Source organism: Centruroides vittatus, unplaced genomic scaffold (assembly GCF_030686945.1).
Source record: "Centruroides vittatus isolate TY-2023 unplaced genomic scaffold, ASM3068694v2 scaffold_3293, whole genome shotgun sequence".
NCBI classification, from domain to species: domain Eukaryota; kingdom Metazoa; phylum Arthropoda; class Arachnida; order Scorpiones; family Buthidae; genus Centruroides; species Centruroides vittatus.
The window spans coordinates 567,836-694,916 of NW_027122702.1; the positions used below are offsets into that span (position 1 = coordinate 567,836).

Below are 127,081 nucleotides of genomic sequence, written 5' to 3' on the forward strand. Positions count from 1 at the left end.
AAAAATGCACCAAGTACTAGTGCTTCAAATTCAGAACAAGAAAAGAAAAAGCCTTATGTTGATACTTTGGAATGTGCAATACCACCTAAAAAATCAAAAGGAAGCTTTGTCAGACATTGCAATGAGTATTTAAAGTTTAGTTTTATTTTAGCACCAGGCAGTGAACTATCACCACAACCTTTATATGTAGTGTGCTCCAAAATTTTGTCAAATGACACCATGAAACTATCCAAACATGTTCATCATTAGAATTTGAAGCTTAAAGATTTTATTGATAAGCCCATAGACTTTTTTGAAAGATTGTGACCAAATTAAAACACAGAAAAGTATAATGAAAACAATGGTCACTAGTGACAAGTCATTACTTTGAGCATTGTGGCTCTCCATATAGCTAAAGCTAAAAAGCCGTTTACAATTGGTGAGGAGTTAGTAAAACCTTGCATCTTAGATGTTGTACAAGAAATTTTGGGACCTCAATCCATTAAGAAACTGGAGGCTATACTCACGTCAGATAATACCATTCAAAGAAAAATTGTTGATATGGCAATAATTCTTCTTTGTTACAGCAAAATTCAAGTTGTAGAAAGGATAAAGAAATCTAGATATTTTGCAATTCAGTTTGATGAATCTACTGATGTGAGTAACAACGCTATCCTTCTTTGCTTTGTGAGATATAGTGAAGAGGAAGTCTTACAGGAAGAACATATATTTAAGATGATTAGGAGGGCTAAATAATCAATTCAATAAATGAATGAATTTGAAATATAAACATAACAGACATTATTTACTAGATTAAATGAATAAACTATATACAGGACTCTAAATGCAACATAAGATAGCAATAGCAACATATCAAATTTAACTATCAAATTTATATATAAGTTATATTCTTAAGCTTCATGTGAACACTAACTCTGAGAGAGAAAGCTTACAATGATTAAACATATACTACTTCGAATGCAGTCTTCTTATTGTATTCTTGGGAGAAGGAGAATGAGGAGATGAATATGAGATAATCTTAATTATTCCATTGCACCATGATATAGGATTTGTAGCAAGAAGACTTTTCTATAGCCGTGGACTGCTTGTAGATATGTGGCCTAGGAGTAGTTTCATTAATGGCCTAGTTCATGGGGCCAACTCCTTCCATGAGCCTACACCCACACGAGGCTTCAAGAGAACTCTCGGAGAACTCTGTCCTTTGCGAACTTGCTGAGAACTCTCTGATCACAGGAAATGGTTCTCCTTATTCGAACATACTTAACCAATCAAAAAGAAGGGTTTTCCATATGTCAATGAGATGTTCAGAGATATACAAAGCAGGTGAAAGTCCAGGTGGGTGCCTAGCTTTGGAGATAAGGGGTGTGTGAAGGGAAATTCAACTTTCCTTTTGTCATAAAAGTGACAAAATGTTTCCCTTTTCGTAAACAACATGTGGAAGACATTTGCCTCTCACACTAATTTATTTAATATGAATTTTAAAGAGAAATACTATTTTAGTGACTAGTAACATTATATAGTCGTTTTCTTCATCAGAAAATGACTTAGGATCTCCATTATTGGAGTGTTTCCTTTTTAAACCCACATAGAACAAAAATTTACCAAATAATAAAAATTGAATCTCTAGGTTGAATCTCACATTTATATCATGCTGCATAATAACCGCTCTAACACTTTATGGGTAAAATATTCCATATTTAGTATCAAATACTTTCAGATTATTTATCTAACATACAAAAATACAAAATATTTGAAACTTTGAAAACTATACCACAACAATAAACTCATATTTTGTAAGAAATTTAATTATGGTACCTAATAAACTAAAATAAATATTTGTTTGTTATGAAATATGAATTTGATATTATATGCATATATCTAATGTTTTGAATTTGCATCTCTGATATGAAAGAATATTTAGATGATAAAATCTAAATATATAAAATTACTTGTCCTGACTGATTGACTGATTGATTCATCAATGCCCAGAGAAAACCACTGAACCTAAAGAGGTGAAATTTGCTACACAGTTAGGGTACGTCATGGAAACGCACACTAAAAAGGAATTTTTCAAAATTCCCCCGCTGAGGGAGAGGGAGTGCATTAAGGCTTAACCAGAAGAATGGCTTCTACTGTACTATTTTAGATGCGATTTTTTGTTTTCAGCTACATTTAGTCTTCATTGAGTACTTAGGTATATTAAATTGATAACATTTCAGATGTTATAAAAATTTTTATATATTTCAATTTTTTAACCAAAGGTTCAAACCTTTTTAAATTTGAATTTGTTATTGCATATTGGTTCGATTATAGAACGATTGTAAACGTTCCAGAAAATTGATCAAATTGAAAACAGTTCATATGATTTTCAGCAATTCTCATCATTCTCAGCAGTAGATGTTATGTAGTTGTTGAAATACTGAATATATTTGGTGTTTGCTTGCAAAATCTGTGTGGGAAAAATCACAGGTAACAGCTAGTATAATTATATAATTAATAAAAATTATAATATAAATAAAAATTATTACTATAATTGAAGAAATGACTGAAGGATTTCTCAAACATTATGCACTGTTACTTCATCAGTAGCATAGTAAATTTTTGTAACTTAAAGAAATATTTTTACTTTTAAGAGTAAATCTAATACCACCATTAAAAAAACAATAATGTAATATAAAAATAGTTTAATCTAAGAAATCCCTCAAATCATAATATATATATTTTAAAAATTTCAAAAAAAAAAAAATTTAAATAACTTTAATAAAAATAAATTATTAAAACCTGAGGTAAGGGTGGAAATTCTCCAATTGTTTTTTGAATATCCTTTTTTTGCATTTCTAATTCAATCTCGGTTTCTTCCCAATGTAACCATTTATCTTCCAATTTCTTTTCTAATTTTATATTTTCTTCTTCCAAGTCTGCAAGTTGTTTCTCCAAGTATGAAATCTGATTGTTTTGATGAGCAATTTCCTGTGATTTCTTTTTGACTTCACGATTTAACTTCAACTCATTTAAACGAAGCGATTCAATTTGATTGTGCCACTCAAACATTTTTTCAGTAAATTTGTTGGATTTTATAGCTTCTAATTTTTCTTCTAAAATTTTATTTTTGTTTTCAAGTTCTAGTTGTTTTAATTGTGCTGTTTCCAATTTTTCATTATAATTTTGCATATCTTTTAGAATTTGAATTTTTTCTTGTCTAAGATGAGTTATATTATCATGAATCTTTTCTAATTTGGATATAGAAATAGATCCACTGTATTCGTGACGTAATTCTCTTATAACCTTCATTAAAAAACAAAACTTATTTAAAAACTTATTATGAAGAGTGTAAATAGCTTCCTCCTTATTTTCACATCTGAAAGATTTTAAATTAAATATAAAGTCAAAATTTTTAAAATAAAATAAATCTCAGTTGCTTACCTATTCATCAATTGTAAACATTCTGCTTCTACTTTCATTATTTTCTTTTTTGATGTTTCTAATTGATCAATGATTGATGCTTCATTTAATTGAAGCTGTAATATTTGCCGATAGAGTTTACCTGAAAAGAAGAATATTTGTACTTAAATAATAAGATCTATTTTTATTAGAAAAATTCGAAAATGAAAGTATTATTGTTAAAATTCATGCTTTATTTTCTTACTTAAAAATTGGTAGAGTAATGTGATAAAAACAGTAGTCGATTGAAAAAATTTGCTTTGATATAGAATGTTTAATATACATATAAAATAAACACTATATATTGAGCATACTTTTTATACTATTTTTTAAACCTATTTCTTTTTCTCTTGATAATATTCAAAAATAACTTTTTTAATACATATTTCTAACACATGTCAACTATTACTAACATGTTAATACTAATTGTAAATTGTTACTAAACAACATATTTATCAAATCTAAAATAAATTTTTAATAGTTAACTTAGATTTAACTAGATAAACAGATAGTACAATCTGTTTTTTTTTTCTCTCTCTTCTATGGTAATAATATTGATGCAAATTCTTTATATAAATTTAAATTTTGTACAAAGGTTCTGCTGTACGTATTTTGAATGTATAGAAATATACATTCAAAATAAGTATAGCAATCTTTTTTATATTTTCTTGTTGAAATGCAAAAATTGATAAATAAAAAGAAAGTACAAAGTTGAAAAAAAGGAAAATGTTTAACCAATTATTGCACTTCTCTTTTTTATTTTTATAATGGTTCTTCTAATGACTACAGGTTAACAAATTACACATTAAAAAAACATTCTGTTCAGGAAGTTTAGAATGATGTTTTCTAATCTCATTATATTTTTCAGCCTATTATTTATTATGTTATATATATTCTCACGAGACTAAATAGATAATGTTAGAATCATCAAAATTCAAACAAGCAATAAAAGAATTTTAAAATGTAAACATTATACATTTAAAATAAAGAAACATCAGGTACATCAGTGCTTGAAAATGTTTCTTCTGGAAAGTATATATGTAATGTGTTTTTGGTATAAGTTGCAAGATTGATTACAAAGTGAATGAACAAATTCATCATTTCACCGTATAATTTCTAGAATATTCATAATAATTTTAAGTATATAGTAAAATATTTTAAATGTAATCCTATTAAATTTTATAAAATAGAAATTGCTTATTTAATGTATCATTATATCCTATGAAGTACCATGTTAAAAAAAAACAACAATTTTAAGAAACTCATAAGTAATTCATTTTTTCACTGGTTAGTCAGTTAACCAATAACAAAAATATCATTAGATTAACTTCTCTGTAGTTAATTAATTAATAAATAAATTTATCTAGTTATTTTTATTCAGTGAAAAATTATATATTTAATAATTCAAAGAATTTAAGTAACTTCATAAAAATATTTACAACAGTAGTTTATATTAAATATTTTAAAAAATTATTCTTTTTTATTATTTAATCTATATCAATAATCATTAATATATATTCAAATTTATAAATAATACATTTATAATCATAAGAGAAATGTCATATTTACCTAAAGCCATTTTTTCATCACTTGAACATTGTAAATCAAAGAATTGTTTCTGCAAAATCTTTAATTCTTCATTTTGTGAGATTTTATATCTTTGTATTGATTTCAGTTGATGATGAGCTACTTCTGCTATTTCTTTTAGTTTTGATATTTCGATTTGCAATTTCACTTTAGACTGCTCTAATTCTTTCACTTTTTTCTTATCATTTTCAGAATCATTCATATCTGTAATTTCTGCATGAAGGTAAGTTATTTTAATTGATACAATAAAAACTATTTTTTAAAAAATAATTCATTTTCTACCTATTAATTTTCCATTCATTACTACTTTATCTAAACTTTCTTGCATTAATTTTGAAACTTTATTATTTAGCTCATTATTACGATCCTCTAATCTTTGAGTTAACTGCTTTTGTTGTTCATATAACTGCTGTAAATGATCTGCCTTTTGTCTTTCATTTAACTCTTTAATTTCTAATGTAACTAGTTGATCTGATAGTGAATTAAGATCTGAATTTTCTGAGTTTTCTCTAAGAATGTTTTCCCCTATAAATGATAAATTGAATATATGGTTTTAAATGTTAATTTATAGCTTTTAAAAACTATAATAATAATATATAAATACCAAGATTCTTTTTTATAGTTTCTTCTAATAAATGCACCTTCTTTCTCTCATTTTTTAAGATATCCAGCAATGTTTTATTTTCATTTTCCCAATTATTTATCATTTGCTGAAATTTTTAATTTCTGTTAATATTTTTTAATAAATATTTTTAATTAAAATAAGTAGTCATCATTACCATTTGTTCTTTTTCCGTATTTGACATTGAGAGTTCTTTTTCTAACATATTATTATATTTAATAGCTAACTCCATATATTGTTTGTTTACTTTCTCAACTTCTTCAAGAGGAACACTTTCTTCCAAAACAGAAATCAAAGCTTTAATTTTATACTTGGCTAAATCCTAAAACAAAATTTTAAAAATTTGAAAGTTGATAAAATTACTTTTTAATATTCCTTTCTACTCTTTGAATATAAAGATGCTTAAATGAGAAGAATTAAAACCTATCATAAATGAGAATTCAATCAAGATTCTCAGCTAAAATCTTGGTCTAATGCTTCATTTCCACAAACCAGAAACAAAACCATTGAAAAAAAAAATCTGTTTTCATTCTTATTTTGTTTCTATTCTATAACCACTACACCAGAAATCGAGCACAGAATTTTTTAGCAAACTCTCACAGTCGACAACAGAAATAATAACAAACAAACTGAGACAATGATATTTTAGTAAATCAGCATATCATGTCAATATAAAATCTGTTACTTATCAAAGCAAAGTTAAAAATTGGCCATAAACAAATTCTTTTATCCTCTCCTTCTGCCATTAATTTGAAAGCTTTTAACTGTCAAATAGTGTAGCCTACAATTAGAAAACTTACATCACAAAAATATCTCTCCCATCTCATGTAGTATTAATATAACAGATCAAAGAGTAGAAATATTTTCAACTCCTTTTTTTTCTGTTCAAAATCAGTTCAATCTGAAATTTCTAGTCAGATTAATCAGAAAGTGACATAATATTTCTTTTCCTGGTTTCTGTTTATGGAATATTTTCTGGTAATGTGGAAACCAAGCTTAGGAGCCACGTTTCTAATATTAATTATATACTGTATTTTTGTATATAGAAATTTAAAATCACTAATTTGAAAGAGTACTTAATAATAGTACTGTAGTTTTGAGAATTGTGAAAATAAACAGAAAGAAATCTAGTTTTTAAAAATTTTTGATTATATATCACATCTATGTTATTTTTTGTCACTCAAATTGAAAAATGTATAGTAATAAAACATAGAGTTATAAATTTAATAATGTACATAATATACCTTAAACCTTTGTAAACTTCCAATCTTTTTAGATGATGCAATCTCAATATCATCATGTTCTTGTTTTAATTTGATATTTTCTTTTTTTATTTGAGTTTCAATGTCTTGAAGAATATTAACTTTCCTACTAAGAGTAGTTTCATTTACTCTTAATGTTGTGATTTGTCTTACAGTCTCTGCTAGTCTGCATTTGATTTCTGATTCATCTTGAGATAAAGTATCCATTAAGTGCTACACAAAAAAAATTTGAAAACAGCCATGAAAGTAATATTTTGTAAGACTTAATAGTAATGGTAATAAAGAGAATAAAAATAATTTAAAATAAATACTTTGAATTTTATTACAAATCAAAAATAAAAGTATAAATATATGCAAATAAATGATTTTGTATAAATGTAAGGGACAAAAGAGTCAAAACAATTTTTAGATATGTAATATATTTGAATACAAAAATAATATTGTTTGAATAATTTAATAAATAACAATTTAAAATGAATTAAAAGTAAAAGTTTGCAAACTTTTCCTTACTTGAAATTCCTCTAATTTGATTTGGTCTATTTCATTTCTTTCTTCTAACTCTTTCTTTTCTTGCATCCATTTTTGTTTTTCTGCTTCATATTGAGATTTTTCTTCTAAAAACTGCTTATATAATAAAGCTATTTGTTGTTTATTTAATGATAACTGTTTTTCAACGTTTTCTAATTCTTCGTCAACTGCATTGTCTGTTTCTAAAGAACTGTATTCCTAAAAATGCAACATACTTTTTAAAAATTGTTTAGTAATGTTATTTTTAAGATCAGGAATACAGTTTTTTTACCTTCAAAATTTCTATCATATCATTATTTAAAACAGAAATATCATTTTTAATCTCTGGTGAAGAGGGTGGCTGTGCTTCACTCAAGGATTTTTCATCTTTATCAGAAAGTTCAGTATTTACTTCTTCATTTTTAGCAAAGTCAACTGTAGTATTGACTGATAAAGCTGTGCTTTGTATGGTCTCCTAAATTTAAAATTATTGCAATTAAATAAATATGAAATGGTTCTTTTACAATATAAAAAATTTCAATATTTTACTTTGATTAATTTTTCTAATTCTTCACTATTATACATCAGCTTTTTTCCTAAAATAACAAATTATTTTATTATTGAATAAAATTATGATAAATACATAAAACATATTTATTGGCAAAACAGTGAAGAACTTCCTTCATTGTTTAAAAAAACAAAGTTTATAAATATAAAAAATAAGGCCAAAATATGTTATGAAAGTTAAATAAAGGATTTCTGATGCCATTGTGAATCTTTAAACACAGTAAGAATATAATAATTCAATTTGCAGGACCTGCTGTATAATTTTGCCAATTAAAAACTTATTGCCCAAATTTTGAAGTATTTATATATTATTAAAATTAAAATTATTTAAATAAATTTACATTATAAGTTTTATAAGTACAATAACTTAATATTTTATTTTTATTTTAATTATACTTACCATCCAATTCCTTCAAGTATTCAGAAATATCTTTTAATCCTATTTGAAGTTTTTGATTTTCTGTTGTTAAATTTTCAATTGCTTCTCTCAATTTATGATTATCTGATTGCAATTCGGATACTAATAGTTTGTCTTCTTTATGCTGAGGAAACTACAAAATTTTTAAAAATTAAATTTGTTTTTAAAGTACTTAAGTCGTAAAAAAATATAAAAAATACCTGTAGAGCATTATCTTTTTTTCTTTGGTGACAGAATAAGTGGTGACTGAACAGGTGGTGATTTGACAATACTAAAAATCATAAATATATTTTAGATTAAAAATTCTAAAAATATAAAAGTTGGAAATTACTTATCAAATTTAATGATATATCACAAAAAAATTAGATAATGCATTACTTAATATGCTAAATGTAATTTAATTATATATTTAGAATTTAATTTTTAAGATTTTGATTTACAATTTTACTAGTTAAATGTCAAAAATAATTTTTGCTTAGATTAAAACAAAATCAAACTAACAAAAATTAGCATTTATTATTATTAAAATGATGATGATAAATTCTAGTTTTTGTTACTTAATTTTTTTTTAAATGTTTGTGTAAGGTTATGTGAAATCTTATATATAACTCTTTATTGCCTAAATAAATTCTATTAGTGAAAAATTAATTTCTAAAATTTATACAAATTCTTATCAAGAAATTATTAGCAATATCTTCTTTATTTGAATATAAGTTAGAAAGAACTATATTCAATATTATGTATATTGAATATATGTAGAACAAAAACATAAAAATGGCATGGCAACAAGGCAATATAAGTATAAACTGATATATTGAAAGTTGACTCATTGGAGCACATCACATGTTTCCATATCTCTGGTGTCCAAGTTTTGCACTCTTTGAACTACTGCACATGCTGTTTAATGTTTTGTGGTGTTAACAAAGGTTTGGCTATTGCAGTCCCGCCATTGAGATCTTTATGCAGTACACATTAGTCAGTTTTCACTGATACTGATATCATTGTATTTGTAGCCAATTCTACAGAAATTTGCACTGCTGTACTTTTATGTTTTCTTCTTACAATTTGACAAAGTGCTCTTCTGTCCCTTGCATCCAGTTTTGACTTTTCACCACAGCTGCTTCTGTCTGCAGATATTTTGTCAGACTTTGTGTACTGAGATGTGATCAAGGAAACAGTAGATCTCACTATACCCATAAACTCAGCAACTCAGGTCAGAGAAGCTTCTACTAGGTGTGCACCAAAAATCAAATCTAACAGAGTTTCAACATAATCACATTCTAAAGACAGACAAAAACAGCAAAAGTAATGAAGTTTATTTACAGTGATATAAGCTACACAAAAGAGAGAAAAAAAGGATGATACCTGTAATTGCACATGTTTCAGGAAGAGTTCAATTTGACTATGCAAAATGAGGGTGTTTGAATTATTTTGCCCAACCCCTGTATTTATATAACTTTTTCACCTCTCAAATTTAAATATATTATATTTGAATATAAAAACTTTTCAAAATAACAAACAGAAACAATAAATAAATATTAAGAATAAAAGAAAGGAAATCTAATATAATGTAAAATGAATTAAAACCAATTAGAAAAATAACCTTTTTAATTAAATCAGACAAATTCATACAAATAACTGTGAAAATAATAAATATAATTATTATTTAAATAATGTCGAAACTTTAAAATTGATTAACCATTAGAACATACTGTTTTTGTTTCTTATCATTTTTTTCACGTAACTGTTGCTTAAGTTGCACTCGTTCCTCTTCTAAACTTTCAATCTAATAAAATAGAACAAATATTTAATTTTAATTTATTTTGGTTGCATCAATTGTAAGAAATGATATTACTTGCTGTTGAAGAGATAATATTAATGCAGCTTCTTTTTGTTTAGGAGACTTATAATTTCGAGATAATTCTTGAGAACGTTGACTATCTAGTCCCAATTTTTTTCTCAAAAATTCGTTCTCATCAGATAAATCACTAATCTCTATTTCTGCCAAATTTATTTGTTGAATAAGATCTTCTATTTGCCTACAATTAAATTCGAAAAAATTAAAAATTTTTATTGATATCAAAAGTCACAATGATGATAATGCTAATTACAGTAGTCATTGACTTACTGATATAATAATATCTAATATTTTATCTAAATCTTTTTTTGCAAAAGAGTACAAAATTAATTAAATCATCATCTAAATAATGGTTCATTTATAAAGTAATTTTTAATAATTAGTTCTTCTCAATAGTTTAGACCAGTGATTCTCAAAGTGGGGGTTGCAAAAAATATTTGGGAGTCACAGAAAAATTGATTACATCAATTTTTTTTTCAAATATTTTATAAATTTACTATGGATTCATGTTTAGAAATAGTAGAAATAAAAAATATATAAAATAATTTTACTTAAATAAATTGCACATGTAAATAAAAACAATATCAATATTTTAATATGAGCCTGAATATAACATTTAAAAATTTATGCACTATTGGGGAATCCCTGAGCTTCCACTGCCTACCTAAACTATGATAGAACAACATTGTCATTTGGAACAGTGTTCGCTAGCAGTGCTGTGTCTGTAGGAAATTTGAAATTTTTAAATGCAAAAGAGGGTCACAGACCAAAAAGTTTGAGAAACACTGGTTTAGACAATATATGTGGTTGATCAAATGCATCATACTGTTTAGACCAGTGGTTCTTAACTGGTGTTCCATGAACCTTTGTTGCAAGTGTTCTGCAAAGTTATGAAAGTGGCATACTAGCTGAAACTATGATTATACAAACTTTAGGCTAGTTTTCAACTTATGCTAAAGTTTGTCTGCATTGTAAACTTGAATTTACACCTTGTAAACTCTCCATTGTAAACTTTCAGTTTACAATGCAGACAAGGTGCAACTTGCATTTTGCAGTTGCTCTTTGTTTGCATTGAACTTTATTCTTGTTACCTTTGCAAAGACAAGAAACTCAGATATTATATCTAAGCAAATTTTTTTGCTTAGATATAACATCTGCATTTCTTGCAAATTTTTTTTTGCATAGATAATCCCTAGTTTTAAAAACATTACTGGCAACATTAAAACCTACACTAGATCAAGTTGTAAGTATGTTTAATTGCATCAAGTCAAGACCATTAAAAAAAGATTGAATATCTATGGAAGCTCAGTACAAAATTTTTCTTTTGCATGTTAAAAGTAATATGGTTATTCAAGGATAATGTAGTATGCCCATTTTTTTACAACTTTAGAATGAATCGTTGGTCTTTTTCCAAAATGAAGGTACAAATGCTTTTATAAAATGTCTTAAAAATAATATTCAGTGTGATAATTGGCATATTTAGCCAATATTTTTAATTACTTGAATTATGTTAATACAAATATCCAAGGAAAAATTATAATATTTTTACACATTGTCAGCATTTTAAGAAAAGTATCTCTGAAAAATTACATTTCAGAAAAAAAAAAGGCCTAAATACAGTAGAGCAGCAATTCTCAACCTTCTTAGCTCCACAATCCCAAATAGTAAATATACATAAAATTAATATTTTGCAACCCCCCACCCAAAGGAATAATAACAGTAAGCCTTACTATTACTAACTGAATTTTGACAGTAATTATAAATGTAAATTATAAATTAAATTTTTTCAATGTTGAATCAATGTCTTAATTCAATGTTGAATCATAGAGTTAGAAGCTTCTTGCATAATATACATGTCTTTTTATATGGTCTGTAGGTGTTGCTGGTTGTTTTAGTCATTATATACATGTAGTTTCAGTTTTTGTTTTAGTACTAAAACTAGATTGGATGACTAAAACAATGGTAGATTTTAGTATTCAATACTATTTTAGAGATATAAAAGATGTATAATTGGTAATCCACAATTTATTATTGAAACATTGTATGACATAAGAAGATCTGGCAAAGCTTTGGAATCAGTTTACAGATAATTGATGGTTAACTTATACTATGGTATTAATAACAACTTTAAATTAAATGCATTTGCAAAATGCTTGTATCAAATACTTATTAAAATTATTTATTACTGCAATAGTTATAATTCAAACAGGTGTAATAGTTTAAAAAACATAAATCATTTTTATTTTATAACTATTAAAATAAAACATACTTATCCCTAATCCTTATCATACTCTTGCATTCTTTAATTTCTGTAACTGCATCTGCTAATCCATACTGACCCTAAGATTAATTATAAAGATAAGAATAGAAATCTTTATTTTTTTAATTAAAACTATTTGAGAATCACCCATTTAACATTAATTTTAACATAAAATTAATTCAGCTTTAAATTCAACAATGAATTAAAAACATGTATGGATTCTAAATACAAAACAAAAAGTTATTGTTATAAACCTACCATTTCATATTGTCGCATACGATTCAAAGCTTCATTTAGAGCTTTATCCTTCTTTTTTGTTTCTTCTTCAATTTCAGCTAGCATTTCTTGAGTTAATTCAAGAGCATGTGCAGTCTCGTGTAATGAATTCTGAAGAAGAGCAACCTTATCAGACTGCCTATTTTTATCATCATCTTTTCCATCGTCTAGTTGAAGCTTTAAATTTTCAATGATTTCAGTACTTTCTTCAATGTCTTTTGTTGCTCGAGCTAATTGTTGTTTCAACGAATTAAGCTGTCTATCTTTTTCTTCAAGAGCCTTTATATATAAATTTTAATTATTGTTTTTCATTATTTTCTCTCTTTAAAAATTGTAATTTCATAAACCAATCCATAGTACATGTATATGTTATCTTTAAAATAAGTAATGTATTTACTTATTTAAAAGAATTTAATATTATTTTATTATTTTTTTGTTAACTATATATCAAATCTGAAATACAACAATGAAAATTTATTAATGTTGAAAGATTTTAAAACTTCTTCAGTTTCAGTGAATTCTCATTAAAATTATAGTAAAGTTTTGAAGCTCTAAACATTAATAAATATAATTTTATCTAGTGATATTATATATTAAAACAAACACAATAAAATTTAAAACTTTATATCTTAAAATACATTGATGTATGATAGAAGTTAAAATACTGAATAACAAAGTATTAATTTATGATAGACATTGTGAATTCAATTTTCTAATTTAATATCACTTATATAAAGTCAAATATAATATCAAAAATTTGCACTTCAGTAATCATTGAAGTATTTTCTTCAAAGAAATAATCATTTGTTATTCAATTATTCTAATTTTTATTTTTGTAATCTTATTTACTAAAATATATTTCTTATTATGTTGTTATATGTAAATGATTGCTAAATATTTGTAAATACATTCAACAAAAATAATCAAAAATATTCATGATAAACTATACTAAGGATACCATAAATAGATTTAGAAAAATAAAAGATTATATAATTAATTAACATCATTTTACAGAGTTTCCTAAAAAACACTGATTAGTCCAAAATAACACTTTCCTTGTCAAGCTTTCACTTTTCCATTCAATAAACAGACAGTGTGGAATTTTATGTTGCCCCTATCAGCTTTGATAAGACATCTTTGCAATGATAATCCTGATAGGAACAATGTAAAAATCCATTCTGAAAATGGGATAAATGATCCTGAAAATATGCAATATGGCTATTGAATGGCAATTTATGAAATAAAAATGTTTGATAAGGCAAACATTGTTTTGGACTAATCAAATCTTTTAGGAACTCAGTAAACTAAGTATCACAGTGTTGTTACAGGATTGACTAACATCTAGTTTTGTTTTCTGAAACATAAATTAGATCACAGTTTATAAGATTTATTATTAAGATTTAAATTTTCATATTCAAAAAGTAAACATTTTGAGATAGTTTACAAATGACAACTTTAAAAATTATCAAAAAAAACATAAATGAAAAGCTAAATAAATTTTACAATTATTTTCTCAATTACACATTTTGAATTATTATTTTATCAAAATTTTAAAGTTTTTAAGTAATACAGGATCTTAAGTTAAAATATGAGTTTTTTCTCATATTTTACATGAAAAAAATCAAATGAAAAGTTAGTTTAATTCTTATTCATTTCATTACATATTAATATATAAAATAATTACAAAATAAGATATAAAAAAAATATAACATAAAATATTACCTTGCTGAGTATTGCAACAGTAGCATGATCTCCATCTAATTTAAAAGAAATCATCTGTGATTGTAACTTTTTTACCAGATCTTGATAATGAAGTATTTCTTCTTCTTTTTTCCTTAATATTTCCTTTAAAAATTTGAATCTAATGTTACAAACATTACTCAAAAAATTTTAAAATTATATAAAATAATTCATAAATTATTCAAGTAAAGAACTAAATGTTATATACTGTAAAATTTTTTACATAAAAAGTATCATAAATTTTTATTACACAAAAAGAATCTAAAAATTTTTTTATTGAGTTTTCTTACTGAAATTGTATTGAAGTCAGAGTCAGAGAAGAGAGAAATATGTTTGTATTATAAATTGATAACTTTAAAAAAAACAAAAAGGTTTTGGATTTAGATTGGTTAATTTCTAAGTACTTGATTTGGGCATAAATAATTACCGTAAATATTAATAAAGTATAATTTACTACAAATTTATAACAAATTAACTTTGTAATGAGATATACCACTTTTAAATCTACAAGAATATGTAAGTGTAATGTCAGTAAAATGTTTATATAAGTATTTCATGCAATGATTAATTTCTTTTTCTTAATAGTTATGAAATAAATAACCTCAGTTATACAACATCTGTATAAAAAGTGTTACACTTATCAGAAAAGTAAATATTTAGCAGAGATTTATATAAAATTAATAAAGAAAATTTAAATTGCTAACATTCATTTTTCATTGACTAATTTTATTGTAAAACTACATAATCAGACAAGGAGTGTATTATTTAATTATCATAAAAACCAATCAAGAATGAAATTTTTAAAATAATTTAAAAGATATTTTATATACCAGAGATGGCCAACACGTAGACCGCGGTCGACCGGCCGACCGAAAGGTTTTGAAAGTAGCCCGCGAAGCTAAAGTTGAACAATTTGCTTTCACTTAAATTAATGTTTAAAAATCTTAATTCTATAATTTATTCTTACAATAATAGAATGTCTGTGCAACGTACCCATACTGTTTGTATTTATCCCGATGAACAATGCAAATGAATGTTAACTTTTAAATTAACTGTAGTCGCAATGCATCCGCATATAAATGGCAATAGCATAAAATGGCGAAAAATCATGTGTCAGACAGTAACGTGACAGCCCCTGGCTTCAATCCACTTGTTACTTCTTGTTTGTGCACTTGTATTTACTTTCAATTTTAGGTTTTTTATTTATTTATTCATACAGCGAACAGAAGCAGGTGTGTTAGTCTATTAATTATTGTTTTAAATGTTAGTAATATTTAACCCTATTATTTTAGAATGAATAAACCAAATACAGGGCGGAAAAAAATAAAAACTTATCATTATTTATTTATCATTATTAATTATTTATTAAAATATCTATGAAAAATTTGAAAAATCCTAAAATTGTTTGCCCATATTCATAGTCGCCCGCGGGCTATATTTTACCGAAAAAGTAGCCCCTAAGGGATAAAAGTTTGGCCACACCTGTTATATACAGTATTTTCATATTTTGATACAGATAATAATTTCATAGATACATACATAAATTACATTAAAAACACATTTAACTAATGAAAAAATTTTATTTGCAAAAGCTACATATATCAAAAATGTAATCATGTGTTTTTTCTGTTTTGATCTATTTTCATTTTATCAAATTAAATCAAACAAAACTCAAAATTTTATTAAAAATTTTTAGCTCAATTTTATTGTAAAAAGACTCATTGTTTCAATTAGTGTTCACTTTATTATCTCTTTGCACTTCTTCACTGATCAAAAGAATGGAAGTATTAAAATGACAGTTCTTAGACGTAATTTATTTTTCAAATCAAATGTTTATAGATTTTTATTTTTTCTTGTAATTCACCCAATGTATGGATTTCTTAATTAAAGGAAGATTCTTTCATTATTATAAAAATATATACAGTGAATTGTTGCTAATATACAAAAAATTAAAGCAACAAATTTCATTAGATCAAATAAAGAAAGTTTATCCTTTTGAACCAATAGACTAATTCAATCTCTAATTTCATCCACGAGTTGAATCAGTATAACAAGTCCTATTAATAGATTATTAGTTAGTCACAATAAACTAACATTAATAAAATAATATTTAAAGAACCAGAAGCATTAATTAATTAATTCATTAAGTCAAGATTACAGGAACTGGTTTAAATATTTTTGGGCTTTTTATATATAGTCCATAAATTAATAAATTTATCTTATTTAAATTTAAAGCAATTTGAGATAATTATTTTAAAGATAATGGTAATAAATAAATTATACTAAATTTTAAAAACATATACAATAATAAATAATAAAAAGACAATATTTAGAAAGTGTAAGATCTAATGAATAAACTATTTTTACCTTCCACTCTTGCACTCTTTTGCTAACTGTAATTAATATTTGATCATCACTGTCATCTTTAAAGCTTTCTTGTTGGCTAAAATTTGCAACCTATATAAAAGTAAATGTGTAAATATAAAAGTTTTATGCAAATAAACATATATTTAAAGCAATGTTAAAATAATTGTAAATTAACACTGTCTAAAATTTACTTCTAATTAATTCTGATATATTTTTAAAATATTTATTGAAAATTTTTAAATTGAAACTCTTTTTAACTCTAATTTTAAGAAAATTGAAGAATTAAGCACACCACCTTCATTACTTGGCCACCCCATTGTGGATCTGGTTGAATACATAATGGGCTTAATAAAAAAATTCCTTTTAGTACTCACAGGACAGAAAGAGTATTAAAAATATGATCCATGGATGAAAAATAAGATAATTCATATAATTTGTACTTCTACTTTATTTTCTACTCAATACATTTGAAATTAATCAAGTAAAAGTTAAATTCTTTTATTGACTAACATTGTTGTAAGAGATTATATTTTAGAGAAAGAACTAATTTATTATAATATTAAAAAAATTAATAATTCTCAACTAAAATTTATTGTTTATGAATTTCATTGCAAATTTGAGAAATATTAAAGTTCAAAATGGTTGTTTTAAAACAATTTTTTATTCAATTATATATAATTTTTAAAAATCTTAGACAGATCTCAGAAAGAATTATCAAGAATATAATATATTGCTTTATTGACAATTTCAGATAATAATCATATAATTTATTTACATAAGTTAATTAATGATCAATAATAAATATGGGAAATTTTCTGATCAAGTTTGTAGAAGAGTTGTTTCTAAAGCACTTCCTAGATTTCAGCTAATTATTTCAAATATTTTATTAAAGACAAATTATAAAAAGAAAAATGATTAACATATATTTATTTTAAACTGCCATAAATTTTCTTAAGACAAAATCAAGTAAAATCTCATCTTCATCTTCTTCCAGATTTGGAGACAAGGTTAATAGCAGACCCAGAAACATATTTTCCCAGACATCCAAATTTTGCAATTATAGAAATAAGTCAATCAAATATAAAAATGTTTACAATTTAAAGCTCTGCAATTTTTGAAAACTGCAGCCTGATAAATTTATATTATTAAATTACACATTCTTATATATATTAAAAACCAACCTCATTTTTATAATAATCTCTTTCTTTCTTAAGTTCATGCACTGCTGCTTGTGACTGATGAAACATTTCCTATTAAAAAAACCATACAAATGAATAATTTAAAAAATAAATTATTATTATTATTATTTCAAATTTCTATTTACATTTATATATGTTGTGTATTGGGTCTGCTACCCAAATTTGTTTGTCTGCCGATCTGGCAACACTTGTGGCCAGCATTATGTTGAGAGGCAACATCAGAAACGAACGGTATTGGCACAGGCTTCTTCAACAGGTAGCAAGCTTGGATTACATGTACTTCTCTACAGAACATTAAAATAGTCATCTGATTTATTAGTTAAGTGCTTTCATTTTACTGTAGCTATCAATACATTTTCTGATCCATAGGGGTAGTAGTGGTTCAAATCCATCTTGACAGACCAGAAAATGTATCAATAGCTACAGTAAAATGAAAACACTTAACTAATAAATCGAATGACTATTTTAATGTTCTGTAGATAAGTACATGTAATCCAAGCTCACAACCCATTGAAGAGACCATACCAATACTGTTCGTTTCTGATGTTGCCAGCTCAACATAATGCTGGCTGCAAGTGTTGCTAGATCGACAGACAAACCCAATACACAACAATGTATATTACATAATATTGCCACTAGGTAAATAATCTCATTATAACTATATTATTTACTTACATTTCAAAGCTGTTGTATGAAAATGATTAAATAATAAGCAAACAACAATAAAATATAAATTCTAATGCAAAAAAAAAAATTCCATGCTTAATCTTAAAAAACAGCTTTAAAAACAATCATATCTTACATTGAATGCAAATTGAATCTGCATTCTTCATATTATTGAAAAAGTATAACCAGTTAAAGTATACTTATCAAGATTTTTTATATAAGCATTTAATTTACCTTAATATCTAATCAAAAATTCTTTAAAACTTTTAAAATTATATATTTTATAAATTTTAAGAATTTATAATAATTAATAAATTAAAATTGTAATATTTTAAAACCATTTATATAATAAATAACCAATTATAATTTTTTTTTCTGTTAAATTATGCATGGGATTAATTTTTTTCTATTGCAGAGAATTTAATACTTTGATAAACATTCTTTTTGTTTTAAAATATCCAAGATATATTAACAAAATGAGAAAAGTTAACAATAAAATTAAACTATAAAAATGTTGTTATTAATAAAAATACTAACACAGTTGGTCTTGATTTAACTAGATTTAAAACAAAAAAAATTTCTGTCCTAAAGAAAAAAAAAATAAAATTTTTTTATTCAGAAATAAAGCAGGCTAAAATGTTGAATCAATGAGTATAAATTACTCAATGTACAGTATAATATTTTATTCACACTTACAAAATATATAATTTTAACACATCCTACATATTGTAAGTTCATTATTAATATATTTATTCAAAATATATTAGATTTAACAAAGTTTGGGCAATACCGGAAATCCTTTCCCAATTAGACTATTAAATTCCTTAATTTAATGAACTAACTGAACCTCTTGTACCATAAGTTTCATTACTCAGAACTGTAGAATAAATAAAAAGTTTATATATTTAAAAAATTTTAATCATTCAGTTATAATTAAAATTCATTCTTATTACAATACATAGTTACATCATTTATTAAACTGTTAATGTTTCTTTGATTTTTATTTGTATTGAAAAAGCAATCAAATATATGTAATTCAAGCTTAATCTTTGATAAAAATGTTAAATTACATATATTATGCTTGATCTTAAAATAAATATAAATATATTGGTTGATAAATAAATCTATCTAGGCTGAACTTTTCCACTATCTACAGATTAAATATATTTTAAGTTTGTTAAATAATAAGTATGTTTTAATATAACAAAAACATAAAATCAATGTAGTAAACATTTTTTAAAACAGATTATTTTATAGATTTTACAGCTGCTCTTATTCAAATTCAAATATTTTTAAAAAGTAAATATAACTCTTCAATGATATAAAATAACATATAAATATTATAAATACATTACATAAAATTTCTCTAATATGGTTAATTTTTTGATAGAATAAATTATAAATATAATCTAAAATTTCCAAAAAACTTGAATTTTACAAATTAACATTTTATTAATGAACGAAAAGAAAAGCTACCTAGTAATATTTGAAAAATTAATTAAACATTAGTTATATTTTATACAATGAAAATAAATCTTAATCTTTAAATATTTACACTTTATGATTATTATTGTGTTTTATTGTGAGATACTAAGCTATTATATTAATTTGATAAACTGTACTAACTTCAGTTTTTATGTAATATTTTAACCCCTTGTAATGAACTAAAGTTCATACAATAAAGAATTGAATTGAATATTTACACTTTAGTTTATTCCTCATAAATGTATAATTTAACTTAATGTTAAATATTTAAAAACTATTATTTTGATAATTCAATTACTTTTAATTTGATGTATTCATTTGTCATTTTCTCTATCTGTTGAACAGCATCTTCAAGTTTTTCTTGAAGATTATTTACTTGCTGTTGAAGATTTTCATTTTTGTTCTCATATTCCTAAAATGAAATTGTAATTATTAGTGAAAAAATAAAAAAAATTAATTTTATATATATTTATTTATTATTTCTTAATAATTTTAAATATTAAAATAAATATATATAAACATACATAAAGGTTGCACAAATCAAAGTGAGAATTTTGGATGATTGGCAAGGTGACTTGCCATTACAAGCAACTGTCCCAGTGCATCACTAGATTTTGGATACCCTAAGCAAGGAACATCTGTTATTCACTGTGGAACAAGACTTCAATGATGTCTCAGATCTCAGCATCAATAGTGAACCAGTGGCCCCAGAGAGCTTTTTTCAATGGCCCAAAGATGTGATAGTCACAAGGCAAGGGTTGGGGATATAGGAGGATGGTTAAGGACCTCCCAGCAGAAGTGCCACAGCAAAATCTTGGCACACTGTTGCCAAATGCAGGTGTATAATGTCATGTAATAGAATAACTCCTTTGACATCATACTGGGTCAATTACTCTTGATGGCTGTTTGTATAACATAATGCAGTATGTGGTTGGATGAATCCATGTCATGACCATACATAGTCAACTTGCTTCAGCACACGCAAACAGCATGTTACAATAGCACTTTTCAATGATAATAGCTTGCTTCTTGACATACAATGTCATCTATTGGTGCAAATACAAAGCTCTATGTATACAAATACAAGAGTCTCACTTTCATTTGTACAACCCATATAGGCCTACACAGTGATTAATTTTTTATGTGAAAATTTTCAGGACTGATTCTTTGAATAATTTTGACTATAAAAGTTCTTTGATCAGCAAAGAATATTCTCTGCCACAATGATTGGCATATGTGGCCACATATTAAACATATGGTAACTTTATAACTATGCCATTTTGAATATATGTTGGTATGAACTTTTATGATAGAAATTATTCAAAGAATCAGCCCTCTGAAATCTTTTGCATAAAAAATGAATCCTGTATATATTTAAAATTTATTTTTTTACAACAATAAACAATTTAGTAATTATAATAATTTCAAGTTTGAATACATATGTTATAGTTATACACTTGCACATTACAGAAATAAGAACAAAATTCATGGAATTTTGGAATCATTTTTAGAATGAGCCACATATGTACAAAACAATTCATATTTTATGAGTTGCTTGTTTTACAGTCTAGAAATGTTCATTTTTATCCTTCATAAACTCAAGTGTATCAAATACATCATAGTGAATCAAATAATATACAGTTCATAATCAGTCAAAATAGGATTCATTTCAATACAAGTTAAAGAAATTTGATTACACAGTATGTTTAATATTTCCTATTCTTACAATTTACAATTATATGATTTACTTAGCAAAGCAGAAAATAGATCAGTATCACAGTTACCATAAATGTTTTATGCATTACAGAATTCTATGCAATACTAAGCATTGTTGAATATACTGAAGAGATAATATAATTAGCTTTATTGGTTGAGGACAGACTCTAATATTACCAGCACTTTATAGTGTTATTAATTTAAATATATTATATATAATGTTGCAGTTCAAGTCATTCAATGCTTTTAAAGTGTTAAGTACAGAAGTATTCGTAATGTAATCAACTAAAAAGAAACCAACAAAATAGAAATAGTAGTATAATTTGCTTCTTGTTTGGATGACTATGTAAATTTTCTATTGGCTATTAATATGCCTCAAACCCAAACTTATCATAACAACCACAAATGACTTTAAGATAACTATTTTTCATTTCATTTTTATTGACTTCAATATGCATTTTGGATGTATAAATTCGCCCTTCATCAGTTTACAGTCTATATCTGTATAAATAAAAATATAAGTGCGCGTTTGTTCAAAATCTTAAATCTCCGAAAGTTCTTCACCGATTGCTTTGAAATTTTGACATAACAGTACATTCAAATACACGTGTTTTTATATACCTACTATTATATAGATGTCACACTTGTGACAGGTAAAAACATGTTTTTGAAAAGCAGCGCCATCTGTTGGACATAAAAGCAACACATGCTATACTAAATATTTTACGATTCCATTTCAATGTTTCCGATTGCATTGTTAAATTGAATTTATTTTCATTTTGATTTAATTATTTCATGCGACATTGCAATAAACAATAAATAAAGTTGCAGTTTATATTTTTATTTGTTGGTATTGTCTAATTGTCTACAATTTAATTAATTTTTATAGATACACTTATTTAATCTAAATATATAAAATTACTTGTCCTGACTAACTAAGAGATTGATTCATCAACACACAGAGCAAACCACTGAACCTAGAGGTGACAGAATGTGGTGCATCACAGAATGTGCATATGTAGTGACAGATTTCCCATTAGACCTATTAGACCTAAACATAGAGGTGCAAGGGTTTGGGGTGCAAAAAATCAAACTAATAATAATTATAATAATGAAACAATAATCTTATAACAAGAAACAATTTATATATGAATTAGTGCAAATTAAAAATTTAACTAGGGACAAAATAAGACATATCAGTTCAGCAATATTTGTATGAACCATTGAAAGTGATCTAAGTCACTTTTCATCTACTGGAATATTTAATATTCCTATTTCTTTACAATGAATAAGTAAATAATGCTGTCAGGAACTAAAACTCAGTAGCAACATAGTGTTTTGGAAAAAACTAACATCACTTTGCTTTCAACTGTTCATATAAGACTTATTTTAAACTATTTGTCTTTATATAACTATTCTTCTTTAAGCTCACCTTCTTGTTTAAATATTTAGGATGTGTCCTGCACCAATGATAAGGATTTAAAATTCTAAATATGTAATCTGCAGGTAAGCTTGAAGAAGATTAAGAATCACTCAAAATATCAATCAAAATATATTCATATATTTTGCATAAACACAATGGTAGTACTAATAATGGGTTTTGAACAACAGTCTTTTGCCCTTTTAATATTTAAAATCTGTAAAAATACAATTATTGCAAAATTAAAATTATAAAATTGAATCATTCAGTGAAAAAGTGGTATTATTAGTTTATGTTATGGGCCTGGTGTGTCATATTTCTAAATGCACCACTGTATATATATTTATTATATTATTCATTTCATCATCATAATAATAATATTATTATTTATATTAAACATAGATAATATTTTTAAAACTGTGCAAATCATTGGATATATTTATTTACTACTGTAAATTTGAATATTGTTTTAGAATATCTGTTACATGGTTGGTTCAAACCTGATCATATTCAGCAATTATGAAATTACTTCATGGTTTTCATTTTTGTACTGCTTACTGCTCTTTAAAATTATATTCAATTATATTAAAAATAGAACAAGAAAATATTTTGTATTGTAAAATAAAAATATCAAAAGAGATCTAAATTGTAAGAGTTTGTTCAATCTTATAATATAATAGAGATGGGTTGGTAATAATAATAATAATAATAAGCACAGAGCCCAGACGGTTAAGAGTTGAAAGTTGAAATTTGGTACACAGTTAGGATATGTCATGAGAACATACACAAAGAAGGGATTTTTCGAAATTCCCCCCGCAAGGGAAAGGGACAGGATTAAGGCTTACCATGAAGCACTCAGCTTCTATTATACTAATCAAATAATTTAAAAAGCCAATGCGATCGGTAAAATTTTCAATTCTAAAAAACTTTAAGTTAAAAACCAAGTAGAAAACTACTCTTTAAAATCCGACTTCGAGTGAGTTAAAAAACAAATAAACAGAAACGAAAAGATGCTATACTTTTTTCATAATTTTATTGGTTCTATTCCCCAAATGCATTTCGCCAAGCCTCATCAGTGGGTAGTTGAGTTTTGGTAACCTCCGTTCCTTTTATGCTGGATGATGTTTTCCCAGTATGCATCTATCTGCATACCGTCATTCAGATTGATTAAATTTGCATATTCTTTTATACAAAAATGTTCTATTATTCTACGTTTTAAACAATCTTCTTCTTTATAAAGTATTTTTATATTATTTCTGTCTATGTTACAAAAATTATTTTTATAATGTAGGTACCACGGTGATTCTTCTCTTTTTAATCTTATTGCTGCCTCGTGCTCTTTTAAATGAGCAATGAGTACTTCTAACTTCCTTCCGGTTTCTCCGACGTAAGACTTCGTTTGTGGACAAGTACAAGATAATTTATAAATTACACCTGCAACCATTTTTGTATAAAAGAATATGCAAATTTAATCAATCTGAATGACGGTATGCAGGTAGATGCATGCTGGGAAAACATCATCCAGCATAAAAGGAACGGAGGTTACCAAAACTCAACTACCCACTGATGAGGCTTGGCGAAATGCATTTGGGGAATAGAACCAATAAAATTATAAAAAAAGTATAGCATCTTTTCGTTTCTGTTTATTTGTTTTTTAACTCACTCGAAGTCGGATTTTAAAGACTAGTTTTCTACTTGGTTTTTAACTTAAAGTTTTTTAGAATTCTATTATACTATTTTAGATGTGGTTTTTTGCATTTTTGATTGCGTTTTAATAGGGTATGCCATGAGAATGCACATTAAGTAGGGAGTTTTCAAAATTTCCACCATGGGAGAAAGAGAGGGTTAAGGATTACCTCCAAGAACTTAGCTTCTACTGTACTATTTTAGATGTCTTTTTTGCATTTATGCAGAAAATCAAAGATATTTTTAGACCCTTCTAAAAATTCTCAATTATATTTAACGTTTCATCATATATAAACTTGACACAGGGAGCGCATGCACGTAATTTCTCTTTCTTCGAACTCTTCGTCTTAATGTTCGATTTTATGTTCAAATTTATATTTATGAATGATTCTGGAAGATCCAGCTTATTTTTCAAATTTATTAAACCTGAAGAAGAACCCAGAAAGAGTTACAAAAACGTTTATTATCACTTAGTGGTACTATGCACCGGTTAGTGGTTGCAGTGAGTCTTATTTATTGTTATCCCAGTGTGGTAGGCAGATACCTAAGAATTCTCTAATTAGTCTTGAAAGAGGAAGGACCTAATTCTTGCACTTGGTGAAAACAGGTAAGATCAGCTAAAATCTAATAATCTTAATCTTTGCTATCATTACTTTTTGTCTGAACAATGCCAGGCTCATCTGCTAGTATATGATAATACAGAATCTATAATAATCATGTGATGATATCATCACTAATATCCTACAATTGTAAATAAGTAATTTCTGAAAAACAAGATTTTTATGTTTGAATACTTTTAATAAATTTTAAATGTATTAAATTTTTAAAATCTCATTAAGCTTTTGGATAAATAACTCTTCATATAATTTTAAAAATAAATTTTAAAAACTTACATAGAACAAATAATCATCACTATATTAGAAAATACTTTTAATACAGCAGCATATCTCTGTTTTACAATATACAAAATCAACTCAAAAAATAAATGAATTAATACTTACAATAAAATTAATGTTGCTGAAATTTATATTTAGATCTAAATATGATTTGAAATCTAGCAAAAAGTTATTAAATGTTTTAAAATTCATAGCAAAATTATTTCTTTCTAATTTAGAAATTACAGGTACTCCTCACTTTATGACGGAGTTCTGTTCCGACGACTACATCGTTAAGCGAATTGGTTGATAAGCGAGGAGCTTGTGCCAGAAATATAGGATCGTTGTAAAATTATACAAATTATGCAACAAACTTCAAATTTATTTATAAAAAGACTATTATAGTACGCGTAAGCCTATTATAGTACGCGTAAGCCTATTATAGTACGCTTAGTGCGCATGTCACTATTTGCCACTGACCAACACTCAAGCTGAGAAAGGGGATTCCCCAAACTGCACGTTGAAACTTGATTGGTCATAAGTGCGAGTGGTCGTTAAGCAGCTAGGTTGTAAAGTGAGGAGTACCTGTATACATTTCTTAAATTTGAATTTATTTAAATTTAAATTATTTTTATATATTTTATTAGTTTCTAATAATACCTTCACTTCATCAAACAATTTATTTATTTGTTGGTTTTTCTCATAGAGTTTCTGGGTTAGATCTTTATATGTGTCAGTACTTTTAGTTTCAGTAACATCTTGTAGCTGTTCAATTTTTTGACAGCCTTCAGACAATTCTTCTTTAAACTGCTGAATCTGTAATGTGTATAATAATGTCAAAAGTTATAATTATATAGAAATATATAAAAATATCAATTACTTACTATAATAAAATATTTTCAAAGGAATATCAAAAATAACTAATTATTATTGATATATTTTTGTTTTTTTAACATTCCTTAAAGTTCAGTTCTGATAAATTCAAATCTATTCTATAATGTTAAATCATTAAAAAAAGTAAACACAGTATGTTAAAATTCAAGTTTATAGACAATATTGTGAGCACCGAGGGGGTTCGACGACGAGTCTTATCCCCACTTACTGGCTACAGGATGGTAAATCCCATACACAGTTGTCAACGAATGGCTAGAAGGGCTAAAATTGAGTGGGGAGTGTGGTGAGTAAGTCAAAGGGTTCTGAGTAATGACAGGTTGATAGATTAACAAAATAACAAATTTAATATAAACATAAAGAGGTTAAATACGTAGGGGCACTTACAGGTTATACTATTTATAACTAATAAACTGAGAGAGTGAGTTTACATAGACCTTTAAGTAAATACTTCGTGATGACGCTTATTAGCTCCTAGATTCTTCTAGGTGACGTTGGTGATATAGGTATTGGCGGGAGGATTTCTTCCTTGCTCAGGAGGTCCACGCTGTATATGGCGTCTCGTACGCTTGTACGCGATATCCATATGGATGATCATGTGCAATCTCTTTTTAAATGCGTTTCACATGATAACTGTCCGAGGTCATTATGATGCAATATGTTCTAAGTTTGAATTTAGGTCTGTGTTTTGTGGATACAGCTGTCAAGAATCAGATGTCTTGACGATTTATGGATATTTTCTATCTGTTATTGTGGTTCGTCTTACCTCATAAATTTGTTTATTGGACAGTTTGTTATCGTGACTAATTGTCTGGTTTGAGTAAGTTTCTCTGTTAAATCTAAACATCATAACAATCGTTGACTTGGAGTGATATTTGATCAGAGTTTTTATCTGTCGAGCAATCTTGAGATATAAGATGTGGGGGTTTTTCCCGGTTGTCCTCTTTCTCCCTTTTGACCTTATTGTTGCCCCCTTCTAGGGGAGAATATCAGAATCTTTACTACTTAAATTAGTGCTTTAATTAATGTCAATCAAACAAAGTGGGAATGGTAAAGGGGACAGAAATCTCACAATATTAAGTATTTTTGCATCATGGTAGACTTTCGCCAAATAATTATAAAATTATGAATAATTAATGAAATCATATACATAATCTATACTATTAAATAACTGTATTAATACATAAAAGAAACTTACATCATATTTCAAATCACTATTTTCCCTTTGTAATTGTTTTACTAGTTCCTGCTCCTAGCAGAATAATTATAACAAATTAACATAAATATTTATTGTATTTTTAAAGAAATTATATATATATATAGGCCATACATAAAGATGTAAATTACTTTTTTCACATTGTTTGTAAGGCCAAGTATTTCTTCTTGATTATCCTGAAGTTTATTTCGTAAGATATTATTTTCTTTCTCTAGATCTATAATTTCTTCTTGTAACTGTTTTGTATAACTGTTTTCACTAACACTCTATAATTTAAAAATTAAATTATGATTTATAATTTGCTTGATATAAATATAAAAAACATTAACAAAAAATACTTATAATTACTTTCTGAGATTCTAATTGATATTTCAGATCATTAATTTGCTCTAACAATTCTTTCTCTCTTTGACCATCTGATATTCCCTGTTTTTCAGCCATTTGAACCATTTCTTCCATTGCTACTTCTGCTTGCATTGACTTAATCTTGTATAGTATTAAAAAAATAAAATAAAATTATTAATTGAAAACTGAAAATAATACTACCAGTTAATGTAAAACTTGAGCTATTTATTTCATTAAAATATTTTGTTTCAAGCATATCAAATTTAATTAATAATTTAAATTAAAGTCTTTATTAATTACATTAATATTTCATTTTTTTTATTTTTAAAATAAATTACAAATTATTTTCACCTGCATCACTCCTCTTGTTACAAGAAACAGTCTGCGTAATTTTTCTGGATCATCTTCTTCTTCAGGATCATACTAAATTTATCAATAATAAATTAACTAATAAAGCACATGTATAAAATAAAATATATTATAATAATTACCTTTGCTAATTGATAATACAAATCATCTTCTTTATCCGCAAGAGCATCCAAAGGAATATTAATCACAAGATCCCAATTTAACGGAGCCATTTAACTTTGTCAATATGTTTTTTATGATATTATATGTGTTATTTTAAAATGGCCTGAAAAATTAAATATAATACTTTGAATATAATGAATATTATTAAAAAAAACTAATTATAATTTTGAATTTGTCTTAGATAATTATACATTTTAATTTATTAACATTAAAATTATACTATATTAAAAATACCACAAAGCACTCAGCAAAATATACATATGCATACACTTAACACCTTATTCTTGCCGAGAAATATAAATTTATTTAAAACAAACAAACGTTTTCAGCCTGATTCACAGGCCATCTTCAGGTTTAGAATACATTTGAATTAAAAATTCTATCATTGGAACACAAAATTCAAATTCAAAATTAATAAGAAACATTTAAACAAAAAATTAAATAGACAACATAAATATCAATAAAACTAAAACATAAAAATATATAAACATGCAAGAAACGAATATATAAGTATTAATAAATGCAATACTAAGACATTCAATAAAACCGCTATAACTATTGGTTAGAGCCCTTGTTAAACTTCCTAACCATGAACTTCCACGCAGAGGGTAGACTTTCTGCGTCCCTCGCATTTAGACAGCCTTCTTGTAATCTACTCCTATAAATCTGCAACTTTTCTGCTGTCAATGCCAAAGATGGAGAAGATAAAGGGTTTATGATGGTCGCCTCATTCCATTTAACTATAGCTCCTGGCGCTTGCGCCATTTGGGACAAAATTGTTGCATTAGACCTCTTTCTGATGTTATAACTATGCTCCTTGATTCTAAGCCCTAAACTTCTAGTGGTTACTCCAATGTAGTCTTTTTTAAAATTCGTCTCATGCAATTGGCGTTAAAATAGACTACATTGGAGTAACCACTAGAAGTTTAGGGCTTAGAATCAAGGAGCATAGTTATAACATCAGAAAGAGGTCTAATGCAACAATTTTGTCCCAAATGGCGCAAGCGCCAGGAGCTATAGTTAAATGGAATGATTCGACCATCATAAACCCTTTATCTTCTCCATCTTTGGCATTGACAGCAGAAAAGTTGCAGATTTATAGGAGTAGATTACAAGAAGGCTGTCTAAATGCGAGGGACGCAGAAAGTCTACCCTCTGCGTGGAAGTTCATGGTTAGGAAGTTTAACAAGGGCTCTAACCAATAGTTATAGCGGTTTTATTGAATGTCTTAGTATTGCATTTATTAATACTTATATATTCGTTTCTTGCATGTTTATATATTTTTATGTTTTAGTTTTATTGATATTTATGTTGTCTATTTAATTTTTTGTTTAAATGTTTCTTATTATTTTGAATTTGAATTTTGTGTTCCAATGATAGAATTTTTAATTCAAATGTATTCTAAACCTGAAGATGGCCTGTGAATCAGGCTGAAAACGTTTGTTTGTTTTAAATAAATTTATATTTCTCGGCAAGAATAAGGTGTTAAGTGTATGCATATATACTATATTAATTAGTATTTCATTATTTGATATTAAATTATTACAACTTTCTTTCATGAAATTATTTCTATATTATACAGGATGTCCCACTTAAAATCAACCCATTTTTCAATATCACAATCACAATCAACACAGAAGTCCATCTTCAGATTTTTAAACCATCTATTCCCAGCTGACAAAAAAAAATGAGAAAGAAAACTGCTTTTTACAATACAATTCAGCCACATTCCTCACATCTCATCACTCATTGACTTCTTGATGCATGCACAAGAAAATTCACAGTAAGCAAAGAATTGAGTGCTGCTTCATTCTCCAGATTTGTTGCCATGTGATTCCTACTTCTGAGAATACACTAAGACCCCACTCAACGCTGCCTTGCTTAACGCTGATTCATTATAACGCGGTCTGCTCGAAGCCTAAAAAAAGCTCAAAATTTACGCCAATTTAAATCATCGCGGCATTTCATTGATTCGTATATAATACGATTATGTACGAGCACGAACCAATCAGAAAAGGGTGGCAAAAAAGTGTACTTTCTTTAAATATATGTTTGTTTGGTGCAATTTTGGAAAAAATATAACATCATGGATGTCATAGGCATTGTCAACTTCATTTCGTAAGAATTAACTGATAAATGCAGGAACGAAGTGTGGAAGAAGTTATGGCTGAAAGTATCCAAGAATTCTCAACGAGAAGAGCTTATCGCTGTATTGTTAGGTCAACCAAACAACCTAACCGATACAGTAAGACCAGATGTAGACAAGCAGGATATTGAGGATTTACGGCAGGTTTCTGGCGAGAGCCTTACCAATGACATCTTTCAAGAATTGGCAGAACAAAGAATTTGTGTAGAATTGGAAAATAGAGATTCTGAAAATGAAGAACCCCAAAAATTTCTCTACAGATTTTCTCTTTCCCTATTTACTGTATGTTAAAATGACCTCATTTAATGCTGTTTCGTTTAGCGCTTTGTCGTCTAAGAACGCATCCCCCGCGTTAAGCAGGGTCTTACTGTATTTAAAGAAAAAAGTATATTCTAGTTGTCGCACCCACTACGTTGGTGCAACAACTAGAATGTTGGCTTGTCGTATTTCCGAACACCAACTTTCCATCAGGGCAGGCAAAGGAGATACCGAACTAGTAAGAATGGTGTTACAGCACCTATACACCCCGCTATGGGACCAGGTGGTGATGCTCAGGCATTGTAATAACAGGAGCGTCGTGTTTATTTGGGAGGCCTTTCTTACCGCTGCACTAAATCCGTGCAATACTCCCACGCTTGATTTGCCTGTTATGTGGGTCAACTTATATAACAGATTAAGACAACTCCTCTAGCTCCACATCTTAGTAATTTATAGCACATGCGCTACGTCACCATGCGTGCACGTTTAAATTTCTTCTCACTCAGTTCCATCGTTGTTTTTATTCCAAAGTTCTAAAGCAGTTTTTTCATTTCAAAAATTTTTTGGTTCGAAAAAGGATTTTAACCGTCTTTACCTGACGAAGACGAAAATAATTTCGTCCAAAGCGCTAGTAATTATAGCGATAGTCCTACACACTTAACACCTGGATGATAATTTTCTCGTTGCTTGCTTATTCAGAGATCGGCGTGAAGTCCACCATCATTACAATTTAGGTATATGAAAACAATCTCAGAACTATATTGCAAAGTAAAGGAGAACATTTTCAGAAGTATTTGATGCAATCAACATCATTATTCTATATAAGGTCAGTCTGAATACAATTACATGTGCACAAGATGCATAGATGCACAAGGATACCATTTTCAGTATCATCTATAAATTTCTATATACAATATTTAAATAACTTAAAATAAAGTTTTTAATGAGTGTTCTTTGCCTAAATTCATTTGTATTGTTTCCATTGAGTGGGATTGATTTTATGTGAGACACCCTGTACCTATAAAAACATAGAATTTAAAAAAAATTAATGCATACAGCTACTTTGATTTTTAATAACTTTGTAAATAAATAAACAAATACTATGTAAAAATGTTTGTTAATAATATCTTGTAATAATATAATCATAGAAAATTATTATTATTTTTCAAGATTGATAATCATCTCAAGTTAGATTGAAAATGTATGTACAGTATCTGTGTGTAAAATCACACACAGATACTATTCAGTATGTATTCAAAGCATTTTGAATGTTATTTTGAATCATGATTATTTGCAGTTATTTATAATAAATCAATCACTCCTTAAATAATATACTTTATATAATACAGTTAAAAACAGAAATAGTTTTGTAATTAGTTAAATTAATTTTATAAGATAAAAAACTTAAAGCATTAATTAAAACAAAATTTACTGTATTTGAAAGTGCATTTTTAAAATAGTTCATAAATTATTTATTTATTTATTTGGGATTATAAAAGCTACAATAATAAGGAAAAAATTAAGTACTCAAGGAATTCTCTCTCTCAAAATTGTTTTTAGATTGACACTTATCAATAGTTAATTTGAATAATCCTAAAAATAAACAACAAAAAAAAATGAAAATTCAAAAAAATATAATCATTTATTATTTATATGCTACTTTCAATAATTTCTGATCATACTTTTTACTTACTTTTTTGAAAAGTATTTTTTATATTGGAATGTATAAAATGTTCATTTAGATTTTTTAATAAAAATAAAACAAAATTAACATGTCATGTAAAAAATCTTTATTCAATATATGAGCCACTGTATATTTCATTATTTATTGAAACAAATTAATATTGCAAAAAGATTTCATTGCTTTTTTGGTCAAAAAATATCTATCATGTTGAATAATTAAATTATAAGAGGTACAGTACATTTCCATTTCTTCTATTAATGTGGTTCTTGAGAGATCAGAAACTAACGTAATGTTACAAATATGGCACTGTTCAATATCACCTAAAACTGTACTACAAAATTGTTATTAATTTGAACTCAGATAAATCAAAATCCCATTAGTTCGTAACTTTACTTTTGTCTGTTGAGAGACAATAGATTCAAATGTGATCTTGAGTACATTGGCGCCACCACACGATTACTCAAAGTAAGTCTTGCAGAACACAAATATGATATTGATAAAAGAAAATACAACACCACCCTAGCCAGCTACACCACAGAAAATGACGTTCAAGCCTATCTAGACAAAGTTTTCATTATACGATGATCAAAGCATGATGACCAAATCAAGACATTAGAGACTGTCAAAATATTCAAATCTGAAAAGATGCATCAATTTCAAAGATGAAGAACAATTATCTTATGCTTGGCAATCTTTACACCAACAGGAACAGTCAATTTAAAAAAATTATTTAAAAATTCTTGTTTATACATTTTTTCAAATAACCCTAAGAATGTTCCATTTCTACATTCCATTTGAGAATGCTTTAACCTGAAGATGATCTCCTATGTAGATCAAAAATGTTTGTGTTATCTGCATTAAACTATTCTGGAATGGTACTTTTAAGGTTCAGAGGTGTGCTGTTTTTTATGATAGAATATATTCCAGTCTTACAGTGTTGGGCTACAAGTAGCAAATTGCAATATTTGTAGGGCTCTAGGCTACTACATTCAGGCATCTTACTACTTTTTGGGCTACTTTAAAAATAATTTGAGCTACATTTCAAGCAATTCTGCTTTACTTTTGATAAAAGCTATCTGGCAACCTGTGAGGTTCTTACCAAACACATACTGTTTACTTTCACATTTATATTATTATTATTAATTATTAATTAACAAAAATAGCATTCTGTATATATAGCTGTATTCTATTTGCTTAATAAATTACATTAGTTACATGGCATTTGGCATATTGTACAGATATATGTAAATTTTAGATAATTCAAAACTCGATAATTTGAAGTCAATTATTTTGCCACTTGAATTTCAAACTAATGAGGATTTCCTGTATTTACATATATATATATAATACTTGCCAACCTTACATTATAGATGAGGCTTGATAGAAAATACTGATTTTGGAATGCAAAGACAAGAAAAAAAAACAATTCGTAGAAAGATTGTAAACAAAACTTGCAGCACTTTTAACTGTTTATTCAATCTTCATTCTCTTATAATAATAATAATAGGTTTATAATATTGGCTTTTCCTACTAGTCAGATTACTAGTAGTAGAAATATAGCATATAGAGTTATAAAAAGTTAATTACCTGTAGAAAAAATTTACAAAAATTAATAATTTCTTGTAGCCTATAGTCTACAACAGTGATTTTGGAGTGTGACTTACATTCACAAAAACTTTCAAATTGGCTATTTTGTACCAAAGAGCAGGAAAACTCATATATCTACTACATTTTGAAACAAAATTTCATAGGTCTACAATGGAATTTTTTTAGAATCAAATTAATTTTTCACAATTTAATCAGAAATTTAAAGCTTTCATTAAAATTCTCATATGCATACAAGAATTCTCATATGTCTGGAAACATTTAACTTGAAGAAAACATTAATGTTGAAGCGTAACTAGTTTCTATAAAGATTAAAAATGCAATAAAAACAAACTTGAAAGTTTTAGTATTGGCTATAAATCTATATTTGTGAAAACAATACATTAAAGGTGTTATGTTATTTCAAAAAGGCTCTAGAATTTTTATTTTCTAGAATTTCTAACTCAGGCCAAGAAAGATTCTTGGCCTGAAATATAGTGTTGTATATATATAAAATATATATATATATGTATTTTAAATCTTTGAGTATTACTTGCACTGTTCTAAGAATAGAAAAGGATGCTGACAACAGATTTTATTACTGCAATTTTCAAATTAATGCCAAATTTACTAAACTAGACTAAACAAAATAATTCAAAATGACAGGCTGGAATATCATGTTTCACATTATATATATATATCATTTGTTTAGAACAGCATTTAAAATATGTATAAACCTAGAAATTCTAAATAAACTTTCTGAATATACTGAAATCTAAATAAATATTTCACATCAAAATTTTCTCAAGTATATAAATATATAACATATAACTAACTTTACAATATAACTATATAATGAATTATTATAAACATTTCATACTTATAATAATTCATTAATTATATATTTTAAGAAATGACATTTTATAAAAGTGACTAATATAATAATAGAAGAAAAAATAAAGTGTAATAAAATATCAAAATCAAATGCCAAACTATATACAGTATTTGATTATAACACATTAAAAACTTTGTAACCACTTTTCAAATATAGAGGGAACAGACAATCAACTAAATTTTCACATAGGAAATACAGAGAGAACTAAGAAAATAATAATCAATAGCATTTATTAATAAAAGTAAATTTTATGGATTAGATGATCTGCAAAACAATGCAACAGTTAATTACTAATATAATCAGCAAAATTTTTATTTGTAACAAACTATTTATAAATGATAACAGTCCTCATTGATGCAATTTTATTGATCATCGGTAATTTTAAACAATCATCTGAATTACTTAATTATGATATCAAGTGCTTCCAACTTTGATATAAATTTTTTGAAAGTTTTTTATATTTGAAAATTATTGCAATATTTTAAATTATTTTATACATAGATTTTTCTATTTAAAAACTAATTAGTTGGATAAACACTACACATATAGCCATTATACAGCAATAAAAACTACAAGAAAGCAAATGCTTTAATCTGTATTGAATGGGTATTGTCAGGCTAACTGTGGACAAAAACATTTCTTTCTTGTAGTTAGAAAAATTACAAGAAAGAAATTATTATTAGCTGCATATTAGTTATATGCATAGTGTTTATTTATGTATACCCAGTTTCAGTAGTCGAATTAATTAATTAGATATATAAAAAATAATTAAACAGTGAAGAACAATATGTCAACTACACAGACAAACAGTACATAAAAATAATGCATTATAGAAAAAAAAAATATACTTGAAAGTTTTAAATTTTATTTTATTTAAAAAAAAATGAAATTTTATATATACCAGGCACTTCTAGCATCTGCTAAGATTGCAGGCCATTCTTATACAAGCAAACACTTGCAAAAGATTCCTGGGTCAAATTTTTACAAATAAAAAACATTTTTATATCTATGTTTATTGCTGAAAATTATCAAAATAATCCATTTAATAATAATAGATACACAAATAGATTTATAAATATTTGTAGAATTAGGAGTTTTAAAAATATATTATTACACAGAAGTGTTGTAATATGGGGAACCCCTTATGGTAATAAATAACAAAGTTCCAAGGATAAAGTTCCAAGGACCCTTACAGTACAATTACACCTCTGAATGAGATGGTTGGGACCTTATCAGAGCCATAGACCATACCCATAGGAGCAAAAACGTCACAGGAATTATACCTCTACATGAGTTAGTCCCCCAAAATCAGGTTGCTCATGACTGCAAGTTGCATTGCTCCACTAAGGCTATCATGTTTAACTATTTAACCCATGCAACAATGCCAGCTTTGAGTAGTCTACTTGATTGTTCGTGCACACTATTCTCCACACTCTTTGTCAGTCAGTGCAAGCAATCACTCACCCCAACCAACAAAGGGTACGGACAATAGGCAGTATACTGGTACACGGTTAGAAACATATTTTATGAATCTTGACCCATAATTTGTTATAGAGGCAAGCATTATATGGGGGTCTGCTGAACTTTATATTATGATATGGGTAGAAACTACTTTTAGGTTATTTGTGTATTGTTATATGTATATATAAATAAACAAATGCCCTAAAAGTAACTCCTCGCATGTTATATTCTATATGAACGAGTGCTTCCATTTTTTTGTTTTTTCAATATTTCTAGTTTATATACACTGTATTTCTGCTTAAAAGTGTATTTAAACTTACCTACGTTGTCTAAAGAAGTAAATTATATATATTTTTTTAAATTAATGAAACTTCAAATAATGAGTTCTGTGACAAGAAGAGAACATCGTTGTATGTAACTTGAAATGAGTATTCTAATTTTGTTACGAAGAACCGAAATGGTTGATTTAAATATTTACATATAAAAGAACCAATCAAATATCGTAATGTAATATAATTTTTAAATTGTTACTTTCGTGTTGCTATGGTAACAATGAAGAAAACAATTCAGAGACACCTACAGAATTTATTCTGAATTAATATATATATATATATATATAGTATTTGAAAAAAATATTATTGTATTTATTTATTTCGTTTAATAATCTTATGATAAATAATATGGATATGTTAATTACATTTAATACAGGTTTCTGAATCAAAAGTTATATTAACCGTCTACGCGATTAAGTTTTTTTTTTTTAACTCTTTCCGCCCTGTGGGCACTAAGAGGGCCTCTTTTAGTAGGCCCATTATGGGTTCGGCCAGGCCCACAACGGGGTGACCGGATGGTGAGGGACGGGGCCCGACATATCCGAACGGACCACCCCCCGAAAAATTCCTGGGGATTATTCGACCCGTTCGGATTCGATCCCGGGTCCCCCAGAGCGGTAGGCTGCCACCTTGACCGCTCGGCCATCCGGCCGTCTACGCGATTAAGTTAGAATTACGTTTTTATTCTATGTGTAATATAAATTAAATCATTTATTTTATATGTATAAGCGACGCTTTTCTCTTGTCTGCATTAGCTTTGACAATCAGACAACCGAGGCAGTTAGGGCATCTTCCGCTCTGAAGGACCTGAGATCGAATTTCGAGTGAACAATTTACCAGGAATTTGTCTTGGACAGTCCTTTCCGAATATATCGGGTTCCGTCCTCACCATCCGACCACTCTCATTTTAGTTCTGCCATACTTACGCTCATTAAAAGAAGAAGATCTTTTCAGTGTCCTCAGAGCGAAAAGAGTAAAAATGTCTGCATTTACTGAAAGTGATCCAATCAAATCTGTTTTAATTTTTATATTTTCACTTCAATAAATAATTCCATCAATCAGTAATAACAATAGATTATTTATATGCTTCCATATAGATACGTAGAAAACTGAACTAGTAATCATGTCTCTGTAGATTGATCGAATACATGAATACAGTTCTAGGAAGCGTTACTCGATCGGATAATAAAATGGCACAAGAGGACAAATGAATACATTACAATTTAACTTTTAATTGTTGAATTAAGTATGAAATATTTTTAATAGTTAATATGATGTACAGTACATATCATATTAACTATTAATTTTTATAATTTTTGACTCTTTTTCGCTAAGAGGATTTTTTTCACATACCTAGCTTGGCACTTAATGAAGGCAATCGGGCGGTGAGGAACAGGGCCTAGCAAATTCGGGAGTTATCGTTCATGAAAAATTTTTGGAGTGGCTCGTCCGGAGTTAATTTCCGATCCTCAGAGCGGAAGACTGACGCCTTAACCGCCCTGGCCATTAGGCCATCAAATTAATTCATTTGCTTTAAGATAAAGGATTTTCTTGGCAATACGAGGAAATCTTTGCTTGAATTTGTCTGAATTTTCACGATCATCGAAGTGCTGAACGTTTTTTCCTCCATCCCTCATGGTTCTTGACACGTAATCAGATTTGCCATTAATAAAAATAATTAACTTTAGCTGTTTATTCTGTCGAATTTCCTGTAAGCTGAAATACGATCACTTGTCTTCAGCTTGCACTCTAAAAAGTTTGGAATAAAATTTAAACTATGACTGCCTGAATTTTCGCGAATGCTGAAAATTTTCAGCACTTGAGATTGTGTGTCTGCTACAAAGAGCTAAGAAGAAGAAAAACCAATTCTTGCCTCTCAACCAGTCAACCTCGGTATAATAAGCCTTTCAAATCTCAGTGCTGTGTGATTCCTTGCATACACAAGTTCTACTCTGTGAATTTTGTATTTTAGTCAGATATACTAAGAAGAGAAATATGATATGTCGATGCCTTATAACGCATTATGACAATTACCTGCACACTCACCCGCCAATATCTATGTTACGTAATTTATGGACAGTCCCTCAGTTACTTCCTCAATTATTCTGGCTAATAAAGTATTTAATAATACGGTAATCTAGATCAAGGGCACCCAGGATCGAATTCAGGCCGTCGAAAAATCTCAGGAATTTTTCGGGAGCAATCTGTTTCGGATATATTGGGTCTGGCGGAATCTATAATAGACTTGCTAAAAAAGCCCTCTTAGTGCCTTAAGGTGGAAATAATTAAACAATTTAATGGCGATTCGAATTCAGACAGGAGAGGACACGAAAGTAAGCATCGTTACCAGAACCAAACTGATTATCAGAGCTTGCAAACAGAAATCAAACAGGAATATAAATAAAATACTCTGAAAGAAAAAAGTGGGAGAAAGGGAGTGAGCTGAGTGAAGCAAAATATAGAATCCCTGATCATACGGACCAAAGAAAGATGAACTGGCTTGGGTCTTTCAAGTCTACATGCTGGGTGATTTTCCTTTACATAGTCTACACAAGATAAATTACTAGCTAGATCTCTTGATTCGATTGACTTAAGAGTATGTGTAACTATATTTTTATAAAACAAATCTTAATTATTAAAGACTTACTCTGTGAAATGAGTGCCAACAGTGCTGATATTTAAATAAAATATAAAAAATAACAGTTTAAAATTTACTTAGTTTAAAATTTTATCTATTTTTCGATTCCTATTCTTTATGGATATTTCTGAATACTTTCTGTGATATCGTAACTGAACTGCGGAAAAATGAGTATAAGAAAGATTGTTTGCTTGAGATGTTTAAGTATTAAAAAATTGAAAATTTAATGCATTTGTATGTATCCATTTGTTGTTTGAAAATTTGAAAAACATTTCATCCTAATTCTTTCTTAATTTTCTGTCTGGAAGAGCAGTTCTTAATCGTTTTACACGTTGAACTACTTTGGCAGCCTAGAAATCCTATGGACTAGTGACGTAATATTGAGCGTAGGCGGGCTTAGGCGGCGCCTACATACCATTTTCTGAGCGTAGGCGGCGCCTACTTACTTTTCGAATAAAGGATGGAAAATACTCGTGACTTTTTAAATTAAATTTGTTTATCCGATTAAAATTAATTTAAAGTTCGCGCTATTGCCGCTCTGGAATTCCCATTCTAGTATAATTTTTGACTGATTTTTCGCATTATTATGAACGAAAAGCTGGGTTACTGCGAATACGTGCTACTGATAGGTAGTTTTATGCAGTTTTGTCGACATGATCCTGGAAAAGGTCATGATTGTTATTTTTATTCATTTTTTTTTTTTTTTTACTAAGGACTTACATGTAAACTAACTTTTAAATATACACATACTACTATACCGTTGAATATCAATGGTCTACATAGTAGAGTGGTGCGCCTACCCACTTTCTTTTTTACAGCTACGTTACTGGTATGGACTCCTCAAAATAACGTTTATAAAGTGATATAAGAACATTTGTTATTTCTATTGGCGACAAGCCATAGTACTATTAATACTATTAGGGTTTTTTTACCCACATTCATGAATACTGGAATTATTAAATTTCAATTAGAGGTTAGTGAAAATAAAAACGTAATTCTTTTTACAACCAAGTTCAGAGACCTCTGAAATCTATCGATAGACTCTGGAGACTATGAAACGCAGGTTAAGAAGAAGGCCTAGAGCAATCATGAGCAATCCGCAGCTCGCAAGATCATGTTGGCAACGTAATTTTATTCTTTTGTTTTCTGCCTCGCCTCATCATACAACCCTAATTAAAGTGATATTCGTGAGGAAGAACATTCAAAGTAAACTTGACCAGTAAAAAGATGAGAAACTACATTTTTAGTTAGCATATCATTCGCATACATTATTTTAGCATATCTAGTAGACATTTAGTGTACTGATGTGTACTGATTAGAATACGTTAGTACTCAGCAGGCAGTGTACAACTCTTTAAGAAAAAATGGCAAGAAGCCCGCCAGAAATCTACAAGTTTCGTTTTCAGTCCGTATTCATCACTGGTCTAGACTTCGTTTTTTGAGAATATTTTTATTTAATTTCTTTTTAAAAAAGAAATAAAATAGCGTTCTTTTATACAGAAAATTTGAAAAAAAATAATACAGTAATATTATTGCAACAAATTTAATGACGAAGAGACGTTTTAGTGGAATTAATTTCAATTTTGAAGTTATTGTTTACATTAACTTTCTCTAGGAAAGTACATCATTTGGGTATTAAATTAACAAAATTGAACTATATCTAATTGTTATCGATAAAGGAAAATAATGAATAAATAATATATTTCTTTCGAATTATAGCTCCACCCATATCATGCAATTTCCTGTTTTTCTAGTTTATATTTATTGTCATTAATTTAATTATCGTACTCTGGAAGACAAAGAGAAAACCTATTTATTAGCGTATTAATATTAGAAAATGCCACATTCTCCCCAAGTGATCAATTTATCTTTCATTGTGGTTCTTACCAATTAAATAAAACATTAAATTACATATACAGGAAGTTAATAGCAATTTATAAAAGAAATATTCACGATGGCAAGTTTTTATTTTACAAAGTAGAATATATATATATATATATAATGTATGTAGCATATATATAATTATTTTTAATTACATAACGAGATTTACTACTTGAATTGTTGTATGCTTGTGAATATCTGTTAAACCTGAGAAGGATCTTAGCTTAAAAAATAACTTTAATGTTAAAAATTTGTCATGGTCAGATGATAATAGTTATTGCTTTTCAGAACAATTCGAAATTGGAATTGAAAATACATTATTTTTCAAATAATTACAGTAATTTAATACATCAAAACCGTGAAATAATTTAACATAAAAAAGCAAATTATAGATATAAAAAAAGAATTCAGTATTTTCGAACGTTGACATCTATTGATTTTCAGAACCAAATGGAAGATTTCTGTCGATTGTATAAATTGTTATTATATGCAGGGCAAGATTTAGACTTATTGTAGCCCTAAGCTATTATATTATATACGAGTCTTTTCTTTCACTAAATAATGAGAGACGAAACTTAAAAATTGCTTTTTTAAATGGTGTGAAACCTCTCATAGCGTAAGATTTTAAGTTCTAACTTCTTTAGCTTACGTGTAAATCTGTCTCTCATTATATGGTTTATATAATTACCATATTAGATTTTTATCAGCTCAAATAATCCGAGATAAGAATAAAACAAAATACTCCAAATATCGATTTATTCTTATAAGATTACTTGATCATTCAGTTACGGATTTAGCTTAACAAATAATTATATCTTGCTTAATCTATATGTAAATATTAGTATTTAAATTATTAAATGAAAGATTTTTTTCAGCAAAAATAATTTTTACGAGAATTTTTTAAATATTTCTGTAGTGTTATACGTAACTTACATGTTAAAATAAATGATGGAAGTAATTAAATCTTCGTTTGTTAAAGATAATTTGACTGTAAATAAAACTTTAAAGCGCAACAAAGTATTTGTTTGAAGGAAGATTTATCGTTGAAAGACAGATATTCAACCAGTGAAGTGACTCCAAGCGTTAATCAATCAAATTCATTGATTATTGATTAGGATGTAAACATGATGAAGATGGAGTAGGAACAATTCCAAGAAAACTTGTTCCATTGTCATTTTGAGGTATACTTCATATGTGTGTGTGCCTTACAAAAATTGTATTAAAAAATTATTTATCATATTTTAAAAATTATTTTAAATGAAAATTTAAAAACGATAGAAGCTAAACAAAGTGTAAAAAATATATAGCTCATTTTCACTTATACAGTGGCGCGTTATTCTACGAGCGAAAAGTGCAATTGCCCGGGGACTCCACTATCAGGGATCCAAAAACGAATCTTTTATAAGAAAATATTTCTTCTCAAAAATTTCCCTAATTCAAATTTTCCTGGCCCTGGTGAAGCTATAACGGGCCACTGCAGTTATAAGTTTCAATATATTACAAGTTTATGAGCTGTACGTGGTTTCAGTATTGAAAAGTAATTTCTGCACTTATGCCTGTATATTTTTAAATATAAATTAAAAACAATTTGTTCTATTGTAATAAAATTCTAGCTATTTGTGCTCAATTAATTCATTTTTTTTTATTAAAGAAATACTTTTTATATTAAAGAAGTCGCTTTTATAATATATCAGTTTTTTATTTTATTTTAAACTATTTTCGTCTTTTGAATATAAGAGGCCTTTTTTCTCTGTCATGAGTTCGGTCAGGCCCACAATGATGCGGCCGGATAATGAGGTAAGGACACGACATATTAAGGAGAAACCACCATAATTTAGGTTTTCTTTTTTCTTTTCCCGTTCTGTGTGGGCACTAAGAGGGGCCATCGTGACGGGCCTTCGTCCCGTTCATCAGGGGCCATCGTGGGGCCCCTGATGAAAGGGACGAAGCCACGTACCCGAACAAAAAAACCTCAAAAAATTCCTGTGGATTTTGACTGCCCAAATTTGATTCCGGCTTTCCCATAGCGGTAGGCTTTAACATCTCTGTCGTAAGGCCGGCTCACAATTTAAGTTAGAGTGTAATGTTTGATTAAAATGAATGTTTTTAATGGAAAAATATTAATAGGACCTGTAATAAAATTGCTGATTAAGGAGACGAAATCGCTAATTTCGTCATAATTTTCAGTCTAAACGAAGAAACTTTCAAAGTTATTTGTTTATTTATTATTTTTATAAGTTATTATTGGGAAGTGAGCGAAAATATTATGGATGATGCTAGGAATTTTAAGTATATATTAGCTTAATCGAAAATTTCCGAAATATTCAACGCTAAAGATAAAAAATAATCTTTCATTTTAAGATTTTATAGTTAAAGAAAGAAATTTAAAATAACTTTATTTAAAAAAGAGAAAAATAATGATTGATAACACAAAAGCGTATTAATCATTTTCACTGTCTTCTTTCTTTGTAGGCCATTCTAATACAGTACTATAGAATTTCTTGTGTACATCTGATATATAACATGCTATTCTAATTTATTAGCATTATAACTTTTCTTATCATTATTGTATTCTTTTACTAAGAACAAAGTAATTCATCCTCACTTTTTAGTTAACTAAAAAGAAAATTTTATTAATCCATCAATGCTTTCCGATGTAAAAACGTAACCTTTCTTTTTTGAAGTATGGCCAAAAAAGTATTGCATAATATTCATTTTAAATTGCCTGATACTAGTGAATCAATGCTTCTTTGATTGGCTGATTGATTCGTTAATGAGAATCACAGTACTATAATTGATCTTAACGAACTCTTTGAAAATAAAAAAAATTTTTTCCCATAATTATAAACCCTTTAGTAAAGGCCAGTCGGATGGCCAAGGAAGTTAAGGCACCAGCCTACTGCTCTAAAGCAGTGGTGCGTAAACTATTTTCATTTCTGATCCCCCATTTGTGTAAAATTTTGTGGTGACCCCTGGATGAACAGTAGACATTTTTTAATCGTCAATGTACTTAAAATGAAATTCATTGTGGGATTTGCGCTTATGTTTCTGCATTATTAGAGGTCTGAATAAAACACATAACTGTATGAAACAATAGTTTTATTTATGCATAAGAGTATAAATATTTATTTTATGAAAAATAATTTTAAAAACTTTACATCATAAGAATTCAATGTAAGATATGCAATTTTATTTTATAAATACAGTAGTGTAATTTCATTTCACTATTTTACTGGTATCTGATACTTGTTGAAGAAAAGCCTTATATTTTTTATTGTCAAATAAATTTCTTTGAATTTGGCGACCCCGAAAAATTTTCTCGCGACCCCAGAGGGGTCGCGACCCACGGTTTGCACACCACTGCACGGTTTGAACCTAGGAGGGAGAATAACCCCATAGACAGTCTGTTTTGGATATGTCATGCTCAGTCCCTCACCCCCACACAGGGTCTAGCTCAAGCCCAGAACGGGGCGTGCCTTTTTTTTCGTCTCGGTTTTCCTAATTCTCAAAGAGGTCCCAAACAACAGAAAATTTGTGACTTCTAGCCTATTCTGAAAATATAAAAGAAACTAATAAACGATATTTGTCCACTGACCCATGCAACTTCGTCCACCAAAACCCATTTCTTATTTTTCAGGCCAAGTTAGCCCGAGAGCAACCAGCGCCGCCTAGTGGGAGCGCTGATCTGACATAAAACCAGAGTTTGAAGCTTCTTGCGTAATATACAATGCCCTACGGGCTCCGCTGGTCTGGCCGAACGACTATGTGCTTGGAAAAAAGCTGTCTTAGTGTCCATAGGGAGAAGAATCCAAAATGGATGGAAAAAATCATGCTAGTAAAAAAGAAAGATATTCTTTTGCCATTAGAATACTTCTATAATTTATGAAGTACCGGTTAACTATATGAACAAAATTTTAAAATTTCTGTAATTTTTGTTTATTTCTGATATTAATTGGATTATGTCTTAAATTCTGAAATGTTTCGTAGAGAGGTTAATTAAATCTAACGCTTTTTTTTAAAAAAAAATAAGTATTAAAAAATTTATAGCTAGATAGATAACGAACTAATTTATAATTGAAGATAAATAAAATCTCATTAAAGCAATTTACACAGCAAAACATTGAAGAAGATAATCAACAAAGTTATGAAGTTTTATATTGCATCGTCAGCAATAAATTTAATGCATTATAATTAATAATGCATTTAATTTATTACTTCTAAAATAGTATTTTTTTAACATAACTTCGGAAGTCGAAGGAACTTATTAGATCCTAATAAAGATAGCTTAATTGCTTTTATTGAACTATGATTTTTATCTAATCGGGTAAAAATGTTCAAAGTACATTCTAAAACTCTCAAAGCATATGTTTAATTGAATGTTAAACTCGATGACAGTTAGAAGATAGTAACTGATTTTTCAAACAAAGAAATCAATTATAAAGTTTTGAAAAATCTTGTTTTTGTATTTTATCTTTTTTGGAGACTTTTTCCGGCCTGTAGACACTAAGAGGGCTCTTTCGAAGCCCATCATTGGTTCTGCCAGGCCCACAATGAGAACAACTGTGTGGATAGAAACGAGGCCCGACAAATCAGTCATCCAGGTAGACCACTCATAAAAATTCCTGGGGATGCTCACCAGGATTCTATTCCGGGTTTCCCAAAGCGATAAACTGACGCTTTAGCCGTCTATAATGTCTTTTAGATAAAGACATTACAGTTATGTACACCATGTTCTTGTTGGCTGCCATTCTTAATTTTTTTTTTTAAAAATGATTAGATGAGAATAAGAAAACCATCTTCTTTTGCAATATTTCATAAATTTGTGGTTTAATTTTAATAGTTTTAATAATAAGTCTACTTATAGACGTGTAAATAGGGACCACTAATGGCCGAGTGAATAAAACCACGGAACACTAGTAGTTGGCGTTTCGCCAATGGGCTTGGTTTCCTGGTTTATTTCACGTTTTAAACACCTAAATAGGGACCAGTTTCACATAGATAATCCTCCGGAGAGGCATCCCCTCGGCAAAAAACAAAACTTATATAAAGTTACAAAAAAATACTTCATTATCATACAATACTTAAGGTTTTGTCTACTCATTCTTATCTTTCCTAGAAATAATTTTATATATTTGTCCATGTAAAAAGAAGTCTCTTGTATTGTAGAATTGAATAAAATTAAAGCTTAATTTTGATATTTTTACAAATAATTCGAATACTTTTGAATTGATTTTTCTCGTTATTGTTCTTAATTTTTCCATAAAATAAGTATAAAATTTGAATTATCAAAATTAAATGAATGTTATTAGTTTCGTATCGTATTTGACCTTGAGTACTGTTGTTTCTGTAGAGTTTGCCAAATTCTTCTTATTCCCTGTTACTTCAGAATACATTTTGCTGTTATAAACGTTAGACGTGCTGCGATCGACTTGGTTTATCGATTATTAAAACTCGTTGAACGTCGTGATAAGATTAATCTAACAAATGTTTACTCAATTTCAGAAAAAAATTGATTATTTAACATAATCGATTTTTATTGAATATATTTCTGAATTCCTCCCCAAAATATAGTAAAGATAAACGCCTAATAACGTCAGCTTGATAAAATATACATTTAATAGAGTTATTTATTTGTTATTAAATGAAAAATTATATTTTCTGATCATTAATATTTAAATTATTCAAAATCCTTTATTGTTAATGAGCTCAAATATTTATGACGAAGACTTGGAGGACTGTCGCAAGATCCTTCCAGAGTATGAGGTTTCTCTTGTTGAAATATCCATTTTATTGCCGAATCACAAACTAAAGGATTGCCTAAATTTAAAATATATTATTATTATTTTAAATTTATAAAGAAATTATGGTATATACAACAGTTTATAAGTCTTCTATTGATAAAAAGGAGTTTATAGGCTACATTATACAGACATCGAAACGGTATAGAATTCTTCTTAACTACAGGTTTGTTCAAAGTCAATATATTGGTCATTATGAACCATAAACTGAGTTTAGAACGTGTTTTTTTTTTTTCTTTTAGGGTCATCCATTAATTACGTATACAGTTTAAGAGGGAGGGGATCGCCAAAAGTTTTATACATCATTGAGGAATCTTGTCATGTCTACGGCTCTACGCAGACCTTTTAGTGGTATTAGTGGTATACAAATTTGTTCTTAAAAGCCTACTCAGTAGTTACGTGAGCGAACTATCAGTTTAAAAACTTCTGAAAATATTTTCTAAGCCATTTCTTCAATGTCAGAGGCTTGTCAAAAGTACTGTACATCGTTGTATGCAATAGGGAGGAAGACGGTCAAAAGCTCAAAAATTGTACACGTAATTAACCGACGTACCCATACAGAATTAGCGGAAATATAACAAGAAATATTAATTAAGTATTTGAATAGAACAATAACGCAGTTGTCACAATGGTTAACCGAATTTTGGACTACCCTGTATTAATATAGAGAACAATTTTTATATCTTTTAAAAAAGACTTTTAGAAAGAAAATATCATGTTTTCGTACCTGTCACGAAGACAATATCTAATTGCTTCCACACAGGTGACCAAGTATCCATGGGCATTGTTTTCATTGCGTTGTTATCCAAATACACATCTTCTAATTTAGGCATGTCTGAAAATATATCTCCAGGCAGAACTTCGATTTCATTATGACTATAAAGTAAACAAACGTAGTCATCATTTATTTAATATATATAAGTTCATGTGTATCTCTTGACGAGTTATTTAAGAATAAAAATTAGAAATGATAAATTGGTTTCATTTTCTATTAAAGATTTCGCATAAAATTCAATGAAGATTTATTTATTCGATAATTATATTTTAGTTTTAATCGAGTTTGAGTCTAGAGTTTCAAACATAAACTTTTAACTATGGTTATAGTAATTAGTTTATAATTAAATTATGAATTTATGATTACGATTAACTTGACAACGTAATGCACTTAATGAGGTATCGTTATAGTTTTGTAAGAGGATAACAACCTATCGCAAGAAGCAATAAAAATATTTCTATCATTTAATTAAATATAAATAATTTATTTTCATTGTTATCATATTTATATATCATTATCTCAATATTGCAAATTGGTTGTAATTCATTGCTTTCATTCTGAAATCATGTTGCAATACAATTTAGGAATTTGATAATTTTATTCGAACGTTTCATAACTTATCTTCATGATCCGGGAAATATAATCAACATAAATTAAATAATTGTTTAGATTAATGTAATAACATTTATTAAAAATTTTTAATAAATATTATTATATTTTAATTTTATTGTAATAAATGGCGAAGGAAAATCCATAGAAAGGTCGACTCAGCTAATCCTGTAATTGTGTACAGTACAAGAATAATTGGAATTTTATTATTATTTGTAATAGTGTAATATTAAAAAACGAATAAACTTATAATTTTTATATTCAATTTTAAGTATTAGCCAGGTGGATAAACCACTAAACGTAGTTGATCGTGAGTTCGCGTTACACCAATGGGTTGGCTACGGTTTTCTTCACGTGTCTGGTACCTAAATAGGGTCTTGTTTCTTATAGAAAGTCCTCCTTGGAGGCAACCCCCTTTGGCAGATCTCCCAAATGTTGCGTTGCCTTGTCATATTAATTCAATCTTTAAATGTTACAATTAATGACAAATACAAATAAATTTGAAAGTCTTCCAATCGCATGAATATAATTAAAATATTCTGTATATTATTTGAATACAAATTATATTTTGTGGCAAATATATTTAGTAAATTATCAAAATGAATTATTCAGGAAACAGAAAGTAATAAACTGAGAAGCAAATATATTGCAAGTCGGCCATATTACTTTTACTTGAATAAAGATAATATGACTGAGAGTGAAATATAATGTATAACTAATGTGTTTATTTGCAAAATATACTTACAATTCACTTTAATAAAATTTTATTTCCTGGAAACGATTGTAATTATGAACATTTATATCGAAAAAAAACTTTCTATTGAGTAGTTTTAAATCCTTATTGTCTTGTTTCGCTAAATCTGATATCAAAACAATTTAGATTTATTACGTATTGAATAATTTTCCATTCTTTTATTTGTATTTATTTATTATTTTTTAAGCCTGCAGGTGATCAAATGAATAAATACTTGATCGCAGTTTTGCTTCTCACCAATGAGCTTCTCACTTACAGTTTTGGGTTTTTTTACACATATCTAACACCTAATTAGGGGACAGTTTCTCATAGGAGACAGTCCTCACGTGACTTATCTCCTCTTGGCTCATCAACCGAGTGTAGTTTTGCCTTACTTCTTCAATATAATCCTATTGTTGGGTACCTAAGAGAATCTTTGTAACAAACTCATTTATGGATTTGACCAACAGGATACAATTTTATAGTTAGAGTTAAAATAATTTAAACATATACTTTATACATTATACTGGTATTTAAGTACATGTATTGATATTATAGACATTTATACAGGCTAAAGCGAAACAAGTTAATATAAGTTATATCATTGGTGTCTTGGATTAGATTAAGTTATGAGATGTTCTTTAGATGGACCATTACGTATCATGTCATATAAAATTGAAATTATTTACTGCTTTCAAATTTACAAAATATATTATTTTCTGCATACCATATTATTTTTTAAATAGATCAAAGAAGTCACGCAATTGAAATATTCTAGTATTAGATTTTTCTATTACTGAAATTCTAACAATTGTAAAACAATAAATAGATGATGTTTTCACATAAAACAGATGTTTGTGAATAAAACTAAGAATATTTCCTAGACAGCAAATAGTTTTCGAAATATTTTAAACTAACCACATCCCCTCTAGTAACTACAGTATATTTATCGAGCTTACCATTAAATATAACTCACCTCATGCGTAAAAGTTTTAAATATTTGGCAGGCATCGGGAACATTTTACGTTGTACAGAAGACAGTTTCATATCATCTAACCAAATTTCTTTCAAGTTGATGAGAGAAAAGAATGCTCTGCTTCCTAATATTGTTCCTCCCGTGCTTTCAATAATTAGTTCTTCAAGACCGTATGGTCCACTATCGAACCAATCGTTTTCAATTATATCTATTCTATTTTTTGTTAACGACAAAACCTTCAATTCTTTCAAATGATTTAAGGTTATACTTTTAATTGCGGAAGTATCAAAACAATTATAAAGCGTTAAATTCTTTAAAGAATTTTCTAATCCGGAAAATATAGGTTTGGTTCCGACAAGAGCTTGAAATTTGCTATTGGATACGTTAAGAGTTGTTATGGTATTGCCTGAGAAAATTTCGACCGGAACTTCTTTAAATTTTGATTTATTTAAAAGAAAATATTCTATTGGTTCATTTTTTAGATTTTCGAGTATTTTTTTCAAATCTTTAATGGTTTTTAAATCGGAGCAAGTAACTTGAGAATTTATTTTAGCTGGTTTGCATTTGCACGGATATATACCGGGTGGACATGCAGAAGAAACCACCGAAATCCAAAGGAATAAAATAAATCTAAAGATTAAAAAAAAATAAAATAAAAATTAGCAAAGAATTAAGAAGAAAAATCGCTAATCTTTCGCATCAATGCTCCATATTTTTATTTATTTGTTGAAAATTTAAGTTTTATAAGTCAATTTTCAACATCAGTTAATATCAAAATTACATTAAATAAGTTAAATTAAACATAAAAATTTCTGAATTATATAACATTTCTAAATATATTTTACTTTAACTTAAAAATTATCTTATTATTAAAGATAATTTTCATCTGGATTATTCACATCATTATCACTTAAATTAAAAAAATATATATTATAGGAACTTTTAATTAATTGATTGTTAGTTAATAAATTTTTAAATAATATTTGTTTAAGTTAATTTATTTTGTAGGAAGTTAAATTAATAATCACAGAGAAAGAGAATAAATAAAGAGAAATAATACTCTAGAAAAAACATTAAAAATAAATGAAATATATTTAAGTTTTCATAAGGAACTAGATATTTTCTTTAGTATTGTAATTTCCGTTTAAAAGAAAAAAATAGAATATTTAAAAATTTTTACAATAATTATTATATTATTATTTAATGAATATGATATATATAACCTATGGTAAACTTAGCGGTACTATAGCATTATCTGAAATAATTCATGGTAAGCATAGTAGTTAGCTATACTGTAATTTATAATAAGTATGAGTAACATTTTTGTGAAACTGTCGGATGGACGAGTGATTAAGGAGTCATACCAGATCTCAGGGGATCCAGGATCATATCCAGGATACCTCAGAAATTTTTCATGAGCCATCTAGCTCAGGGCCCACCAGTGGCCAAGCGGTTCCGGTTTTCTGAACACTGGGAATTCGGTCGTGGGTTCGCGCCTCTCTAGGACGGGCCGCCACGTGGAGTTTTTCGGGTTTTTTACACGTCTGTAACCCTGAATAGAGGCCAGTTACCCTTAAAAAGATCCCCTAGGCAGATCGCCCAAGTGTTACGTTGCCAAAACTTGGGCGATTAAACAAACAAACGTCTGACCCAGTTGGGGCAATTATCGTTCCTCATCATCTAACCACTCTCATTGTGGGCTGGCCGAATCCGAGATGATAAGAAAAAAGACATTTTTAAGTGTTAGACGAAAGGGGAAAAAAGCCAGAAACAGCATTATGGTCAATGAAAGCTCCAAAATTTGGAAATTACAGTGAATAGTAAAAAGGTCGTTCCTAGAAATATAATATATATGTAATTATTATTATTTATTTACATTTTGGACCTTCTAGCTCCTAAGAACAGGAAGACATTGGCTGTACTGTCGCTAGGTCCTGATTATGGTAATGTAATAATGCTAGAAGTTATCTGTAATGCTTCAGTTTAAATTGCTTTTGTGAATTGTCTTAGCTGATTTATAATAGTTAAGAGCTAGTTATTTTATCATTAACATGTTGATGTTAAAATTACCATTTTAATTATTAGAATATGGTAATCTTCGCAATATTACAAACATACTTATTTATAAAGATTGACTCTTTATATCTGAATTTTCATTTATTTATAAATATTTATCAGTTTTACTTTCTTTTCGTAAATAAGATTTATATTGCTTTAATATTTTTTTTATTTTTTAAACGTATACTTCGGATATTTAACAATAATTATTTAATTTAGTATTTAAAAACTTAGATATTATGAATTTATAAAAATATTGCTATATTATTAACTGTATTTTTTAATATTTTAGTAAAAAAATCTATTGAAATTTATTTTTCTTTACAAATTTTTATATATTTAAATTTATCTTTTGAAAACGTCAATAAGAATCTTATATTTTTTTAATAACATTCCTTTTCAATTAAATTTCTCGTTTTCAATATATATATATATATATATATATATATATATATATATATGTATATATATATATATTTACATTATAATCTTTTAATATTAAAAAAGACAGCCGTGTGGCCTAGGCAGTTAAGGAGCCACCTACCGCTTTGAAGGACCCGGAATCGAATCCGTGTCCTCCAAAGCGCTAGGTGACTCCATTTCCACAAAAATTTCCATGGTTCCGGATATATCGTAAGCCTCGTCTCTTACCATCAATTGTAAGCCCGCCTCTATTGTGAGCCTGTTCAAACCACAATAATTAATTAAAAAGATCTTCCTAATGCTCACGGGGCAGAGCGTCTTTAATTAATCATTCTTCGGCATTGATTTTTATTTTTGAGATAAGTTCAGAAATTTTTAGTATTTTTATTCGTCATTAATTAATATGCTTATCTATTCTCAATGTAACACATGAAGAGACGTACAGTACAGTTAGATCTACCAGTAGCCGAGTGGATAAAACTATTAACAACTTGCAGTTGGTCGTGGGTTTGCTCCTCACAAACAGGCTTGCCATGTAAAATTTTCCAAGTTTCTTCACGTGTTTAAAACCTAAACAGAGGCCGGTTTCTCTTGGGAAATCCTCCTGGGAGACATTCCCAATTGGCAAATTGCCTATGCCATCAAACCAAATGTACAGTACAGTTTGTCCAGCAGATTAATGCGTTTTTGTTTGTACGTCATTCATTAATAGACTAGTACAAGCCGTTATTTTCAGTCTAACACGGTTCCAAAAAAGTCACTCCTTTTTTTATTTCTTTTCCTCTGTCGGCCCAAAGAGAAGCTTTTTTCCAGACCCATCATGGTTTCAGCCAGACCCACAATGGGAGCGACCGGGTGGTGAGGGACACTCCTCACTCCTCGATATATCTAGGACAGACCGCCCATGAAAAATTCCTAAGGTTGCTCGCCCTGAAAATATCACTATAGGCGCTGTATGGAGGATTCTCTTTATGTGTTTTTGTATAACGCGCTACTTTCAAGAAATGAATCTACTAAGTTAACCATTAACCTAAAACTACTTTTAGACAAATTTTTTGTTACAAGACAATAACTCAAACATTAAGCTACAAATGCACAATTTAAGTATTGCATTGGAGAGCATTAGGTTAAATTGTTATATAAAAATACTGCTATATTTAAACAAATATTGTGCACAAATCTAACAATACAAAACAGAGTTAAATTCAAATAGATTTGATAGATTTAAATTAAAATTATTATAATGCATTTAAGAATACATATGTATTTAGATAGTCCTTATCACAAAAATACCTCAATTCCTACCTCATCATTCCTACCTCAATCAATCGAATTTCCTAGAAATATCTTAAAATTATTAGAAAAGTTTCAGTATTTTAGTATTATTATTTTCATATACAATATTTTATAACGTTAGTTTCGGACATTTCTTTAACATGAGGAAAGAATAAAGAGTTTCCTATTAGATTGAATACCTCAAAACTAAAACAATAGAAGACTATGGACAAGAACGTGTTAATTCAGTTTTTTTGCTTAACATTGTTAAATTTCTATAAACATTGGGCAGAATAATTTCCAGAATTATGTTCCGTAACTTCTTAAAGACTGGCCTATCAGTCTCTAATATCATTAATCACCTGTGACCTGTCCTAAAATACAGAGTAAGTTTAGAACTTTAAGGTGAAACACCAGAAACTTGAGTTAACGTATCATCGCCTCACTATCTTCAATTATCTGATCATAAAGAACCTTAATTTGAAAGAAAGAATATAAATACGTTAAAACTCACCTTTTCTTCATGATTTAAAAAATAATTGTAGTAAAACTTAATATATCATATGACCATCTCCATCTCATCTGGAAGATCTCTCAAATTTCATATATTATTATTTCTTTAATCTTCTAGATAAGATTTGAACGATTAAAAACCATCTGCCGAAATTACAAGTGATATTTTCATTTAAATTATCTCTATCAAATTATCACAAACGGAATTCGAACCCGATAAAAGAAAAAGTAGCGTACGTATCATTACCATTTACACATGGAAGAACATATTGTAAAGTCACTGGAGAAGGACAAATGACGTCAGGGAAAAAAAGTAAATTAATTTTTACAAAGTATCAAATAACCAAGGAATCTGGATAGTGACGTTAACATCAAAATAAAAATTGAAAAGAAATAAAACCGATACGATACGGTTGAATTAAAATGATTTACGATTGTGTTAAATAGCGCGATCTTTATACGACCTTTAATTTAAGCGTTATATGAGTGAAGAAAGCTTTAAAAATTTATAATAATTATTCTGTAGTTTCTTAGATTTTGTATATTTAAAAATTCTGAACAATTTTTTTTTTTTTTTTTATATATCTATTCAAAATTGTATACTAGAATGACATATCCATCACTTTACCCAACTGACAATTCACGCTTGCAGCGTGGTGTTTCGAAGAAGAATTGCAAATCCAACGAATGAATTTTGATAAAATTAATGAAAGGATTACTTTAATCGTTAAGAGAGAGAATAATTACTTTAATTAACTCATTTCTACAATTTAGCAACGAGTTAATATTTTAAAATGCTTACAATTTGATCGGCTTGACAGAAAGTCTCTGCGTGAATATAATCTAACGAAATAATTAAGTTAAATAATGAAAAAAAAATACTTTATAATAAAATGTTTAATAAAATATTTATTCTAAATGTTAATTAAGCAAATATTTAAATTAATTAAGCCATTTATGTCGTTAGAAATGAGTAAAAATAAAAATTATAATAGATATAATTAATCGAATTTGAAACTTCTGAGTGGATGTAAGATGAATAAGTAGCTGAAATACAATTTTTTTATAAATTGGATATGGAAATAATCTTGTTTAATATTCTCTGCGTGTTTAATATAGCTGATCGTAGTTATTTTATATTAAAAATGACAGACGGATTTCTTTTTTTCTTGAAAAATTGCTACTGTTTTAGTAAGTCAGAAGTATCTGTAACAGAATCGTCAGTTTGAATTATTGAAGTATTTAAGCAATAAATTTGTAACTAAATTCGATCTACTAAATGTATATATACATATATATTTTTTTAAAATTAAATTTCTTTTTTATCATCATCAGTCTTCATTCGCCAGTCAAAAGATCAGTTAAATCGCGACATTAAGCGAAATAAAATCTACTTTTCCCTATAGATATCATTGAGATGCATCGATTAACAAGTTTTACTTATGACTCTAATTTTATAATTACTTCAATTAATAGGGTACTAATTTGAGATTTTTAAAATTTATCGATCGATCTATTAATGAATAAAATGTCATGAGTTAAATTTTTAATCTGTATTTTCAATGATGCTGCAATATACATCAATGACAGTTTATGTTCACTGTTTCCTATGTATATGGCTACTTGAAGATAAAATATTACAGCTAGTAACACATCTCTAATATTAAAGTCTTATTTTATTGCATCTTCTCGTTTTCTGCATAGAATTTTAATTAGGTTTTATATCTCTATACACTCTTAAAATAGTTGTATAAAGGCATTTATAACATAGGCCACAATACAGTAAAAAATGGAATGTTTTTACATAAATTATTCTAAAATATAAAAATATTCACTGTATTATTTCCTTTAATTCGTAATCTCCTATAATAAATTTACATATACAAACTTTGTAACAAGTTATAATGTAGTAATATATAAATTTTGTTATATTTAAAGTATTAGAAAGCTGCAAAACTTAGTTTTTTTAGTGTAATAAATATTTATAATTATATTTATTTTATAATATTATAGTTCCATGAATAATTTTATGTGGTTTAATAAATATTTATTAGATTGAATAATAAATTATGCTGATGATTTATCTACCTATATAGAGTTTAGAAAAGAAAATAAATGTTAAATTATTCAGAAAATTTCTTTATAAATTGAGCATACTAATTTTTTAAAAAATTCCATGAATGAGTTGCGTAACTTTCCCAGCTGTTATGAGATTGTATTTAAAAAGTAACTTTTATATTATAAATTATTTTGAAAATGGCAAACGGATTAATTGAGTTTTTAAAAATATTGTAAACGTCAAAAATATTTTTGTTAAGTCTGACCACACCTGAGATATGACACATGACCCCCCCTCTATCTCCCCATAACCTCGAACTTTAATCTCCAAAATTTAATAGTATCAATGCCTCTTATATATAAGTTACCTTGCCAAATTTCGTTTCTTAAAAATATAAATGCCTATAATAATTATAAATACAGTACAAAAATACTATAAAAATTATAGAACTTTTTATTATTAAGAATAATTACAAATTAGTTTGATTTTTCGAACTTTCGATATTTGTGATTACAAAATTCATTTTTTATATATGACAACACTAAATTCACATTGCAGAGATGCAGTGGCGCGTTATAGCTTCATGGGGCACAGGAAAATTTAAAATTAAAGAGCCCCATCTATAGTGTTGACTTAAAACATTTTTCTTTGAAGGAGTTTTTGAGGGAAATGTTTTCTTATAAAAGATTTGGGGCTCCTATTGGTGGGGGCCTCAGGCAATCGCCCTTTTGCCCATATGATAACGCGCCACTTCAGAGAGGAACGAAAACTATCACTCGCAGTAGTAGTTCCACTGATACGGTATACAGAATGGTACGAAGTGTGCCTTTGTAACACATTAAACAATGCATTTCTGGAAAATTTTGGAAAAAAGTTCATAGAAAAATGTATAAGTAAACATGATAATATAATTTTTCATACTCGTACGTTACAGTTTTCTACGAATTTATTTATTCGCCCGTGTAACAATTTTGGAATTTTGGCACCCCATCATCTCGACGCCCTGAGCACATGCCCCCTCTACTCTGTCTTTTCATGGCCCTAGTATACGTATACTTATTATACAGTTTATAAATATATATTTATTAATTTCTACTAAATTTATATATAATAAGTTATGTACATTTAAGCCTTGATAAATTAAGATAATTTTTTAAAAACTTTTAGAAGCTTATTTGAGAAATTCACACAGTTAAGGACCACCTTTTTTTGTGCGTGTGCGTGTACACAAGACCTATATGTTTATAACTTTAAGGCTTATGTTTATATAATTTATAGCCTCATATGTACGAAACTTATAAATTGGATTATACATATATACTAACGCAACAAATAATTTATAAGTTAATTAATAAAACAAGGGAATGAAACTAGAGGGGTGTCCAGGTTTCTTGGTAGCCTATATTTTCTTCAGGTCTTAACTGAAAAATTTAGTTCATATCTCGGGTTTAAAATGATATAGGGAACAGACAGACATACATTCCATTTTATGTGTAGGCATAAAAAGTGAATTAGAAATGTATTTTTATAAAAAAAAGAAGAGATATCATTAGAAATAAAAAGTTAAAGTATTTACAGAATTCATTAATTAATTACACAGTATAAAGGCTACATTAGAGGCTCAGTTATTTAGTTTAAATGGAAACGGCGGTGGGCCAAATAACAAAAAACAAAAGAAAAAAAAATTGGATAATTCTGAACCGTATGAAATATGAGATGTATTTAGAAACAGATTGTTAGATAGGCTAAGTAATAAAATTAAAAAAAAACTATAAAAATTATTTATTCAACGAATCAAGTGCTTACACATAACGCTAAAGTTCGATTTAGCGCCGTTATTTTTTCGACTCTGAAATTAGACCTAAATTTGTAAAGTGCTAAATTGAAACAAGTTATTTCAAACAATAAGAATTATAACAGATGAGATCCACACACAAGTTTGATTTGGACAGTTTGATAAGTCACGTGATTTTGTGATAATGCCATTAGCAATTCAAAATCGCACATAGTAATTCACAGATACAGTATTTTCTACTCAATATTTATAGGAAAGATGCGTTTATAAATATTCATTAGCGCATTACGAGGATAGCGTTAATTAGGAGAACACTACATTGAGGTTTGATTCGTAGTTCTAAACTGGATGAGCTTTTAATTGGGGATCATTTTTCAAAATGTCCGGCAAGAGAAGATTAAAAATACACAGAATAAAAGAAAAACTGTAGCCAGAAAACCAGATAATTAGGACTTATTATATATAATTGGAGCATTTGACATATGCAAAGTTTAAAGAAACAGTAAATTTAAATAATAATATTTATTTTATTTAACAGAATGCGATTAGATAATGAACTATAGACTGTACACTCATATTATTGCGATAAAATGAGCAATAAAATACATTATTTAAGTCAAAAAATAGCGAAATTTATAGAATCCAATAATTATTCGCATACATAAATAACAAATTTATATAAAATTTAATAACAAAATTAAAAATAATATCTAAAGATTATCATAAAATTTTATTTAATATTTTCTATAATAAAGATTTAGGTTATGCCTCAGAAACACAGCAAATATGGGGAAAATAAGATAAAATAAAATAATTTCTTTGATAAATATAGTAAGAATAACAAATCAAGTAAGTTCATGCGACCAAACAGACCTATTAATGATCTAATTAGCAGATAGGCCAATACAAAAACATGGTTAATATCTCCATAAAGTTGTTTTTTGTCACTTAACAGCACAAAATATAGAGTTATAAAGACACACGGGATGACCTCGATCCCTTCCTTAGGGATCAACGATCTACTCTATCAGGCAAAAACATCCATTCACAACAAAATGAGGAAAAAAAATTCGATGATATACTTAATATACTTATAATTATCATAATAATCTAGCTAATAGTTATAGAAAAGAGGGGGAGGGAGAAATGAGATTTAAGCCAGTTAAAAATAATAAAAATATTTTTTAATTAGAAAGATTTATGTTAAAAGACGAAGCTTAAATATTTCAAAAATTAACTTTTAAAGTAACCATTTTTGTAAACAAGATAGAGAAAAGCTGAATGTGTTCTTGACATTACTAACAGTTAAAATGTACGTCCATGCTTACACATTTTCTGGGAGACGTCCAATATCCGTGTTTTCGTAAAGTGCATATTCATTTCCTGATAAGCATCCAACATACATTACTTCTCTCTTAACTGCTGGCGGAAATTATCTTTGAACACTCGCACTTTTGGGTTTATATTTTCCTATTTATATTCATCTACATTCTAGTTTTGGTCATTCTGGCCAACCACATTTTGAAAATCGAACGATCTACTCTGGGAAAAGGACAGGTTGGATATCAACATATTGATAAAAGACATTTACGTGGCTTTAGAAACAACAGAATTTTCGTATTTTTCGTAATAAAACGTAGTCAATTTCGTCTCCCTGTTTTTATATGAGGTCGTCTTTATCTTGGACGGTCATAAAAATATTATTTTAGTAATAAATTTTATTTTATTTTTTTATTATTATTCTGGATTAAATTTAGACTCATTTCTCGACTCATTTCTATTATGAATCACCATAGAAACAGTTTTATTTAATAGAAACATATTAAATTTTGGTGTAAAAATATATAATATTTATAATTTAAAACGCGTAGCCATCATATGATAAAATAAATCATAATTTCATCAGTTTAATTCTATTGAAAATAGATAATTTTATCTTTGATTATGAATTTATTATTATTTTTTTCGAATATTGCAATACAAATAATTTACTATATTAATTTATTTCTTGCGGGATTGGAGATAAAATTAGTTCGAATAACTAAATTGATACATTCGCTTCCTCTGAATTAATTTAATCGAGAAATTCCTTTGCAGATAACAATTATCTAATCAGAACTCAATTAAACGAGTTCAACACGTCTAATAATTGGTAACAATACGACAACAATCCACCGTGAAGATTTTGTCGACGATTTTCCTCTCTATCACGTGAAGAAACATCATCACCATCATCATCATCATCATCTAGTTTTCCACGTGCGGTCTGTCACGTACAGTACATCTGCATTATTATGTTTCTACGCATTTGCAATCCCGTTATTGTTTAACGAAAAACCATTTAAATACGAAATAACCGAAAATCAATTTGTGAAAATTGAAAACAAATTATTTGAATGAAAATAAACGATTTCTCCGAACGGAGTTTCCGGTGACAGGAAATGACGTCGCAGAGTCAAATCGAACAGGAAGCGATTGTATTTTTTCTCAGTTAAAATAACGAAAACTAAGACGCCTGGAAAGTTAACAGGCTTTTAAAATAGAAATAAAAAAATAATAATCGAAAAATAATGTAAATACAACAGATTCGGAGAAAAATATTTATCTTTCTGTACGAATCATAGCAAAAGATGGACGTAATTACGTCCATCTTTTGCTATGATTCGTACAGAATAAAAGACCAATAGGTAACACCAATAGAGCTTTACTAAAAGTAGAAAATTGTAGAATATCTATGAATTACAACGTGGAAAACCATCAAAAATGTTTATTAATAGGTTTGTTGTATTATTTTACGAAGTTTAATAATAAAATTTACAATATAAGAGCAATTGTTGAAAGTCAAATAAGAGCGTATAGTATATATAAAGTCTATTTTAATGAGAAGCTCATTCATAATTTACAGAGAGGTCGAACGTCGTTAAAGTAGAAGAGATCGTATGTCGAGAGAAAACAGTACGAACTGTATTTAAGTCGGTAGTTTTCCCACTCTGTCATCTCGCTACTAATTTTTGCCACTTCTTAATTACATCACTGCGACACTTCGACTCCTTCTCCACTCTTGTTCGCCTATTCTTTCACGCTATTTACTGCCAGAAAGAAAAGAATAATTGTCAGTTATCACAGGAAAAAAGCATATTAACAAATCCGTATTAATAGTTTCTCTAAATCAAACGCAATGTCAATCAAAAGTAACTCGATGCTGTTTACAATCTTCAATGGGACTAAGTTGCAAGTTCTAAAATTTGACTCCATGGTTATAAATTTTACAGATGGGTAATAAAATTTCTAGTGAATATCCTCTACTACCAATTTTCTATGATTTAAACTGTTAAATCTTAGAATTTTAATAAAATGTTCTATTAAATTTAATGAAACTATCGCGCTATGTGACGTAGCGCGTCGCGTTACTTATGGAAAATTACACTCTCATTTAAAGATCAATTTTCTTATTTCTGTTATAAGCTGAATTTTAAAAACATTTACAAATTATGATTGAAGGAAATAAGTAAAAATTACAATAAAATTTATTAGGATAAATTAAATTATTTAGAAATATATATAATTTTATTATATTCTAACTAATTTCTCTCTCTCTCTCTCTCTCTCAGTCGTGTTGGCCTATACGAGATAAATCCCTATTTTCCTTAATGATATCATTAAAAAAGATATTTGCATATTTTTAATGATAATTAAAAATTGGCGATCATTATATAAATTTACTATTAAAAGATTAACGCCATTAATCAAAATATTAGCAACTTCATTTATCATCAATCTTCACGCGTCGCGTCGCGTCGCTTGTAAGAAATATAGACAAGATTAAAATAATATTTTTTATTTCATTTCACTTAAAGCAAAAATATTTTAAACATAATTTTAAATTTTAATTAATTTAAAATTATGTTTCTATTAAAAAATTTTAGAAAGTTTAATTACTTTCTAAAATTTTTTAATAGAAACAAAATAAACAGATGAGAATTTTAGCATCGATACGCTTGCGACGCGACGCGACAGACGCGTTGAAGCGTTATACTAATGAGCTAAAATTATTTAAGTATTTTTTTAAGTTTAAATTTTTAAACGTTGTCATTTCATATAAATTAGTAGCTGATGAGATAAATTTTCTGAAATTTTTAATAGAAACAAGATAAACAGATACGAATTCATCATCGATACTTTCGCGATACGACGCGACAACACGCGTTGAAGTGTTATACCAATAAGCTAAAATTACTAAAAAATATATATATTTTTTCTATTTAAAATTTTAAAACATTATTTTATATAAATTATTAGCCGATAAAATTAATTTTTCTTCAGATGTGAACTTGACATTTACTGTACAATCTACATAAACATCCGTTCCTTTTTTCCTTTTGTTTATTGTTAATCAAGTCTAATAGGTAAGCTTCATATATTTTGTACAAGCAGGGAAATACTATTTTTACTTTTGGAAACTAAATAAATTAATGCAGATTCACAGCTTACAAGCAAACTGAAACAAAAATAAAAGTAAAATAAAATAAATAAATAAACAAGGAAACGAATAGAGAGAAGAATATTATTTTCTGCACATTTTGTAAGTAAGAAATACTCTAAAAACAGATATTATTTCTCGAGAGAAATTTTGTCAAAATTCTACAACGTTATTATTAATGTTTATAGAGGGAATATCACTCCGTGTTCTATCTCGATTTCGACTTTTTCTTGATACTTAAGGCCTATACGAAGCTAAAAGCGAGACTTATCCCTCTGGCCATTCTTATACCCTCAAGCTAAAGCTGTCTTAATCTTCTTTAATACTTTAACGCGTGTTTTGATCTTTACACAAAACGATACTTATAACTTTTACTCCTTTTTCCTCAGCTTCCTTTTCTCCTGGTGCTTACGTTTCACAGTACAAACGCACTGAAAAACCTCTAATAATAGACGCTTGAATCACGGAGCAGGAAGAGGTGGAGACTTAAGTCGAAAATGTAATATTCTCTTATAAGCCGGGATATTAGAAAAGGAGACGATAAGGCGAGAGAAACATGTTAAAAAAGTAAAGAAAATAATAATAAAAAAATAATAATAATTTTCCTCTCTTTCATCCTTGAGGTAATCGCCACTTGAAGGTAATCTATGTTTAAAGCCGATAACGACAGTAATAATTTAATTACGATAAAATTTTCAATTAAAATCTATAGATTTCGGATAGCGACTCATAGCTTCGTTTCGTTATTTTTAAATTAAATAAGTTTTATAAGAAAACAATCCAGTCTTTATCTCGGGCATCACGTGTTCCCGTATTAAAATATGAGAGTAACACTGCAGAAAAAGGTAACTTTTTAAAAATAAAATCCTTCTTCGTGATAAAAGATAGAAGGGTAATTAATAAACCGATAAATCGCTTAATTTAGCGATATATTTTAAGAATTTTCAAAGAGGAAAACTTAAAAAAAGTAAAGTAAAATAATATATAAATAAATAAATAACCACACCAACCACCCCGTGACGACAGAGCTTTTACCCATCATGCTTAGCGTGCATCTAACCAGGGAAGCCGCTGAACACTTTAGACGATGGAAAGAGTAAAGCAGAATGGCTTCTTACTCAAGTAGACGGAGTACGAGGAAGAGTTTGGAGGCAGAAAGTGTAGATAATAATGGGTACGTCCAGGTGTTCGTTAAACCTTTAAACGATGGACGTTACGGCTTCAGTCTGGCCTGTTTTGGACTACCACAATACCGTATACCGGCGTTGACTTACGGTATATGTATTGTGTGTTTACTCATCATCTGTGTGTGTTGTGATGTGTCGTACGTAATACAGAAACTGTGCACCTTTCTTGTACCGTTGTTTACAATCACCTGCGCTTATTTCTGGCTGGCATTTACTTATAGGAAGTCATTAAATGCCACAAATTTCTATTTTCTTTTCTGCGCCAGCGTAGTGGGTGAAGTTGTGGCATCCGTTTTCACCGGACGAACACGTTTGAAGGATTATTATTTTATCGGTAATTTTATAAACTATTCGCTCTACCTATTCACGGTTACGGGTGCGGCCGTTTTATCATCCTTACCGAAAAATCTAGTGTTTATGGTGGTGACTTTTATATCCATTTTGAAGTTATTGGCGTTGACGCTCCTACCCGATTTGCCTGCATGTATTCGATCGTTTATTACTTACCTGTGCGGTTTGACCGGTGTTGTGACTGCCAAATACGTACAGGCCACCCTTTTACCTCCCATAGCTTCATTCATAGCATCGGATGGAAGGTTGTTAGCGGCAAGGAAACATCGCACCTCTAGCACCAGTGCCGTACATTTTCTTTATAAATCCAGACGCACATCTCTTCCTACTCTTAATTCTCACAACAATCGTAATGTACAGGTGAGTGCTTAATAAACGTTATTACAGATAAGGGATGAAGTGTCGGTAAACCCGAGATGAATTAAATTGTATATACACACACTCCATTTAGATGGTTAAGTAAATGAGTTTATTTATACCCCATGTAATTATATCAGATCGATATTCTTCTATATAATGCTATTTAATTATGTTAATCAGCTACAAATATTAGAAAAATTTCATATCTCGCGTTAGTAACTTCTCTTTAAAGTCTATTTATGTGTTCTAATTATGTTTGAATATACATCCACTACTTTTTTTTCGGTAGTGTGACTTAATTTATCAAATTTCCTGCCGCTTTGAGCGTGACGAACAGACACACAGAAGCAGGCCTTTATCATGTTAATGTAGTTTTAAAATGTAGTAGAAAATTCGTATTATGCATCGATAATAATTTGCCTTATTCCCTAATTGATTCATTACTCATTAAATGGTAAAATAAGGTTAAATAAATATGAACCTTACTTGTGTTCATTTATTTAGTTATGTACTTTAATTAATTATGTTACATATGAATCATTCCGTTCGTTTATGGCATCCGAGTAGATCGTAAATATTTGCTTTTTGGTTTAGAGAAAATCTTATATTTTTCTCTTGTTAAGTCGAAAATAGCCATCGTAAAACTACAATATCCGATCTTAATGCCTTTTATGAGGATATAACGTAACTTTTAGTAAACTTTTCCTAAGTTTTAACACATGTTTTCATCCCGTTAAATCTGTAATTTAAACATTTGTGATCTTGGCCTCTTATCGGGAGCATTTTTAACATATAAATCAGACATTTCGATTAACTTGATAATTCTTTTCAATAGCTTTCATTTCCAATTCAATTTATTCATCAACTATTCCACATTTCAGCACTTAATTTTTTTTAATAATTTTAATTAATAATAGAAATTATATAATATTATAAATACCGGTTTATAAATTTTATATACAATTCTCTAAGATAAAAAATAAAAAAAATAGACACATAGTCGTTTTATTGATATGTCCTATCAATGGCATAATCTATAAATAAACTTAACAAATGGGTCAAACTAGTGATAGATCAAAGTGTTCATTTTGTTTAATAGAATTTTGTAAATGCATTTCTTTCCTTTTTAAAAAACGAAAAAAAATATTTTAAAACGTTTTATATGGAAGGTTGAACTTTGTTTGAGGATCAGGCAGGTTATAATTTCGTTTTAGCCGATTGGAACCGGTATAGTTAGCTGACACAGTTTTTAAGTATACTAAATTCGTTTACAGTACACAATTTCGTAATTCATAATCGCCTGTTGGATAAATAAGATTCTAACAAAGATAGGAAAATAATTTACTCGCCATGAGATCTCGTAATTCCTTTCCTCCTCTTTGTTTTCGAGTTGCGCATTATACGTTGATGGACTGGAAGATCCTATCTCTTTTTCTTTCACCGTAATGATATAGAGTCCAAGATGATATTTTTCTTATCAGTATCATGATTGACGTGATAAAGTATTATTATATAAGCACTAAAAAATGATAACAATTAACGTTACAAACGTTTAAAATTCACTTTTTCCCCCTTCTGTTACGCAAATAAATCATTCTCGATTTTCACTAATAAAAATGTCCAACTCTGACACCGAAGCTATCGATCACCAACCTCTTCCACTTACTCAACCATCACTTTTGGCGGTCATTGAGCGAATATATATTCATCTTTACTAGTAAAATATGCTTTTAGGACAGGCTTATGTATTCCAGAAATCAAAACTGATCTTTTTTTCTCGAGAAAATATTGCCCTTTGTAATACATAAGAATAAAAATGAACATGATAAATGTAATAGATGCCAAACCTTATTTTTAAAATATTTATTTTAATTACATAAATTAAACTTTATTGTTGAAATCATGAGAAGGATTTGGATGATGCAAATGATTAAAAAAAAAAAAAAAAATCAGTTACTCATTTATTGAAAGGGTGTGGCATTTAGAGGACATATTAATCCATTAAACATGATCCTGATGATATCTACAAGGATGATGTTTCAGTTTGGAATGCATTTTTATTTTAATTAACCCCACATGCATCTCTATCTATAGAAAATATATGATTTTTGATATGCAGATAGTTATTTTTTTTGTGTAATTAAATTGTATAAATTATTTAAATTTTTATAATAAATTTACATAGAAGAAAGATCTTAATAATTCTATGTTGTTTATTTTATTTGTATAATATTTAAATTTCTATTTTAAAAATCAAAATTTATAAGTTTCTAAGCAAAAAAATAAATAAATAAATAATTAAAATAATAATAATTTGAAAGAAAAAACTAGTTTTTAGATTATGCACTGAAATTTATCCAACAATTTTGAGAATTTAACCTGACATGTTTGCATATTAATTATTAATATGCATATAATTTATGAGAAAAGTTTATTGAATGATGTATAGTAAATAATAATTTTATGGAAGTTGTAAAACTTTACTTAGAACTAAATTTTAAGTTACAATTGTTAAACATTTCTCAGATTATTATCATCATCATCTTCATAGAAGAGTTATGGAGATGAAAAGATATTTTCTAGTGTAAATGTTTTTTTAATTTGTTAACAAAAATAATTTTAAGATACAATCTTTTAAAATTAATTAGAGCATTTGAAAACAAAATTAAATTAAACAAACCAAAAAATTTGAACCCAATTAGCATAATCATCAAGAAATACAGTATGCAGTTTTAAGATAAATACGATGTTTAAATTTTAAATATATTAAAGTAATGTTTAAACAGAAAGCAATTATTAATACATTTATTTATTTAAAAATGTTACTTATTTAATATTACCGCATTAGTTTAGTTAATTAATATAATTGAATATTAAAGAACCTCTATATTGATTAGCAATTTATTTCACTTACTATCTGACTTGTTTCAATGTTTACTGTAACAAATATTTTATTTATTTTTAAAATTTATAGAATAAGCTTCTGTAATTATATATTAAATTTATTTATAAATAAAGCAATACAGCTTTTTTGTTCTTATTTAAGTGTTTAAATGACCATAGTAAATGGGAATGTGCAATTGAGACGTATTGTATTGTAAGGATTGTGGCTCTTCGGTTCTTGAGTGAGATAAGCTTGGTTTTAATAGCAGCTTAGTCTATCCCGTTGCTATAGTTTCAAATTGGAGGCTGAAGTATTCAGCTATAACCTTCACTTTGTTAGTTGAGAAGACCCAGTAAAAGATAGATGAAATACAATTTTGAAGGAAAGTTTACCGTACATTAATGAAACAATTTTTTTCACAACTTACCAATCCATACCTTTCAGCTTGATTACTTACATAATAAACATTCTATGTTATTTAACTATCTGTTTTATAAACATATACATATCTTGTGTTGCAAGATTTGTTTATACTTAATTGGTCATTAAGTTTATCAATTTAAATTATTTTCAAGGATTTAAGGTTTATGGATAATGATTTTTTGTAATTTAATTGTAACATATAACTGTAATCAAACTTAGATACAAATATTTTATAAGACATTTATATAAATTCTTACTTAATTATTTATTGGTTTTAGATTGTCGGCTTTCTAAACTCTTTCAAGATTTATTACTAAACATTTGTAAGCTTGAAAGTATTTAAATAATATAAATTATGACATACAAATTCAGAGGATTGGTGTTGTCAAACAAGAAAATAAAGATATTTAGTTCTTTTTATCTTTTTATAAATGATAATTTTTCAGTTATAAATTAAAACATAACATAACTGATAATTGATATTGTACATGCGAGTAAATGTTAATATTAAATTAAACGAAAATGCAAAAGTTTATATATCTTAATAATAAAGGGAATTAGTTTGTTGTGTTTGAGACAGAAACTTACATATAAAAGAAAGATGACCAACAATAAAACAATTATAAAATGAATTACAATTGATGTCAGGAGATACATAGATAAGAGATAAGATTTCCTTTTATTCAGGATAATAGAGAAGATCTTGAAGCAGAGTTTGAATGGTATGAAGCCATTTAACAAACTATGAATATTGGATTTTTTTGGCAGAATTTTATGTCTAATGTTTTTATATAAGAAACAAAAAATATTGTTTTGTGCTTTCATATTATTATATTAATAAGATAAATGTAAAATTTTATATAATAAATAAAAAAAAATGTTTTGTTTGTGATGAGTGAGTTTTAAAAATTATTTAAATAAAATTACTGTTATAGGGAAATCAAACAATAACTTTGTTAAAAGAAATTTATTGATTTGCTTGAATTAATGTAGGAAAGAAAAACTTTTTATTTTATTCTATTTATCATATAATGTTAAAAACAAAGATTAAAATCAAAGTAAACATTAACTATTTAGAACTAATGATTTCTTTTATAAACCATTGTTTATGAACTTTGTTTTTAAAAATTTTCTCTATAAAATGATCAAAAATATTAGAAATTTTAAAAATTTGATTTTATATAACACTAATGAGTATTAACTTGCAATAAAATCATATTATATAAATCTATGTACAGCATTTATTTTATATTGTAAATGTTTTCAGCCCAATTGCATGTTCTTGAATGAACTGTTATATGGTTTTATAAAATATTTTCATAAAAAGACAGGACATTTTGAAATAAAGATTTGCCAATAAAATAAAAGTTTATTAATCAAAAATTTTTAATAGCCAAAAGATTTAACTAATGCCATTTTAATAATAAAAATTTTTAAAAATATGAAAAATCTTTAACATATTTAAAATTTTTTAAATTATAATGCTAAATTAAAATGTATAAAGATTTTTCTTGAAAATTAAACTTTTTATTACTATTTTTTTAATTGAATTTTTTTATATTTAAATGTTTATTATTGATTTTTAAAATTTAAAATAAATTATCCTGATTATATTTTATTTACCATATTAATCAATAATTTTCAAAAATAATTTCGTAATTACTTTTAATTAACTAATTACCTTTTTATATTTAAAATACTTGTTTACTATTAATTTTAAAATTAAATTAATGTCATATATTTGTACAATGTAAACATTTTATAATTTTTAAAATATAGTTTAATTGTTTTTGTTATTCTACGTAATTTAAATATATAAATATTAACTCTGCACTTGTATTTTAATAAGTGATTCATTTATATTTTGAAATGCTAGTGTTCATTTTGATGTAATGTTTTAAAATCTTGTGAAATTGACATTTATAATCCATAAAATTTGAATTTGGTTTGAACTATTGTTTAGATTGGACTTTTTATATTTTGTAAAGAAAAGCACACATACATACATTATATATATATACACACACACACACACACATACACAAACACTAGAATAATACAAATTCTATTATGAAGTGGGTTATGAATTCCTGAGAAATAGAAGAGTTGATATTTTATGAGGTTATTTTGATCAAAACTTACATTGTCATAAAGTATGATTGTTGTGTTTGTCAGATATCTCATTTTTATCTGTAAAATTTTTAAAACTGTTATATAAGTTTTTACATAAAATCAATATTTTAAAATTTTCAATATTAAGTTATTTTTTTTAAATCTGAAAAATAGCAGATTAAATTAATAATTTTTATTTTATAACTGAGAATGTTTACTTTAAGTTAATGTAGTGAAAACAGTTTATAATTCATTAAAGCTTTTTTTTTTTTATGGCTAAAAATTTATTTTTAATAACAAAATAAAGTTTAAACTGTTATTCATATTTAAAATTTAGATTTTTTTTTTATTTATTTAAATTTTAAAATATTTTAGTTTTACAATTTAATAAAATTTATGATATTTAGACTGATTTAAATATTTTATAAAATAAATATAATGTGCATTTTTAAAAAAATGCACTTTTCTAGTGCTGAATGGGATTTATGTTGCGTACTAAAAAGAATCATATTTTATATTAAACGAATTATAGTATTCGCAAAAAAATAAGAAGAAAATGGTTAAAAAAAATTTATTCTTAAAAGAAATTTTATCACTTGATAAACTTATAAACACCAAGCCTATTTCACAGAATTTTAGATACTCTATCAATGAAATAAAATTTGTAATTTTTTTTTAAAAATAAAATATTTATAAAATTCATTTTTATTTTCTGAAATTTTTATGTTTTGCCTCAAGTATAAATATATTTTATTTATTTTTTATTCTTTAGACAATAGATGCATTTTTCTTAAGAAAAGTTTTTATTAAATTTAAATTTATAAAATAATATTGAACTTACCTAAGAATTATTATTGTAATAAATTAAAATGTTCTGCAGAAATAAATTATATATTAATTTCTAGATTTGTTCTTATTTTTATATATTTGTTTTTAAATAGAAAGTATTTAAAGTATTTTTATTATAAAATTAATGCTGTTAGGCATTTTCAATAATTTAATTAAATACCATATTAAGAATATAAAAATTTAAAAAATTATCTTACAAATTTAAAACTTTCTTGATTTATTAAATTGATTAAATGATTTATAATTCATATACTTCATACTTACATATAAAGTGAATTATATATATAAAGACATTATTTAGAATAAATGTAATTTTGTATTATATAGATTTATATATTCAGAATAAATATTACAATACATTTAAAAAATAGATACAATAATTTTACACCAAAAAGGATAATTCTGATGAGATTTAAATTATTATAAAAGCATATTATTATGTTTTTGTTAATTTGCATATATATCATTTTACAGGGATGAAATGTAAAAGAAATGAATATTATTTTATTTTATTTCTTTTACATTTCGTCCATGTAAAATGATATTTATTTAAATTAATTATTAAAATAAATAGAACAAATATTATTTTATTTATATTATTAGAATTTTAATTGAATTTCTTATTTTAGAAAAGTTATAAAAAAATTTCAGAAAAATTAGTTTATTGAATTTTGAGAAAATATTTGAATGCATCAAAATTGGAATAAAAGTCTAAAAGTATTAGCTTCTATTTTTGAATTAAAAAAAGAATGGAAATATTATTAGAAATTATTTGGATGTAAACTTGTAGAATCAAATTTTTTTTTTCTTCCTTCAATTACCTCTTGTGATAATTCTTCTGATAAAAACAAATTTTATAAACAATGTAAATTTATGATGAGAATTTTTTTGTCATTTTAAGTAATAAAATATTAAGAAATAATTTTTTGTTTTACTAAGATTAGATAGATTTTAGTATTTTTAAGAAAAATAAAATAAAACGATTTCAATGAAAATATATTTTATTGATGTATAAATAAATAGAATAAATTATTAATATAAATTTTTGTTGAATATACATATACTGTATATGTTTTCTATATATAATTCATAAAATTCAGAAGATATATTTAAATATTTAAATGTTACTATCACACAAAGATAAATTGTTATTAATTTCAACTGAATTTACATATATTATTTATTAATTTATATGTTAATATATAAAGTGTTATAATATAGCCTTGACACTTTTATATAAAAAAATTAACATTCTCACCTAATTAAATCATTTTTATTATTATAAAACTAATTTTTAAAATTTATAAGCTATTTTATATTTATTTATAGATGATGTATTATAATATGTAAAAATTAATTTCATTTATATTTAATTTTAGATAATATTTTATAATTAAAGCTAAGATGTTTTTATTTATTGATTAAAAATTACAGAAGATTAAATTAAAGAATTTTTTAAAATTTAATCTTCAGTAATCTTAAAAAATATAAAAGCAAATAAAAAAAAAAGAAAGAATTATAAAGCTAACTTTCTTGCTCTTTTTCTCCATTTTTAATGTTAAAGATCAATATCATTTTTAAAAATAAAATTTAAAAAAAAAATTATTTTATATATGGCTTAAAAGAGCATAAATCTTTTAGATTATTTTCTTATTTTTTATTTTGAATTTTGTAGTTATTGATAAATTTTGCAAATTTTAAAATTTAAAATAATTTTTTTTTTAAAGGAAACATTTGATAGAGAATATTAAAGGAGAAAAAATCAGACATATATGAATTTACTTTTATAATAATAATAAAATCTCAAAAAATCTATATAATAAAATGAAATATTTTCGTGAAGAAGTGAGAAAAACATATTTTATAAGATTGCTGCGGTTTTTATTTTAAAAACAATTTACTGTCAAAAAACAGGATATGAATTAGTAAGTTAGAGTGTAGGTTTTTATAATTCATTAGACGATTTTTATAAGGAAGAATATAAAATACTAATACTGAAAGGGCGTATTATGTAAGATATTCGTTGAAGGCGCCGATTATTAATACAAGAATAGAAGAGGTGGAAGAGAATAATAAATCCGGTAGCCGAGGATTGTGTTAGCGAAAATCTGCTGTTTTGTGCAGCTTTGGGAGCAACACAAAACAGCGGATTGTCGCTAACACCATCCATCAGAATATAGCACACCTGTGCGCCTGCGTACAAACCTCGTGTCACAACTGGATCCCCATCTCTTTCTACCCTGTGGTCGGCCGAATAGCGCCATTTTAGCACTGGATATTATTCGCTCTCTGTGTCTTCTCTGATGTTCTCGCCACTCGGGGGGAGAGATGAGGTGGATATAACCATCAGCTGTGCACAGAGATGGGAAACAATTCATCTCGGGTAAGCATTTATTAATACGAATCGAATAAACATTAAATAAGCGCTCGACGTATGTTACGGTCTCTATCTATCGAATAGAATGAATTAAGAGGTCAATGTAGTTTATCTTTAGACACTTCTACGTAATTCAATAAGTGTATACTTTCGATTATTTTACTCGCTTTCGCCGCTTTAAACAAACAATAGAAAAATTCAACCAAGTGTGTTTATTGTATAAATACCTTTGAAGTGTGTGTGTATGACTACTCAGCCCAACTTTACGGAAAGATATCTTCCATATAATAATATATTTTTAAAATATAAACGATTTTTTCCACGTTTGTACCAAGTCGGATACGTCAATTGAATATACCAAAAATCATTTTACCTTTAAAGTATACATGAATTTTTTAATTTTTATCTGGAAAAACTAATAGGATTATTCTCTTATCGTTTAAATTATTATATTCACAATGTCGCTTTATAAAGGATAATATCTTTTTTTATTAAGTATAATGATATCTTAAAACTTCTACGTCGTATTGTTTCGAAGTAGTTAGACTGTGCGTAGAAGATTATTGACCTTGAGGTCGACTGAATTCTCATCAGAAAGTACTTCTGACTATACAATTCGGTGTATAATAAATTGTCTGAATAATAAAATTAGTGCTGATATTGTTATTCCATGTTTAAATTTCGTTTACGTATTTTAACTGTGGTTATATAAATACATATTTTCTCGAATTAATCAAATTTCTTGTTTAATTTTACATAAAAATAATGTTTTTTAAAGAAAATAATTATATTAGAATTAATTATTTATGTCTCAAGTATGATTTTTGTCTTTATCTGGTTCACTTTATTGAATATTTTATTTTTTAAACTACGTTCTGTAAATGTCTTATTAGCAGTACTTTGATGTATTGCAGTGAAGTTATTAGCATTTTTCAAAAATTTCGTTTGTTGATCTTCGTTTTGGTTATTGTAATTATTTTATATATTTTTACTTTCGATTTATTTTCTGTAAGAGGAACGTTCTTTCAAATCCTTTTTATTTATCTAAAGTTAATTAGATCTTTTCTGAGTCACGCCCTGTTAGTCAATGCCTTTCAAAGCCATTAAGAAAGCGTTGAAGTCAATGGATTCTTTTATGAGCACTCTTATAATTCTCTCGGGGAAAAATATTTCGAAATTAAAAATTAATTTTTTCATTTAAAGTTCATGACTATATTATCTCCGACATTTATTTTTTCATATATATATATTTATATATACGGGGGGGAAATGTGAATAATCATTTATTTAAAAAAATGTGCCGCAATTCGAAAGCTTAGAATCGTACCTTAAAAAATTAATTTATCGAATGATTTTATTTATAAAATCTTTTACTATTATATTGTATAAAATTAGATATGTATTTTTAAAAATTTAATTTAATTTTTGTCTAATCATAAAGGTTTACAGTAGATTAAAATTCATTGTAAGCAGCTAAGATTAGACAGAAACTAAATCTGTTCATTACGGGTGGTTCTATAAAATATCAAGTATATAAAGGGCAACTTTCTAAAAAATATTTAAATTTTAAAATTGGAAAAGTCTCAATCTTTTCTATAACATCGCTGCAAATAGAACGACATCGATAAGGTGGAATGCTGTTCGAATCAGAGTACTAGAACTAATAATGCTTGCTGACAAAAGTATTTCATGAAATAACGTACTTTATTACATCAGATTCAATATACATCATCCAAAGGAACTTTAGAATTTTAAAAAAAAAAATCTGTACAGATAGATTTATAAGGAATTCCATTCATAGATCGCTTGAAAATTCGTATAGTTTGCTGTCTCATGACGCATTTTTACTTCTATTAAATAATGCGTTTCACGTACTATTTAAAAAAAAGTTTCGTTATTAATGAAAATTCTTTGTTAAAGATTCAAATTTTTCTATTTTTAACAGCTGTTTATTGAACGAGCGGTATTGTGATTTATGTAATGACGTTGCGACTTTTGAGTAATGTAAACTGTTTTTAAGGTATACTTTAAACGCACGTAAATCGAAAGGATTTATAATGATATTTTTAACAATAATATACTTGTAATTTACATTTATATAACATATATAGTGCAGTTATATATCTGTATCATTGTTCCCTCTATATCATAAGTCTTACAAAACACGGGCAAAATTATGTGTAAATTGTACTGTTTGTTTCCTATAATATATAAATTTTATGTATATTTTTCTATTCTCATCTGTATAATGTAAGCTTCCACGTAAAGAAGTGTTTAATTTATAAATTATTCTACGCAGCATCAATATAATTTCGATAATAATAATAATTATTGTTAACAAACAGATTCAACACCGTAATAGTAATTTTATATAGAAAAATAATATTTAAATTAAGGTATTAACTAGTAGTTGAATCGATTTGTATCAAGCTTGACATTTAAAAAATTTACATGCAAACTTTGTTTCAAAATTTCGATCGAATAACAAAAATTTCGTTAAAATTTACGAAAATTAATTTTTTTAAATGTAATTACGAGTAAAATACAGTTATGATAATAAATTTAAGCATTTAATAATTTTTTTATAAAGTAAATTCTATTTAATAATTGCTCGAGATAATTGGGATACATTTTTATAGGAACTGAAGGGCTTTAGATTTTGCAAGAATGTAATTTTTGCATCATGTATCTCTCTATAGGATTTGTTATAATTGACGGTTATGATTAAATATCTCGAATTAAATTATCATAATTGAAATAAAATCATATGCAAGAGTAATTTACACAAAATTAACGTTATAAATTGGTCCTGACGTCATAATTACCGGAGTGTAATTTACGAAACGTTTAAGTTACGCTCGAGTAATGTTTTCCCTATTTCTTTTATTAAAGTTAAAATATCAGACATAATCTTATCGCTTCGAATGGAAGACGAAAAGAATAGTTTTAAAAAAATAGTAACAATTAATAACATTAAATAAAACCTGTTTAAAACGAAAGGCGAGAATTTTCCGTTTCGACAGGTTTCCGTTTTATAGAGGGTCGCGTTTCTAGAAAAGTTAATTATTAACTCTTCTGGGAAGTTGGAGGAAACTGTGGCATTCTATTGACAGTTACTTTACAGATAATGAAAGCTCGTCGTTGACTACGATTCGATCCCGTAAATTATAGCATTAATTTATTTAGAATTTAGTTGCTGTTATGTCGAAAAATTCCGTTTTACTCAGGTCATAACAGCAATCACGTAATTATTACAGTTACAAAAAAAAACAAAAAAAGCTTTAGTTTCCGCGTTACGCAGGTTTCCAATTTATAATAATAATAATTTACATTGTTTTACGTGTTGGAAGGTGTCCGTTCTAGACAGGTTTTTACTCCAAAAGCTGCATAATACGAATAAAATATTTAAAGAAGTAGTCTCGTCCATCTTGAAAATGGCTTTCTAAAACTTGGGAAAATTATTTTGAAACATGATTTATCTGGTGTAAGATAAGTAAAGAAGAAAGTTTCATCTTAGTTGATGCCACTATATTATCATTTACCAAATGGAAAAGTATCGCCGCGTATTCATTTATAATACATAATGTAAGTTATAATATTCTAAACTTGCTAAACTTTTTGTAAATTTACAAATAGATGAGCGAGTTATTCTCAATTTAAATATAATGCAATTTGTTTTTTTCGAAAAATAATCATGCTGACGATAATCGTAAATAATAAGAATTTCGAAAAAAAAATCATTTACGTATTAGTTTTAAAAATTTAAATAAAAGTTTAAATAAATTCAACAGAATAATTTCTTGTGTTTTCAGATTTCTAGTATCTAGCTATTGAGATTTTGTAAATATTTTAATTTATTTAATGAATTTTTATAGTTTATATAGTGATAAATAGTAAAAAAGGTATAAAAAAAAACCTGTGTTAAACGTATATTATACTTGGTGTGTAAATTTCATAAATATTCACTACTGAAAATCGTGTGTTTAAAAAAAAAAATCATGGCTTCGAGTGAGAATCAAATCCAGGTCATTCGTGTACATTATTATGATAATGTTTTTGAAATTCTTATCTGAAATATTGCTATAAATTTATGATATAAAAATTATATATAGTTAAACCTCATATAGCGCCCTTTTAAATATCTCCAATGATTTTTGTGAATAGATCTTCCTCAAATATTAAACAGAGAATCTTTATACGTGAATTACTAAAAGTACATTTTTGCGTTGGGAATTGACAGTATTATCAAATTACATGACTTTAAATTTGTCGCGTGAATTAATGTTAACTTGCTGTAGATTTCAAATTCATGTACCTGTACAGTACACTTGTATCAGTAGCGCGTTATGTCGTGGGCAGTTGCCTGGGCCTCTCACTAATAGAGGGCCCAAACCAATCTTTTATAAGAAAGTATTTCCCTAAAAAAATTCTCTTGAAGAAAAATGTCTGAAGTCGACACTGGGACCTCCTAATTCAAATTTCTTGGCTCCCATGAAGTTATAACGCGCCATTGATTTGTATTTGTTTGGCGTTCTTCGATTTAGCGCTATACTCGATTGAGTGCCAGCGAAGCGAGCGGATGGTGACGCTAAATCGAAGTTTTGGCTGTTTTAATTTTCCTAAAAAATTTTTAAAAAATAATAATAAACGCATTTTAACACGAGAATCTTTAAATATAAAATATTTTAATATTATATAATATGTCATGAATAGTATTTTATGTAGTATTTATAATTGAAAAATATCTTAATTTTCTTCATCTCCTTTCAATGGCTTTTGTATGATACTTCTAAATGTTGCTATTCCGGCAATTTTTTCCAGTTTGTAGGCTAACAGAATATCAATATGTTTGTGAAGTGTTTAGATAAGAATTTTATTTTATTTCTGTTATGTTTTTAATCTCTGAATTAAGCATTGATGCTCAGAATTATTGAAATTAGATAAGTGTTTTGATTACTTACGTTTAGATAGATTTAAATAATTTTCCGTACATTTGTATATTTATAATTAGTAAAAATTATATATCAGTATTTTATTTATTATTATCTGAAAAATTGTTTTTGTGTTTTATATATATTTTTCTTCTATTTATAATATATAATTTATTGTTCATATTTTCCTTTAATTATTTATAACAGAATATAATGATTTGACACGAGATTATCATAATGATAAAATGCTTTCTTTATTAAATATTTGAGCTTGAATAGGCTAAGGGTAAATTAGAATTTATTCAGTTATTCGGGAATAATTTTTATATTAAATTTTCTTCATTTCTACACCAGAATATAATTATATATTAATTACAAAATGGCAGTATAATTATATTAAGTTGAGCTATACTAATGGATACATTTTAATTTCTATCTATTTAATTTAAATAACTGTAAAAACTTTGTATACATGAGAGAAATCTTAAGCATTACGCCATAATAAGTAATGAATTCCAAAGGGAAAGTATTAGCATTCTTCTCGAATCGAGACGTGTTTAATACATTAAATTCTTTAAAATGTGATTTATTTAGCACTTTAAATGAATGCACAATAAGTGAAATTTATAATAGGAATTCTTGTCATTTTATTAAAATTAAATGTAATTAAATTTCATTAAGAATTTTCATTTTAATACAAAAATCAAAATTAAAGAATCTATCAGATGGTTATCATTTATATCAGGGATTTTTAACCTTCTTTACGTGTCGACCCCTTTCTAACACCTGATTTAATTTGTCGACCCCTTTCTATAATGATACAAACTAAAAATAAATTACAAATAGAACGAAATAAATAATATTTTTTGTTGAACATAAATTAAAAATTCTATATTTTACTCTAATAAAATTTAAGGATATGACAATTGTTATTATTTTCAGTATATTTTAAAATAAATTTGTTTTTTTTTTATTCCCAAATTAGTTTATTGACCCCTCAAATCAATCGATTGACCCCTCGAGGGTGTCTAGCCATGTCAATCAGAGGTTACCAATCTGGTCACCTCTGATTTACATATATTGATATACTTCATGGATAGTTATATTGATTTACATCAATATATTTCTGTTGTATATCAATAAAAATATATATTATAATGAAGAGAAGTGTAAAGTTTTAACGACTGTTATTTTCAATACCACAAGATTTTTCTCATATTTAATTTACAAAAAACTAAAATGATAAAAATATTATTTAAGCACTTCATGCAACAAAGTATTGAATACATTTTGCGGATTGCCAACTTTTTCTGCTTGTCCGAAATTAGATTCAACTCGCCAACTCCTTTTATATACGAATACAAGATAAAAAAAATGAATTATAAGTAGAATTAAATAAGAATTAATAATAATTTAAAAAATGTAAACAAAAATAAAAAAGCAAATTTGTGTATTTAAATAAACTTGAAAAATATATTTTAAAATATAACTTTGTTTGCTTGCCCTCAAAAGACCCCTAGTAGTTTATCGACCCCTCATATAAATCGATTGACCCCCCTCGAGGGTAGCTAGCGACCAGATAGAGAACCTCTGATTTAAATCGATATATTTATATAATATATAAAAAAAGAAAATACATTCTATAATTGAAGCGAAGTATAAAATTTTAAGAACCATTATTTCCAATAATAGAATAATCATAATAATAAACGATTTTTCTCCTATTTAATTTAAAGAAACGAAGTGATAAAAATAATATTTAACAGCTTCATGAAGCCAAGTATTGAATAGATTATAGGAAAACGATAAATATATGTTTTGTTTCGAATTTCTAGAATTTACTACTATAATTATTTGCTAGAAGTGATTTAATATTTTCTCATAATGCAATGCTAAACATTTCAACATGAATAATTTTATACATATTAAAATTTCACAATCTAATTTATTTCCCTTGGTTTCTACCTAAATTGTATAATTTATATTGTATGGTGTAATTTAAATTATATCGTTTACAGTAATCACGATTATAAATTTTATATATCAAATTATTTAAATATTAGTAATTTAAATTATTGGATTACTGTAAACTAGAATCGCTCTTCAACGAAGAAAAAAAGGTTATGAGGTTACATAGTCTCTGTACAATATAAATGAATAACTGTAACGACTTAGACTTTCAGTTATAATGTATTGAGCAATATCTAAGTCAATACAAACCTTTTTTGTATGATCTAGAGTTATTCTCGTGGAAAAATTATCCATGTTTATATTTTGAAATTTTGAATGCTATTTAGTCTGATATAGCATTACATACGGCAATAAATAATCATTTCTAACATGTAATTATCTTCGAAATTCTTTAAATATTAAATTTCTAAAATAATTTTACTAAAAATAATTATGAAAATTAAATTTTTATAACGACTTTTTAAGCACGTTACTATTAATCTTACGTTATCTCTCTCCATTGAGAGTAATTTTACTTTTTTTTTATATAAGAAATTAAAACTTAACTACTGCAAGTATTAAGATTACAGATAAGATATTTTGTATTGCATTTTACTATTATACACGATTACAATATATTAAATGTATTATCTAGTCAATGTGTTAATGTGACAAGCTAATTTTTATTCAATGTTACGATAAATTGAAGCTGAAATAACCTATCTACACTCTGATAATGTTGATTTTTAGACATTGCATTAAATATTTTCTGCCAGTTTTATTATCGTTTTGTACACAAAACTGTACATAAATATCGATCGTCCTTGGAGTAATAATTCTTTAATAACGCTTATACATACAAATCGATATTTTATAAGTATACAAATCTGTTCTTTATGACTTTCTGCAACTTATACATATAAGTTATTCTTACTAAAGTAAGAATTGCTTTTAAATCCAGGATTTATCCTGGATTTAAAAGCAATATCCAAATTTAAAAATATTCAGTACAAAAAAAAAAACGAAGAAAAAAATCCCATCAGGTAAGATATTAAAAAGCTTTTATGACCATTAATTTTTCTACATTATAATTGATTACGTGATTTAAAAACCAATTATTTTGAATTTTAAAGAGATTTAATTTTTTTTTGTTACACGAATTGAAACGCAATTAGGAATTTTCAAAAAGACAAGTGATACATAAAGGAACATTAAAAAGATTGTAAAATTTCTTCAAACTGTAGGGCTAAGCAATCTACGTTTGAATTTATCACGACTTTTGACATACTTTTTCAATCTCTCCCAATCCATCAGAAGTTTTTTCTTCTGTAAATGGATTTGATGTACAAAAATATTGTTTTATCCAAAAATCTGGTCTTAACTTTTATGTTTGTAGTTTTTCTTCAAATGGAAGATTACTCTAGCATTTTCCTCTTTTTTCTCCTTCCTTTTAAATATATATTTAATTTTTCTGGAGAGATTTATCCTTTTAATTGAAAAATTGGACATTTTTCACAATATTGACGTGTTTATGCACAGGAGATAACTATGTTACATCATAGGTAAATTAAAGAGTAATACTTATTAAATTTTAGTATAAATACACATTAATTAGAATGTCAGATATGTCATTAATTTTGAATAATAAACGGATTTAAAATTGATCCCTAACGAATTACAATATTTAACTTTCATACGGAATAAACTTTACTGTATAAAATTTCCTATTGGTTTGTTTTTAAAAATTTAAATTTAAATTAAAAAATAAAAAGAATTATCTGACAGGCTAATTGAAAAAATTCAAATTTATAATTTTTTTAAAAGAATGTGCTGTTTTCAATTGTATTTGTTTAACTATTTTTGTTTTTCTTTTGTTCTTTTAGTTTTTCTTTCAGTTGAATTGTATTATTGTTAAATCAAAATTTACATTTGACGTAATACTATTATTGATATTCTTAGTTCAGTTTTAAATTTAAGTTTGGGATTTTGAATTAAAATAATGCATTCTTAATATATAAAAGACCAAAAATAACCAATAAACACAGCAATGTTACTAACGCTCTGATCATTTTTAAATTTAAATTAGAGTTTTAATTTATTTTAGTGTTCTGTTAATCTATAGAAACGCAAAAATAGCCAATAAAAATACTATTAAGCTACTGGTTTGAATTATCTATATATATAATCGAAACGAGTTGATAATAATAATAATAATCAGCGCAGAGCCCAAACGGTTAGAAGTTGAAAGTTGAAATTTGGTACACAGTTAGGGTACGTCACGAGAACCCACACTAAGAAGGGATTTTTCGAAATTCCTCCCCACGGGGGAGAGGGACAGGATTAAGGCTTAACACTTCCATCAACAATGGAAGTGTTAAGAGAAAGTGACGTGCAAGACGCAGATGCAGTTTTTTTCGTTTTTGCGGGAAATCGAACATATTTTTAGACCCATCTAAAAATTCTCTGATTAGTCTGGAAACAGGGGGACCCAATTCTTGCATTTTGTGAAAACGGGTAAAGTTGACTATAAGGTAATAATCTTGATCTTCGCTATCGTTACTTTTGCCCGAGCAACGCCGGGCCTACCTGCTAGTTTTATATAAAATTAAAATTGTCTTGTTAATATACGGAAAAATGACATACAATACTCTTACTAATGTTCATTTTAAAATTCAAATTTAAATCACAATTCGTTGTAGTGAATTCGAGGAAAAGGACAAACCGCAAAAAACTGAAACGAACCGAAAGTGATAATAGCAACGATGAAGAGAAACGGAAAAAATGAAAAGAAAACGAACGAAGAACGATTGTGAATTACTGTAATGGGTTGCGCAGTTGCTATTTCAATTATTTAAATTTTTATTTTCTTTTCTGTCTAACATTATTACTATGCGCAGTCGACATAAGTGCATTAATTACGAATCCACTAATTTATATTTGTCCGAATCCAAGCTTTCAAACTGCTAAAATAATTTTAAAAAATTTTCATTCATCACAAATTCAGTACAATTTTTGTTTTTCTAGTCATCCAAGTAAGCTTGCCACCAGAGGCGCCTCTCTGTTAGTACTATTTCGAAAATAATTTTCGAATTACCGTAAAGTGTATTATATTAATGTTAATTATTTTAATCAGCTTGTTTTGTTGGTGTTTTCAACGATTACCGGCAAGTTTTTATTACTTTTTAGTAAAAAATTAACAAGTTATTCTTATTTTTTTTTTAATGTATTATTAACGTTTTCTCTATCGTCCGATCTGCATTTTGGATATTATTCTGATAAGCATCAACGTTATTGTTCGAAAATGTGTTATAAATACTATTTATACAACGTAAAAGGCTTAAAGATGACAAGCAACAACCGAAACTTTTTTAACAATCAAACAACACAAAAAGCGTCATGTCAACCCAAAAACTATTGACAATGTAAGGGATGACAAGGAGACAGAAAATTTATTATTATTGTTGTTTTTTTAGTACAATAATTGATACGTTTAAAACGACACAAGGGTAATAATTGTAACCATTTGTCTTTAAATGGTGGTTAATTAAAATAATATAAGATATACATTATTTTAATTAACTACCATTTAAAGACGAATACAGTAGTTAAAATTATTACCCTTGTCTCCTTTTATATACAGAAAATTTATTTTGCTTTTATTAAAATAACTAATGTCTCCTTGTCGTCATCCCTTACATAGTCAATGTTTTTTTTTTGGGTTGATTAAAATTGTCTTGTTAATATATAAAAACACAAAAATAACCAATAAATCCAATATTTTTTTTTGTTTGCTGAAATGTTTTTTTTTTTGTTTTGATGTCACGTTCCATCGATATCATCGCAAAATTGAGCCTTTATTTCTAATCAAAACTTATATTTTTCAAATAGTTTTTTTTTATAAAAATAAGTTTTGATTAAAAAATAAAACCTCAATTTTATCTGACGTTAACGGAACTTGACACTAAACAAAAATAATTCAGGCAAATGAAATTTAAATAACCAACACGCTTCTTTTTAAAATGCGTAATTAAGCAATTAATAGCGGTTTTAATTTAGGTATGAATTAAAATCTGAGTCTAATTGTTAATTTAAAACATTTAATTTAATTTTACAAAAATAAGAGGAAAAAAAAATCGGTCATTTTAATTCAGAATTTTGTTTTAGAACTTCGGTTTTAGATTTTCATTCAATTCAAAATTTATTTCTTTTTAATTTTAATCATGAGCGATTTTTTAAAATATATATGAAACAATAGAAATATCAAAATATATTTAAAATATATTCCGATGACCCCATTGGTTGATTTGAAAAATTTAAATTTAAATACGAATCAAAATCGTGTATAATTGGTTAACGAAAAAAATGAATGTATTACTGTAAAGTACTCTTATTGGTTATTAATAATTTAAATATTTGAACTAGCCAATCATCGTTTTTTTACAAATTTTTATAACTGTTTTTACTTTAACGTTACATTTGTCGATATATGCTTAAGTCTTACACATTTTGAACAAAATAACTTAATTTTATTTTTTGAAAAATATTTTTAAAATACAATTTTTGCTTGAAGAAAAAAAAATCTAAAAGACATGTCAACGAAGTGTTCCGCAAATGAGAATCATCGACCGGTTTCGTCAGAAAAGATGGCTTGTAATTGGTAGATATTACTTATCCAGCACGAACTGTCAGAATCCGTTGTTATTTTGGATTATTTTCCTGACTTAAACTGAATATCGATTATTTTTCTTGTTAATAAAATCTCCACTTCTGCGCTATGTATAATAATACCACGGTAGATTGACGTCATTCGTAGCGGGATGGTTATTCTTACATCATTTAAAAATAGATTTGGGAAAATTTATTATAAATTAAGGAAAATGTTAATTAGAAACATTTTATAAACGGTAGTTATAATTATTTTCCGTGACATTTTTAAAAATATTTTCAATTCTTCATTTATAATTTTCTTGTAAAGCAGACAAAAAATTATTATTATTAATGAAACGGAATTAAAATATTACTATATTTTTGCCCTTCTTTTGTCTTTGAAATGTTTACGTTTTACTTTCTTTTGGTTTTTTTCTGATTCTCTTATGTTTTTTCTGTTTTGATTGTTTGCGTTGATTTGCTGTTTACAGCACTGATACTGGAAATTTTCATTAAACTTTTTCTTCCTTGACAAAGTGTTTAAAATCGTTCCGTGTTTGTTCCCGTTTTCCGTGTTTACATCGCGACTATCTTAAAATTGTCGCGGCTTAAGATCCATTAAGAAAAAAAGGTCGAATATAATAGTGTCATACTTTACTCTTCTGTAACTAATTGGTGATTGTTAAAATATGTACCCATAAATTTATTCTACATTTCTGTATAAAAAGGTAGACTAAATTTGTCAATATTAACACATTTTTAAGTAATATCATCCCAGGTCATAGATTTGCTCTTTGGCATTTCGACACAAAGACCAATAGCAGTGAGGATCTGCAGCAAACATCTCTCAGATAACTCAATCGATTTGGATAAAATTATCTTATCAAGAAAACGGTCGGATTCATTTCGGATTACTGGAAGACTCCGTAAAATGTACTATGCGAGAAGTCGAATTATTTCTTTTTTTTTTCAATATTTATGCGAAAGTGCTCGAATTATCCCTATTATTGTGCTTGAGAATCTACATAATATCCTCTTACAGTCGTATTCAATACGCCAATATTGTAAATATAAAACTCTGTTGGGAATAGTTTGAATATTGTGTAGCTTAACAAAGATTTTTTTGAATCTATTAAAACGATGAAAAATTCTCATTATTGCCATTTGTATCCTTACAATGATACAATTTATAACTGTTTGAAAATTTGTTTTCCTATTCTAATTTATTCATCTTGTTTTATAAATAATTCATCTGTATATTAAGAATTTACGAAGTAAAATCTTATTGTAGTAAATTTGTTGAGAGTTCCAAATTCGTGACAAAGGATAAGAAGTTGAAAACTTCCGAATGATTTGAAAGGAAAAGGAAACAATTGGAGATCTATCAAGTGACCTCGCATATATATTTTTTTTATACTTGATCTCTAATTGTGTAGAAATGACTTCTTTGTTGTTAATGGAGCTTAGTCTAGAACGTTGCTAAACGGTTCAGAAAACTATCTGAGACAAGCTACTTTGAACCGATTTATTGAGGATTTTGTAGTTTTATTTTATTTTTTTAAATAAATTTTTAAAATGTATTTCTGTCGATACGAAAAATATGGTAGAATAATCGATAATAAGTCATATTCTCGTTTATGATATATAATTTTAGTTGTTAACGTTAGAGATAATATTCTGATCTTTCTTATTGATTATAACAAAGAGAATTTAAAACTTTCAGTCTAATGCAATTTAAGAGAATCTCCAGAAGTTTATTTGAGATGAGTCATCACAGTAAAATTCTTAATGTTCAAAGTTCTAAACTTTTAAATAGTAAATGCCTTGTAATTTATTATCTTTGTATTAATTTATAATTAATACAGAACAGAAACTTATTTTAGTTCTTAATTTAAATGTTAAAATCCAATTTTTTCTTCTTCTTTTAGAGTTCGAATTCTACTGTGGATGCAGCATTGTTGTCCGAAGCCCATGGTTTAGTGACAGACATGTTAGCTGATTCATCTCTCCCGCCCCACGTCACTAGTGGATTAAGGGCCCTTGCCTCCCTATTAAATACTCCAAACCATCTTTCCACTCATCACAGACCTAGACTAGTCGGAACAAGTGTTTCTTTATCTGATTTTAGCTCTGGTTGTGATGCAGAAGAGATACCTTTTACGGGTGAAAGGCCTACAGGTTTACCAAAGGTAAAATTTAAATTTAAATATTATTTTCATTATATTAAATTCTTTATTTAATAGAGAAATATATGGTTACTTTTTGTAGAGATTTCGAAGAAACTTACCTCCAAGCCTACTTCGTCGAATGTCTACGAGCATGTGGACAACAACTACTTCAGCTACGGGTCTTCCTACTCTCGAACCAGAACCTTGCAGGAAACGAAGCACGAGTTTCCGGAATTCTTCTGATACAAGTCCTACTAACAATCAATCATCAGGACATATAATATCGCCAAAGTAAGAATTGCTTTATTGAAAATTCTATAGACCATTCCATATAAATCTATTCGATGTTTACTCTCGGGTGTTTTGCATCAAAAACTAACATAAAAAAGAAGAATTTTGTTAGGCTTGATATAGAATAGAAGTCAATATATTTTTGTTGTAAGACCGCTTTATAGGATTGTTTCAAACGTAACATGAAAACAAATATTCACAGAATTCCAAGAATATTGTTGCTGGATTTTTCAATTTCATAGTTTTGTAGATTTCCATCGCTTCATCGCTTCGCTGCTGGATATAAATGTACTGTACTATTTATTGATGCGAGCCACACAGCATAAAAAATTTCAGATAAAAAAAAATTCATGCAGATGATCCAGCATTTACTGATGACTTCAAATAGCCTATTAAATTAATATCGTACATAATGATTGCGTTCTGTACTTCATGTTTCTGTTAACTCTCTCGGTAATATAAATTGTCTGACAAGAATATAATTAGGTATATATCTAATTTTTTACTTATAACCAACCCACTTTAACCCACTCTCTCTTTGCACTCATTAACCATAATTCTCTTCGTAAAGAATTAATGATTTTGCTTATTCAATACAAAACCATTACTCGTTTAATCTACTTTCTGTAATTTCAGATTACACGAATTATAATTGAGCGATGTCAAACATTGGGGCCTTATCTCTATCAGAAATAAAAGATAAAAAGGGTCGTAGACCTTTGAGTCGAAACGCGTTAACCATATCTCATTTGGACCTTTTTATATATAAAATTTTTACATGTGAACGTTACGGTATAGTAATAATTATAGACTTTAGAATATTCTGTCAAGATAGTTGCAGTTTAATAACGATGAATCATAAATATAAAAATAAACTTTTGGAAAAGTTAATTTTCAACTCGTCTCGAAGCCGCAGTACGTGACTAAATTTAATATTAGGTTAAATACGCAAGTTACAGGCCTATAATTAAAATTTGCTTTACGAAAATTGTACACGTTTAGGAGAGAATTTTTTCACGAAAATATTAGTAACTTGTCGTTCCCGTTAACAAATTAAATATATATATATATATTAACGTGGTGTGGTTAACTAAGTTGCTACTGTATATCTACTTTTGACCTTTAACGAGTCAGTATGACGCATAAACAAAAACATTTTTCAAAATTTAAATCTAAAAGGATGTTTCTTGACGTATATCCCATAGGATTAATGTATCAATAACATTTTATTTCTAATAATACGACTTACTCAGCTTTATTGAAATTTTGGAAATTGACTCGTAGATTTATAATTTTTTTCCTTTTTTTTCGTTTACCTTTACCTTTACGTTTTGTTCTTCGCATTTATTACAATTGAAGTTTGTTTTCTTAAAAAATTTTCTTCAATAAAATAGGAAAATAAGTAAATAAATTTCTGTCTGAAGAAATAAATTTTGTTTCTATTCAAGCGCAGTTTGAAAAGCCATGTTTGTATAGAATAATATATTAGTCGTAAACCAAAGAAAAGAGATTCTGTATATTAAAATCATATTTAAAAATTATACTCTTGTACAAAGACTGCTTATATATATTAAACATTAAACAAAGCTATAAAAATCACGAAATACTTATAAAATGTCATAAAGTTTAGTAAGTTAGACATAATTATTTTTAATCAAAATTAAGATTTTGTATTTATTTATATGAATCTAATCTGAAAATACAAGTGATTTTAGAATTTTTCTACTCTAGAATTTTCTTCCAACCTTTTTTCTTTCTTTCTTTTTTTTTATTTTTTATTTTTTTTGTTTTGTTTTATCCTAGAAAAACTTTCTTTCAATTGAAGTAGAAAATCTTTCTTAAGGAATTTCCTTTTTAGTTGACATTTCAAGATACGTTGAGGGGAGTAAACTGGAAATGTAGTAGACCTTTCTGCAAACTTTCTTCTATTGCTTTATCCATTAAAGTTAATACTGTTTTATTACAAAAAATTATGTTATCTCTGTTACAGCTACGTTAACATTGAATTATACAGTACTATTTTATATAATATTTATGTAAATTTTTATGTGAAGTTTGAAAAATTTCCAGTTCTAGTTGGTTACAGCCTACACTTCAAACATTTTTGTTAAGAAGTAAGAAAAGATTATTTATATATATCTGTGTGTATGTGACATTTATTTTTATCGATTTTCTTTTGTTTGGTTAGAATCATTAAATCGATTGTTCATTGGATTTTTCTCTTTTTTTTTTATGAAAAATTTTTTTCTGTTCTGTTTTTAGCCTGTATTTACTGATAAATCTCTGCACATTTTAAATACAAACATAAAAAATTAATTAATTTTTTTGAAATATTAGTGTTGATTCATGAATAAAAATTACTCTATATATAAACTGTTTTGGTAATGTTTAAATATTTTTTTAAAATAGAAAAAAAGAAATAAAGATGATAACACTTCGAAATACTTAAGCTGTCAGTAAGTAAAAATACTTGGATGGAGAAATATGATTTCACTCTACTGGCAATAAATCGTTGTTCATTAGGCCTTGCAATTGAGCAAAAATCAAGTGTCGTTATCGGGTTTCTTCGCAAATTATCGTTGTTTATTTCTTCAAAACTAAACACTAAAAATGCCAAAAAATATTTAAATATATCGTCGTTAACCAGTAGTTTCATAATCTATTACAATACGATAAAATTTATAAATAAACATTAATTTCATTAAATCGTTAATGACAGCTTAAAAACTACGAACATATTCTTTTACTGTTTTAATTATTTTTTATATTTGCGTAATTTGAAGTTTATTCGAATACAAATAATAAAGTTGTACTCGATTGCCTCTTGTTCAGTGGCGCGTTATAGCTATGAGGCCCAGAAAAATTTGAATTAGGGGCCCCATGTACGACTGCTATAGTGTCGATTCAGATATTTTTGGAGGAATTCCCCTGTATCTTTGTTTTTCTATGGAGGATTAAGTTTTGCGCTGTGTCAGCGCCATACCGGCGATCTAGGGTCTCCGATATGACGCCATATTTAAATTTAAATCTTCTAAGTACAATAATGAGTTTATAAAAGATCAGTTTAGGGCCCCAGTTGATGGTGTCCCAGGCAATTGCCCTTTTTGCTCACAGGATAACGCGCCACTGCTCTTGTTCTCGTTTTAATTTGTGGAAGTGATCATAAGGTTGCTTGAGAGAACGTCTCATACAGCAACACAACGACGAAGATAGATATACAGGCTTTTATTCTGATGAAGTACAAATAATAAAATTACATGAAATACTTGTTTATCTTTATAGGAAATCTACTCCTGCAGAAATTACTTCTAAGGGTAGATCATTCTCCACAACATCTCTTCCTGGAGCTTGGGGTTCCCGTCGAAGTTCTCGCGAGAGGAAGACCGTTTGTAGTCTTCATCCTCTGACTCCGAGTGAATTAGCCGGACTTCAAGATGCCGCTCAACAGAGCAGCGCTGGAGAAACGGAAGACGAAGCAAGTCATCCTCTACCACCTCTTCCTTCTATTAAAAGAGTTAACATTACTTCCGATTACGAGAGCAGTAACGATTCACCCAGTGGAAGCGAGAGTAACGTTGGTGACGATGCCGATGTTTCTAGTAAACATCCGAGGACTCTAGGAATACAAACCACCAACGAATTGTTTAGATGTGCGGTGTGTGGTACCTTAGCACGTTCTCCTCAGTTTCTAGAAAGAGATGATGTGACACCGACACCGTCTGCTGAAGTGCCCGAGGTAAGCTGATATTAATGAGATTTAAGCGTGACTAATAAATGGCTCTTTTGACTTATAATCCTTTGAAATTGGGAGAGATTTTAATATGCTCAAAGTATCTGGAGTGTAATTTACGTTTTCTAATATGTATTTTATCATTGTTTACATTTAATGAGATATATATATTTTTTCTCCTGTTCGACTATTGTTTAATTTTTAAATTGTAAAAAGATTTCCGTTAGAATACTGTTATACAAATAGAATACAAATATTGTTAAAATTTAACGCAAGATTTAACAATTTGGTCCTTTTCCTCTCGTTTCAACAAGGTACACGTTAAAGATTGATTAATTAGTAAGAATTCTCTCATTACAGCGCATAAGTAAACAATATCCAACGAAAGTTTTTTTAATTGCAGCGGTGTATTTTATTTTATTAAGCATAAAGTAATCTAAGGTAAACATAAATTCACGTAAAGGTATATAAATTATTTATATTAGTAGAGTTCTTAATAGTTTGTTGGAAGAAATTTTAGTTTTCAAAGTATGAAGGGAGGGGGAGAGAGAGAGAGACGTTATCGATTCTTAGAGAGTTTTAAAGTATGTTTTCTGTATTGGTGTTTATTACTAGCAACTGTAATAGCAGTCGAGGTCCAAATTACGTAATGTTCTCGTTAGCGGTGCGAACTTTTAGCTAAATTGGCGACGATAATTAACGAAAAAAGTGATTTCTTTTACTATTTAAAATGTCTTAATGGCGAAAAATTTAATTATTAAATATAAATATCCCTATAAATAAATCAGGAACTTAAGTTTACATTATTTTTTTTCCTTTTAAATTAATTGAAAGTTTTTTAATGGTGTAAAGATCATTTTTATTAAAAGTATAATAAAATAATTCTCTATTTAAATTTTATTAGAATTCAATTAGCATATATCTAAAAGTAAGATTTTTTTAAACACATTTTTTTTCATAAAGTAGTTTATTAATTTTTATATAATACAGTATTTTAATCACAATGAGCAATTATTTATTGTGGCATCATCACAATACCGGGTTGCAATTTGAAAATTGCAGTAAATACAAGAAATGAATTTTTACACACAGTGCAGTACACTAAGGAGGAACTGAATGGGTAAATATGTACGTGTATTTTTTTTTTACATTATTAATTTTATAATTCTTCCGAAATGAGGTATCAACCACAAAATCCTCGTATTTCAAGGCTTTATATGAAATTTTTTTATTTAAAAATATTCAAACGTAGTACATGAAACGTCATCCAGTTTAATTTATTAATCTAATATTAAGTCCATATTAAATTGCAATTCAAAATTGATAGATCCGATAAAGTCCGTTTAAACTTACTCGCAAATCAAATGCTACCAACCGTCAAGAATTTGTAAATGGTTTAGAACTAGTGTATTAGTACTGTATTCTCTGTACGTGGAATTAACTTATTGGAATTATCTTTTAACATAAATTGCTGTTGAATTAGCATGGCATGACTTTAATTAAAATATATTCTGAATTTATATTGACAGAATATTATCTATTGAATTTATTTAGAAAATTGTTACTACTGAAATTGCATAAGATACAGTAATTTAACGTATGGTAATGAGATGATATTTGTTATTTTGCTTGATGTTTTTTCTTTTTATACTTTATTAATGTAAGCAAATTAAGTGCCTGCTTGAGTCTTCGAATTAAAAGTCTCTAAACAGAAATAATTTTATACTGATTTCCATTTATGAATATTAAATGGAACATTCAAGGGGTTAGAAATTGATTTGCGCTTCCAGGCGCAGTTGTGTTAATTCGCCACCATAATTGAAGGAATTATCTTATTATTGTGTGTTTCGTTTTGGTTTATTGTTATAATTTCTCGGAATTGTTTCCTGTTATTTTTAAGGCTGTCATATTTTGGTGGCTTCTTGCTGCTTTTTCGAATTTAAAATTTCCTTGCAGTGTTGTCACATTACAGTACAACACTACTGTTCTGTTTTCTTGCAGACCTTTTATAATTCAGTTAATTATAGTTTATTCGTTTGGTTTAACACATTGCTTCATCTCTAGTTATTGTCGAATATATCTATGATGCGTAAACATTCCAGTTTAATCAAATTAAGTTACCTTCTCTACATTTACTCTGTCGAAGTTGTCAGTATCCACACGGAGTTGCTTAAATTAGATAATTATCATTTATTTTGTTTTCGAATAACTTTTATCAGATTATATTCGAGTATTTATTCCTTAAATTCACGAGAAATCACATATTGTAAGACCGCTATAGACTTTCTATAATTCAGTGTTCTATTTTACATACAGCGGCACGTTATCCTATGGGCAAAAGGGGCAATTGTCCGGGGTCTCCTTATGGAGACCCCTCTAATTATTTAGATGTCTCAAATCAATCTTTTTATAAGAAAATATTCCCCCAAAAGATATCTCGGAGAAAAATGTATGAAGTCAACTCTGTATATGGGGGCCCCCATGAACCTATAACGCGCCGCTGTTTATTCATGGTTTATCTTATATAATTCGAAAAAAAGAAATAATTTTAAAATTTAAACGTAGTTTTTATATTTAAATTTTATCACTATTCTAATTTTTATAAGATTTAACTTTATAATATTTAATAGATATTTTCGTGCTTATAATGAATTTATCTATAACGAACAATTGCTTATTATGATATCGTAATTTTTAATCGTAAATTTAATTAAAAAATCACGTGACATCCGGTTCAGACCGGAATTTCGTAAATAGATTTCCATCTGTCTAACTCCCTTCTCGAGATTAAGTAAGGACGGAGGAAAGACAGTGGGAATCTGTAGATCTGCAATTTGAAAATTGCAGCCCAACAAGTAAAGAAATTGAATTGAATAACCGCAACTCAACTTAATTTGATATCACATTGGTAATTAAAATGAAATTCGTAGTTTCGAAGATTTTTCTTAGTAGATTTATTAATGTAGTGTTACTAAATACTGTTAGGTATTTGATCGGGTGGAAGTTATTTACAGAATTATTTAATTCGGTTAAATGCAAATGGTCATAAGTAATTCGCATCACTAGAATTTACGATTTGAGAAGAAAATTGAAAATTAGAATCTGTTTCATCATTGATATGATCTGCTTTCACTGGTCAAAACTACACAATCGACCGATGAGAGGAAGGGATGAAGAGATTGTGAGGTTCTCTCTCTGATTTTATGCTGCTATTCTGTATTTCTTTTACAGTTTTAACGATATATTTTTAAGAATAATAGTCAGATAACCATATTTGTATGTGAATTTTTTTGTCTTCATTCAACCTACATCGAAGACTAGAAATTAATTAATTTTTTATTGCATGTAACTTATTTACAAAGAGGTTAAACTATAATTTAAGTTAGTAATATTTAACAAATTAATATAATAATTTAGTACAAGATAATACAAAATAAAATACACAAACTAGAAATTACAAATTTGAATATATTTAAAGTAATTCGAATTATCAGCATTACAATTAATTTGCTAAATATATATATATATTTTTAATTTTCTCCTGACATTTTATCTTAGAATTCTGATTATTTGACATTTCTGTTTTACTGCAATAAGAGTCAAGATAATGAAAAAAAGCTTTAATTTCGTTTAAGAAATAACAGTAATTTTTATTTTTAATGTAATCTAAGTCTAAGAACTTCCAATAAGTTTTAACAAATGTCAATAGTAAATGTTATCTAACTGAAAATAGTGGAAAATCTATTTATATTTTTAAAAATCTGTCGATTATATAAGTATGAATAGATTTTTTTCCCACTGTTTCGAAAGAGATTTTAAGTGGAATTTCTTGTTTATACAATACAAGTTTGAACGATTGCTTGCATGTAATAGTTGCAGTTTAATACTGTATACAGAATTGACAATAAAACGAAAAGAAATGGCATTATTTGTCTTTAATGGCCTTGCAGTTATTCACGATATTCAAATGTACAATAGTTTTTTTCCCTCTTTATATTGTTACATAAAATATATTTGTAGTTAAATATGGCACATAAAGAATGCATACGTAAGTTAGGAGTTTCTCATAAGTAAATTAGATTTATTATTTCATCTAAAATAATTTAGAAAAAACAGCAGAATACAAAATTCACGTATTTCGTATATTTTACCAGGAAAAAGATTGGATCAGGACCGTAATGAATGAAACTAATTGATTCGAATACACGTATATAACGTAATGGGTTGTAATTGAATGAAACTTAGTGACGTTTTTATGGATAAATATACGTCTTTATTTACTAACTTCAGTGACGTAATAATTAAAATTTATTGCTGTAATTGGTTAAGCTACATGACGTAGATGGCAATAATTAAGGTAAATGTCTTTTACTGTCATAAGATAGTGGATACAATTTGGTGAAGTAAACCAAAAGTGTCATGTTGACACAAGCAAAAGAAAATATCTGTATTTTATTTTATTTTTTTTGTTTCTATTTTTAAATTAGGCAGAAAATTACTAAATATATCAGTCTAGTTATCAGATCTTAAACAAAAAATTCCAGCAACGAGTTGCTTAACTTTCCCGGCAACATTTATAAATTTTGGTGGCACCATCAGCTGTGATATTTTATTTTAAAAAACTTTTTATATTTTTAATTATTATAAAATGGCAAAGAGCTTCATTTTTCGGGGTAGGAATGGGTTTTATAAAAAAATTGTAAATTCTAATAACAAATAAAACTGTTATTAAGTCCGACTGTACTCGAGATATGACTCTCGACCCCCACCTTTATTTTACCATCGACCTTTACCAAAATTTAATAGCATCAATTCCCCTAATACACAAATTTCCCTGTAAAATTTCAGAAATTTTTGACAAAAAGCACACGAGTTATTAAGCTTCAAACAGGATGGACAAAATCGTGCCATACACACACGCTAACATTCATACATACAGAAAAATCCCTGAATTTTTTAGCATTTCTCGACGTTTCAAGGTGTCCTGAGTCGAAAAATGTAAAAAATCTGGGGAAGGCAATTTTTTGACCCATCGCCATACTTCCCTCTGTTATATATAACAGCCGGGAAAGTGAAAGCATTAATATTTTGAAATTAAACATTCTACATATAAACTTTGATTTATCTAAATTCAATATGTATAGGCGTAAGTTCCGCTGTTTTATTCCTATCAATACATACAAAATTAACAATTTTTCAATTTTACCTCTTTATACATGGTCAAACAATCGGTTTATTTTAATAGAAAAGTTTATATTTAAACTTATCAATATCGAAATTCGTTTCATTTACATAAATTTGATATTTTCTGATGAAATTATTAAATCGAATGTACAATTTACTGAAAAATGTGTCTGGTCAGAATGTTAATTTTCCTTCAAATATCAATAATAATGCGCTACAAAGCTTATTATTAAACTGTAGCTATATCGATTGCAAATTTCGTTGGTTTTATTGTATATTTGCCATGTTCTTGTTCCCCGGTATTTCATTTTAATATACTGAAAATTAATTGTATAACTTAACTATATAAATTATTGAAACGGAAGCTGATAGAATACAATTTGTTAAAATTTCAATATTTATTTTCTACTTGTTCTCATCGATTTTGTTTCAATTATGCATATAATTAGTTCTGTAATTATATTTTTCGTTTGCATTAATATAATAACAACAATTATTGAAAAGAAATTATTATAATTTATTCTAATTAATAACATTTAATAGATTTTGTTTTTAAATTTACCAAATTTAAAATATTCAATAAATTCTTTTTAACAGTTGAATTTATTGATAAATTAGGGAAATTTTTCTACATTTATTATTTAATGAAGAAGTTATTAATTATTGCAAAAGTTGTTCCATAATATACTGAAATATCTAAGATATACGGATATATAAAAAGGGGGAAAATCCTTCAGGGACAATAGCCCTGAGGGATTTTTCCCTTTCGATTGAAATCAAATTCCCTTGGAAAAATCGCATGGTAAGGTTGTGTTTGTAGCGAAATTCATCTTCGTGGTTTTCCTATTTAAAATGTTTAAAATGCGGTTGTCGGATTTAATATTTTTAGAGTAAATTTGCTGATACGTAATGTTCAAGTCAAGCCGGTTTAATCCATTGACATGCATTTGGTGTGTTGCACCAATCAAAAATCTCGACGTAAATTACCGGTTAGTCTACTATACAGTATAATTTAGTGAGGTTTAAACTTTATGATGATTATTATATTTAACGCGTCTCAAAACCGAAGTCAGCGGTTTTTTATGTATATATATATTTTTTTGTCGAAATTATTCGGATGATCGTTATGACGATTTGCTCTTTTTGAGAGAGGAAAACTCTCGAGAGCATTTATTTATTTTTGAAAGAACAGGTGGATGATGATGAAGATAAACTAATAATAAACGATTATTCTAGTTAATGTTTATCATTCCTCGAAACTAGTGAAACACATTTAAAACTAGAAAAGTTCGATTATAGAAAATGTTTTGTCTCAATTTGTAAAACACGTTTAAATTATGCTTTATCGTCTATTTAAAAAAAAAAAAAAAAAAAAAAAAAAAAATTCTAGCAACGAGTTGCTTAACTTCCCTGGCGAAATTTAAAACTCTGTGTGGCGCCATCTGTTCCGATATTTTATTTAAAAACTTTTTATATTTTTAATTTTTATAAAATAGCAAAAAAAAAAATTAATTTTCAGGGTAGGGATGGGTTTTATAAAAAAAAAAAAAAAAAAAAAAAAAAAATGTAAGTGCTAGTAACGATTAAAATGGTCATTAAGTTCGTCTCTACTCGAGATACACACGATTCTCCTTTATCTCCCCACCCTCTCGACCTTTAACCACCAAAATTTAAAAGCATCAATCCCATAATACACAAACCTCCCTGCAAAATTTCAGAAATTTTCGACAAAAAGCACAGTAGTTACGATTTTGTTCACCCTCTTTAAAACTTATCTTCCACACACACTAACATCAATACAAACAGAAAAATTCCTGAATTTTTTTAGCATTTCTAGACGTTTCAGTGTTCCGAGTCCAAAAACGTAAAATATTGGGGGGTTCATTTTTTGCCCGATCGCTTTACTTTACCGGCTCTGTTACATACAACAGAGCCGGAAAAGTAAAAGAAGAATTAATTTATCCTTGTTGAAACTTACCGTTACTCAGTTTGTATTTAAAAAGCGAAATTAATAAATTTATTCGTAGACGTAATTTCTGGATTATACTATGATAGTGACATTTCTTAAATGCAATAATTCCGATTAAGCACATCTTAAGCTAAAAAAAAAAGTTCTTACAAATTTTATCATCTGGATGATTGCACGATAAGGAATTATCTTGTTACTTGTGGAAGTTGAGACGTTATTTTCCATCCCTCATTCCTGTTGGTCAGTTTCATTGATCCCGCCCGTATTACACGAAATATTTAGGTAGGTTAGAAAAAGACAGAACAGTAAATTATGCTTATCTACGTCGCACAGTGGGGCCAAATCTCAAAAAGCTGGCCAAAAGTCAAAAGCAATATAAATTTGGCTGAGAGTCGGTACTCGGGGGTTTTCTAGTCTCTTGAAGTTGCTTTGCATAAATGGCATCGTTGAGTAGACATATTATGCGTGATAGCATTACAAACTTTACCGTCTATCATGGTGAAAGCAAGTCGGAAAGAAACTCTTATTTCTTTTTCGTCTATGATCTTTTTGAAAGGGACAAGATTGTTCACTTGCTGTTTAATATACTTCATTTCGTCACGAGTGGCTTCAGGACTCTCGTGAAAAAATTGGATGCTAATTGGTCTACAAAAACGAGGAGATGACAGCCTCGGATTTTTCCATACAACAAGTCTAGCGTTTGTTTCTTGGTCGTCTGATACAAGCTGCAGTGGAACGATTGAGGTAAAAAATATATAAGCATCGGACTTGTTTCCATCATCATTGGTAAACTTTTGCTTGTACGTACTTTGGCCAGAAGTGCCATTGCAGCTCCACTTACAAATTAAAGTTGCAGACATTTTCAGGACAAACTTTTGACAACATCCATTTGTGTTAATAGTATTCTATCAGCTGTGTGAATCAGCAAAGCCATCAGTTTTACCTCAGCACATTCATTGACAGAGAGATCTGACTTAGGCGGATAACATTTGAGCTTGGCTTGATATGGCAATTTATACGGTGGAAATAAATCACGGCTGTTCTCGGTGCTTCTATTACGAAGCCCTTGAAATTGTGATTTTGATAACTTTAGTTCCACTATGAGCGACAGAGCAGCATCGGCAGATAAAGTCGTTTCTTGAATCGTATCTATGGACTCCTTATACTTCTTAGCTTTAGATGGGCTTCCCAATCCCACATCTCGGACAATTTTCGCAGCATCTAATTTTCCAGATGATCGAAGGCTCATTTGAGTCGCATACGTCAATTCTTCCATACTATTTCTTGCGCGTAATTCTTCACTCCTCCTTCGTTTTGTCCGGTCACTGGACTCTGCAAATTCTGAAGAAGGCCGACCCAAATTATGGGATTTTTCTGAAGAGTGTTTAGTTTCTTCGAAAGAGACAAACACGCTCAACCATTCAGAAAATTTTTGCAGAAATTTGCCTTCATTTTTTGATACTTGCCACTTTGTATCCAAGTCATGCAACAACTTGCGGAGGACAGGTTTTACATTGTCTGATAGAGCAAAGGGCATTGCAATTTAGCAGACATGAACTTTTCGATCTGTACATACGTTTCAGTCGTTTTGTCATTCAAATGACCTTTCAATATCGAAAAAATTTCCTCTCTTGTTAGGCTACATGCTTCACATTCATCAGCGACAGATTCTGAAATTGGAAAATATAATATCTATATAGATAGATAATTCCATATTCAACCTCGTTACTATTATTTATTCCAAAATATTATTTGAAAAGAAAAAGACAATATTCATAAAAGTGAGTTATGTATCATAGAACTCAATAGAATAAAGACAGCAGACAAATTCAAGAAAAAGAGCAAACGATTCCGCGTCGTTAATGTACAAAATTCAAAAGACTATGTTTTACATTGCAAGAACTCGCACCAATGACACGATTGCAGCTAGTTTTAATTTTTTTTTCATTCAATAATAGTTCCATCTACAACATGCGATCGGTCCAGTCGCAGAACTCTACAGAATTTATGAACTTTTTGTAGAGAAAAGTTCGTAAATTCTGTAGAATATCTGTAGAAATTCTGTTTAAAATTTTCCGTTGTAATCTTCCGTTCATTTTCGTACAAATCATTCGTTTACTGTTATCACATAAACTATTATTAATAATTTTGTGTTACATAATGATATTCTACTTACTTGCAGCTGCTGATTCCATTTTTTTTTAAATTTAAATTCGATTGATTTTTAGAGATTTGACGCTCTTGAATATAGCGTAGAAATCTTTGCTTACTGCACGATGCGTCTAACTCGAGTGAGGGTCCCCTTTCAACTGAACTACAATAGCAGGTGTAAGGGATAGGGGCGCTAAAGTCTAGAATTCGACCTTCGGACTCTTACCCAACCTAACCCACGATTAGAAATTACCGGAACTTAAACTCTATTTTTCGACTTTTGGCCAGGTTTTTGGGATTTGGCCCCATTGCGTCGTGAAATTAAGCATAATTAGTAAGTGTAAATAACAAATTAACGTCTCATATTAAAAATGTAGGATTCAAAATTAATTAAAATTATATATATATTTTATTCCATATTTCCCTCATAAAGATGTACAGAATGGAACATAAAATTCATTTAAGTGTAACATAAAACAAGTTTTAATTTATTTATTTCTTCTGCGATATAGAAGTTAACTTCTTACTTATCATTGGGCTGCAATTTGAAAAAAAAAAAAAAATTGTAGACCTATAAATTTCCTCTGTCTGTCTCTTTCTCTGTTTTTAATATAATTATCTTAAGTTCTGTTGTTTATTTTCAGTTTTCTTTAATTTAACAGGTCTATTATGATTATCTAAAACGAAAAGAGCTCGATGTAGATAGTAAATTGAACGTAATTTAATTAAAACAGCAAACTGTAGTATAACAGATAGAATATTGATGCCTCTTACTGATGAACTGAACACACTGATGTTTCTTGCAGACTTTCTCATATTGTTTAACATATATCAACGATACATATTTTTTGTTTATATCAAACAAAAATCTGCTGAAGAAAATATACTGTTTTAAAGATTAAATTAAGTATTTTAATTGTATTTATTTTTAAAAAAAATTAGTAACTTAGAAGCGAAAGAATAAACGTGATGATTAAAAATCTTCAAAATCTACATCTAAATGCAACTAAGTTTGAACGAAGTGAACAGATATGGGTCTTTAAATCCATCACATAAAGAAACTATCAGCTAAAATTGTCATGTATACTTAATAACTATCATATAACTATATCCTACACTGTTTCCCACGTTTTCTTTAATATATATATATAAATAATTTAAAATGTTGTGTTGAGATAATTCTCTAAAAAATTGAAAGGTGTAACACACAAGATATTAAAGAATTAGTGAATTTGTAGCTCGGCACCATTAAAATATTTAACGTTCAATACTTATTCGATTATTTTTAATGGTAGTTATGTAATAATTTGTTAATTATCATGCTTAAATAGGCCTACATAGAATTTTACAAACCCATGTTTATATTTGAAGTAAATGTTCCTATACAAAAAAAAATAAGCTCTTAACATGAATTTATTTTTAAGATTTAATTGCAGGATCGATTTCCACACCGAAGAATTCCTAATTTTTTTATTAGCAATGTCATAAAAACTTGGATGTATCATGTTAATAAAATGAAAAAAGAAGGTTGCAAAGCCTAAAAAATATATTAAATTTTATTTTTATATTTATTTTAACGAGAAAAAATATTCTATAGGGATTAATAAAGTGTATTCTTATCGCTTGATTTCGCTCTGTTAGAACAGACACGGGGCTTCATGAGATCGATGAGCGATGATTCTGTGCTAGAAATGATTTCCATCTTCTGGATTAAATTGTTCTACAGGAAGTCTGTCATTCTGTTGGAGGAGTTTATAAACATTACATTCATTATTGATGATGATGTACGCAAATCTGTAGTAATGTTCATTTGACTAAATCGCCGTTCATTCATCCGTTTAGTGAAGGAACTTAGGGATTGTTACATTTAATTTTTAAGTACGATTTCATTATTTTCATTATAATCCTTTAATCCCCGAAATGGTTTTTATTTAGTTAATGTAAATTCGTTTCTTAATGGAGCTTATCGTTTGGATTTATTTTAATTTACTTTGTGGCTGTTATGAATCTGCTTAAGAAGTTTGATCATTTTCACTGAAGAAATCTCTTAAACATTCCCCCGATTTTGTGTCGTCAAAAGTAGTTTTATGATTATTCACCCCAGAAGAATATTTTTACTTTTCCGGCTCTTTTATATATAACAGAGGAAAAGTATGGCGATCGTTCAAAAAATTGCTCCCAAGATTTTTACGTTTTTGGGACTTTCTATATTTTTAATTACTATAAAATAGCAAAAGTTTTTAATGAAATATCATAACAGATGATGCCACACGCAGTTTTAAATGTTGCCGGGTAAGTTAAGCAACTCTTTACTGGACGTTAATGTAATTGTATTGTTTTAGAATTTCGATGATGCATTGTTTTCTTCTTATCGCCGAATGTTTCGTTATTTTATTTTATTATTTTTTAAATTAAATTCCATTTTTGTCCGATGATATACAACGATGCATTAAGAAATGCGAATGTGATTTATAAAGACATCATATTATCATCAACTTAAAATGGAGAAAAATGACTTTTGTAGCCTGGTTTCTTTACAATACTCTGTGTACAGGTCGGTGGGTATAGCGAATGAAGCAGTGTAGTCAACAATTGGCTGTTATCATGTTGCCAATTCGCTCATATCAAACTGAGTGATTGCTGTTATTTTTTAAGCGTCACTATTATTTATTTAGAGATATTTATTGCTCCATTTTTGAATTGCTTTTTTCCCCTTAATATAAGAAAGTAGATCGTTTGTTTCGGAAGAAAGACGATACGCTATATTCATTTCAAAAAGTAATGAGTATTCGGATATAACGCCGCATATCCTTCATGTAAGGTTCTGCTTTTTACATGCTGTCTATTATTAGACAGGAATTTTTACAAAATAGGAACGTGATTTATAAAAACATCATTGTTATCATTTCAAAATATCATTTGATAAAACTCATCAATGATATTTTTAACGATTTTCTACGTTATCCTAAGATACATATACGAATAATACGGAAAAGATAGCTAGTGGCATCCCTGAGGAAAGCAGTGATTAAAATTTATTCTAAACTTCAAAAAATTCTTTAATATTTAAATTTATACCTTACATCTCCCTAATTTGTTAGTAAGATTAATTAAAATGTGGTTGGACTGCTACCCAATTAAGCGTAAGTAGTCCAAGGTAGGGAAGCGATATACGAAGTTTAACAGAAATGAATTTGTGGTATTTAAAATATTAAATAGTAAACATTATATTGATGAAAGCGGAAGGAAATGCATCATTATTGCCATTATCATTCGGCACTTCAAGATTCTTGATTGCACATACACTTCCAGTCTCCAGCATCTTTGTTTTTACCGAATTCTCAGTGGCGCCTTATAGCTTCATGGGGGCCTAGGCAAATTTGAATTACCGGTCCCATGTACAGTGTTGACTTCACACACATTTTCCTTCGGGGAATTTTTTGGGGAAATATTTTTATATAAACGATTGGTTTGGGGCCACCTGTCGATGGGGAGGCTTCGGCAATTGCCAATTTTGCCCACAGGATAACGCGCTACTGCAACTTTTTTTACATTGTTTAGACATAAGGAGATAAATGCATACAGGTGTACACAGTATCGCAAATATTATCGTTATTTATACATATTCTTTATTCGAACTTTAACTGTGGATTATACGGATATTACTTAATGGTTAACGTATACAATATAATCGTATAGGCAACACGTGAATCCCTTTACTGGTGCGAATAACAATAGATAACTTTCAGAAACTTTTCGCGGATATTGATTTGACACTTGCTAAAGTTATATTGCTACTGTTATGAGTACAGTAGTAATGTCCATTAAATTAATGTAATTCTAATAGAAAGGTAAAGCATGTCAGAGCTACGTTATGTAACATCGGCTAAAGATAATGTTTGTTCTTTAATACATTTCATAAAATAATACATGTAGACTCTAACTAAAGTACTCTCTTTCAATGCTTGAATATCCTAAAGCTATACGGAAATTTAATATTTATAGAATAATTTTGAGCGTATCCGTCATCGAAAATTTTTTCTATCTTAACTAATTTCATTCGAAAATGGAGTTAATATTCAGCCAATACTGAATATAAAATCAAATTTATTATTGTATAGTTTCATTGAATTTAACATAAATTGATACGTAAAATTTTAATTATTAGTATTCAATTAATGTAATAATTATTACGAAACGTTTTTAAGGATAATTTTACTACAGTTTTAAATTTATTCTTCCAACTATACTGATGAAGTCATTAATGATGGTGAAAATACCTTTATAATCTTATTACCTCATATTATTTTACATAAATTTTTAATGATGGCTGGTTGTTTAATTTGCATTATTAAATGCAACGTGTAAGAGAAGGGTTTTTAATTACAAATAGTTAAAGAATTTAGAAAACATCTCATTCAATCGGTTCAAATATCTAATGGCTTCTTCAGATGTAAAACTACGTGTATTATGTATAGAACCTTATTCACATTTCGAATTCATTCATTCATATTTTTTCTTTTTAAATTCAATTTTAATTATACTTGATATTTTAATTTTATAAAGTAAGGACCATTTTTCCAGGTACCTCTTAAGAAATCTCATAATAGAATATTATATCCGACTTCTATTAGATCGTTGTTCGCTCTCTAATTTCTTTCTGAAGTATTAAGACAACGAATAATGGCTTTCTTTGTTAATAATTTTTAAAAATTCCTAATAAATTGCTAGTTTTTATTTTCCCGAATCTGTTATATATAACAGAGGAAAAGTATGGTGATCGGTCAAAAAATGACCCCCCACCAGATTTTTACATTTTTGGACTCGGCACTTTGAAACGTCGAGAAATGCAAAAAAAAAAAAAAAAAAAAAAAAAAAAAAAAAATTCGGGGGTTTTTCTTTATGGATGTTTTTGTATGTGTGACACAATTTTGTTTACCCTGTTTGAAGCCTGTGCTTTTTGTAATAAAATAATTCCTGTGTTTTTTGTCGAAAATTTCCCAAATTATGCAGGGAGATTTACGTATTAGGGAGAGTGATACTATTGAATTTTGGTGATTAATGGTTGAGAAGGTGGGGAGATAAAGGGGATCGTATGTATCTTGAGTAGGGTCGGACTTAAAGACTATTTTACTCGTTATTAGCATTTACATTTTTTATATAAAACCAATCCTTGCCCTCAAAAGTAAGCTTCTTGCCATTTTACAACAGTTAAAAATATAAAAAGTGTTTTTAATAAAATATCATAACAGATGGCGTCACGAAATGTTGCCGGGAAAGTTAAGCAACTCGTTGCTGGATTTTTTTTATTCACTTTATGAAATATGATTTGAAATGTACAATATTTTATCTGGATATTGTTTTTGTGAAGAAAGATGCCACGAAAAATTCAAAAAGAAAATTTGAAAAAAAAAATGTAACGTTAAATAGCCTCTTAAATATATTTTATTGCTGATTTTATCGGCTCAGAATATTTTGAAATACGAACATAATTAGGTTAGTTTATAACACTAATCATTCATGTCCAAATATTTGAATATGTTCAAACATGTGTACTAACTACAGGTCCAAAAATTTATCTGATATTAAAAAAAAGAAATTACTTTCTAGACCAGGTTTTTTTTAACGAGATTTACAATTTTTTTTCTTTATATTCATGGTATAAAAATGGACTATAAACTAAGTTAGGTGTATAAAAATGCAATACATCTTTGTTCCGGATGGACGGTAAACATTTCTTATTCAAATCATGTAATAAAGTCGTTATTCACGTGTTACAGCTGGTATGTTACTTATCACGTCACTAAGTAAGTGAGATTAAAGAAAATGTGATCACATTCGCTTTCGGATAAATATTTCAGTACGCGGAACGAAGAATGGAGTGTAAAATGTCGCCCGAAATTTGATCGAATTTAGCGTCACGGTGAAATTATTATTTTTCCACATTTAAATAACATACAATGCCGTGGTTGTATACCAACTCTTCGAGTAAATATTTTCGAAAGGCACTCTGAATATCAATATCTGAAGTAAATCGGACCGGTTTGAAGTTCTCTACCTGTTTGAATCAATATCAAATGGCAGCTACAAAATATTGATTCGTCCCCCCAAAAAATAAATATTTCTGAAAAATCTGTTTAGAGGATTCACGGGCTCCCTTCCTAAAGCCATTTACAAAATTTAAATGCGTTCTTGTAAATAATAATTTCCTTATATTTTAAAAAATGACGGGGGGGGAATTCTGCAGGATGAGAAAGTGTTGATAGATAATAAACTAGTTTTCTTCTTACTTTCCCGGTTTTATTGTGTATTAATATAACAGAGAGAAAGTATGGCAATTGGCCATTAATGATCCCTCTGATCGAGGTTTTGCTCTATGTGTGGATGTGTGTGAGGGCACCCTCTTTAAAGCTTAATAACTCCTGTGCTTTTTGTCAAAAATTTCTGAAATTTTGCAGGGACGTTTGTGTATTAGAGAGATTAATGATATTAAATTTTGGTGGTTGAAGGTCGACGGGGTGGGGAGATAAAGGGCGTGTGCGTATCTCGAGTAGGATCGGATTAAAAACGATTTTAGTCGTTATTAGCAATTACAATTTTTTTATATAAGACCTATCAATATCTTTATCCTGAAAATTAAGCCTTTTATTATTTTATAATAATTAAAAATATAAAACGTTTTTTTAAAAATAAAATATCATAACAGATCGCATCACCGAAATTTTAAATGCTGCCGGGAAAGTTAAGCAACTCGTTGCTAGAAATTTTTTTTCTGATTCTGATCCAGAATTTGAATCTAAGTATTAAACTATGATCATTTAACTTCTGCATTTCAATGACAGCTGTGTATAGAGTAGTTGTAGAATTATACAGCCGTTTTGCTTGATAGATCGTAAGTTTCTTGTTAATATGATTCACCGCTTACGTTACTTGATTTAATAATTGTAACAACGTTACATTTGCATTAGTAAATATTTATTATTAACGATAAAAGGCGAAACACGAAGCCAATTCCTGTTTTTCGAACGAGTAAACACCAAGAAAAAGAAAAAAAAAATTAAAAATGGATAATTGAATTCATCAAAATTTAATCAAGTTATAAACGGTTTTTTTTTCGTTAATAATTTTTAATAAATTATGTAATTTTCATAAAAATTGCATAAACGAATTATGAAATGAAATTAATTTTAAATTTATTATTAATTTTTTCGGTTTTCTTCGGTTTTATTATTATTTTTTTAAACAGAAAAATTGGAGAAATTTGAAATTATTTTTAATATCTCTTCTTGATTTGATTGTTTTAATCTCTCGTATAAATATGCGGAATAAGTTTAAAAGATAATTTATTGAATTACTGCGGTAGTTTTTTTTTTATTTTATTCGGTTCCTTGTGTTTGTCTTGATCTCTTCTGACTCATATTTTTTCGTGTTGTACAAATAGAACTTAGCTTCATTTTGCTTTCTTAGCACACACAAATTCGTTAGTGGGATATCAGTACTATGATCTTTGAATTTTTGATGCTGTAAGAAGACCTCTTGCTTCCATTTTCCTTACCTGAACACATTAGGACTTAATGTACTAACTGAATTATAGATTTTGCTAACCAGTTAAGTTCAGAGAATATTCGTATAATAGCAAGAAGCATTGTTATGTTGGTAACTAACAATTGTCGTCATGGGATTACAATTTTTTTTATCAAGGATTAATTGCAATATTACATTATTTGGCTTCTTATACTTAACAATGGTGCAGTAAAATTTTATCGACTTTTATAAATTAATTTTAAGTAAAACATTTTCGATTTTGACGTTATTTTGGCACTTATCGAGAAGTTTGAAGGTTGTAGTTGTCTTTTACCAAAAAAGAAAAAATTCCAGCAACGAGTTGCTTTACTTTCCCAGCAACGTTTAAAACTGCCTGTGGCGCCATCTGTTACGATATTTTATTTAAAAACATTTTATATTTTTAAAATGGCAAAAAGCTCAATTTTGAGGTAGGAATAGGACTTATAAAAAATTGTAAATGCTAAAACGAGTAAAATCGTCCTTAAGTCCGACCCTACCCGAGATATGACACGACCCCCTTTATCTCCCCCTCCTCCTTGACCTTTAACCATCAAAATTTATTAGTATTAATCCCCCTAATACCCAAATCTCCCTGCAAAATTTCAGAAAGTTTTGACAAAACGAATAGGAGTTATTAAGCTTTAAACCGGGCGAACAAAATCGTGCCTCCCACACACACTGACATCAATACATACAGAAAACACCCCGATTTTTTTGCATTTCTCGACGTTTCCAGGTACTCCGAGTCCAAAAAATGTAAAAATCTTGGAAGGGGGGTCATTTTTTTGACGATCGCCATACTTTTCCTCTGTTACATATATCACAGTCGGGAAAGTATAAGAACTGTTTCTTAATTTTTTTGTATCTTAGACAATATTTGCTTTAACAGTTTTGTAATATTTCAGGCAATGAAAATAAAATCGCCAGTAGAAAACGATCATATTATCGATCTAGAAAAGTACAACTTAGAGAAGTTAGTCTGTGATCCATTGCTCAATCGTATTCACGAATGGGACTATCCGATTTTCGATCTCCAACAGGAAGCGGGTGATCGAATTTTAAGTCAGGTAATTTATCTCTTACAACCAACTATAAGTATACGTTTTGTTATCTAGAACGACGTAGATAAAAGGGTTTCTTTTTCAGATGTGCTATCGCGTCTTCCTAGAAGTGGGCCTCTTTGAAGCTTTCAAGATTCCGGTACAAGAATTTATAAATTACTTTTTCGCTTTAGAAAATGGTTATAGAGAAAAACCATGTAAATAATTTTTAATTGTTTGAGAGATTTTTATTATTTTAAGTCTTTTTTTTTTTAATCATTTGTATCGTGATTAATACTTACTTCTAGATCATAATCGCATGCACGCTGCCGATGTACTACATGGTGTATATTATCTCACGTCACAACCAGTACCTGGCTTGACCCAAATACCGTCGGAATCTTCAGATTCACCACTCCACAAATCAGCTAGTGAGTTTTTTTTTTTTTTTTTTTAAATTGAAATATATATATAATAAAAGTTTAAATCCCTGGCATTATTATTATTATAACTTCTGCGATGCAAAAGTATTGAAATGGTTACAAAACCTGCTTCTTCAGTAGGAGATTTATGGTTTTCAGTATACAGTATTTGCTTTTTATGGCTTCCCATAAACAAGTTGAAAGGGAAAAAATATATTGGGAGGATGATAATAGCAATACTCTGCTCACATTCAACCAATTTTTTAGAAATGTTATTTCGCTAAAAATTACTTATAGCTGCAGTGTGATTATTGTTAAAGTTGTTATACATAAAGTTTCTAGCGAGTTATGTCTGTCCAATGAATTATCTGCAACGGATGGATAGATAAATTTATTAAAATTCATTCCAGATACGGCATGTCGTCAAGGCTTTACAATAGACGATTCCTATGGTATCATGGGAGCAAATTTTCCGGCTCTGGAGTTAATGGCATTATATGCAGCCGCTTCCATGCACGATTACGATCATCCCGGTAGAACGAATGCCTTTCTGGTATCTACTTACGCTCCTCAAGTAAGCATAATTAAAGTTTTTTAGAAAGTAATTTAAAAAATTCCCAACTAAGGGTTCAATTTGTAGGCAGTTCTGTATAATGACCGTTCCGTTCTGGAAAATCATCACGCCGCTGCAGCTTGGTGTCTTTTCTTATCTCGTCCCGAATTCAACTGGTTATGTCATTTGGAGAAAGCAGAATTTAAACGTTTTCGTTTCTTAGTCATCGAGTGTATCCTGGCAACAGATCTCAAGAGGCATTTCGAGATTTTAGCCGAATTCAATGCTAAAGTAAGAGATTTATATCATTACTCTTTTCGTGATTTTAAAGACGCGTTATAATACCATTTTTATCTACTTTAAGGCTAATGATGATGAAGCTCCAGGCATTGATTGGTTATCGGAAACTGACAGGATGCTTGTTATGGAAATGTGCATTAAGCTAGCAGATATTAATGGACCATGTAAAAAGTACAATATTCATAAACAGTGGACTTACAGGATTGCAGAGGAATTTTATGAACAGGTAACTGAGAATCTTTAGTAGCCTAGAGTTGATTGATAAATGTAAATCTTTAGTAGTAATCTGAATTAATTTTGTGCTTTTCCGGTTCTGTTATATATAACAGAGGGAAAGCAAATCGGTCAAAAATAGACTTTTCCCAAGATTTTTACATTTTTAGACTCGGGGGACTTTCAAACGTCGAGAAATTCAAAAAAGTTCGGGGGGGGGTTTCTATATATACTGGAAATTTTCCCGTCAAGCATAATGGGGGAACATATGAGAAAGTAGAGATTGAAGAATTGAGAAGAGTAGAGATTTCAAAAAATTCAAGAGTTGTTAGTATAAACTATTGATTTGTAGAAGTATTATCTGTTGTAACATAGAGCAACAAAACAAAATTATATTAGCAATGGATGTTAGTGTGTCTGTGTGTGGAGTGAGCACGATTTTGTTTATCCTCTTTGAACCTTAATAACTCCTGTGCTTTTTGTCGAAAATTTCTGAAATTTTGTAGGGAGGTTTCTATATTAGAGGGATTTATGCCATTAAATTTTGGTGGTTAAATGTCGAGGGGATAGGAAGGTAAAGAGCGTCGTGTGTCATATCTCGGGTAGGGTCGGACTTTTTAACGACGATTTCGCTCGTTATTAGCATTTACAATTTTCTATAAAACCTGTCCTAAACCTCAAAATTAAAGTTTTGGTCATTTTATAATAATTAAAAATATAAAATGTTTTAAAATTAAATATCGTAACAGATGGCGCTACAAGCAGTTTGAAACGTTGCCGAGAAAGTAAAGCAACTCTTTGATGGATTTATTATAAAAAATGTAAAATTTAATTTTTTTTTCGATTTAATGTCTGAATTTTAGGGCGATGAAGAGTCAGCATTAGGATTACCCATTTCTCCCTTCATGGATAGGAAGAATCCTCAATTGGCCAAGCTACAAGAATCTTTTATTAATCACTTAGTTGCACCATTATGTAATGCTTATGGTGAAGCGGCATTGTTACCTGGCCAATGGGTAGAAAATTCCGAAAGTGAAGACGAAGGTATTTCTATTTTTAACTTTTAAAAACAGATTTTAAATGATTTTAATATTGGAAAATCAACAGGACCGATTGATACAGATCAGGGAGATACGTCAGATGGAAAGGAGGACGATGAAGTCGTCGATAGTGATTCCAGTATCCCAAGTGGTTAGTACATTGTCATTTATTTATTTTTTACGAATTTAAGAACTAAAAAATGAAAAAAACCCGACGTATTTACACTTCAGTCGTTTCTACGAGAAGACGAACCAGCGTCCAAATTAAGCAGAGGAATGTGTTTTGTCTTCAAACTAAACATCTCCAGGAAAATTACGAATATTGGATTAATATCTTGAAGGAGGAAGCTAAAGCCAAAGAGAGAGAGAACGGTCTGTGTTTATCTAAAGAAGAGACCACGCCAATCATTGAACAGGAGATTAAAATGCCATCTGAAGAAATGGAGACAATCCACGAAGAAGAAGGAAATGTAATTGAATTTTTTTTATATCTATATAAAAATATCTGCAAATCTTTTTATTTTTCTTAAACAGAAATTGTGGATTTTTTTTCTTTTTTAGCTATTTGATAGAAGGAAAAATTGTAAGTTATAACGTGAATTTTTCGTTTCAGAATTGTCAGTTTTAAGGTATTGTGACAGAATAATATTTGATACAAAATTGAAATGCTGTTATTAATTTCGTGTAGCCACACAAATAATAAATAAATCAACATTTACTTATAGAAATGACAGTATAACATGCGATTTATTTTTGTTACAAATTTCAAATTAATATGGGTAATTTAATTTTACATAAACTAAACATAAATTTGTTCTTTTATATATATCAAATTCTATGATAATCTGATCAGGAGTAATTTTAAAACTTTATAAAACATGATCGTGACGTTGCGTTTTATTTCAAAACTTTATTGATTCAAATTTTACGTTTTTTATTATTTTTTTCGACATGAAAAGTTATTATTTTTGTAAAGACGATGTTTAAGTGGGGAATAAATATTTACATAACCCACTTAAATCCAAATGGTGACATCATTTTTCTCTTTTCATGCACGATTAAATTAATTACAAAGAAGAAAAAATGTTATTTTAACTTACTTTTTTGGCTCTTTGATCGACTCCGTTGTTCCTATTCTATAGTTTTCACGTAAAAAAATGTCGCATGAATATATTTGGGGCGTATTTCATGTACAAAATAAATTATTAATGTATTTAAATGAATTTTTGTGACATTAAATTATCGCGAAAATTCATGAAACTTGGCACCGTGCTGTAACATAGAAAAACAAAGGTGGGATGACCGTAGAATGGCCTAAAATGTTACTGAATATCGAGAATATAAAGATTATTTTTGATTCTCTAAGCCAAATTGCTCTTTATTTTGTATATAGGCCTATATATAAATTATTTTAAGTGATAGTTTTATTTATATTTAAAAAAAAATCATTAAAGTTAAGGACTTTTACTTTAAAAAAGATAAAGCGTAAGAAATTAAATCAAAGTTGTTGTATTTTTGCACTAAACCTTACAGTAAAAAACTAATCAATTAAGTGGCAAATTATGAAATTCGAGTGGTTCTCCAATTTGCAATTCTATACTGAACATGCTAAAAATTGTTTAATTCTATCAAAACCCGTAATTGCATTAATTTGTAATTAAATTCAGTATAACAATTCTTCACTCTTAATATTATTATTATTTTTTAATTAAAATAAAATATAAACTTTCCTTTTAGCTCTAAACGGATATTAAACATCACTAAAAAAATATTTATTTATTTTTTTTATTTTGCAGAAAATTTCCAGCTAACATTAGAAATTCGGATATTCAATTACAAACGCTAATTGGGCACTTTGAAGATAGAATACTTCAAATTATGATAAGGATCTTCACTTTGGAGAAGATGGCGATGTAAATTTTAGATTTAATTTTTCTTATCCTTCGTTTTTTTTACTATTATTATTATCATTACTATTATTATTACTTTATTTTCTCGATAGAAGATATACCGAGTGTCATTTTTACCAATGTAAGCGATTTAACTTACTCTTAACACGCGAGGAATCCACATCACCACCAATTTTTTTAGTTTTATTCTGCATTTTTTTTTTCTTAAGACATTCCTTAATAATAAAACAAATATATATGTTTTTATTTCGAGAAATATATCTAAAAAACAACAGAAATTATTTTCAATTTTTGTGGAAATTGTACGAGCTAGCAATGTAATTTTATTACTTTTATTATTATTATTATTATTTTCTTCTTCGTCTTTGGAGAGATCCAATTCTCAATAAGTTCCTTGCTCGCTGCGAGTTAACCATAGTGAGTTACGTGAACTGAAAAATTATATATATATATATTTTTTATTTTTATTTTTAGTTTTCTCATCGTATGTGATGTTAAAAGTGCCATTTTTTAATTTAAATACTTAAGTTTTTATTTATTATTTTCCATCTAGCAATCTACTTAATTGTTTATAACAAAAAAAAAACACAAGATGATTATTAATATAATACATTTATTTGGTGCTTCTTAATTATCAGAATTTAATTTTTTTTAAAAATATATATATTGTTTCTGTTGTAAAATAAAACACTGTAGAGATTTGTACATTTATATAAATGAAAAATAATACAGAAATGATGGTTATGATGCCAGGAAATTTGCAAAGTTTATCAAACTATTATTATTATTATTATTTTATTATTATTATTATTTTTTGTTTATTTTAGTTCATTTTTTAAACTATTTCATTGCAAAGAAAGGATTATATTTTGCTTTAACTCGTTAAAAATAATATAAAGAAAAAAAAATACATGAAATTATCATTCTCAATGTAAAAGTATATATATATATGTAAAGTTATTTATTAAGAAAAAAAAAATTATAAATTCTGTATGGTGTATGTGAAGTTTTATCTTTCAGTTTTTATAGGAAAATGGTCGTAAATGTTATAATAACGAGAGCGATATTTGCGATTGAGTTTAGGCGTTTCTGTGCGCAAAATTTATAAATAAAAATAAAAGAAAGTAAAAAAAAAGAAAAATTGTTTCGTAAAATCTACTTAAGAAGTTTTCCATTCCGTTAAAACATTCTTTATAAGTATAAAAAGCAAGAAAAGTTGCAAGCTTTCGTGGTTATCTGCATTACAAAACTCGATCGAAGCACAGCCACACATACACACAAACACACGATGAGGTAACCATATTCGCACGATTTGTTGCGAACTGCATTATAACATTTTTATTTTTTAAATTTATACAAACCCAAAAATTACTGTTTTAGTAAACTGTCAGAAGAAATTTTTAACGCAGAAATAATTGCACCATTATTTGTCAGTGTCAAGATATATATTAATGAATATATGCACTATTTAAAAAGATATTAAGAAATTATTATTATATTATGTTATTGAGAAAAATAATATATTAAATTTTAAAAGAAAAATTATATATATAATTTGCATATAAACATGAGTTAAATATGATCTCAAGTTTCGTTTTTTATTTGTTTTCTCACTTCCTTAAACGCGAGAAAGAGAGAGAGAAAAGAATTCATTTTTATTTTTATCAAAATGTATTTGTATATTTCTATGAAGGAAAAAAAAAAATACAAGAAATTAACTGTATATAATTCGAAATTTTTGAAATGAGAAAATTTCTTATATGTATATGTATACAGTATTTTAGTGTGAAACAGTGGGAACCTTACCAACATGTAAACGTTTGGATAAAACAAAAAATTATATCTGTTAATGAGACCATTTATCTATTATATATACATATACAAAACAATATAAATAAAATAAATAAATATATATATAAATATATATTATTCTTTATTTTCATTGTACAGATTTATAAGATTTTGAGTGATATTGTCAACGATGATGTACAGTCACGTGTTATATTTCTGTGATTTTCGTTTGTATATTTGTAGAAGTGTAATAAATGCTTTCACATTTGTTGTTGTTATCATATGTACTGTTTGTCATATGTATATATATATACAGTAGCTCAAAAAATTCTTAAAATTTTACATAAAATACTTATTTTTAATGATTGCTTATACAATTTTAAATATTTTGATTACATATTTTTGCTTATTCCTTTTAATTTTTTTGAGTAGTAAATTTAAATTTTAACAATGTACAGGCAGGGTGAGTTGTATACAATTTAAAATTTTAATTTTCTACATTTTTATTTACAAATTGGTGTTAGTACCAGTTCATCTAAGTCTGCATATTTGGCGTAATTTCTTATGAAATTTATTTAAAACTTTTGTTATATTTATGTCTTATAAACAAGGATATTTTATTTCATCACAATTAAACAAAATTACTTCTTTCATTATAACAATTCCAAAAAGTTAGAAAAGATTAATACATAATTTACATCATTTAAAACATTGCTAAATTTTATATAAATCTATTCAAAATATTCTATTTTAAAATAAAAAAATAAGATTGAAGCATTCATTCATTAATTCTGTATATCCTTAAACAATACTAAGTACTGTCCACTTAAAATATTTACACTTTATAATCTGTACTTGTCCACAAAAAAAAAACTAGAAGATCAACTTGATATTAAAATAGTATTTTATAACTAATTTTTAAGGAGTTATTAATAAAAATATTCATAAAAATTACTAAAATTGTATTGTATTACTATTACTAACACTACTACTACAAAGGCCTGTTACCCATTAGAAGGGGAAATATTATTTTTTATTCTTTAAAGTAAAGACTCCATTTCTTGAATTGGAGGGGAAAAAATAATAAAATATCATAAAAATTTTTCCAAATATTTTTATCTTTTTTAACCTTTGAAATTTTTAGACTTTTCGTATAAAAATTATATTTTCTTCCAAGTGCATTCCATCTTATTTAGTATAGTAAATGGAAATTGTATGTGACGAATTCTTGAATTCGTATTGATTTATTACGTTCTTCTATTGTTGGGATTATAATAAACGATGTGATTAGAATCAAAGAAAGATTCCTGATTTTCTAAAAATAAATTTTTCATGATTTTATATTTTAATATACCGTATATAAATTATTCATTTATATTATTTTATTTTATTATTATTATCATTATTTTAAATATTTATATTCTGTTTTTAAAATTGTTACATCAACAATTTAAGATATTTTGTCAAAAAAATATCATTTTGGATGCTTATAAGTAAGCAAACCAATGGAATACTCCGTTTATATGAAACGGAGTACGCCAATGGTTTGTTTGCTTCTGGTCAATAAGAAGCACTCGTGGATTGGTCTATCGTTTTAACGTGTACTCTAAGTATAATTTTAATTAGAAATTAATTAAAATCTAAAATAAAACGATTCAGAATTAAATTTTTAAAATAAAACTTATTTTTATTGACATTTTTGATAAATTTTTTTTTCAATATTTATATAAAAATTTTTATATACAGTAATTTACAATTTACAAATATATTAAAAATTTATGTATATATTAATATAAAATTTTATACAAATTTTTTCTTTTTTAATTTTAAAAATTTAAACAAAACTTTCGTTGAGAATGAGAGATGATTCTTTACATAGAAACTCGTCGACTTCTGTAGAAACAAAATTCTGACAGGAAACAGCCAACCTTTGTAGTGCTAACTGTTAAAACAAAGAAAAAAAAATGCACTTGTTAGACAAATTATGTAATATTTTAAAATTTTATTTCTTTAAAAATTATAATTTAATATTAAATAATTTTTAAAAAATGTTTAATAATAATATGGCGCAGCTTTAAGGTTTAAAAACGTTAAAATGATTTAGAAAAATGAAGTTATTTGCATTAATTCGAAATTTTTTGTTGTAAATTATAAAAAGCCGAAAAATTAGCTTCAAAAATTGAAAAATTGGCCAAATTATAAATTACTTTTGGACAAAAAAAAAAATTAAATTTGTAAAATTTTTTACTTTTTAAAGCTATAAAAATTAAGCAAAAGTACCTAAAAATTGAGCTACTTTTGCTTAATTTTTATAATTAAATATTCTAAAATTTAGATTAAATTTGAAATTATTAATTTACAAACAATATTTTAGAATATTTTTAAACATTAATTCAAATTAAATTTTTACTTAAATTTGCATGAAATCTTTAATAATAATAATAAAAAAAGTTATTTTGATATTTAATTTAATTTTAATATTTTTAAAACATTTTTATTATATTTTAATCTAAGAATTTAATATTTTTAGAGCTTTTCTTTACTTAAAAGAAATTATTTTTTTATTAAATTTTTTTCAACTTACCATGCAAAATAATAACACAACGCTTTGGCTGTTTGACGTTTCTTCACTTTTACAGACACGCAATAATTGATGAATGCCTAAAAAAATAAATTAAATTAAAATTAATTTTAAAAATTTAATAATAATAATAATAATAATAATAATAATAATTAATTTAAAAAAAATCATTTTAAATGTTTGAAAATTTTAACTTACCTTTATTGTTAATCAATAAATCGATTGATTTTTTATCGTCACACAACAGAGATAAAGCCATGGCCGCTTTTTCTTGTATTCTTTTACATATAATTTTTTCTTGAAGATCGTTAATTGTTTTAGGTTGAATGGCGACGAAGGAAAGAAGTAAAGAAAGAAGATTGTTGTCTATAATGTCCACTCTTTGTTCTTTATAACTAATAACACTGGTCAATATTGTTGCTACCTGTCATGAAAAAATATATATATAATAATTAATTGACTGATTCCGAAATGCGTCATCAGATGGCAGCACGATATTTTTTGGCAAAATTTGTTTAAATTACCTGTTCCTTCATAGCAAGTGATGTTGCCAGTTGTTTGTTTAAACATTCGTAAATTAAATTCTTGACTATGGACGTTTTTATAAGCATTTTTCTAGACGGATTACTTCTTAAAGAAAGACTAGCGAAAATATTGTAGACTAGTATCAAAATTTTCTCGTTTTTCGTATTTTTGACGACATCTAAAATTTATTTTAAAAAATTTAATTAAATAAATTATTTATTGAGAAAAAATTTAATTAATTAAAAGATGGCGTTCCGATTTAATAATTAAATATTTACCATTTAAAAATAATAATAGTTCTTCATCATCAAACAGCTGTGACGTCAACATTTGATCGTGTCTTTCGGCTGTTTGAGCCAGAAAAGCGATGGCTTCTAGAAAAACGTCATCTTCGTTTTTCGAATTAAACACAACTTGTTTAATCTTCTGAAGTTTTTGCATCTGGAAAATTTAAAATTAACATTTAGCAATGACAATTTTATACATATTAAAGGCTAATAAATTTGCAAAAAATAAATGTTAGTACTTACAGTTTTAACTTGGCAGAGGGCGGGATCGACTGTAAACAATGACGTTAGAACTCTGAATGCCACTTGACTAAATTGTTTTTTGTTTAGGCTTAGAATTTCAAACATAGCTTGCACGCCCCCTGACTGCAAAAAAAGTTTATAAATTATTATAATTTTTTTAAAATATAATTTAAATATAAAATTGTTTATATTTAATCAAATTTTTAAAAATGCTTTATAAATTTACCTTAATTATTAAACAGCACATGAAGTCTGAAATTTTTGATAAATCTAAAAGAACTCTCATGGCGTGAAGGCAGTTTGTTTCTTCTTTCATTTCTTCGATTATTACCTATTTAAAAAATTAATTTAAATATTTAACTATCGTGTTTTAAATTATTGTACGGAATTTAAATTAAGAATTAACACTGTTAAAGAATATAAAGGTAGTAATGAGTCGATACGACTTAAATGTAGACAGTTGCGTGATCAAGTGGCGTGCAATAGGCTACAACCTACTTCTATACTTTAAAAATACAAAAATATTTAAAATATTTTAATAATTTTATAAGTACAAAAAGAACATTAAAATCACGTATTTTTTTTTTTTTTTTTTTATTTAATTTTGGCGACGCAGTGGCGTGTTCTTTGCTATTCTTCGTGCATATTCGCATAGACTCATAAATAAAATTAATAATGCCAAAATATAATTAATGAGAAACTTACCAGTAATTCATATAAGACTAAAGATTCCATAACATAATGCAATTCTTGTCCTAGAGTAGTGATTTGGTTCTTCAGTTTATCTCTGGGTGTTGTATTGCTAGAGAAAAAAAAGGGAACAACATGAACAAAATATTCACTAAAAATTTAAAATTTAAAATTCGTGCGAAAAGCAACTTACCAATTGATCATCGACATTAATTTATCACAGCACAAAATCACCTTATTCCATGACTAAAAGGAAAAAATAATAATTTTAGTAAATGTATCAATAGAAATTAACCTTAAATTTAATTTTTATCAAATAATTGATGCATACCAAAGAAGCGAAGTGTTTCAGACTTCCATTTTTACAATAATCTTGGACTAGAGTGTGAATGGAACTGCAGATTCTGGTTGTAATTTCTTCTACCACTTTCCAGTTTTGATCGTTTGTCGCCTTTACAGCAAATCCAAAGTTAGTTGCAATGTTGTCTGCGTGGTTGGTTAACAAGACAACAACATCTAAAATATAGAAAAGTGTATTTTAATGTGTGCTCTTATTTAGTACCAGGAATTTAGACATCATGAAAGAGACTTACTTTTACAGTTTTCGATCATTTGGCTTTTATCGCTTAAATCGGGAAGAGGTTGATAACACCTTTCCAAAATTCTCGAGAGGGGTGTCTTTGCGTATAATATCCTATAAAATATAAGGCACACGTTTAAGAAAAAGGCTTACTACATTGACAATTGCTTAATTCATTTTAAAACTTAAGATATAAACTAACCTCTGTCTGTTTAGATTCATTTCTTGCGAGTTGACTTGATAGCTTGATTTTGTTTCCAATTTGATCACTTTATTAGATTGAGGAGGCATCAAAACTTGACACTTCTCCACTTCGACGGACTTGGAGAAATGTGGATGAAATTTGTTACTTGATTTCAATTCTTCGTTCTGATTGAAATTGACAGCTTTGCATTGCACTTCCTTAAAAAGTGACTTTTTTAAAGTCGAATCTTTGGCGTAACTGAAGGAATCACTTTTAGTAATAAAGGTTTTTCCACGTTTTACACTTTTGCAATTTTGAGAATGATCATTTCCGTTTCCGTTAGAATCCAAACATCCACATTTTAGAGCAAGAAGCGATGTTAGTCTCCTGTTAATGTTCTGCTGTTCGGAAGGAACCGCGTTGTTCAGCTGATACTCGCTGTTTACAATTTCGCTGATGATTTTGGCAGGCATATAAGGTTCTTGCCAGCCCTAAAAGAAAAAATAATGATAAACAATGTTAAGGGTAAGCAAAATACAATTGTAAACTTTCCAAATGTTTATGCAGAGTATGAAAACTTACCATTTTGCCAGAGATACAACTAGTTGTCTGTCCCATGTTGAAGCGTGTTTGACGAAAGACTAGATGAAAATGCTGACTTGGCGGGTGTTTCTCCCCTATTTATAGGGACGGTGCAGGCTGTTTCTTTCCATTTGTTCTTCTGGTCCAGGTGATGGGGGATGGACATCTGCCACGTGCCACGAGCACCCGACGGTGTTTGACTAATAGACGGCACGTGCCAGCTGTCTCTCTCTTCTTGTCATCTGTTTGCTGCAGCTGGTCGTAGCTGGTTCTATTGTCCTCCTTCCTCTCTATTTTTCGTCTCAATGGTCTAAGATGAAATTTAGAAATAATTTTTTTTACCCTGCATTTTCTATTATTTTCATTCTTTTTTATGCAACGAAATTTATGGAACCTTAAACTTTAATAAATAATAATACCATTGTCGAAGAGTATAACTACAAAATTATTTTTAAATTTTTTAAAAATAAATAATAATAGTTTAAAATATGATTTTATTTATTTATTTTAAATCGTAAAACAAATAATATATAAATTTTAAAATTAAGCATGATGTCTATGACTATCATAGACATAATATTAAACATTTAAATAATTTGATTTTATAAACGAAGTATTTTATTTAAATTTCGTAACCGTAAACATGTTTATTATTATTATTATTATTATTATTATTTCCCCTCCTTCCATGTAACGTGTAAAAAAATAAAATAAAAAAACAACAGTTTAATGTCCCGACTGGAGGAGACGCTTCCTGTTGACGGCAGGTCACGTGACTCGAGACGCCCGCTTCCTGTTGGCTCCGGTCATGTGACAGGCGCCAACCACCTGGCTTTTCGTTCGGCAGCGCAGGTTGGCAAATAATAATCGATGGTCACGTTTCGTTTCATCTTCATTTTAATAATTGCGGAACATCCGGTGGTCTACAATATTAATAATTATTAAAAAAAAAAAATTATTATTCGCGTTCACCAATTAACCGTAAGTTAAATGGATTCGGGAATTCGAAATCGACCAATGACGTTCGTTAATTCGAAATTTTGAATTTTCAAAACGCATGAATTAATATTCTACAAATGGGACTTATATAACAGGAAAAAAAAATGAGAACTTCTGTCGACAGGTGAATTATTTAATGAAATAATTGTCGTTGAAATTTTTTTTCTTTTTCTTCTACTCTTTATTTCGTGTTTATTATGAAAAGCGGAACTCCTGTCAAATTTATTATTCTGATGAGTCTTTGTTGCTGTTCATCCAGATGCGAAAACTTATTCTAGTTGTATAATTAAACTTTTCTTATATTAAATGTTAAGACTTTTCCAATATTTTATTGGATTTTCTTTACTATTTTGCTTAATTTTTCTCAATTGTAAAGCAATATATTCAAAGCGCTCATCTTATATAAATTATTTATATACTATAAACTATTATAAATTATTTATTTTATTTTCTACTCAAAAACACTTAATTATTATTTTTTACACATTTTATACGCTATTTTATGCAAATATTCAAGATTTTAATGGCATTAAATTAAAAAAAAAAAAAAATTCTATTTAAGAAATTAACTGATTAAATTCCTTTTTATTACCTTAAAATTTACATTGAAATAACTTTTAAACAAATTTTTATAAAAATAAAATCGAAATTAATGTAGAAGCAAATGAATTATTTACTCGCGCCATTTCTAATTAAAGAAAGAACCTGGAAAATTTATCTAAAAAGAGGAATATATTTAATAAATGCTACCGAATTATTAAACTTAATCTTCTTCTTCTTCTCCTTTTTCAAAAAATAATTTTAAAAAAGAATTAAATCTAGAGAATGGTTGGAAGGGGGAGAGAAAAAATAGACTTAAGTTATGCAGAAAGAAACAAATTCACAAAAGCGTCAGAAAATTGAATTCGAAAAGTTTAGTGAAAATCGATAAATCCAAACAAAACCAAGAATTTTTGTTACTTTGATTTATTATGAAACATTCAATTGAATATTTTATATAATATTTTGAAATTTTTTTTATTTTTCTTTCTTGGAAAAGCAAATATATAAAGTCCCTTTCTATAGCAAGACATTTTATATGAACAGCATTAAAATAGTAAAAGAAAAAAAATTATTAATCGGTTGATTCTTGTACTACTACATTTTACTTGAATTTTTCTACAATGTTTCTTGAATTGTTCTGCTATTTGGCGTGAATTTTTCTTCTTAGTACAAAAATTAAAAATAATAGTAATTTACTTGAATTATTTCTTATTTTTGTATGAATAATTCAGATAATATTTTGGCGAATGATCTTATTTATTTTTTAGTCTTTGTCTCTTTTTATAAGAAATAAAGTAGTTTAAAAAATAATTAATTACTATTTTACTCTGGGTTTTTTGAAGAACCGATAACAGATTAATTAATTAACAAAAAAACATCGTTTAAATAAGAAAAATAATAATGAAAAAGGCTTTTAATTATCATCATAAGCTTTTAATAAAAGACATTAAAGGGGTAGTACGGTGTAAATTTAAAAAAAAAAAAAAAAAAAAAAACATCTTCAAGATCATGTAGATAATACGAAGATCCGAATCATTGTCTTATGATTTACTTTATGTACCGAACCATAAAAAATTCAGCAGCGATTATTTCTGTGTTATACGATTCAACACCCCTTTGTTATGGTCCTACATTCGAAATTTTCATAAATATTAACGAAAGAAAATCAAATGTGAATAACAATAGACGAAACATACAGTTATCTTAACATATAGAACCTCTAAAACTCTCCCTCTCCTTCCTCTACGACAACTGAGCCCTTCCGGTCGTTATATCCAGCTGCAGTTGAACTGTACCACCAGCATCATTTGGTTGAAGGATTGGCAATGCTTTAGATTTTAAGATAAATTTATTCGATTGATTTCTACTTTTCTAAATAACCGATCAAGTTTTGATAGAAATTAAAATCAAATTTAAATATGGCTGATTAATAAATAAAATAACTTATAAAGTAAGGTTATATATAAACCTGCATCTACTAGAAAGAATAACATATGTAACCTCAATAGAATCCGAACCCACATCCGTTGATGGGTTTATTGTATCGTGCGGTCTGTCCTTAGGAATTGATAATTTTATATCACATATGGGCTGTAATATGTAAGAATTCCTCCACAAATTACGAGGCCTTAAAACTGTAGTCCCGAATTTTGAGGCCCTAAGCTGGAGATTGTTTAGATTATGTTTAAATTCACCAATGAGGATGTATGTTTATATAATTATACATAAATGCCAGATATTGAATGGTTGATTGTTCCTGGCTACAGATTTTTGGCAAAAAAATATAATTTTATGTAGAAACTAAATGTCCAGATAAAGAAAGAAACTAAAACTCCTTTACATTTTCAAAAAAAAGAAAAAAAAAAGATTTAGCACGGAGTAGGGTCCGAACACATTTATAAAAGATATATATTATTGTAAATAGTGTTAAATATGTAAAACATCCGAATAAATTTTGGTAAGTAGCTGTATGATGCTCCTTACTTCTTAATGTGTTGAATAATTTAACCATTTAACATATAAGGAGAAATCATCATGAATATAGTTTTCCTTCTTTCATTTCTTTTTGGTAAACATGTGATTTATAGATAAGGACGATACTTTGTGTTACTTATAAATCACTCAGTTATTACTTGAACATGATTAATTTTTCCCACCCTATGTTAAGGACCCTAGAGAATTAAGTTTGGCCCAATAACAGATGATTATTGAAAAGCGTGAGTTCTGATCTCATCGAAGACTAAATATGTTTTTCTATCTAAATCATTTTTCTTCACATAGACAGGCAGTTTTTTAAAGGCGTACCACAACTGCATTCTGTAAAATTATAGAAAAGAATAAATAAATATATATATTGTATTAAAATATCAGTTATAATTGAAAATGTTAATGTTATTTCTATATAAATTAAATTTAAAAAATATTATTTTCCAATTTTTAAAGATGAATTTATGTGAAAGTTACATACAGACATGCCAACAGACAATAGAATTTAATGGCTTTTAGAAATGTTAGTAAGGTAATAGAAAAATACATTTATTTTAAAGAAAAATTGCGTATTTAAGTAGCATAAAATTATATATATATATATATATATATATATATATGTGTGTGTGTGATTTAAATACATATTTTTAAAATTTGCAATTATTTATAACACACACGTGGCGAATTGGCAGGATATCGTTTAAATTAGTCTTACGTATATTTATTTTTTAAAAATAAATATACGTAAAATACTGGAAATTTCAACTAACAGTGAATTTCTCAATAGAAACTTTCTATAATGGATAATTATAATGATGATATTTCAAAAATTCTATAATAAAAGCATCGATTCCGCTTCATCGCGCATCATTAAAATTGAAATAATAAGATATTTTTGTCTGTTCTTGTGTAAAAAAAAAACAAGAAAAATAGCGTTTTTAAGTTCTTGACGTAACTTTCTCAATATTTAACTGTTTTAAATTAACATTTGTTAGTTTTAATTAATTTCTTGACAATGCAACGTCGTGTAAAATGCTAATTAAAATGGGCATTGAACTGTTTCAAAATTATAGGAAAACAATTCTATAAGTTGTTCTCAAATAAGAATTAAATTCAATCACGCGCAGTGGCGTAACCACGCTCCCATTACTTTTGTAATGGGACAGGGGTACTTTGTAAATAAATAAATAAATCAAATAATTACAGGAAATTGATTTGAATGTGGCAAACTCGTGAATAATGTGAGTTTGTCACATTACACACGTGTATAAAGTATTCGAGTACACTCATACACGTTACTCATACACGAGTTTACTCATACACGTGTATAAAGTATTCGAGTTTACTCTTCATCCATAACGGCATAGGGGTGAATGTAGGTTTGCACGTTCTAACTCGAGCCCTCCCCTAATATCGGTTTTAGTTACGCCACTGACAGCACAGAACGTTAGAAAATAATAATTTAAAAAAAAAATCGAATAGGACGAACAGCCGAACTCAAAAATTAAGCGTAGATATGCACGCAAATTACCGTAAAGTTGTCGTTTGTGATGAAATATAATTACTGTATAACGATTTAGCCTATTTTAAAAAGGTTTAAGTATTTATTCTGTTATTAAATTGATTTAATCGTTAAGTATATTAAATTAATTATATTATGAATCTAATAAAAGTGTAGTAACGTAATTTATCCTTCCATTTATTATATAACGTGACGTATTTATTATGTAAAGTTTATAAATTATAACATGTCTGAATCTTGATTGAAAACTTTTTATATAATTTTCTTTTTATCGTCATTTTGAAAATACTTTTTGAATTAAGATGATTTATTTCAGCAGAAATTTAAATTATTATTATTATTTTAAGTGGATTTATGTTCAATTTTAAATTAGTTCGAAAAGTTCTATATAATCGACTTTACTTCCATTGCTCTTGATGATGATTAATTTCTTTTGATTTATTTTTATTATTATTATCATCATCATTATCATCATGTTATGAATGTCATGCTCAGCTGATGCCAAGTGTTAAAGTCAAGGCAAAGCTATCCAAACAAGTGTTATTGGTATGTGTCAATGTCTAGAAACTTCCTAACATTGTAATGTGTGTTCAATTTATTGTTGTTGTTATTATTCTCATCATCATGGGGGGCCGGATGCCTGAGGCAGTTA

General features: G+C 27.6%; 5 protein-coding genes across 6 annotated transcripts in view; 1 reads left to right on the top strand and 4 right to left on the bottom strand.

The window, feature by feature from the left end:
- LOC136988353 (centrosomal protein of 290 kDa-like) overlaps positions 1 to 10,399 on the bottom strand; it is a 28,210-nt gene extending 17,811 nt beyond the window's left edge. Inside the window, exons 1-14 of the mRNA XM_067286242.1 lie at positions 10,260 to 10,399; positions 10,117 to 10,190; positions 8,605 to 8,675; positions 8,387 to 8,537; positions 7,969 to 8,015; positions 7,712 to 7,894; positions 7,423 to 7,638; positions 6,895 to 7,125; positions 5,808 to 5,972; positions 5,633 to 5,738; positions 5,311 to 5,553; positions 5,011 to 5,241; positions 3,424 to 3,544; positions 2,782 to 3,358 (exon numbers count right to left, since the gene is read on the bottom strand). Of these exons, the coding sequence (XP_067142343.1) occupies positions 2,782 to 3,358; positions 3,424 to 3,544; positions 5,011 to 5,241; positions 5,311 to 5,553; positions 5,633 to 5,738; positions 5,808 to 5,972; positions 6,895 to 7,125; positions 7,423 to 7,638; positions 7,712 to 7,894; positions 7,969 to 8,015; positions 8,387 to 8,537; positions 8,605 to 8,675; positions 10,117 to 10,135 (2,361 nt within the window). The 5' untranslated portion in view covers positions 10,136 to 10,190; positions 10,260 to 10,399. The remainder of the gene's footprint in view (positions 1 to 2,781; positions 3,359 to 3,423; positions 3,545 to 5,010; positions 5,242 to 5,310; positions 5,554 to 5,632; positions 5,739 to 5,807; positions 5,973 to 6,894; positions 7,126 to 7,422; positions 7,639 to 7,711; positions 7,895 to 7,968; positions 8,016 to 8,386; positions 8,538 to 8,604; positions 8,676 to 10,116; positions 10,191 to 10,259) is intronic.
- Positions 10,218 to 28,985, bottom strand: LOC136988357 (centrosomal protein of 290 kDa-like). The gene is made up of 13 exons (XM_067286244.1): positions 28,896 to 28,985; positions 28,756 to 28,827; positions 28,408 to 28,545; positions 28,191 to 28,325; positions 28,042 to 28,095; positions 26,613 to 26,768; positions 20,554 to 20,667; positions 18,087 to 18,155; positions 16,906 to 16,995; positions 14,521 to 14,643; positions 12,781 to 13,077; positions 12,532 to 12,602; positions 10,218 to 10,443 (listed from the first exon to the last, which is right to left on the bottom strand). The coding sequence occupies exons 1-13, from the start codon at positions 28,983 to 28,985 to the stop codon at positions 10,218 to 10,220; spliced, it is 1,635 nt and encodes a 544-aa protein (XP_067142345.1).
- An 18,500-nt stretch (positions 28,986 to 47,485) lies between these two features.
- Positions 47,486 to 55,079, bottom strand: LOC136988337 (leucine-rich repeat and fibronectin type-III domain-containing protein 5-like). Its single transcript, XM_067286219.1, has 4 exons — positions 54,976 to 55,079; positions 50,706 to 51,335; positions 48,340 to 48,488; positions 47,486 to 47,631 (listed from the first exon to the last, which is right to left on the bottom strand). Exons 1-4 carry the CDS (start codon positions 54,984 to 54,986, stop codon positions 47,492 to 47,494), a joined length of 930 nt encoding a protein of 309 aa, XP_067142320.1. The 5' UTR covers positions 54,987 to 55,079; the 3' UTR covers positions 47,486 to 47,491.
- A 9,258-nt stretch (positions 55,080 to 64,337) lies between these two features.
- On the top strand, positions 64,338 to 114,714 carry LOC136988336 (cGMP-inhibited 3',5'-cyclic phosphodiesterase 3A-like). The gene is made up of 14 exons (XM_067286218.1): positions 64,338 to 65,206; positions 87,308 to 87,568; positions 87,648 to 87,838; positions 91,121 to 91,574; positions 109,344 to 109,505; positions 109,585 to 109,696; positions 109,787 to 109,909; positions 110,311 to 110,474; positions 110,541 to 110,744; positions 110,818 to 110,979; positions 111,830 to 112,010; positions 112,074 to 112,157; positions 112,238 to 112,476; positions 113,803 to 114,714. The coding sequence occupies exons 1-14, from the start codon at positions 64,415 to 64,417 to the stop codon at positions 113,815 to 113,817; spliced, it is 3,144 nt and encodes a 1,047-aa protein (XP_067142319.1). The 5' UTR covers positions 64,338 to 64,414; the 3' UTR covers positions 113,818 to 114,714.
- A 2,771-nt stretch (positions 114,715 to 117,485) lies between these two features.
- On the bottom strand, positions 117,486 to 121,678 carry LOC136988364 (protein inscuteable homolog). Of its 2 annotated transcripts, XM_067286251.1 has the most exons (13): positions 121,380 to 121,678; positions 120,816 to 121,288; positions 120,627 to 120,727; positions 120,365 to 120,549; positions 120,227 to 120,279; positions 120,049 to 120,145; positions 119,570 to 119,674; positions 119,344 to 119,466; positions 119,092 to 119,254; positions 118,813 to 118,991; positions 118,487 to 118,712; positions 118,292 to 118,368; positions 117,486 to 117,649 (listed from the first exon to the last, which is right to left on the bottom strand). In XM_067286251.1, the coding sequence occupies exons 1-13, from the start codon at positions 121,413 to 121,415 to the stop codon at positions 117,542 to 117,544; spliced, it is 1,926 nt and encodes a 641-aa protein (XP_067142352.1). In that variant the 5' UTR covers positions 121,416 to 121,678; the 3' UTR covers positions 117,486 to 117,541. The 2 variants fall into 2 exon arrangements, with proteins under 2 accessions (XP_067142352.1, XP_067142353.1); XM_067286252.1 differs by lacking the exon at positions 119,570 to 119,674.
- Positions 121,679 to 127,081: the final 5,403 nt, after the last annotated feature.

Coding starts and splice junctions, on each gene's coding strand:
- LOC136988357 (XM_067286244.1), bottom strand. CDS start 28,985: ATGGCTCCGTTAAATTGGGATCTTGTGATTAATATTCCTTTGGATGCT. Junction 20,668..26,612: donor AATTGTTTGATGAAGTGAAG/GTATTATTAGAA, acceptor ATTTCATTTTAG/GAATATGAGAACAAAAATGA. Junction 10,444..12,531: donor ATGATAAGGATTAGGGATAA/GTATGTTTTATT, acceptor ATTTAATTGTAG/GCAAATAGAAGATCTTATTC.
- LOC136988337 (XM_067286219.1), bottom strand. Junction 48,489..50,705: donor TTAAAACTTTTACGCATGAG/GTGAGTTATATT, acceptor TTTACTTTATAG/TCATAATGAAATCGAAGTTC. Junction 47,632..48,339: donor AGATATTGTCTTCGTGACAG/GTACGAAAACAT, acceptor TTTTAAATTTAG/GCAATCCTTTAGTTTGTGAT.
- LOC136988336 (XM_067286218.1), top strand. CDS start 64,415: ATGGCTTCTTACTCAAGTAGACGGAGTACGAGGAAGAGTTTGGAGGCA. Junction 87,839..91,120: donor GGACATATAATATCGCCAAA/GTAAGAATTGCT, acceptor TTATCTTTATAG/GAAATCTACTCCTGCAGAAA. Junction 109,910..110,310: donor ACCACTCCACAAATCAGCTA/GTGAGTTTTTTT, acceptor AATTCATTCCAG/ATACGGCATGTCGTCAAGGC.
- LOC136988364 (XM_067286251.1), bottom strand. CDS start 121,415: ATGGGACAGACAACTAGTTGTATCTCTGGCAAAATG. Junction 120,146..120,226: donor TTAATGTCGATGATCAATTG/GTAAGTTGCTTT, acceptor TTTTTTCTCTAG/CAATACAACACCCAGAGATA. Junction 118,713..118,812: donor CACTTGCTATGAAGGAACAG/GTAATTTAAACA, acceptor TTTTCATGACAG/GTAGCAACAATATTGACCAG.